This window comes from Zootoca vivipara, chromosome Z1, assembly GCF_965207765.1.
Source record: "Zootoca vivipara chromosome Z1, rZooViv2.hap1.1, whole genome shotgun sequence".
In the NCBI taxonomy this organism is placed as follows: domain Eukaryota; kingdom Metazoa; phylum Chordata; class Lepidosauria; order Squamata; family Lacertidae; genus Zootoca; species Zootoca vivipara.
Window position 1 is genome coordinate 41,035,309 of NC_142583.1, and position 144,179 is coordinate 41,179,487.

At 42.2% G+C, this 144,179-nt stretch overlaps 1 protein-coding gene across 1 annotated transcript; it reads left to right on the forward strand.

The window, feature by feature from the left end:
• The first annotated feature begins 16,046 nt into the window (after window positions 1–16,046).
• On the forward strand, window positions 16,047–75,603 carry SLC7A11 (solute carrier family 7 member 11). The gene is made up of 12 exons (XM_035112158.3): window positions 16,047–16,668; window positions 19,525–19,651; window positions 26,575–26,690; window positions 35,304–35,429; window positions 38,700–38,799; window positions 39,405–39,449; window positions 67,829–67,952; window positions 68,124–68,227; window positions 68,805–68,901; window positions 70,030–70,179; window positions 71,740–71,917; window positions 75,096–75,603. Exons 1-12 carry the CDS (start codon window positions 16,392–16,394, stop codon window positions 75,161–75,163), a joined length of 1,512 nt encoding a protein of 503 aa, XP_034968049.1. The 5' UTR covers window positions 16,047–16,391; the 3' UTR covers window positions 75,164–75,603.
• The last annotated feature ends 68,576 nt before the right edge of the window (window positions 75,604–144,179 follow it).

Genomic DNA, 144,179 nt, shown 5'->3' on the forward strand with positions numbered 1-144,179 from the left:
CCAACATTTTCCTCTTGCTATTACTTCCCTTATCCAAAAACAGAGGTATCTGACAATGTAACACTTTGTTCACCTCTGCTTCCAATTTTCAGACCACCAGGGTTGGTGCAAGATATTGCGATGCCCGAGTCTCCTCCACTTATTCCTTTCCTGCCTCACCCTGCTGCTGTTGCCTCTCTCTCCCCCACTTACCTTTTTTTGCCACTGCATAAAACTACACTTTTTAGAAAGGTCTTTACATTTATTTATTTAGACATTTGCCCCTGGTTTTCTTGACAAAATAAATTCATAACTAGGAGAGGAAAGGGCCAAGTCCCAGCAGGTGAAACAGCACCACAGGAACTTAGGAAGCTGCTTTATGCTGAGAAAGACCAACAGTCTATATGGCTTAGTATTGTCTACAGTAGCAGAGTCTTTCCAGGGTTTCCGGTGGTCTTTCTTAGAACTACCTGGAGATGCCAGGAATCGAACCTGGAAACTTCTGTTTGTCAAGAAGATGTTCTACCACATAGAGATGGTGGTGACAGTTTGCCTTACTCATTTTGTCTCCTGCTCATAGGATTTATGGTTCTTGATGTCCCCAGTAATGGGAAGGCGACCAAGTCAAGTCTTGCTCGCTTCTTGTCATGCTCAAAGGGCTGTTGGCCTTTTATCTTCAAAATGTTGAGGCAAAGTTACACTTAACTACACATCATATGTAACCTATCCCTCAGATTTCCAGAGTAAAGGGTGCCTTCGAGGTTCCCCTGCCAATCCCCACCAGACAGGGCAAACTTCAATGGCAGCCTGTCTTTCAGATTTATGTTGTGCTGCTCATTGCTGAGTACTTCCGTGGTAAGTGGCGCCTTCTGTTTTTTATTTCCAATATGTAGCAAAAGTTTATTAATATACATTTTCTTCATGTCAAACTTGGATGCCATCCTTTTTGTGAATTGATATTATCTATCTCTGTGTGAAACATTTTGTCTGATTCTATTATGTTTCCCTTTTCTGAACCCCCACAATTTAAGATGCGCAGCTTAGCTTTCTCTTTGCAAATTGTAACCATTCATAAAACAAAGTCCTATCATGAGCTCCATTTTGAAGTGTTCTGACATATGAAATGTGTCTGCCTGTGCTTTTATTTATTTGTTAGAGAGTCCCATTTGAAAGGTTCAGTGCTGCTAATTTGCTGATCTTGTGCTTTCCCAATAGCCTGGCAGATGTTAATTTCAAACAAAGGCTTACATTTGCTCTGAGATTGGAATTCCATCTGGATTGCACATTAATATCTGAAACATATGACTGACTGAATGACCACAAGGGAGTTTTACAAGCTTTTGTCTTATAATTAAATTCTGACCGGCTAGACTAACAAGATTGTGTCTAGATGAAGGCACATACAGTAGAGTAAAATTATCTGGTTCTTTGAGTTGTAACACTTCATAACCAGCCAGTTTTCTTTGATGGTGTAAATGCATTTGGAGGCAGGGTATATGTATTGGTAAATTTGCTAATCAGTTATATTGCTGGGCTTTGTAGCAACTTGCTCTTAAAACGACTGTTGTTAAGGGAGAAATCTGGTTATGTTAATGCTCCTTAGCAAGGGAGTCATTCTGTGCTAAATGATGGGAGATATATTAGTTCCAGCTCAACTTCCAGTTCAGGGAGGCTGATGTAGACGAGTCCCATTTCCTGAAACATAAGACTTTGGCTCTTGAACAGGAAAGCCTGCAGCTCATTTTGCTAGCAAAGCCATGCCATTGTTATGCAGTAGCCAATGTGTTGTTGCTTTATCCCGGGCAAAATTTCTTTTCAAAAGATGAACAGAAGATAGATATATTAAAACCACTCTGTTCCACTAATGCCCTGTCCAGGCCTTGTGCCTGTATAAGGAATGCCAACATGAACAGAGGGTGCACATACTGCTGCCCCACCAGCAATATTCCAGTCCCTGCTGCCCCACCAGCAATATTCCAGTCCCTCTGCCCCTGACCAGTGCCAATCAGAGCAGCATCCAGGAGGGCCTGGACCTCACACTCAAAGAGGCCTCAATTTAGATGCTTGTTAATTTCTTAGCATTTGAGAAGTTTTGCACACTGTTTTTATGCTCACTGGAGCAAAATGAGACACACCCTCTTAACTTAGAGCTGCAGATTTAAGCAAAAAGGAGATGTGATTTGGAGAGATGTCAGGTGGGTTTTGGCTAATTGAGTCTTACCAGAGCAACTGGGTTCCCCCGCCCCTCTCTCATGCCCCCTGCAAATTGGTTCTGGAGAGGGTTCAGGAAAACCCCCAGAGCAGCATGTGAGGGGACAGGGGTGAGTCTTGTTCCATCCAGCAAGTTGAAAAGTTTGCACCGATGGAACGATAGCCATAGCACTACGTTGAATTCCTCTCATTGCGTTTTTGTAAACTGATAAAGATTTGTCATATTAAAGAGTATTAAATGTTCATAAATATCCATAAAATAATGGTTCTGATGGTACAAGGTAGTGATGAGCATGTCCTCTTACCGTAGATCAGCTCATTGTATAAAGAAACTGCTCACTCTTTTGTGTCATCATTTTCATTTTATTATAGCTATGGGCCTTAAAAGCTGGAAGTGGCTTGGGCATTCATGTTCCACATGTATTGCTGCAGTTGACTCTTCCCATTGCTCTCTGTTTGAATTGCCAAGTTAAATATGGTTCTTCTTTGCCTTTAACACTTAAATAAAATGGTGTGGTTTCTTCCACCACCACAGGACTATAAAGGAGGAAGCTGCAACAGCTGCAATTCCGCATTCTGTGTGATTATTAAAGAAACACAAGCCATGTCCTGCATTGAACACATGATTCTGTTTCACCTCAGAAGGCCAGTATGAAGAAATAGGTGTGATGTTGTAACAGCTGCTTGGGAAGTTTATTTTCACAGAGAAGAAGCTGAAGAAAGAAAGAAAATTGAGGGGAGGTGCAGTATAGTCTGCAGAGATCATCTGCCAGATGATTTCTGCAGACTATAGTCATGGAAATACTTGACAGAAGGGGAAGGGCCATAGCTCAGGGACAAAGCACGTGCGTTTCATGCAGAAGGTCCTAGGTTCAATTCCCAGGATCTCCAGGCAGGGGAAAACTTTGTCTGAAATCCTGGAGATCCACCTCAAAGCAGTATAGACAATACTGAACTCGATGGACCAATTGTGTGACTCAGTATCAGGCCGCTTCATATGTTCATATTATGGCTGAAATGAAACACAATTTGGGTGTCTGTGGGGCTGTTGTGAGGGACTTTATCTGTATGCGCTGAATATGTTACTGGCCTAGCTGAACACTCCCGCTTCTGATAATTGAGTGCCTTTTGCAGGCTTTAATTAATGAGGTAAGTTAAAGCTTGTTTTCAAATGGCACTGCAGAAGGAGATTTAGCACACATAAATATTACACCACTCTCCTGGAATAGCCTTGTAGACCCTTGGGTCTCATTTACCCTGGGCTATATCTTCAGCCTGAGAACAATTATTATGTAGTAATTATAATGGACCATTCATATTCTCTCTTAGGTCCTATTTAAGTCTTTCATCTTTTGCGTCTTCAACAGCTCACGTTGACCTGCATTTAAGTAATGGCACTAAATTTAAATTTGAAAGACATATTTAAAAAATGTTCAGTGGTAGGGTGCTGTTTTGAAAGAATATGAAGCTGAAATTGATTTTTTTTTATAAAGCTGGGGAAAGTAGAAATGGAAGCTTTAGTCAGTGGCAGAGGAACCCTCTCCGGCACCTGGGGCGGCGCAGCCCGTACGGACTGCGCATGTGCAATGACCGTATGGTCTGGTTGCCGTGTGAGAGGCAGCCCATACGGACTGCACGTCCCCTACAGCTGGGGAGAGGCAGGGGCCATCTTGTCACCCCTCCCAGAGTGGCACCCTGGGTGGCTAGCCCCCCTCCCCCTTCCTACACCCCTGGCTTTAGTGTACAATGGTAGGGATAGGTGAATCTTCCAGTGTCAGTTTTTCTCGGTTTGTCATAGAATAATAGAATTGTAATGTTGGAAGGGATCCCGAGGATCATCTAGTCCAACTCCCTGCAATGCAGGAATCTCAACTAGATCATACATGGCAGATGGCTATCCAGCCTCTGCTTCACTTTAGTTTACCACATTGCTGCATCAGTTTGCACTCTAGAAAGTCCTCACGAAAATTCATCAGCAGCTTAGTGCACATTTCTCCTAGTGTACATACTTTTTGTGTGCAACTTCAGTCAATATGATTCATTTTGTGTGCTATTTTTACTAGTGCATATTAACATTTTATGAACACATTCCTCCAATATATTATTCCTGAAAACAAAACTGCACCCCCAAATTCAGAGAACTGCAAATTTTGAAGCTGTCTTTTGGTTCACTTACTGATTCAGGAACTCCCAATTAGGTAGGTTTGAATTCCAACCCTAAAGTGAGGAGGGTTAATGATTAGCTATGAATGATTTTAAGATATTGCAATATTGCTTCCCTTCCCCCCAGAGTCACTAAATCATAAAGCACACATTCCCAGATCTCAAAACAAGTTAGACTTATTTACTTACCACCCAGATCAGAAGGAATGTCAATTACTTGGAACCAAGACAAGAAAGTAAAAACTTTTTTTTTTGCTACCAGGCTGTTAGTAATAATCTTCTAATCACATAGATGCCAGCATCAAGAAAGATGCTCACATTTTCATCTGAAGAGCAAAATGAGCTTGGTCTTCAGAGCCTCTTAAAAACATCTTGACATTTCTGAGATTCAGGTTTTGAATTATATGACTCAGCTCAGGGATCTTATAGTAAAGTGACTGATGTTACTTTCTCCCACAGAGTTTTCAATGCTTCATTATTTGAATGCATTGCCAGAAACTGCTACCCATGCTTATTTTTCCTTATATGGTGAATATGTGGTAAAACCAGCTGTGCCCTCCTCCAAGATTCAATTCCACCCCCCCTTCATGAAACTCAATATCCCATGGTTATTGAGCATGCTCAGTTCTCATTCACCTGTTTTGGGAGAAGGGATTTCCTCCCACTCCTCTTCTAGGTTATTCTGCAAAACTCTGGAGTACTCCTGAGATTTCTGTTTATTCAGTGGTCCCATTTTACCTCCAGTCTTAACATCCATTCCTTGAGCTTGGTATAAAAGACAGTGATCTAGAATGTCATTGACATCAAGATCTTAAAACAGGTTGGTTGATCCTGTGACTTTGACTGCGCACACACAGCTTATCGCATGCACAAGCTTTTCATTCTCTTCTGTGGGAATGGAAATGCTTTGTGGCTCCAGTGGAAAACTATTTGTTCATGCTCATCATTTTCCTCTTGCAGAAGAGAATAAGAGGATTTTAAAATAGTATATTTTAGGTGAACATAAGCCACATTGAAATAATAGGTCTTATATTCACATATTGGTTTGGATCGTACATTGCTCTTCCATTCATGTTTGGGATGGGGCAACAACTGCTGACTCCCCACTCCATCTTCAGTCATCATCATCATTCTTTATTCGACCGTCAGTCAGAAAAGATACAATTCTCAGTACAAAGTTAAAACATCTAAGACATCTAAAAACTAAAATAAAACATGGGCAGCACTAATAAAGGCTATACAGATAAACCCGCATCAATGCAGTCGATTTTACTCTTACGGCGCTTGAGAGCTAGGAAGAGTAATTTGGCCACCAAGAAAGCTGTTTTCCCAGTGGGATTATTCAACAAATGTACAACCTGACTTTCTCTGGATAGACAGCTAAGCTGAGATAGGCATGGGGCTATGAGACATTGTCTTAAATCTACATAGAAAGGGCAACTCAGGAGGATATGTTCGGTGGACTCTACCTCACCCAAGGTACAATGGCAAGTTCTCTGATCTTATGGAACTCCCCTGTACCTTCCCCATAATACTGCAGATTCGAGGACGTTCAGTCTGGTCGCAGTGAGGAGCCTGCGGTATTCCACATAGTGGATTACCGCGAGATAAGGGGCTGGTGTAACCTGATAGATCTGCTCCCCCAGGAACATCCCTGGTTTCACGCAGGCTATGTCCTCTTGTCTAGCAATATCGCCCAATCTCTGAGCAATCACGGCTCTAGCTTGACTGTATGTCATAGACTCCAAGTAAAGGTGTGACAGACCGCAAGTCTGTACTTCCATCTTCAGTCACCCACATTATTTCCGGATGTGGAAATTCTGTCACAAGGCCCCAGGAGAATATTTTTGTGGGAAGCTGCAGCAAAAAGGATGAGGTGGGAAAACCCTGTTCCTGCGGCTTGGGACCCTCGTATCTACGGGACCACCTCTCCTGGTATGCCCCGCGGAGGACCTTAAGGTCCACAAACAACAATATTCTGGAGATCCCGAGCCATGGGGTGGCTAGATTGGCCTCTACTAGGGCCAGGGCTTTCTTAGTGTTGGCCCCAACTTGGTGGAACGCTCTTTCACAGGAGACCAGGGCCCTGCGGCATTTGTCATCTTTCCGCAGGGCCTGCAAGACACAGCTGTTCCGCCTGGCCTTTGGGTTGGACTTAGTCTGACCCCTGTGTTTTTCCTCCCTCATGGCTTGAATTTGTGGACTACTCGAAATGAGGCTGCATTTTAAATTTTAATACTGTATTTTGGTCTGTATTTTAATTAATTGCTTTTTATGTTTTATTGTAATTTTATTGGTGTGAGCCGCCCTGAGCCCGGTTTTGACTGGGGAGGGCGGGGCATAAATTATTATTATTATTATTATTATTATTGACATTCGTGTTCCATTCACAAAAAGAAAAGTAGGACCCAAGCAATGTGGAATTGATTTCTATATAATATTTTCCGAGGCATTTCTCCTCTAATATTATTAAATGACTAAGCAATGAGAATTTCTCTTCTATATTCAGTGGTTGATACACAGAGCTACTTCTGTAGATTTGTTTCCCTGGGGCTCTTCTCTCTCCCTCTACTTCACCTGTCATGGACAGAGCTCCTAAATAAATCATGAGAAAAATATTGGTTCTGTGAATTGACTCCTAAAAGTAATTGTGATACTTGATGCGATGGCCGCTTGAGACCGTCTCATAGTGACACTAGGCTTGAAATGGTGCTTCTCTTACCGACAACTCATAAGAGAGGTCTTTCTGAGGTGAACCAAGTAGCCTAGAAAGTGAATGCAAATGTTATTTTTCTCTATCCTTGAGAAAATATGCTTTGTGCTATATTTGAGACAACAGCAGAAATAAAAGATGTCTATCAGCTCAGCTCTCTCTTTTTTCTCATGAAAATTTAAATCTGAATTCACTATCTACCTTGTTCGCCTAATTTATCACGTACTAGAAAAATGATGAAAACCTGAGGTTTTCTCCCCTTTTTGGAAAGGGAATCTATTAAAATTTTGTAAATGTGAAGCAAAACATCTTTCATGCCTATTATCAGTTATTTGAACTAGCATTGCATGGGTTTACTTGGTAAAGGTGTGGAGTTTGTCTGGGTGGGATAATTTTGGTGGCTATGAAATGTATGAAACAAGAACAACCGGAGCAAACATGGGTGCCCAACAAGCCCACTGTGAGGATAAGTGGTTTAGTGGTTAGGGTGTCAAAGCAGGTTCCAAATTCACTGGCAGACCTTGATCCAGGCATGATCTCCCAGCCTTACCTACCTTGCAAGGTTGTATCATACCCTTCAAGTGCCCCAATTTACCCAGGACACCCCATAATTACAGAAGTCATCCTGGCTTCTGATTTGATCCCAGAGTGTCCCATTTTCCCCCTCCAGCCCCTCCGCCGCTGAGCTCAGGGAGGAGGATGAGCCGGCGCTTGCAGTGGTGCCGCTCTCTCAAGCGAGTCAGCTGACTCCCACAAGAGCATGGCACCAAAAGACGTCTATCCCAATTTTCACCCATCTTCTGTATTAATGTGAATATACATAAAATGGATCCCACAAAGGTGGCACCAATATGATGTACATTTGACAGCCATTTCTTCTATGTGCAGTATGCACATGTGCGTTTTGACCCACTGTTTAGATAACACTGGCAATAGAAAGAAGCACTTTGATGTACAAAAAGGCAAGTTTCCCTAGGTTTTGGTCCTGCTTTGAGAACAGTTTCAGAGGTTTCTATCTAAAACATATAGCATACTCATTTGAACTGCTTTGCATCTTACCAAAGTTCCTGGCCACACTAATGTAAGATGTAAAATCTTGTATAGGCACGCCAATTATATATAAGTGTTTGGAGTACCACATCTATCTTGCTTGTCTAGTCTAGCCTAACTAGCTAACAAGTTCCACCTGCCCAGTAATTATTACTATTTGTCTATTATGGTTTCCCAATTAGAATATTTCTCAGGAAGGTTTTTTTTAAAAAAAGAGAGGTCAACGCCTTAAAAGATTTAATATATCTTTTCATCCAGATGTGTTAAAATTGGATGGCAGAAGATTACCAGTTGCATCTTCCCATGTGCCATGTGTATCTGCGTGTAAGCATGTGATGCTGCTTTTATATTGAAATTATTCCCTGTCTCCAGTGCTTCATTTATGCAGAAGTAAGGAAACTGCAGTTTAGGGCCTCAGATTATGAATATCGGAAAAATAATATTTTTTCTACATTGTTTTTTTTACTACATTTCAAGTTTATATAATTGGTTAAAAATACAGGAAACTAGGGAGACAGGAAACAGTTGAAAATAAAGAAAATAGGCATTATCATTCTGATACGACAATAATATAGTTAACTAGTGGAATTCAGCCCGTTTAGAAACGGGCGCTAGAACGCTGCTCTCGTGCAGCGCCGGCATGGGACGGAGCTTCGGAGGTCTCCAAAGCCCCGTCTCATGCGGGAGGTGCGCGGCGAGGGGGGGGGGCGGGAGATCTTCTCCGAAACTCCGTCCCATGCCGGCGCTGCGTGCCAAGGCGGCGGGGGGGAGGAGCGCTTCTCACCCCCCCCCGCCTCGCCGCGGACCTGTCCTTGCTGTCGGCGGCAGAGGGACAGGAACAAAGGAGGAGAAAGCAGCCCTTTCTCCTCCTTCCTTCCTCTCCCTCCGCCGCCGACAGCCCTTTCTGTTGGTGGTGAGGGGAGAGGAACGAACGGAGAGAAAGCAGCCCTTTCTCTCCGTTCGTTCCCCTCCCACCACCGCCGACAGAAAGCACAGATCCCGGGGTTGCCGGCTCTGTCGGGTGGGGGGAGGGAGAAGCAATCCGATCCTCTGCTTCTCCCTTCCCCCACCTGACAGAGCCAAATGCCGGCTCTGTTGGGCAGGGGAAGGGAGAAGCCGAAGACCGATCAGATCTTCTGCTTCTCCCTCCCCCCCACCCGACAGAGCCGGCAACCCCGCAGCGGGGGCTTCTCACCGTTTGCCTTCCCCCCAGGGGGAGGCAAACAGCGAAAAACCCCGACACGCCATACTTCGGCTCCGAAGTGCGGCGCGGCGCGGCGGGTGCTTTTCGCCGTTTGCCTCCCCATTCACTCCGGGAAGTCAAACAGCGAAAAGCCCCTGCCGCGCCGCACTTCGGCTTGGGGACTGGCTTGGCGGCGGCGGGAAAAAGAGGAGGAATTCCTCCTCTTCTTCCCGCCGCCGCCAAGCCAAAGCCGGCTTCCCTCGGCTGCCGCTTCGGCCGAGGAAGCGCCGTCCCATGCCGGAGGTGCGCGGCAAGGCTGCCGGGGGGAGCGCTTCTTTCCCCCGCCGCCTCGCCGCGCACCTCCAGCATGAGACTGGGCTTCGGAGCGGCGGTTGGCGGAGCGGCGGTTGGCCGTTGTCCCTCCGTCCTATCCCTGTATCCCTGGGGCACATGCGCAGTGACCCAGGGACACACGGGACAACTGGACGCAGGGACAACATGGATATTATTATATAGGATGAACCTGAGAAAAGGTTTGACCTAATCATTCATCAGTCTCATGAGTAGTTGACCAGTTGACACATGCATGTGCATGGATGTGTTTGTTTCAAATGTACATACTTCACCTTAACTGCAAAGTGAATGTGGCCTCAGTTTTCCTTTTGAATTGAAGCTGGTTTGAGGGAAAGTACACTAAGCAATAGTATTTCTCAAGAAACAACAGGATGGCTCTACATTGTGCATGATAACATGTGTACACTGATTCAAAAGCCAGTGGTGAAAGCGCAGTAAATGGTCATGTTTACATAGCCTAAGTTTACTTAGTTATTGATGAACATGACTAATTTGTTGATGTTGTTGTTTAGTCGTGTCCGACTCTTCGTGACCCCATGGACTATAGCATGCCAGGCACTCCTGTCTTCCACTGCCTCCCGCAGTTTGGTCAGACTCATGTTGGTGGCTTTGAGAACACTGTGTCCAACCATCTCGTCCTCTGTCGTCCCCTTCTTGTGCCCTCCATCTTTCCCAACATCAGGGTCTTTTCCAGGGAGTCTTCTCTTCTCATGAGGTGGCCAAAGTATTGGAGCCTCAGCTTCACGATCTGTCCTTCCAGTGAGCACTCAGGGCTGATTTCCTTAAGAATGGATAGGTTTGATCTTCTTGCAGTCCATGGGACTCTCAAGAGTCTCCTCCAGCACCATAATTCAAAAGCATCAATTCTTCGGTGATCAGCCTTCTTTATGGTCCAGCTCTCACTTCCATACATCACTACTGTGAAAACCATAGCTTTAACTATACGGATCTCTGTCGGCAAGGTGATGTGTCTGACTAATTTAGGTCTACTAATTTCAGTAAGTCTACTCTGCACGAAATTTAGCTGAATACTACCCTCAGTGTAGAACTGCTCTTGAGTTGCTGTACATTAAAATTGTTCATGTATGCTAAGTAAGAAGTCATAAGGTATTTTCATTTAAAGGTATCTTATAGTATGCTTATTGCAAGTTTTTAGTTGCATCCTCACCTATTTACCAGTATATATGCAAATATAAAAGTTTATTATTACTATTTTCAGTTCTGTTAGAATAATACACTTTTCTTTGGTAATGCTACAGGGCATTAATAACATAGGTCTTAATCTGGTCCTGCCTCTTTCAGAAAAAAGTTGTTTGGATATTTAAACTGTGGGCTGTTAGAAGGCTTTACCCCTGTTTTTGGATAATCCCAGTTGCTATCATAGATTCATATGTAATTAAGCTGGCTGTATGATATGCAATTTACATATAAATCACATTTAGTGGGCAATTGCACAAACAGCTTATAAATGTGTGGGCTGTATTCATAAGACATCATCAAAACTGCTTTGATATTTTATTACATTCAAGGTCATGAGGAGACAATGCAGCGCCCTTAGCACAAGGGGAATCCAAGTGTCCACAGGATGTAATATGTTCAGCAAATTCTTCTGGTGGCGGTGAACAGGGAAACTATATACAGTGGTACCTTGGTTTAAGGACAGCTTAGTTTATGAACAACTTGGATTAAGAACGCTGCAAACCCGGAAGTAGGTGTTTTGGTTTGTGAACTTTGCCTTGGAAGCAGAACATGTTTCGCTTCCTGTTGAGTGTGTTCCATTTGTAAATTGAGTCCCCCGCTGCCATGGGAAAGCACGCCTTGGTTTAAGAACACTTTGGTTTAAGAACAGACTTCCGGAACGGATGAAGTTCATAAACCAAGGTACCACTGTACTAATACCCACAATATAAATACTCTGAAACAAACAAATAAAATATATGAAACATGGCAGCCAGAAGGTTGATTTCCTCCCCACACCCTGATGGAAAGCATAATTTGTCTTCTGGACAAATGTTGTGTAGCTGTCTTTCAGACTTGGGACACTGTCTGGAGTCTGGAGTCCCAAGACAGATTCTCACATACTGTTGAGGTTAATGAAACTTAGGTACAACTAACTTTATTTAGAATGGGGTTTGTTGTCTAGAGAGTACTTAAGTCCTAGATTCTCTTTTTGTAAAAAGTTAACACCACCTTAAAGAAGAAATGGCAAATTCTGTAATATGTAAACAAATAAAAAGAACCCCCACTTATTTTTTTAAAATTCTTTTAAAAGCCACTCAAAGGTAGGATTACCACTTTCTGGTAGCTGAGGTTGATTTGGAAATGTCCTAGGAGATGCTGTGGAATATCTTAGAGAAAGGGTGGCTTCCTCCTTCCTGCCATGGGCGTACCCAGGATCAAAACTAGGGGGGGGCAAGGGGAGGGGCCAGGGCACGGAAGGGGAGGGGCCACAAAGTGGGCGGGAACGGCGAACGCGCGCTCCGCCGGGCTGTGCCCCTCCCTAGAAGCAGGGCTGGTGGGCGGAGGCGGAGCCCAGCCCAGCGGAGCGCGAGTTCAGCGTTCCCGCCCGCCGCGCTGCGCTCTCTGGTTCCCCGCCGCGCTTGGCCTTGCCTGAGGGCGCACCGGGGAGCTGGAGGGAGGGTGCGACGCGGCGCGGCGGGAATGGCGAACTCGCGCTCCGCCGGGCTGTGCTCCGCCTCTGCCCACCAGCCCTGCTTCTAGAGTAGGGCAGCTGCCCTAACTTGCCCCGTGGTGGGTACGCCCTTGCTTCCTGCTGTGGGTTGTTGGTTGCAATTTAGCTGCAGAGTTGCATCATAGCTAACATAACACCACAGCTTAACAATCAATTTAATTGTACATTTTGTTCCATTAGATTGTACATGGATATAGTTTCTTTGCTCAGAGCATTCCCATCACTTCCCACGTATGTTTGGAAGAGATTGGAAAAAATCCAAGTCACGATTTCCTTGTCATTTATGTTCTTCCTCAATGCTTTTGGTAAAGAGTCCCTTGAACATTTCCACTTGTGCACTTATTCCAACACCAGAAATAGCACCAAAGCATATGATCAAATTTGTTGAAGGGTTGGCCATTTTTTACCACCTAAAGGTTAATACCTTTTGCATTTTACTACAAATGCATGGCCCTTATATGTGGCTGTGTGATATGGTACAGTGCTGGCCCTGGTACTTTTCAGACAGGGGCTCCCATGAAGCTCAGCTTGTCCATTATTAATCACAAAGATCAAGAAGTGTGAAAGCTCAGGGTCAATCAGACTTCTTCCAGCAAGAATGGTAGTAGAGGAAGAAAAATTGATACAATTGGAGGATCAAACTCTGTAAGGAATTAGTGTGATGCATTTGCTCACAACCCTTCCCCTCCCCTCATAATCTGGCATGCATAGTTCCTCACTCTGTTTTCTGTTGCATTGTTAGATTTCTCTGACCCTTCCAAAGCAGCTGCATATCTTCTTAGTACTGTGCTTGATTATTATGTAGGCATAATATCTGCCTTTTCTTGAATCCTTAGTACTGGCAGTCCTAGGACCACAGGTTTGTACCTCTTTCATATGGTAATGAATCCTTTACACCATATTTCCCATTTAGGATTATAGCACTAAGGAATGCCTATCATTTCCCTGTCTCCCTTGAAACACTCCATTGCATGCCTGCACACACATGAGTAAAGCTTGCTAAATTTGCTAGACTGTTACAACTTTTGTATGCCAGAGATCAATATTTTGCGGGGAACTGTTTGTTCTTCTTTATGGATTAGCTGCTTTAGGAATTGTTCCTGCTAACCTTTCAGCTAGCAACCATGAATTCCTTGCTTCAGAAGCAGACAGGAACTCAGAATTACATATTACATCAATGCAAACGTTAAAGGAACACTTTAAACCAGGACAATAGTCACCCCTGCCTTTGAGGATATATGACTCACAGAGTTCACAAACAATGACTTATTTGTGATTGCATCAAAGATAAAACTTTTTGTAAATGATGCAACACAAGACGCAGGAAATCAAGTGATCGTAATTCATGTCTGGGCTTGAGCTAATTTCTAGATAAAAGAAACAACCAAATTTAGCCTCACCTCCTACTTCTAGGCTAAGTATAGGTAACAACTTCACTGCATTCTAAGGCAGTAATGTGAACACGACCAAGTACTCTCTCTATGCAAAGACACACACTTTTACTTTCTCCACAGTTAATACATGCACTTTTAAAAACTGCTTCTTCCCAGTGTTAGGAGCAGTAGATGCTCTGTGACTAGCATTTGGAAGCACTTCTATAAAATCAGATGTAGAAAGTTTTGAAGCAAACTATAGAAACTGTTCAACCATTGTCCTCCCATTTCTATCAGTGGGCTAAAATCCTAGTCATAATAGAAGCTACTAGGCTATGTTATGACTCTTGTGGGTCCAGGTGCAGTGCAGCCGTGGGTGGTGGTGGGCGTGATACAGTTGCAATAACCACAGGACTACCAACTGGGATTTCAAGCAGGCCACAGCTTTATTGATGACAGATGTCAGTGAACTTTGGCGAAGAAATTGGGTGTGTCCCACCTGCTGGTTGATTATATTGGCAGGGATAACCAAGGTTAAGGATCACCCTATGAAGCATGGTGGGACAGAGCCTAGGGCTTGCCGATTGAAAGGTCGGCAGTTCGAATCCCCGTGACGGGGTGAGCTTCCGTTGCTCGGTCCCTGCTCCTGCCCACCTAGCAGTTCTAAAGCACATCAAAGTTCAAGTAGATAAATAGGTACCATTCCGGTGGGAAGATAAACGGCGTTTCTGTGTGCTGCTCTGGTTTGCCAGAAGCGGCTTAGTCCTTCTGGCCACATGACCTGGAAGCTGTCTGCAGACAAACGCTGGCTCTCTCGGCCTATAGAGCAAGATGAGTGCCGCAACCCCAGTCATCCACGATGGGACCTAATGGCACCTTTACCTTTATGAAGCATGGGCGTAGCCAGGATTTTTTTTGGGGGGGGGCAGAACATCAGATTTGTATTGATTTGTATTGTTTTTTATTGATGGGGGGCAGCTGCCCATGCTATGAAGTACATCAAACTGAGGTGACTGCCCCAAGATCATAATTTGGGGGGTGCCATGGCCCCCACTGGGGTGTCCGGACAGATGCAACCCCTGGATCCCTTAAACAGGATACCCTGATTCTTTGGAGTAGGCCCCCAACCCCCCATCCACTTAGACCAGGCATCCCCAAACTGCGGCCCTCCAGATGTTTTGGCCTACAACTCCCATGATCCCTAGCTAACAGGACCAGTGGTTGGGGGAGATGGGAATTGTAGTCCAAAACATCTGGAGGGCTGAAGTTTGGGGGTGCCTGACTTAGACTAAGAATCCAGCTCAACTCCTTGCCGACTGCTGCCAAGACACTCACATCTGCAACCAATCCTTAAGGCCATTCCAAATGTTCAGCAACCAAATGTCATTGCCCATTGGTGAGAAATGCACCATACAGGGTCCTGTTATCAAATGTGATGCCTGGGTGCTGAATTGTCCTGCCCTCAAGGCATAGTGCCGTGTGTAGCATGGCTCTGTTCATTTTGTGTGTGTGCACTGTTGATTTGCATAGGCTCCATGGCCCCTCTTCAGTTCTGCCTTTCTAGCGGCTCAGATCACAGGATTGTCATTATGGGGTTGTCATTGGGAGAAATATGCTTGAGAGAGCACAAGGATCCTGCTTCCACTGCTTTCAGGAATGGTGTCTCCACTCTGACAATACTCACAACAGGAGACTATAATTGCCAACAGCCACTGGTGTGAGAACAACAACAACTTAGTCTTTTCATTATTGAAGGATCTGGCGAGGGGTGGAATAAATTCCAGGAAGAAAATTAATGTTAGAATCATGGAATCATAGGAGCATAGACACCACTTGCTGGAACTGACTGTGTTGCTAGGCAACATGGGGCAACCAAAGAGGCCAGCATATGCTCTTGAATGTGAATGTACTTGCTCTTTATGTAAAATGTTGAATTGGGTCCAAACAAAAATACAATTGAACTAGGTCCAAACCAAAAAATAGCAAAGAATGCATACAATCTATCTTGCCATATGATAGCTGGGGTGGGGGGAAAAAGTATTTGGAAAGAAACAAAAACTGCCACATTATCTTTGCTCTGTTTCCTCCCCACTCTGTATTTTGAAAACAGGCATTTGCTTCTCATTAGGAGTCTCTTTAAATATTTGGGCGTGTGCTGATATAGTAAGTTGCTTACTAGAAAACGCTTAGGACTCCTGCCTTTGTTGAATGGGACTCATGTGAGTTGTGCAACATCCTGCTACCGTGAGGAGGAAAAGTGCTGAGTAATGCCAGAACCAGAGCCCTCTCCTATGGCTGATGCAAACCTGGAGAATTTGCATCATCATCATTCAGCAAGAGTAACTTGGTATGACAGGAGCTTATATACAAGACCATGCGGAAGCTGAGCTGGCTTCCAGTGAAAGAACAGCACCAAGGTAGTAGCTGTGTGAAAGGGCAGGTGTTCCTGTAGCACTGAGATAGCAGTGAAAAGTAAAAGACACCTGAAGAATTTTATACCTGTTGGCACAGGTGGGTTGAAAGGCTACAGGCAGTGAATGTCTCTCTCTCTCTCTGTGTGTGTATGTGTGTGTAGAAGCAATTAACTAGACAAAGGCAGAGAGAGGAACGAAAGTGCCTGCTGGAGAGTTTTACAAAACATTCATCCTTGGAGAGTGCTAGTAGCACTGAAGCATGTTTAGGAAGCCTCCCGGACCGGTAGTCTGTAATGGCAGCTACCTGCAGGAGCAATCTAACGGCAAGTTGCCCTCCAAGTGCAACACCAAGGCGGCCGAGGGAGGCAAAGTGGTTTTGAAGAAGAAAGTAACTTTACTGAGAGGGATTTCTATTATAATTGGCACTATCATTGGAGCAGGAATCTTCATCTCTCCCAAAGGAATCCTCCAGAACACAGGCAGCGTGGGAATGTCCTTGATTGTCTGGACTTTCTGTGGCATCATTTCACTCTTTGGTAAGTTTGTGAAAGTTTATAATTGATCCTTGGGGGGCAGCAGGTGGATTTAAAAAATCTCAAAAAAGACAGAAGTTTGATACTGGAGATCAAAAGCTTGATTTGAGACCCAGAACTAACACTGCTTCGGTATTTTGGGGGTTATTTTGCCGCTTGGCAACCACTGTAAGTTGCAAAGATTGCCATGCGAAACTCGGTACAGCAGGACTTTAAGACCAAAATTGTATTTCTTATGACTCTCTGAAGGAATTGCAGAGAGAAGTCTCCTTTATCATATCATACAGTTTGCTGTTTGTGTTGGTTTTCAGTTTAAGCTCTGAAGAACAGGCAGCAGCACACTCATAGAGGGGCTGGCAGCTGGGGGAGATGAACCACTTGGTTGGAAGAACACCTGCGAAATGTAAACCTAGATTGACCTAGTTCCCCATTGGTTAGATTCTACTTCTGCATGGACTAAACTTCTGTTGAACTCTTTGGTGGCAAGAAGAAGGGAATAAAACAAGAGCACTCTAACCCAGTGATTTCCAATTAGCTAAGTACTGTGGACCTCCTGTTTTTCAAAAGCCAAGCCATGGACCCCCTACTTTTGAAAATTTTGATGTCTCTATGGTGGTTTTTTGTTATGTGAAAATTCCATGGATCCCCTTGGGTCAGTTATGCAGACTACCAATTGGGAACCACTGCTCTAACTAATTTGATTTTTTCTTTAAAAAAATATTAAATCAAAATCTTGTTTGAATGATGACTTGGAACCCCTCACTTCCACCCCTTAATCTTAAAGCCAGACACTCTGCTAATGTTTAGAAAAGCTATTATCTTGATAATGGCACCTGTAGTTTGAGCATGGATACTAAAATTGAAATCCTATACTTATTTACCAGGGATCTCATGGAAGTTTACTTTGAAGTAGACATATATAGGATTGCTGAGTGAAAATAGATTATGGAGCTCTCCGTTTAAGACCAACGGGCCAATGTTTATACCAAGTTTTTAAAACTTAAAAATAAAATAAAATATTATATTCTAATTTTTTTAAAAGACTTTATAATATTTATCATCTATATAGATGAAGAAATAGCCTGGTCATATCCCGAACCTCTAAATCTATCAAAGAATGGGTCCCTTGATTGCTTTAATAAGTTAATCTCAAAGAAGCTGAAGTCCCGCATGACCTTAGGTATTACTATTAGCCTAGACGACTTATTTTCTGGTATTAGAAACAGTGGGCAAATGAGAGGGGAGTATAAAATCTCTGCTCAAGAAGTGGAATATGTGAATGTTGCCCTGTGAACTTACTGTGCACTTAAAAGATCAGAGACAAGGCTTTATCCGCCCTTGCAAAACATTTTGATGAGAATCAGTATGTATAGCTGTTGGGCCAACAATAATCTACAGGGCCAATGTAAGGGTCACCCTCAAAATAATTTCATTTTAATTAGTACAGGAGATGGATTTTGTTTCTGTTCATGCTATGTTCTAATTGAGCATCTGTGTCCAGGAATGATGTGATTGGAACAGCAGAAATAAAATGCATTCTTCTTGCATTTGTAACACGTAAATTTACATTTTTGTGCTAAATTCGCTTAAAAGTATTTGGCCTCCTAGTGTTCTCTGCACAGCTTTGACAACAATTTGATTGACACTGCCTTCACACTGTTTCATCTTCCACTCTTCTTCCTCATGGATTATGCAATAAGGCATCCAGTTACAGAATTCTTAAATAAAAAAAAACAAAGCACAGGTAGCTGTGTAACCCTTAAATGCAATTCTTTGAAGTTAATTTTAGAGGAGAACTTTCAGATAGCACTGACTTTTTCCTCAGAAAAGGAGCTTATGTTGATTGGCATATGTTAAATAATTCCACTATCTATATATACAAAATTGGTCTGCTAACTGTTATGTAGATTGAAGTGAAAAGAAAGAAAATTTGAGATGCTAGTGACTTTATCAGGTCTATTTAAATGTGCTGGTGGCCCTTAGATGTGATGCTTTAATAAATACATTTAAATGTAAAAAGAGAGAGACTGAAATGCTCAAAAGTAGCCATCAGAATATTCAGTGAAATTATGTTAATGCAAACCATTGATCAAAATCTCCAGTAAAAGGAAAGATGATTCCCTGCGACAGTTTTACTACTGATTTATTTTGATTATGGATTGCATGGGTTGTGAATGGAACTCAATTCAAAACAATAATAACATCCAAATTAATATAATCTTGTTGACTGCATTTTGTCTCCTAATCACAATTCTTCCCTTTTTCAAGACAATTTGAATAATGGCCAATTGCCTGCAAAGACTCAGGGCACCCACAATTAATTGCATGAAGTAACTGCAAGACTTTTAGTCCTGGTTGGAAAGGGATGTTTGCACACAGTTGCTGGATTTTGATTCAAAATAAACTGGGCAATCCTAACCCCACTTATCTGGAAGTAAGCCCTGTTGAATTCAACAGGACTTACTTCGGAGTAGACTTTGTTAGGATTGTGCTGTTTGGTCATACCCAGAGAAGTCCCACTGAAATAAATAATAATAATCATAGAATTGGAAGGGGATCCATGGATCATCTAGTCCAACCAATAGACAAGTCCATGGATCTCAGTGGATCTACTCTGGGTGTGCCTTAGTTGGATGCCACCCATTGTCAGAAGATAAGTCAATAAATAAGTTTTTTTTAAAAATCTCCTGAAGGATTGTATGAATTGGCCTTGTGTAATTTTCATGGGGCATGGATGTAAGGAAATGCCATTGGACTACATGTATGCTAATGAAATGTATGAGGCCATTCATTATAGTTTTTAGATAAGCATGGCTATCTTTCAGAAATGATGTCTTAATATTAATTAAAATTTTGTAGGTGCGCTCTGTTATGCTGAACTGGGCACAAGTATAAAGAAATCTGGTGGGCATTATACATACATTCTGGAAGCCTTTGGCCCTCTACCTGCTTTTGTAAGAGTGTGGGTGGAACTGCTCATTATACGGTAAGTCAACTCTATCTGCATCTCTTGTTTTGTTGTCTTGTACTCCCAGTATTCTTTTGAAAGTCAAAAATCAATTAAAAATATGGTGTGCGTGGACATAGTCCAGCTGTGTTCTGTCCCTTAGTTTGTGCTTCCTGTTCTTGCTTCCCATGATTTTCCTTTGTGACATAGTTGGACCACTAATTGTTAATTTGTAAAAATTAAGAAACTCTAAAAAGCATTATTTTTTAAAATAAAAATGCTTAATTTTGTTTCCTCTAAAATGCTGAAGCAGAACATTAATAATACCCAGACCTCATGATGCATCATAATTTTGGTTTAAAACTATCCAAGCCTTGTAATTTCCCCAAAATAAATCACAGTGTCTGCTGGCTTTCATGAAACTTACTTGCAGGTAGTAATCATCATTTCCCAGCAACTCCCCTGATGCATCCATGAGACATGCACACCTGCGCTTGATTCAAATTTGGTCAGTTGGGGCTACACAATATGAAAGAACCCTCCCATGTGTCTCTACTGCACATGGAATTGTATGCATGCAGAGTCTGGCATTGTGGCAAATATGGCTAGGGCTAACATTTCAGTATGCTTCGTATTGACTATGTAGTAATATTTCTAAACCCTGCCTTGGGGTCTTTGGTAGAAAAGAAGCTGTAAATCAATGCCCTGCTTTCTCTTATAAAAAGGAGCCCCACTAGAATCTCCCGTGGGTTGGGCATGGCAGGCCGTGGGAACTCAGTGAGTGGGCACAGTGTTTTAGACCATAATATACACCGAATGGTGGCAAGGAAGAGGGTGACTGATGGGTGTGCAGGAGCAAGACATGCTTATCTGGAGTGGTCCTGGACAAATTTAAAACTTCACTTGTAGGTGTCTTTTAGTAAAATGTGAAAATCTAGGTTGGACTGAAATTGTGTTCTGTTGCCCCAGGGTGATCTGAGAATATTGCACTTCCTCTAACAGTTTATTCCCTGCGTGAAAAAGAAGTAGAGCTGGCTAAACTGGTTTCAGCCTACAAGTTCTCCCGCCCCCTAGCCCAAGAGATTCCATTTTTATAGCCTTAGCGGCCCATTTACAACATTGTCAACCTACAATTTGCACTGCTAGTTGGCTTAGTAAAGAAGCACAATGCCTTATTATGTTATGTGAATTGCTCAGTGTTTACTATGCTGTTTAAAAGAGCTCTCATATCACAACAAATACAGTTTGAGCACCTGTGGGAGCTAACAGGTTTATCTGTAGGCAGTTTAGCTTGTGGATGTAGTTACTCTAATTCTGCATCTGAGGAGCTTGTGTTACTAAAGATAATTCATACAAGTGAAACAAACATGCGTTCTCATTTCCTCTCCCTCTCCCGCCCCATGTCCCATGTATCCTACGCAGATTATTTTAGTTGTTCTTATTGCTTCATAACGCCTACGTAGCAAGCTGTAGCAATAAAGGATTTGGTTAACAACAACAATTCTGCTCAGTCACTCTGAATGGGATATATATTTGAGGTGCGTCACTCTCCTGGGAACGCACTGAATTGATTAGCAAGTGCTAATCCACACCCAACACAAAACAAATAAAGGCAAGATCCTTTCAAGCCACGATATGGCATACATCTTGAGATACATGCTTGTCCAGATCTGCAGTTATCAAGAGTGCCTCCCCTGCCACAGTAATGCTTTAGGTTTCTGCTATAAATTGATTGGCGTTGTGTCAATAAATTTGGCATCTATGTGTTGTTGTTTTTTGAAAGGATGAGTCAAATACTTTAGCATAGTATGCAATGTATATAAGAGAGCCCCAATCCTGGCTTTGTTTTCATAAAGAAGAGCAGTTTTGTGAGCCTGGAATTTGGAGCAAAAAAGTGGGTAGGGACTGAGCTGCTTAACTCTTTCTCAGCTTCTACATTCAAAATTGCCTTTAGGCAATTTTTGGGGAACCCTTTTCAGCCTGAACACAACCCACCGGGTGTAATTTTGACTCTGGGGACCCTGCCCAGTTCCCTTATTGGACGATAAGGCCATCAGTGGCTACTGCCTCCAAGGTCCAGGGAGCCACACATGGGGTGGGGGGAGAGCACTCTTGTGCATGAGTCCTTTTTGAAGGTTTCCCATGAGCATCTGAGTGTGCACTGTGACAACACGATGCTGGACTAGATGGGCCATTGACGTGATTCTCCTGTTCTTCATACAATTCTTGAGTACTACCTTTGCCTGGCTGGAATTTGTCATTGAACTGTAATATTACCTCTAACTTGCCTGTCTCAGCTTCCACCTAGCAGTGCACAATGACGATCATGCACATGTAGGTATCATCTCATCCAAAAGTATACGCGTAGCCAATCATTCCAGGATGCTTTGTATACACCAGTCTGGACTGATGAAAAGAAGAAGAAGACTGAAACAAACAGTTAGAATGGGGAGAACGAAGGTAGTGCAGCGTACCCAGAAAGGAGAGGTTTGAATCAGCAGCAAGTTCCACAGTGTCACAATGATCTAATGTTACATTCTTCTTTTTTACACATATTTTTCCACTAAAAGCATATGCCATTATCAAGGCCACAGTTCTATACAACTTATTTTGGAATAAGCATTTTGAACACAGTGGTAAACACTTCCTAGTAAGCATGTGCAACATAAAACCGTAGAATTGCAGAGTTGGAAGGAACCCCAAGGGTCCTCTAGCTGAATCCCCCCAAATGCAGGAATCACAGCTAAATAGTTCGCCTTACAGAAGTCCCTGTCATTGTGCTGCAGACCTGCCAAATAAAGCATCCATAATCACTGATTATGTTTACTACTTTTGGCAGTTATAATTACAAAATGAAAAAAATACTTGAGCCAATATACATAAATGAGATTTTTAAAATACCGGATTGGTGGTTCTTCTTATTTTTTTAAAAAGACAGAACCTTGATAATGAATCAAAATAACAATGGGTGTCCTTGGTCCATTAATTTCAATGAGCCTACTCTTAGTAAAAATTAGTTGAAAGCCACCCTCTGTTTCCAATTCCAGCCTCCCACCTTCTCAAGGCATTCTGCCTGTCATTTATTAATCTTTGTGGGCACAAATAATTAAAGGAAGTAATGAGAATTATAATTAATATATTTAAAAAATAAAATAAAATGAGCATGTCTTCCCAAAGTAGGATGTGTGAATAGGAAGAATCATGTGACTGACTAGTGCTATACAGTTTATCATCTGGTTTTCACTCAAAAGACATCATGCCACACCACAACTTCTAATGAATCACAATTTTAAACCTAAACCATTGCTTGAGTTTCCAAACATTCAAGCACCCCATGTTCTTCCACCTCTTTGGCACTGCTTTTATTAGGTACAGTGATGTCTAGATGTGGATATCATTATTATTTGACAAGTCAGACAATTCCTTCAAACCACAGTTAGCACAAATCAGTTTGCAAAGCCACTTCTAGCTATGGTTTCTAGTTTCTCAAGATACTAGACACACTTCCTCCACCCAATGTAGCTGGGTTAGCCAATATGTTGCCCCACAGATGTTGGACTACAACTGCTATCTTGACCATTGGCCATGTTGACTAGGGATTTTGGGAGCTGGATTCCACAACATCTGTTCTTGCTTTGTTTTAGAGAAGGGTCTAAACCAGAATTGGTTTAGAGCAGGAACCAATTCTAACATCACACCAAGCCATGGTTATGAAGCACCATGTCCTATAGTGTTGGCATATCATCACCATCACCACAGACTTTTATTGCACTAGCCATAGGCCATAACATCATTCAGAAAAATAACAAAAGGAAAAACAGCAATAACCATAAAAATCATCAGGCACCACACATACAATATAAACCACGGTCACAACTACTAAAGTTGTTTGTTGCATAAAATAGAATAGCAGAAGAGTCTCTAGTAAAATGTGCCAAATTAAATAACCGAATCCCCTTTGCAGTTGACTGCTACTTTATCTAGTTATTTCCTCCTGATCTTCTTAGCTGCCAAGCATAGAGTGTTACTTTATAAGTTACAAAGTCATACGTATCGCTCAGCAGCCATTTCACCCTTTCCACCCTATTCAATTGAGTTCCATTCGGAAACAGGGGTTTTCTGAATCAGTCTCTTGGGTCTATAAATAACGGGCACTGCAATAAATAGTGGCACAGGTCCTCCACACAGGGTTGCCCACACAGACAAAGTGTCTCTTCATAATATACATAACATCCAACACTGCCGAGGGCATTGATTGGAATCATAATTCTGTGAAAGCGATTCTAAGCACGGCAAGTGGGAGCTTTGACAGGTAACTGGCCCGAGTATGCTCCGTTTTAATAAGTGGGAACCATGGCGAACTCTTGGTAGAAGCCGTCATGGTTAGATCCCTTTCTGCATTGGACCTAAAGAGACAATCTTTTAAGTGCCTCCTGTCTATCTTCATAGTCACCTGAAAATATTGTAATTGGTATGGGGACCAATTGGGACCGTCCTTCCAACATTTGGTCTGTTTCTGTTCTGTGTGTGACATAGCGGGGAATCTCTCCTCTGAAAGAAATTGAAGTCTTTTCACATAATTTAAGCACAGGTAATCAATTATAGCCTGTATTGTTGTCACGTCAGCTTCAACGTGGAAAAGAGCAGCTGGAGTCCCGTTGGGGAGCGAAAGCACTTTCCTGAGGAATTTGTTCTGCACTATTTCTAAGGCTTTATTGGCATTTGGGTCCTTACCCTATATTGCTACTCCATGAAGCATCTGGGAGACCACTTTACTGGCAAAGATTTTCAACACAGGTTCCAACAGCTGACCATCCACCATAAAATAGAATTTCATTAATGCCCCACAAGCTTTCTGCACTTTGAGTTTCGTAGCCTCGATGTGCCCCTTCCATGAGAGTGTCTCAGTGAAAAGGGTTCCCAGGTATCTGAAGGAGCGTATTTGCTCCAAGTTCTGCTGATCCATTTTCTATTTGAATCTGGAAATCCACTTCCCAAAGGCCATAATTTTGGTCTTGGAGTAATTCACAACGAGCTCTTCCTGCTTGCAATACCTGCTGAAAGCTGTAAGCAGATTGTTAAGACCTAATGGGGAGAGTAATCGGAGCACCACATCATCGGCATACAGCAAGCAAGATATCGTCCTATTTCTAATTGATGGGGTGAGGGATTGCAACTGTGCTAGCTGTGGCACCATATCATTTATATAAAAGTTTAAAAGTGTGGGAGCCAGTATGCAGCCTTGTTTCACACCTCTTGATGTCTTGAATGCTTCCGAGAGACCTCCCTTTTAATCCCACTCTGACTCATGTTTCGGTACCACTATACAGTTCACGAATTAATAATAATAGTCTTGGGTCTATATTAGCATTTGAGAATTTCCCCCACAGTCTGTTATGATTGATTGAGTCAAAAGCAGCAGATAGGTCAATGAAGGCAGCGAACAGGTTACATTTGCTTTGATTGATATATTTGTTAATAATATGAGACAGTGTAAAGCACTGGTCAGTAGTGCTATATCCAGCTCTGAACCCTGCTTGTTCCTCATGTAAGGTATTATTTTCACTTAGCCAGTCTGTTAATTTGGTAAGCAGATGACGAGCATAGAGTTTAGAGGGGATGTCCAGCAAACTAATGGGGCAGTAATTTGGGGGGAGGGTTTTATCCCCTTTTTTTGTAAATTGGCATGGTGATATTCAATTTCCAGCTGGCTGGCATTTGAGCTGTATTATTTATGTGGATGTAGAGCTTTGCCAGGATGGGTTGCCACCAGTCCATATGAGTCTTAAATAGCTCTGGCGACATCCTCACCTGGTGCTTTATTTAGTTTTAGACTCTATCAGAGATTTTATCTACAGGGGTCACCACTTGCCACTCAGGAAAACCTGACTGGTCGATGGTCACTTCAGCATCGAGTCTTTTCTCCATGAAGTTCCATGTAGTAATCCACCCAACGTTGTGCCAATATAGTGGCGTCTAGTGTTGACCTTGATTCATTCATGCCCCGAGACACCAGGAGCCAAAACCTGTCTTCTCTTCGCTCAGCCACTGCCAACCCTAGTTCTTGCCACTGGCTTCTCACAAAGCCTGCTTCTTTTTTGATCTTTAGAATTTTCTTGTATGCTGCTCTGCTCCTTCCCATATTTCCCTTGTTAATTTCAGAGTTCTATAGGTTCTAATAGCACTTAGCAGGTCTTTCTTTGCTTCCTTATATTGCCCATATAGTGTTGGCATATGTTCTATATATTTGAATTCTATGTATTTGAATTCCAGCAATTGTTTATAGCAATCTGTTTCCTCTGCGTGTAGATTTTTGTGCAAATTAAGTTTCTTTAGGGATAGTTCCTCATTTTAATAAGGCCTGGTGACTGTGACCTTCACAAAATGTAGAAATGACGCTTATGAAAACCTCAAGATTATGAGCCAAGAAAAAGTCCCAAAAGCACAGGAATCGCAGCTACCGAGAGCACAAAAGGGAGAACAAAAGAACTTGTTCCCATTTAAATGAATTTCATAAATGAATTTTTTTTTTAAAAAAAAAAGAGTGCAAAAGAGGTTTTTCTGCTTGGCAGAAGGATAGTCACAATAGTTGTGTGAGTTATATTTTCTGATGTTACAGTGTTCACGTGACTAGACTGTTCACACAAACAATTCATAATTGCAAATGTTATCCAGCCTTCATAGAATGAATACCTTAATGACAATGCCCTAAAACTCTACAAGTAGGGATGGACAAATCTATTAATTTCTGTTTCTCTCAGTTTTACATATTTTAAATGTTATATTCAGTTCTCTACATTTCCACATCAGTTTGCATTCATGAAAATTCACCAGCAATTTGACATGTGTAATATATTTGACACAGCCTGCCTGATGTGTCATGTAGGCATGTATACTGTAAATAATCTCCATATCCACCTGTAAACTCACCTGCCTTTCCCCCCTTTCTTTCTCTATTGCAGCCCTGCTGCCACAGCAGTAATTTCCCTGGCATTTGGACGTTACATGTTGGAACCATTTTTTATCCAGTGTGAAATCCCAGACCTTGCTATTAAACTGATTACAGCTATGGGAATCAGTAAGTATCAGTTTTTAGGAGAAATGGGCTGAAGAAGGTGATAGGCAGAAGAAAACAAGAATAAATTCTGCACTCAATTAATACAACTCATATGAGGCAAATAAATGCGAATTTGTAACTGAATTGTTTTAATAGTCTTAAAATAGACTGTTCTCAGAGATACTTCATGATGACCGTACTGAATCCCTAAAATGATGGGCTATATGAGTGAATTTCTGACTTTTTTGGGCCAAATGGAGGAAAATATCAACAAGGGGTTTATATTTGACAGTGGGAAAGAGACAATATGAAATCAACACTCTTGCTAGAAGTTTGAGTTGCAGTGGCTGGATAAGGCTTGTCTTGTGAGGTACGGTAAGGGGTGAAAAATAACCAAGCAGGGTAGGCAAGGTAAGGTACAAATGCAGAAAGCACCAGCTGGCTGATATCTTTTGTTCAGACTAGAGAACTGACCAGATATGGCAATGATACTTATTAGATAGGTGAAATCTGTAACTGGAATTACTGAATTTGTCAGACTCAGAGCTTTCATCCCATAACTCCTAAGACAGCGTCTTGCTGAAATAAAATAGCTCTGTCTTTCTGGCCCACTGTCACGATGGTGCAGGCAACAGGGAAATGATGTCTACTCTTTATGATCCAAGATGTGGGACACTTGGCACACGACAGCCGGATTGTTTGATTGCCTGGAAAAACAAAACACACGTTGGTGGTTGGCAAACATTAGCTCAACGGCAGAGCCTGAAATTTTGTGGCTTGTTTAGCCCTGCAGAGTTTATGGTCTACTATTGAGACTGAGAGGAACCAGCCATTTAACTAGTTGAGATGGATTGGTGTGCCCAGAGTGATGAAGACTAATTGAGAAAAGCTTGGCCTATGCTGGGCAGTATTTGCTTATGCACTTTCAAGGGCCAGTCACAAAAACTATTTTTTCACTTTTACACTTAAACTTCCAGTTTAGTGTAAAGTGAAATGAGTGGGTTACCTTGTAGTTGCAGGTGCACCTGTGCACAGGTGCACAATATTCTAGGGCCCATGGTGGTGAAGTTTCCTTTGTCAGTAGAGTATTAAACTTCTAATTATGAGCCTAGTCAGTGTTCAGTATTTGGAGGTCAGCAGTGCAAATTCTGAGACCTTTGATATCATTGAATATCAGTTGTTTGTTGACCAATGTGGCAGCTGACAGGTGCTTCAGTATTTGCTCCAGTTTTCACACATTTATCTTTTTCCCAAGCCCCAGCAATTATGCAGAGACTTGATATAGGGGTGAGACTGAATATGAAAAAGGTGACTGTAACTCAATCCAGTTAGGACTGAAATATTAATGTATTCAGGTCATGAAGAGAGCATGACCACTAGGCATAAAAATGATTTTGGTTTTTTTATGGAGGCCACTACACAGCATACTGGTAGATTCCACATGTGCTCTAAAGCAGTGTATCCCAACCATAGGTCTCCAGCTGTTTTTGGACTACAATTCCTATCATCCCTGACCACTGGTACTTCTATCTAGGGATGGTGGGAGTAGTAGTCCAAAACAGCTGGAGACCTAAGGTTGACCAACACTGCTCTAAAGTCAACCTCTAGCCATCCTCTGTTGAGCAAAATTAAATCTTCTTGGGTTTGACATAGAAAGTCAAACCTTGAGTCTGGATATATCTCAGAAATCCCCTTGTTCCAGATTTGCCACAAGATTGCAATATTGCATTGACTTAATATCATGGCAACTGGACCCAAGATTGGATTGAACTAGGGCCACATTTTATTAACAACATCTGTAGGAGAAATGAAAATAACTGAACTATACTTTGAGCAGATCCATTAAAATCAATGGAACTTAAGTTGGGGCTTGATATATGTTCCATTGATGTCAATTGACCTACACTAAGTGTGAATAAATCTGGATCCCTAGATTACATCTTTTGGAAATTATATAATTACATCCTGTGCAAGTGACATTGCCTAACAAGTGAGCAAAAGGGCAAATCTTCCATTTCTGTTTTCCAGCTGCTGCACATATAGTGTATCTATCTGTTACAGAAGTCTTTGTGCTAGGAATATGCAGAAATAGTAAGCTGGGCCCTTATATTAACAGATATTACAAACAGGCAGCCAGACCCCACATTAGAAAGGAAATTAAAGGCATCAAGAAGGAGTGAAGTCATGCAAGACAATTCTAGTTACACAAGGAAATGCACTCATTTTGCATTTTCTTCAGTTGGATTGTCCTTGAACTTCCAGGTCCCAAAGTTATTTGTGAGTGTGCTTTTCCACCAAACCAAAACGTGGAGAGAGAATCAATACCTGACCACCTTATTTCTCTCTTAATTATGTTAAAACCCCAAGGCTCTATCTAAGTAATTAAATTAAAGTTATGAGCTTTAGAGGTTAATGTGCAAAATATTTCATGGAAAGATAATACTAAAACAGATGTTTGATCCTGCATTTGCCCCTGGGATAGCGTTGGTGGCTGGTTGCAGGAAAGGATTCCATTGTAAACATTTTCCTAGTGTCTTTAATTTGACCACAGTGAGTGTATAATTGAGAATGGGATTTCATCACGATTAATTTAATGGGGCAATCTTTGAGATAAACCAGGATTATGTGCCTTAATTAAAAAGAAAGAATCAGTATGGCAGAAGGGTGGAGTCCTCCTAAAATAGTGTCACCTGAGGAGGGAGACAGGAGTTAACAGCAAGTGGTTGGCATGGAGACCCAATGAGATCCTGGGAGTGAGTTGGAGGAGTTACTGCTTCATAGAATCATAGAGAGACCACAAGGGCCATCCAGTCCAACCCCCTGCCAAGCAGGATGGAGTCTCTTTTAGGAAGCCCTTTGAGAACAAGGCAGGCAGCTGTCAGGAGAGACACTGAAAGATGTGCACGAAGAAGGTGAACTGGGATGACTCCAGGATGAGGCATGCTAAACCCTGCAGGGCAAGCCTATTTGCCCTTGGAAAATAAAATACTGATAACCAAATACAGTAGTATTTCAGGCCTGCTTTGAGCATACAGCAAGAAGAAGCACTATCTGGGCCCCTTGAGGTAACAACACCCTTACCTCTAATGAACTGGGGAGTGGAGTTTGCTATGGATCACTTGCTGAGCTAAGATAATGGTTTGAGAATTAGAATAAACAGTAGACTCATAAAGATAAACCAGGGATTTCCAACCTGGTGCTCTCCAGGTGTTGTTGGACTACAATTGCCATAAGCCTCAGCTCTTGTGGCCAATAGTCAAGGTTGATGGGAGTTGTAGTTCAGATTGTCAGCACATGAATTACTGTGACTAGACTGTCCTTATCCAGAGGCAGTTGCAATTGGTGCATGATCTTCCGTTGGTGAATGGTGCTGTGTGCCACAGAAGCAGCTTGGGGTGGATCAGTCAGACACCACCCTTCCCCCACAGCAAGACAGCAAATCCTGATTCTTTAGCGTAAGTCAGATTCTGTCTAGAATAGTCTGGATACCACCTCCATAGTCAGACAAACTTCCACAAGCAGTACTGTTTGGATGCCTGATTAATTCAATTTTTGTAAATTCCAATTTGTACTGTTCTGTCCTGATCTTCATTTCCTTGACTCATGTGCAGATCAGAACATAATTATTTTTCCAATTTCGCAGTTTTGTGAATCGTCCAATACAGTTTTTGGCTCACAAAAATATCAAAATGTGTTTATTTTTTTTATTTGTATATTTGTGATATTATAATAGATTAAAATAACTATATTTATAAATGTTAAGTAGCTCTATTTTTTGGCAGTGCCCCATACATATCTTTAAATGCAAAACTGACACATATGAGATTCCATATCCATTTCATACTTTTCATACTTCCATAAATATATTCTATGTAATTCTTTGCACCCCTACCTTTGTTTTTTAGTTTAGAATACACACCCACACTCCACATTAAACTTAGGAAGATTGTGCAAACTTTGCAGGTGGATGAACACACAGATGTAGTTATAAAACCAAACTCCATGTGCTGTAATATTAAGTGACACCTTTACCCTCTTTTTATGACTAACTACAAAGCCACAACAAAGCAGCCACAAAACAGGCTGGCAGCCTCATGGCCAGTTTGAACATGGCAGAACTTACAATGAAGTCTTGCTATAAATACTGATAAACTGTTCTCAAACAGATGCTGGCTTTTTCATTGCAATAAGCAGGACTCACTTAAGAAGAGTGATTTATGATTCATTCCTTGGACGGCTCAGAAAGGAAGCTACAAGATGCTGTGTGAACTTTTGTCATCCACATAACTCAGGTTCTTGCTGGCTATTAACTAATGGAAAATCAAGCACATATTTCTGCAAGGCAGGTCGCTGTATTGAAATGTTGCTACTAAGTTCTCATAGGAGCAAAGATGCTGGGCTTACTCATTCATCCTTGAGTTGTATAACTGTGTTCAAGGCAGAGGAGCTGAACTCTTATTATTCTGCTCTTTCCATTAAAAGATCAAGTTGGTGTTTAAAGTCCTTTCATATACTATGGCTTCTTTTCAGCCTATATATCATTGTGCAATTAGCCTGAAAGAACAGTATTGCTAACAGATATTACAGTTTAATGTCTTTCCCCCTCAGCATATTACTGAGTCGCCACTTCTCTCCCACCAACTCTCCCACTGAATCAGCGTTAGATTCCCACACCTCTTTCAGGGCTCATCTATATTTTTGTCCACCCGCTTTCCCCCAGCAAAACCCACTGCTTACCATTGAACTGGAGCAAACGTTCATTGAGTTTTCTCCAGATTGACGTTTGCTCCAATTTTGTGCTAAAGAGAAGGTTTTACAGGGGAAAGCCATTGGACAAGTTGAAAACCACATGGACCCAAGGTTTCTTGACTTGGGACAAGTGTGGATGGGCCCTTAGCTTGTGGCATTGTAACCAAGGATGCAGGTGGCGCTGTGGGTTAAACCACAGAACCTAGGTCTTGCTGATCAGAAAGTCGGCGGTTCAAATCCTTGTGACGGGGTGAGCTCCCGTTGCTTGGTCCCAGCTCCTGCCAACCTAGCAGTTCAAAAGCACATCAAAGTGCAAGTAGATAAATAGGTACCACTCTGGTGGGAAGGTAAACGGCGTTTCCGTGTGCTGCTCTGGTTCGCCAGAAGTGGCTTTGTCATGCTGGCCACATGACCTAGAAGCTGTACGCCGGCTCCCTTGGCCAATAATACGAAATTAGCGCCGCAACCCCAGAGTCGGTCACGACTGGACCTAATCGTCAGGGGTCCCTTTACCTTTACCTAACCAAGGTTGTATTCAGTTGTGAATCTAAAGAATAATTCAACATAACGAACACGAGATTAAATTAATCCTGAAGTTGTGAACTCTGTTGTTTCATGTTGAGGAAGCTGGTGGCCAACTTGTGTAAAGAAACATGCTGTACACCTATAAAAAGTTCCTGTACATGTGACTATAGTTGTGAATCAATATTCTGGCAATATGAAGCGTTACACTAGTTCAGTATTTTTAGTATGCAAGTTCACAGTCTTTTTCTTGGGTAGTCTGCATTTGATAGATCTAGCCAGGGCAGATTCACAAGGCTTCTGTTGTGTCTGCTAATTTCCATGACTCTGCATGAATCTGTCTGCACAGTAAATGTGATGGTGGTTTTCCTGTTAACCCAGCCTTCCAGTTAATCCTGAATGAGTATCTGGATGGAAAAAAACAAACAATATTTTATTTCTTTGGCTACTGATTGACCATTAATTGCCCTTTCCTTTAAACATAAGGATTAAGTCATTTAATCATATGCACATCTGTAACAACCAAACAGTCACTTCTCTGGGCCCAGTGCAAACTTCTAAACATGTTATTCTCCCCGCTGTGATCCTTTCTCTGTTTTGTAAAAATTGGAGGTTAACTGGTGTCTTTTAAAGCTTTTGTTGTTGTTGTTTCTTTGGTTTAAGCTCCTTATTCTGACTGCCTACTTTATATTTATAGCTGGTCATGGCAGCATTGCAATGTATATAATATATTTATATTTATACATGAAGGACAGATTCCTCTAGTCCAGTGTTTCCCAACCTTGTGCCTCCAGCTGTTTTCGGACTACAATTCCCATCATTCCTGACCACTGGTCTTGCTAGCTAGGGATGATGGGAGTTGTAGTCCAAAAACAGCCGGAGGCACAAGGTTGGGAAACACTGCTCTAGTCCCCTTCACACATTACTCTAGTTCAGTGATGGGCAAACCTGGCCCTCCAGCTGTTTTGGGAGTGCAATTCTCACCATCCCTGGCCACTGGTCCTGTTAGCTAGGGATGATGGGAGTTGTAGTTCAAAAACAGCTGGCGGGCCAAGTATGGCTAGTTGAATACAAGGTGGACTGCACCACTTGCCCAATTCCTACATTGCATGGTTTCCTCAGCCCTGCCATTCATGCACTGAACAAGAACAGGCTGCTTGCATAGACTTTGCCTATGCAGATGTCCATGCTCAATGTGTTTTCTTGCTCTCTTGTGGCTAGCCAGACACCACTGCTCATTCCTGCTTGCCCTACACATGCACCTGGAATCTTTAGGTAGCTCCCAGGGCCCCAGCATCCTAGCAATGACCATGCTGGTATCTACCCTGCCTCCCTAAATACCCCCCCCCCCGGTTTTCCACTCTAGGCATCTAGTTGCCCTTTTAATTTCCCCAAATATCTCAGCCTAGCATCGCTTTGGAAGACTGAAAAAGTAAAAATGTAGCTACTGTACAACCAGGTACCCTCATTATGGCAGAGGAGGAGTGTAATTACTAGGGATGTTAGAGAATTCTGACTGAAGCAGAAATGGGGGCAGAAATTGCCATTGTTTGCATATTTGCTCATTGTCAGGACTGGATTAACTTCCTGCAAGTGCAGGTGGCAATTGTTGAGACTGAATTTCAAAGCTGCAAATATCTATTATTAGTCACAACTCCAGAGTCCAGGAGTCATCAGAGGCTGCAGAGTCTCCAGCTAAAAAGCTGGACCAGGTCTAGAGCTCTAGAGAACAGCCTTCCGCACCACCTGTAGCAAGAGGCATGACATTCATTGGTGCCTTCCACTGAGCCAAATGCCTCCTACATTACTTAACTGGTACATGGAGTTCACTAGGCAGAGGATGTAGTGTAGGGGGGTGCTTGTCTTCAGGCCAGAGGGGTTGTCCTTTATGAGAGCTTTGGGCAATTTCCAAAGAAGAACTCCCTAGTGCAGCTGATCCCAGCTGATTATGGGGTCTTCAGCAGTGCAGAGCTCTCTTCAGTCAGCTGATTGTCCCTTCATGCAGAGAGCCATGTGCTTCACTTTGGAGCACTGATAATCAGTTGACCGTCAGGGCTTTAAAGCACCTTGTAAATGCCTTTGTCAGCTAATCAGCAGTACTTGCAAACAATCTTTCAGCTCAGTCATCATATAAGACATCCCTGATGTCATATATAATAACATCAGCTGCAGGGCAGGTTGCTTGACAAAATATCCTGGTGGGTGAAATCGGTGTTTTTTAGGTTTAAAAAATTATATTTTTAAAAAACATTGTTTTAGATGCCTTGAGTTGAGTCCTGGTCTGTGAAGGTGGTAAATTCCAACTAACTAACTAACTAACTAACTAACTAACTAACTAACTAACTAACTAAAATTAAATTAAATTAAATTACTATTCACCATGCAAATAGGGTAGGGAGAAGTGTGTGTGTGTCAGACATGTGAAGGCACTTCAGGTCACCTGCTTGCTAAAGCTAAGCATGTCTGGACCTGGTTAGTACTTGGATGGGAGACCACCTGGTAACCACAGGTAATTCTGCCTTGGGTTCTACAAGGAAAGAAAGGCAGGATACAGATGCAAGAAAACAAACAAATTAATTCATCTTTGAAGTTTTATTTTCATCTCAGATGGAAACATTTTTTTTTTAAAGTCATTCCCTCTGCCCAAGAAATTCTGGGGAATTCTTCCCAGATTTCCCAGATTTACTTGGAAAATGTCATTACAGTTGAACTGATACAAAGCTGATGTAACTTAGTAGATAAGTAATTCAGGCTCCCTAAGAGAGCTGAAAGGTTCCTTATAACCACCTTGCTGAATGCACGTTCCCCAAGGCAACTCTCTAGAGGAAACCACACAGAACCTTTAGGAGAAGAAATTAATGTGAACATTGAGCCCGAAGGGCAATGTTTTGCAGGGCCCATAATTGTGAGGATTTGGCTCTCTGATTGTTTTATTCGGTTGTTTGATGTTTTCAATGCCATACAAATCTGTAGTTAAATCAAACTAAAGATTACAACTGAAATGGGAAAGTGACATTAATTTTCAGTTTAAAGGCTGAGTTATACCAGTTCATCAATTATCAACACTGAATGGTTCTGCCAGGAAGGAAGAAACTTTAATATCTGCTGTTGAAAGCTTGCAAATAAATTTATGGCTGGTACAATGGCAGTGAGGGTGGGGGGTGGGGAGGAGAGTGGGATGATGAAAAAAAGTGCGTGGCAAGAAGACTAATGAAGGAAACATTTATAAGGGTAACTCCAATTCTTTTGTGAATGCCTAGAATGCATGCTGGGGAAAGCTTTCCCTCGATGAAGCTTACAGTGCTTTTGGAGGGATGAGTAGCACTTTCTTTTAACTATTCTCTCTTCTTTTCCCCCTTCCAGCAATTGTAATGGTCCTGAATAGCATGAGTGTCAGCTGGAGTGCCCGCATCCAGATTTTCCTAACCTTTTGCAAGCTCGTAGCAATTTTGATAATTATAGTCCCTGGAGTTATGCAGCTAATTAAAGGTATGAAGTGAAAAGTAAATGCTATTTTAAGTGCTTTTATCTCCCCCTTCCCACCCTTGTCCCTACCCATATAGTGCTGAGGCCAGCAAAATCTCTTAATTAGTCTCTGCTTGTTCAACTTAAGCTCCATACTGTCATGTAAATAACTGGAAGTGGAACTATGCTGGGAAGAACTTATATTTACAGCAGCATGCTGATGAGAGCACATTGAGGCTGGATCCATAATGTTTTAAATGAAGGACTAATGAGTTGCTCCTCTCAACAAAAAATGTATTTGAAGGGTAAATACATTGGAATGGAACTTCCAGTAGGACATTCAAACAACTATTTTATACTGCATTCCATTTAGCTGTGTGTGTGTGTGTGTGTGTGTGTGTGTATGCATGTGCGCATGTGCGCGTGCACACACACACACACACACACTTAGAAGACAATACATAATCTGTGAGCAAAACTCATCCACAATGCTTTTCATTCATCAAATTCCATTGCAAGATGTGTGCTTTTATGTTTGCATGCACCCTTGAATGCTCATTGCTGTATAATTTAGAACAGGGCTGAAGGGGGCTTCAAACCCATGGGGCAAATTCAGCCCTTGAGGCCTTCCTCAAATGCTCTGCCTCTCTGGACTGTGTTTCTTGAACTGTGGTCATTCCTGTTGTTTGCCTGAATAGAGAGGTGTGTCTGTGTAAACCTCTGACTTTTAAAAGGTTTTAAATACATCTTCTTCTGCAATCCAAACCCAGACAAATGGTGATTAGTAGCCTATGGATAGATGAAACAAGCCAAGTTCAAACAATAGCATTTAAATCTGACTTGTTTCAACTAACTGCACAACAAGCTAAACTGTGGTTAATCTAAAAGAAGGGTAGAAGTTTCCAGGTTCCTTCATTTGGCCATGAGAAAGGAGGAGGATTGTGTGAACCAAGGCATATGGAGAGTTATTTTCATAATGCTAAACTGTGGTTATGAGTTACATCCAAACACAGCCAAACTCTTGATTTAAAAATTTCCAGCTTCTTCCTTAAGGTTTATACTCCCATTAATTGGCGTTCACTTTCAAAACTTTTCTCAGCTTATTCCTCTATGCTGTTTAAACAGATGGATAATTCTTTTAATTAAGGGTTACTTTAAATATAATAAGATAATCCATGTGCCAGCTATTTTTAATACCCTATGTTTATGGATATAATGTGAATAACTGTTATTGTATTGGAACAAACTGCAGTTTCCTGTTTCATCCAAATACAAGAACCATGGTTTGTATAGGCTGCAGTAAATTAACAAACCATGATTTGAAACTATGCTATGACAAACTTTTCACAATTTTCCATATTTGGACATCATTGAAAACTGCAGTTTGTTCCAAAATGTAAATGGAAGTTTCATATTTGCCTACTTTGCATATGAAGGAGGAAAAGGGAAGCTGAAAAGCCCCAGGAGCTGCTGGAATTGGTGCATGGCTACTCTCCGTGGTGAACCACTGAACTTCATGTGACAGCTGCCTTAGTGAAGAGCCTGCCAAACTGACCCTACGCACCCAGGCTCACCACTGGATCTTTCTAGACTGAAGGGAATGTCAATATATTCCTTTTCTAGCTGAGCCTTGATTGGGCAATAGGCCTCCCTCAGTTCTACTGTAGATTAATAGTAGGGAGAACAAATTAACTGTGCTGGAAGAACATTGCTAAAATATTACAGGATCTTTTTGCAGTGTCCGAATGACGCCCATAGCATATATATTTTATGACAATTTTCTGTTATAAGTTGTGATGGATATAGCTTTAAGCAAACATATGTTTATTTTTGGAATTCTGCCACTCCCCCCCCCCTTCTGAAGTAGAAAGTTGGGGAACTACATTCTGTAAGTATAACTGTGCATGTGCTCACCAGGAAGGAATTGTTTTGTCAGTACATTTTCTTGTTAGCTGGTCTTAAAAATTAGCAGAACTGCTTTCAAAACAGTCTTCACTGGGAATTAGACTGAGAGGGTAAATATTCCGAACAGCCTGTTATACGCTTGTAGCCACCTCCTGGGGCCTATTTCTAATATGCTTGCCCTTAGGTGTTGCTTCTGATGGTACTGTACTGATGTTTGCTTAAATATAATGTGGCTTTTGCTAATTATTATGTGGCATGTTGTTGAGGTGGCAAACAGACGCAACACAAAGGTAGTATATTCCGGGGGTGACCCAGAGCAAAAGCAGGAGCCCCCTTTTATTGAGATTTGTAACCAAGTAAATCATTAACAACCAATGCAGTCCTCCTCCAATGACAGCCAGGACATCCCAGAAAAGGTGGAACTTCCCCATGTGTCACATCCTGCCAACACCCAGTTTTCCCTCCATAAGGGAAGTGCCTGATCCTCACGTATCCCTCGAACACCTCCTTGTCACATGTGTGCTCTTTACACATCCCCCTCCCCTCAATCTTGTGACTGCTGCTAGCCTCCCAGAATCTCCTCCCCATTCCATTGTTTTCCTCCCGACCTGGGTTCAACCTCTCTGGCTTGGACCTGCTTCCCTAGTTATAACTTGCCCAAACCAGTTCCATCCTGTTCTCCCCACCTCTGCCCAGTCCTATGGTGACCTGCTCTGTCCCAATGACCTAACCCATAGATGCGTGTATGCTAATACCGACGTACAATGTGGCTTGCCAGCATTGCACGTGATAACCTTTTACATTTGACAGCTCTCCTGCCAGGCTTGATGCGGCTTGCCGACATCAACCCCAGAATCACTCCCACAGCATGTAGTATGTGAAACACCTTGAAAGAGTATAGCCATTAGCTTGAATGAATATGGCCCTTGTTTATTGAAGGCACTACTTTTGTATCCAGTGTTTCAGTAGTTGTTACTTCTTGTATGTGTTATCTGTTACCTGAACTGTGACATTTATTGCAAACTTGCAAGAGCTTTGTTGAAGTCCGTGGATGGTGTTCATTTGTAGCCAGCCAACAGAAGGATGGCTCTCTTCACATGCTTCTGGTGTCCCATTTGTCTAAACTTAAAGCAGGGGTAGTCAACCTTTTTATACCTACCACCCACTAATGCATCTTTCTTGATGGTAAAATTTCCTTACCGCCCACCAGTGCTCGGTGGAAGGAGGATTCAGCTTGTGCCATGGAACCCTCTACTGCCAACCTACTAAGCTGGAATTAGAATGATTTTTTAAGAAAAACAATACATGGATTTATCTCATGGGTGATTATGCTGGTGATTTGCACACTTTGTAAATTGTTGATATATATATTTTTAATTTGCTTTTCAGGAGAAACTCAGCACTTTAAAGATGCATTTGTGGGGAATGCAGCCAGTGTCAAGGGATTGCCTCTTGCTTTTTATTCAGGAATGTATGCCTACTCAGGCTGGTAAGTGGTATGACAGGTTGGATTACATTGAATGCGTGACCACTGTATGCTCAATATGCTATTAGGTAAATCTCAGCCAACCTGATGCCCTTTTTAAACTTGGAGCATGGCAGGAGGCTATGATACAGATGTTAAGCTTATGAGATAGACATAAGTGCTCTAGCGTATTCTTTGTATGCAGAGGGTCCCAAATTCAATCCCTGGCATCTTGAGGTAGGACTGCAAGAGACTCCTGTCTGAAACCCTGGAGAGATACTGCAGGTCAATGCAGAAGACAATGGCTATATAAATGAACCAGTGGTTGTACTTTGTATGAGGCAGCTTGACAGTGCACTCTTGTATGTGTCTTCCCTGACATGGGCCCCCCACTACCGAAAGTTCAGTGGGACTTATTTCAGGATGAATGAATATAGGATTGTAGCATAACTGACTTTTCCTGGGGTGGGGCCCACTTCCAATTTTCTGGGAGATTTTTGGGCACTCTAAGGTGAACTCAAAAACCTAATCTGCTGTACAGAGTTATTATGAGTATTAAGTAACACTTATATTGCATGTGAAAAATTCTATATTGGTAAATAAAATTGATTTAAACTTTGCTTTTATAGGTTTTACCTCAATTTTGTTACTGAAGAAGTAGAGAACCCAGAAAGGTATGTTCTTCCCCTCACTCCCCCCCCCTTTTAAACTGATCTTAAAAGTCCCACTGCTCTAGAAAATAAATGAATAAACCTATGCTCTTTCAGATAATCTTGCATGCCGGTCAGGTTGCTTTCTCCTTGCAATGATGATATCAGTCTGAATATGCTTTTGTTTGAAATTTTGCTAATTATTAATTTGATCTGACCTGCGTAGGTGTGTATCTTTTCTTGTGTACTGAAGACAAAAAGAAAGTAGTTCTCCCCATTTACAGCATGCCAGCAATTTTCTATGGAAAACATTGAATAGATGCCTCTGACATGTCACTGGGAAAGGAAAGGCTTTGAATGCCGATTTCACAGCATATTTAAATGTTGATGATTCGCTGTGTATAAGGCTGCTCAGTCAGAATGTGATCTCAGCACACTAAGGCCCAATTTAAATTTGTTACATGGAATACATCCATGGAAGTGTTCCATGTAGCCGCTGTTTATGGATGGAGGTTATACTGAATGGATGTATAGTTGCCTTTGACTGGGCTTAACTGTCCAGGGGCCCTTTACCTTTTACCTTTACCTTTACTAAATGGATTTGTGTGGATGTTATGTGAATGTGACTCTGGTCCCACCACTTTCCTGAAGCCCCAGAAGGTTACCCTTGAGGAAATGTGGGTCTCGGGGTAATAAAAGTTCTCCAACTCTGATGTGTAGGGTTGCATATTTTCCCCCTACCTCAGGCATCCCCAAACTGCGGGCCTCCAGATGTTTTGGCCTACAACTCCCATGATCCCTAGCTAACAGGACCAGTGGTCGAGGAAGATGGGAATTGTAGTCCAAAACATCTGGAGGGCTGAAGTTTGGGGATGCCTGCCCTACATGGCCTTGTTATGTTTCTGAATATACCGTTATCTGCTGGCCTGATATGCTGGCAGCCCTTTGATGCAAGGGTGATGCTGTGGCCTTTCAGTCTGTGTAGGTGGGTTATATCATTGTGCTGTCATTGTGGTTAACCTGCATTAGGTGCATTGCTATGTGAGCCCCATGTTGTCACATTTAAATTGGGTCAATTTGGGCCCACCTAGTCTTATCTGGCTATTTCAGCCAAAATGGATAATACCTAGAAAAAATGTAGCCTGGCTAGAATTTGACAGAGTGCTACGGCACATATGCATTGTTGCTTCTCTCTTGTTAGAAAGCCATTGGGGTACTGTAAAATATTCAGCTGAATGCTATTAATGGAAACTAAAGTGGAAGACGATGTGTTTAATTCTGCATTCGTGGAAGTATTCTCCATATGACATTAGAATGTTGAAAAAAAAATCAGGATTATTGAAGTAACCATAAGCAGACTCCCTCCAGTTGCTGCTTGCGATACAAACAGAAGCCTTTGTAGCAGCACTAGATCAGAAGTGTTGGCTTCGTTATAGAGTCCTGACACAGAACCAATTAAATCAAACAGTGGTTAGTACTTTAAATTTAGTTTCTATATGCACTAATGGGAAGATGCAGAGTAAGATTCTATCAGCACATGTGCATCCCAAATAGTTGAGACATTTTCCAGCAACACAGAAGAATGAAGTGCTTCTCTGACTCAAGTGGAGGAAAGGCGTTTGATGATTCAACAGCTCAGCACCAACACCCAATAAAAATCAGAGCTAGTCTTTTTATTGGCTTCATTCATCTTTGGATGAGGCCTCTAATGCTGAACAACTGGAGATGCAGAGCTTAATTATTTGAACAGGCAGGTTTTGAGGCTCATAGCCACAGGCACAGCTTTGTATCACTATCTTGTTTGCTTTGCTGTAGGTGTTTTATTTAAATCTCCCACAGAAGTTCACACTGTACAGGACTTCTCTGTAGAACATCATTGTGGAACTGTTGCTATTGCCATAAAAAAGGATTATAATTCTTCCAGATGTGTAATTTGTAATATTTTGTGAAGAGCTGTAGATGCAAATTACTGCCTGGAACAAGGAAGTGTATAATGAATCCTTCTGTCTCGTGCCGTGCCAAAGTAAATGTTTGCCTCAAAATCAGTCACAGTTGTATGTTTCCAGGTGCACTTCACCATGTAGAAGAACTGGCAGCTGGTATTCCTATAATCAGTTCATGCTCAAACAGTGATAATTAACCTTCTGCAACATTTAGGACGACAGAGTGCCTGAAAAGAACTATGTGGCAAACACAGATAGTTACACCTCAAAATAGTAAATCTCCATGGCATAGGGAGACGTTGAATCAGTAATTTGGTACAGGGATATGTGGAATCATTTGAAGAATTATATCTGTGGCTGCTTTAGCCTGCCATATTCAATTTTTCCTCCTTACTTCACTTGAAACAATCCTGTACAAACAGGTTGTGTTTTCTGTTTTTCCAATGGAGAGATGAGGGTGGCAGATACTGAGTTGCAAAAGGCCATCTTTTGAATCCATGACTGGGCAGCTGTTTGCATCCATAACCAGTGTTGCATTTATCAGAATACTAGTGTTTTGGGAAACCTTGACCCTTGTCAAGACTGTCCTAATTGACAATGGCATCATATTGTATTCCGCTCCCTCATGTATTAGACCTTCATGCTACCTATGTTGCAACAAGCATATTGGAAGGACCAGCTCCTTTGAGTTTCCTCTATGGAGTATAGGGAAGTGGAAACCATCACAAGATTTCTCTGTTGCACTATATACCAATTTTGTTGCTTATTAAGGGAAATGCCATTTCTCAGTGTTGTAGCTTAGAAGTCATTGTTCATAACTAGAAACATTGGTGCAATTTCCTGGGCATTAATGTTCTCAGCCTGCCTGGAGATGCCTGAACCTGGGACCTTTTTCATGCAAAGCATGTGCTCTGCCACTGAGTTACAGCCTTTCAATTATAAATTAATGAAGAGTACAATAATGAAATAATTTAATGAAGTGAATGAAGAACAATGATCCAGTAATGAATGGTGCAAGCTGTTGATTCTCATAATGAAGTACATAAACTACCTGCTTAAAAACATCTATTTGTACACATTTTAGGGCATTTTAAAATTAAAAAAATAGGTAACATTAAGGGGAGACATGAACTTTCAGGAAAGTGCTGCAATCATTTAGCGTTAAGGTGAAAATTCCAGTGTTGTCACTATAAAAGAGTAAGGGCCTAAAAATAAATAAATTGGAGAGACCCAAGGGCAAAAATTCTTCAATATCTATGAAAGCTAAAGCTGGAAACAGTGTCTCAAAAATTCCTTTGTCATAAATCCTTGCTAGAATTTGTGGCAAAATGTACATAGAGCAATTCCTTGTTTAAACATGAAAGTTTGCAAATGTTCTGTTTCCATTTGTTAAATAAGTTTGAGGCCATCCAGGTAATCAATCATTGTTTAAAAAGTTACACTGTGCAAAGAATGTATTATTGAGATGTATAGTGTTTGTAAGCCTATTCTCAGATTGATAAATCATGTCTAGTGCCTGTTGGAATACAGAGAATGAATTGCTTTGCTATGACCTTGGGGTGTGAGATTAGTCAGTTTGTCTATTAGGCTTTTCCAGTGTTCTTCTCACTTCATTTATTCCTTCTGTTCTTTGGAGCCAAGATGCAGCAGACTTGGAGCAAGTTGCCAGGGCTTGATATAATCACTCATTTTGGGAAAGCAGAGTATCAGAATGGCCTGAATGATCTTTGTGGGTTTTTAATATCAGATTTAAATAATCTGAGTGTCATATTTAATTAATGCACTGTCTGCTTCCTATTTATATTAATTAATGGCTGAAAGTCAACACATCTTGAGTCAATGAGAAATGAAAAGACAAAGCATAATACTGAAAATATTTCCAGACTTGAGGAAGGTGATGTTGACATAGATAAATGAGAGGTGAGCAGCTTCCCAAATGTCACAGTGCTTCCAACATGTTGGTGAATTCCAGCCCTTTAAATTTTTTGGCATGCTGCAATCTGATGTACTATCATTCTTAGTTAAATCAATAACTCACATGATACTTTAAATATCAAGCCTGATAGGTCTAACTTCACTCACATGCCCTGAGCTCTTTTGAAAGGAGGACAGTGACAGAATGGGAACTGCTGGATGCTCAATGTTTTAGAAACATCATTTACTTTGGAGCCTAACTGGAAACAGTTCACCTTTGGAAAGTGTGTTCATATTTTGAGATTTGAAGTCTTGAAGCTTGATTGTGTTTTCTTTTGAATATAGGGCTGATAGCATACCCCACAAGTGTCCCAGGAAAAAAAAGGGCCGTCCCGTTTTCTCTCACAAGAGCATGGCAGCTATTTTGGGTGCTATGATCTCGCATGATTTCATACTGAGATCTCTTTGTTATCACTTCATTGAGTGGGGGGTGGGGGGCAGAGAATCCCAGGGTGTTTTGACTTGCCAAAATCTAGAGCCCTTGAATCTACTGCACTCTGCCATAGTGCCTAATTTCTAGACACACACATGCACATTCAGCCATGGGACACTCCCAAGTACCAAGGAGTAGAATGGGGTTGCCAGAAGACAGTAGGGTGGCCATGCATTGCGGAGGACAGCACTCTCTATTTTGAGGGCTGTCCAGTCCAAGTCTAGTTTAAAGATGAAGAACCATAACAACAGGAGCCCAGGAGCCAGCCCATCAACAGTTAGCAGCTTGTGGCCTGCAGTCCAAGCAGGTACACAAATCACCCAGTCTCTGCCACACTATGGCGAGGTGTATTGTATTTCCCTTAAAATTTGTGTCTATATTTATAGATGACCTTATGGGAAATTTGTGCAAATTCATATCCTCTTTTTGGGTGGTGCATGACTGGCTGGTCTAGAAGAGAGAAGCAATATGCTGCCTTTGTGCACTCCTTTATTTATAATAATACTTTATTGCGGTCCAAAGACCCCCCAAACAAGATACAGTTAAAATGACCAGACAGACAGATGGAAGAAACCAAGGCGGTCATTTTGTTCTATCTAGGGCATAATGATATTTGTTTCTTATAACCTTCGAAAGAAATTTTGTCACGGCCAGTGTAATATCATTTGACCTGTCTTCCAAAAAATATTTAGGGTAATATGGGAGGTTTCGGATTTTCCCAGCAAATTTGCCAGGAAGGGTTTGATCCCTTGCTTGCTCATTTTACCCACAATGCAGTAGAATATGCTTCAGTTATTTAACGTGTTGCCTTTTCTCCCATTTAAAGTACATGGATTCCCCCGAATAATCCTGGAAACTGTGGTTTGTTAAGGGTGCAAATTGTTACTCTGTGAGGGGGTAAACTACATCTTGCAGAATTCTTTGTGGAGAAGGCCATGACTGTTAAAGTGGGGTGGTATAAACATGCTTTAAAAGTAATGTGGACATGAGCCTCTTCTGCAGGTCACCTCTTCAGGGGACATGACACATCGCTAGCCCTCCTCCTGTATAAATGATAACCTTGTAATGCAGAATTGATCTTCTGGTTTGGATCCAGTTTAGAGCTGTTTGTCTACTGTTGGTAGCTTGGGGATATTTATAGATGCTGTGAACATCAGGGAGACCATAATTAATGGCGTGCAGGTCAAACTTTAGGTGAGTTTTCCTTGTCTGCAAGTTTACACCTCTCTGCAATTTCCTGAGACTGCTTCTGAGGAATTTGTTAGGTCATTTCACTACATCTCCAGGCATTGGTTCCTACATGAAGGTCTGTGTGTATCCTCGCTTAGTTATAGCTGATGAGTCACAAGTGAGATGGCAACTCACCTATAGTGGGAAGTAGTGCTGGCAGCAAAACCACATATCTTTAAATACTAAACATTCCCCTCGCCACAGGCAAGATCACAGGAAGGCACAAGAAGAAAGCAAATGCACTACATACAAGTGCCTGCAGCGCAAATCAGCTTAGATGGCTCAAACAAGTGATGCAAGTCACATGCTAAAGAGTCCAGATGAGATAAGACAAAACAAAATATTACTTCTGGAAAGTCTCAATCACCAACTTGAGGAAAATTCCTTATCAGCGTCAGATAATGTTGACTGCTCAGACTTTGCACATGAGTAAAACTCATTCATTGAGTCTTTCAAGGAGTGCATTTCCACACTACCATTTCACTTTCTTTGTTTTTCACTGAATGCACAAACTAAGAAGTGACATAATGATCTAGTCTAGGAGTGTGGAATCCCAGATGTTGCTGGACTGCAAGTCCCAGCATCCTTGAACCTTTAGCCATGTTGGCTGGGGCTTGTGGGCGTTGGATGTTCAGCAGCATCTGGAGGGCACCAGGATCCCCCTTTCAATTTTCGCCAAAGTTAAGTACCTCTCTACAGAGTCAAAGTCCATCAAAGCTCCATTGAACCTGAGGGTACTTAATTCTTAGTAGACATGTATAGGATTACACTGTGAGCCCTGATTATCTGAGTAGGGAGTTATGCAGGTATAGGTGAAACCTTATAGTCAAACATTTTGCATATCATTTTTCAAAAGGGAAATATTGCTCTTATCTATTGAGCATATGACGCAAACTTTAGCTGGATTTAACATGAATTATAAGCTGTTCCTTAATAAGCAAAATTATTTTTTCTTTTCATATCACCTATGTAAATGTTTGATGAAAGGAACAAGCTATATTTTTCTCTTAGTGTCTTTAATGTAAGGGGCATTTCCATACACAATGTGTTAAATATTCATGCTGCCCATGAGCTATCATCAAAATATAGTTTTGTCTTTTTTAACTTCTTATTGAGACTAAAGTGCCCTGTTTTAAGGAATTGTTTGAGTGCCCTGTGCTTAATTGTGTGTGTGTGTGTTGTTCTGCTTCACATGTGCATAAAAAAAAATATGTTTGGCTCAAAGTCAATTTGTTCATTCCCCGAAGGCCACGATGCCTAGTAAATGGTGTAAAAATGGTAGGATTATATTGTAATATTTTATCTTGAGGTAATCAAAAGTGACATACATTAATCCCTCAAATGCTATTCTATAGCTCATTTGCTCATGTAAATTTAAAAGGTGTCCAGGTACCTTAAAATAAAATTGAAGGGCAAGGCTGACAGTATTTCCTTTCACTTTTATTCAATATGGTTTATGGTCTAGAAATACTTTTAGGCTTTTATATCAGGGTCAATGTAACTAGCTGTTGACTATTACCTGTGCAGCACACATAGAACTATCCCAAATACTTAGGCCAGTGGTCTAGACTGTACAAAAAATAGCCTGGTTCCCACTAAGCGATGGCTTGATTAACAAACCACAAGTTGTCCTAATATATGGTTATGTTTTCCAGCTGCTCTTGTTTTGTGCCATTGTAATTTGGTGAACATATGGGGTGGGGTGTGACTGGGTTCACATGTTAACAACCAAGCCAAAGATAAAATAAAATAAGGTTTGTAATCAAAGGTTTGTAATCAAACAACAAACACTGAGCTGTATCCACTGCAGGGGTGTAGCAAGGGGGGGCAATGGGGGAGGTCCACCCCGGGTGCCACTCTGTAGGGGGGTGACACTCAGCATGCCCCCCAGCCCCCATGACTCCCAAGCCAGCCCCGTTGCAGCGGTACCCGGTTTAAAGCCTTGCTTGGCTTCGGCGCGGCGGCAGCTGGCTTGCTTTGCTTCTTCTCCCTTCCAGGTGCTGGGTGGAGCCGCGGAGGCGAGGGGCGGGCCAGGGCTTCCGTGGCTCCACCCAGCAGGATGCTTTGGCATATCTGCCAAGGGGGGGGGGAGCACCGTGTGTGTGCGTGCAGGAGCCGGCTGCGAGTTGCTAGGGTGGAAAGCGATGCGGAGCCAGGATGGGCCCTGCGTCCGTTGCTTAGCTCTCCTGGCCCTTCTGTGCTGCGGGGTGGCAGTGGCGGGGAAACAGCGAGAGGCCCCCCTTGACATAAGAGGGCTGGGTGGAGAAGGACCTGGGTGAAGGAGCAAGTGAGTGGATCGCCCTGCCCCTGTGGACAGATAGCCCCACCCTCGGGTGCATGGCATGTGCCCGAGCGGCTAGCTCTGCCGCTGATCCACTGTGTTCTGTCCATTAGTGCAAGACACCTTGTGCTAGCAGATGACACAGTTTAAAAGCTATGCAGCAAAGGAATCCAGTGCAACAGTTGTGCTAGTGGAAGCTTGTTGTACAACAACAGATTGTGAAATCTGCTGTGCCACCATCTTTGGTCATGTGCTTATGTATACTCTTACACTGCAGAATCTGGTGCACTGGTACTTGTGTTTTCCTTGCACAGCAATGTTCCGCCACTGCAACAAGTATACTGCTAAGTTACTTTAACTTAGCACTACATTAGATACAACTCCCTGGTTACCAGATTGTGATTTGTTAGCAGCAAGCATGCCATAGCTAAACCTCTGGGCTGGGTTCACTCATAACACCAAGCTGGGACTTAATAAACCATAGCTAAATGTTATGTGCAAACCAGACCACCCTTTCTTTTGCACTGTACAGGAAAGTGCAGTATTGTTGTATGTGTGGAGATTTTATTGCATTTATTTTATAAACATTTCTGTAGTACCCTTTTGATCCAAAAAGAACCCCACCCCAAACAACATAGAACAATAAAACATCGATAAAATACTGAAGAACATTGAAACCAATATGAAACAGTTAACAAGGCCATAATAGACTGATGGAACAAATATGTCTTAGCTATCCACCTAAAGGACTCTAGAAGGTCCACTTGAATCTCCCTTTGTAGGATGTTCCTCAGGCAAGGTGCCACCACTGAAAAGGTCCTATCGCATACAGAGCTGGCTATACCACTAGGCAGAGTGAGGCAGCTGCCTCAGGTGTCAAATTCTGGGGAGTAATGGCAGTGAGACGTTGAACAAGAGAGCTGTGTGTCATTTATAGACTGCCATGTGCCTCCAAAGCTAGACTGCTATCCTCAGGTGTAGTGGAGGAAGCTGTCCTATAAGTAAAATTTAATTGCTGGAATTTTGGGTGAAAAATACATCTCTTTTACCATGGACCATCCCATAACAAATGGAAGCTGGAATACACACACAAACCTAGCCTGTAGTCACGTGGCATCCTGTAGGGACAAAATATTCATCTGTTTTGCCTCTGTTGCAGTCATGATGCATGGAACCTTAGCTTTTCTTCTCCCAGTCCACCTATATGGAGTGTGGGGTCAATTGCATGTTCAGGATAAGGTGTGGTACGCTTCCAAGATTAGGTTGGAATGAGCATTCTGTTTAAACGGAGGATCTTCCCTACATCAGACCAAGCATGATCATAGAATCATAGAGTTGGAAGAGACCACAAGGGCCATCCAGTCCAACCCCCTGCCAAGCAGGAAACACCATCAAAGCATTCTTGACATATGGCTGTCAAGCCTCTGCTTAAAGACCTCCAAAGAAGGAGACTCTGCCACACTTCTTGGCAGCAAATTCCACTGTCGAACAGCTCTTACTGTCAGGAAGTTCTTCCTAATGTTTAGGTGGAATCTTCTTTCTTGTAGTTTGAATCCATTGCTCCGTGTCCGCTTCTCTGGAGCAGCAGAAAACAACCTTTCACCCTCCTCTATACGACATCATTTTATATATTTGAACATGGCTATCATATCACCCCTTAACCTTCTCTTCTCCAGGCTAAACATACCCAGCTCCCTAAACCGTTCATCATAAGGCATCATTTCCAGGCCTTTGACCATTTTGGTTGCCCTCTTCTGGACACGTTCCAATGATGAGTAATCCAACTCTGGTAAAATGGGATGCATGGGAGTGGATATGCATAGGTTACTAAGCTAGTAGCACTTAATTTCCACTGATTGAAATTGATGGGACTTAAGTCAGTATAACTAAATTTTCACATTCATTTTAATGTGTCATAAATATGATTAACTTAGTCAGGCTTCAATGCACACATACATCCGCCCTCCTAAAACATTGGGAAGAGGGCAAATCAAACTCTTAAATGCAGTGAATATGAGCTTTACTCGTCACTGTTCTTGTTGGCTTCACCATCTGAAATGGGAAACCTTTTATATCCATGGAGGCTCCTTGTGCCGGCCCCTGCTGTGCCTCTCCTGTGTTTATATTGCCCTCTTCCTAATGCCTAAATAGGACTATAGTTTTAATACAATTCTGCTTTTTATTAGAGATTAATATTCTTCAAGCCATAAGAAATCGAGGCTTTGACTGAAGTTTCAGAAGCAGCCAGCTCTTCATGCACTTGTAATATATTAACCAGAAAGATAACCTGCCCAGTATGATAAACAAAGCAGAATAACTTGGCAGGTACATTTTATGCCTATATACCTGGTCATTATTAATAACAGTACAGTCACGTATAGTTGTACAAATAGAAATTCAGCAAGTGTGTTTCTTATAACACTAATTTCCTGAAACAAAACAAAACAAAACAAAACAAAACAAAACATTTCTTTCCAAAAGGAGCATTGTTATTTTTTTTGCCCAGCAAATCTGGCTGGTCACCCAACACTAACAATATTAACGATCTGTTTGCATTTCCATTACGGCCCTTTGTCTTTAGAACTTTATAATTTACCAATAAACTCTTTTTGCAAGTTGGCATTTGAGCTTTAACCATAGCTGCCAAGTTATCCCTTTTTTTTAAGGGAAATTCCATTATGCTGAATAGGCTTCCTCGTGAGAAAAGGGAAAACTTGGCAGCTAAGGCTTTAACTGGCCTTTGAAAAGGCAACAGGAGATGAGATAATTTGTTTGAAAAGTGACTATAGTAATGTTAATTTAAAATATTTTTCACTTTAATGCAATTTAATGTACACATCTAGAGTAGACCAACTGATCCAAAATACAGGCAACTTTTGGACTGAACACTCCATAAAGATTTTTAGATGGTTGAACAAAAGTGCAGTGTCTTTTATTTTTAACCCATTATTTTTGCCTGCATGATACCATTCCCATTGTCAACACTATACATAAATACTATGCATGTTCTCATGCTGGCACCCACAGAACTTATCTGAAGAATTGTTGTTTTGGTGGGGCTGCATGAAACAAATAGAGACAAACATGTGATGGGACTGTTGAGTTGAATTTAACTTAAAAAACAGTTTCATTCACAGCACAATCCTAGATATGTTTATTCAGAAGTAAATTTAGTGGGGCTTACCCCTACCAGTGTAAGATCACAGCCTTAGCACGACGTGAGCTGTGGAGGACTGGTATAGTATTTAATATTTGTGCATTTATGTTCATTTCTATTTACAATATGGATAAAATGTGAGGAAGGTGTTTCATTTTGCTATGTAGCCCTATTGCTTTAACCGAAATGTACAGAAAGAAGATTACTGTACTATTGATTTGGTTTGTTTTTTTTTAAAAAAAAACACAGAACTTGTTTGTTTGTATTAATCCTTGGATACTACTTGGGCAACAGCAGTAGAAGGAGCCAGTGGTAGTTAATGCTACATAAAGCACAGATGGAAGTGGCAACAACTTCCTGCCAATGGCAGTAACAGTAATTACAGCAGATTGCGTAAACCAGATGGGCAAGCTAGATGGGGGCAATTAGCATTACAAAACAAGGAAACGAAAATTAGGGTGGGGGGGTGTAGTAGTGTGTATGTGTGCATGGTGGGAGGCGCTGTCAAATGTTTTTGCTTTTCCTGCTTGACCAGAATGTGTATATTTAGGGTACATCTGTTTGGCAGTTCCAAAGGGGGGTTAGATATGCGTCCAAAGCACATTCGATACTTGCAGTCTGCATGAACTAGTGACCTTGTCTCCTGCTGGGTCTTGGCAATATGTTTGTGAAGGGCACTATAGAAATGGTTTATAAGAGCCCTGTACAACTTGTGCCACACCGAGTTGAGCATGGCCCCCTCACCATACAGGGTAGTCCAGAAAAGCTTGAGAAACCATCAGTTGTTGCTACCTGACTGAGACTGCAAAAGAAGGCATTTTGTGGGCACCTGGGTGGTTGATGCAGCATGGGCTGGCAGGCTGTTTCAAATTGGGTCACAATTTGAGAAAATATGACGTATGCCAATAATTGTAGTTGGGACTATAATATTTGGGATGGAGAGAGGTTTTCCCCCTCACTTTCTGTTGTTTTCCTGTTCTCTTGTCCTAAATTCAGCTTTCTGTTTCTGGATTTTGTTGTCTGTGAAGAGAGTCATTTGCTGAAATATCATATCATGGGAAATGGAGATTATCTCCAGCCGCAGCTTTAAGGCTTTAGTAATCTCAGTCACTGGAGGGTACTTTCTGAAAAACCTATCTGATTTTTTTTTGAATTGCTTTTCTGAGAAAAGAGCCCAAAGCACTTTTAGATCAGATGACTTTCTAACCTCCTGTTTCCAGCTTCAACGGCAATAGTCTCTGGATTTTAATGCAAAAATTACAGATGTGCAGGTTCTCTTTAGCAGATAGTTTGCCTTTGTACACTTTATCTGTGACAAAGGGTGTGTTGATATGCCTGCCAAGAGTCCAGATGTCACCATGGCAATCTTTGGTCTGTGATCAAAGAAAATTCTGGGCTGCTTGAATATTCATTTCAGTCAAGAACTGTTTGTTTTGGTCATAACAAGTACTGTACGTACAAGATTAAAATGTTTTGGAGAAAGGCTAATAGTATACAGTATAGGTAAAGGGACCCCTGACCATTAGGTCCAGTCGCGGGTGACTCTGGGGTTGCGACGCTCATCTCGCTTTACTGGCCGTGGGAGCCGGCGTACAGCTTCCAGGTCATGTGGCCAGCATGACTAAGCCGCTTCTGGCGAAACAGAGTAGCACATGGAAACACCGTTTACCTTCCCGCCGTAGCGGTACCTATTTATCTACTTGCACTTTGAAGTACTTTTGAACTGCTAGGTTGGCAGGAGCTGGGACCGAGCAACGGGAGCTCACCCAGTTGTGGGGATTCGAACCACCAACCTTCTGATTGGCAAGCCCTAGGCTCTGTGGTTTAACCCACAGCGCCACCCACGTCCCTTAATAGTATACAGTAGGGCCAGTCAAAAACCACAAGATCATGTTTCACAGCATTCATTAATCCAAGTAACAGTCAGACACCCACAAAGTTTTACATTGAAAAAATGGCCCTTTTCTGGATGGGAAACAGCAGCGGAGGAAGCTGCTCGGGTGCCTGGCTGCTCCAGAGTCTGCCTGCCTCCTCCCACTCAGCCGCCGTACAGCTGGGGAGGAGGCAGCGGGCGGACTGTTTGGGCAGCATGGAGCCCGTGCTCGCTCAAGCCACAGCGTCTCTCCCAGGAGAGACGCGTGGCTCAGCCGCGCTGCAGGCCCCGCGGTGAGTGCCACCTGGCATTTTGTCACATCTCCAGTGGTGACACCCGGGGCGGCCAGCACCTACATCACCCCCCTTCCTCCGCCCCGATGGGCAAGTTATTGTTTGCAAGCAAACACCCCCCCCACACACCTTTTGGTGAGTCTGACCAATACTTGTGACTTTCAGCAACTCAGGAAAGAATTGTATCCTCACATTCAAGGCCAATGTCAGTAGGCAACGTCATGAGATCCCAGAACACTGACAGGACCACTCACTGAAGACAGTGGCTCTTTGTATTCACTTATTGGTCCAGATTCTGAATTCCTGTTTTGCAGCAGCGGTGGATTTGTACCGTGTTGGACTGAATTTGTTTTAGCAAACAAATTTTTGGACCCGCCCCAATACATACCAATTCCTCAAGTTGTGATTGGCTGCACCTCCCTGGTGACTGCAAACTTTGGAGCTAGTCTTGCTTCTGCTTAAATGTGTGAAATGTCTTGAATGCTCTCCAGTTTCTTGAGCATTTGAGTCCCCTGCAAAAGAGCTTTTCTGTGTTTCTGACCCAACTGAAGAATATCAGCGGGTGTGGAGCTACTGGTATTGTTGCCCCAAGAATTTCAGTGTGTGTGGAGTTGATATTGCCCTGCTGTTGTGAAACGCCCAGGAGAGCAGTGTGTGTTTTCATTACTAATTTTAAATTAGCATCATTACCAATTTTAAAAAACTAACAATGAATAGCTTCTGTTCCCTTTGATAATCTTCAAATTCAACACAGGACTCCTAAAAATAGAGCTTTGTTCAACATTTCTCTAACAGAACTTTCTCATAGCCAAGTTTTCTGATTTTTTGGCAAATCCTGTTCTGCAGTATTGCTGCCCATAAATATCGTGGAGAACTTGTTGCAATCAATGGATTAACATTGGATATTACCCAAGGTCAGGGATTTGTTTTATCTCCTTTCCATTGTTATGAGGTGGCCAGCAACCTGGGGCCAGGAACCTGTGGCTTTACAGATGTTGCCAAACTACAGTTACCACCATCTTTGACTGTTGGCCATATTAGCTAAGGCTGCTGAAGTCCAGTAACATCCCCTAAGCTAATTGGTTGCTTCCTTGGCCCCCAGTGCATGATTACTGCACAAAGAACTGGTTGAATGCACAAGCTAACAGTCAAATGTGGAACGCCCTCCCACCAGATGTCAAAAAGAAAAATAACTACCAGACTTTTAGAGGACATCTGAACAGGCAGCCCTGTTTAGGGAAGCTTTTAATCTTTTAAGAAATTGGTGTATTCTAATATTTCTGTTGGAAGCCGCCCAGAGTGGCTGGGGAAACCCAGCCAGATGGGTGGGGTATAAACAAACAAACAAACAAACAAACAAATAAATAAATATCATCATCACATGCAACACAATCTCTTGTGTTTCATATCTCTCATTTTCCCTAGCAGAAATACCTGCTATAAACTTTGCATTGGGAGTGGGGGTGGGGTAGTAAGGATTTTTAGAATACAGTGGTACCTCGGGTTACAGACGCTTCAGGTTACAGACTCCGCTAACCCAGAAATAGTACCTTGGGTTAAGAACTTTGCTTCAGGGTGAGAACAGAAATCACGTGGCGGTGGTGCTGCAGCGGCAGGAGGCCCCATTAGCTAAAGTGGTACCTCAGGTTAAGAAGAGTTTCAGGTTAAGGACAGACCTCCAGAATGAATTAAGTTCTTAACCCGAGGTACTACTGTACCCATTTTAAAAAGGGAACTTGTTGCTTGTTAAGTTTCATACAGCAGCACTGAACTATTGCAGGGCAGGTGGCTTCATATTTTATCTTTTGAGAGCCCATGGCCATGCTGATCTCTCTCACAGAAACAGCGAAGGCTAAATTCCTCTGTCAGCTATACGGAGCCAATTGCAGACAAATTGCTCTTACCTTGGCTGTTATGAAACTCTCCTGGAAGAATTTTTTTAAAAAATTCCTAGTAATTCTGAGAACTCAGCTGTGCAATCCTTTGTGAATCTCTAGTTGGGAATCCATCTAGACTTAGAACACTGAATTCCCTGATAGAAAGATGAAGGAAGTTCAGAAATTCTGGAATAAATGGTTTAAATTGAATTAAGAGCACTTTTAGATCAAAGCTTATGATCATGTTAGGTCTTTTGGGACAGTTATATTGGGTAGGAATATGAATTAAGAATTCCAGGGGGGAGGAGGAGGAGGACTGATCACTGAAGAATCCTACTTTCGAATGAAGGAGTCAGAGATATAAAGGCTTTTCTGGAAGACTATTATTTTTTATTATGTTGCTTTCTGCAGAGATTATGGATCCCTCCAGATACATGGAATAAATACTATTGACATTTTGTAGCCTTTTAAAAAATTGCTTTAAATAGAATTGAAATCAATGGTAAAAGTCTATCCTTTATATTTTATAATCATGGGCAGTGCTTTTTCTGGGGTTCGCAGGGTGCATATACCCCTAAACATTTTTTGAATCTTTGTACTTTTGCCCATTTACTCTATTTATTACCCCAATTTCAACTATGAAATGGTGGTTTTCTTGAGTCAAAATGAGAGTAGCCCTAAACTTTTTTCATAGAAAAAAGCACTGATCATGGGTATCTTTGATAGCTGTCATGAATGTGTTAATTTGGTAGATCTTGAAACAGCTGTCCCAGTGTAGGCTGCTCAGGGTCAAAGGATGACCTTCCTATTTATTTAAGCACTTTTACTTGTGCTTTTAACTTTAAAGTACAGATGCATAGAAAATGAACCTTTTGGCAGATGTAGCTTGGCACACAAGTGAGAAAGTCTGCACCTGCTGAATCAAATTGCCCTTTCCTATGCACCTGTTAAAGGTATAGGAGCCCTGTCTTCCTGTTCCCTATATTCATGTTACGAATAAAAATTACTGTCTCCCCAATCTCTCCATTGTTGCCCTTCTCTCCCCCATCCTGCTCAACTGTAAACTCACTGTTCCACATCAGTTCTGCAAAGAGAAATTCCCGTGCCCCCTATATTTTCAGTTCACAAACTCTGCCCCCCATCTTCCTCTCCATCTTGCTTCTTAAAACTCTTCCATTCTTCTCTTCACACACATAGGGTTGCCAGACTCAATAGAGGACAGGACTTCTGTGCCTTTAATTGCCCTGCTCTCTTTTGAGTCTGGAAACCTTAAAGAGAAACCAGCAGACCCTTTGTTTGGAAATTAAACAAAGGGTCTGCTGGTTTCTCTTTAAGGTTTTCAGACTCAAAAGAGAGCAGGGCAATTAAAGGCACAGAAGTCCTGTCCTCTATTGAGTCTGGCAACCCTACACACAGATCTTTAGGTGGGGGAGGGTAGTGAAGGTGTGTTCCTTTCTCAGACTTCTGATGGCTTCCCCCATTCACAACCTTCTGGAGACCTCTGTATCTCTGCCATTGAGAACTGTTTGGGGACATAAGCATTCCTTTTGTCAAGTCCCAGTCTTTCGCCAGGCATTGCCTTAATGAAAACCATAACAGTGGTCCCATCTGCAATATTCAGATAATCCCATAACACTGTATATCACACATATAAGGATCACTAAAGCCGTGTTGTTGGCTGACTAGAGCAGTAACCTTTAACTTGTGACCCACCTTTAAATCCAACCTTCAACACAGGGACTGACTTTTTCATTTCCCCCCATCTTTTGTCTCTTCCCATATATATTTATTTTTTCAATCTGTCTTTATTTCCCCTCTTGCATCTTTCACACAGCAACAAAGAAGAAAATGGTTGCTGCATTGCTGATGCAACCCACCTGTATTTGGGTTGTAATCCACTTTGGGACCACAGTGACCCATCAGTTGATAACTACTGATCTAGAGCAATGGTATTATCCTAGTGAAGAAAGGCAGCCTATATGCTTATCTTTGTCTGTTCTCCAAATCTGATAAAGTAATTGATGGATCCCTCAGAGCAATTTCCTGTGGCTCATCACCCTTGTTCTAATGTGAATAACAAAGATACTCAAAGATGGCAACTGCTTAAAATGGAAGCACATTTCAGGGCTGTCCAAGTGCCATGCTACATATATTAGGCTACCTTGGAATTTCTTTGCTGTTGTGCATTATGAAAGAAGTGAAGTGTTTCTTGAAAAAATTCTTTAATGTGCTTCTGGATCATATTTGCTGAGAAATGTCTAAACTGTATATCTTTTTCTCACTCTCACTCTCAAGGTGATTCATTTGTTTGCTGGACGGGCACCTTCACTGCAGCCCAGTACTATTTAGAAATCTGGCTTTCATTTCATTTCGTTGGAGACTTCTTTTAATGCTAACTAATAAATGCCCCTCCAGGTACCTGTGAATGCCATTTTTCTCATTTGAAATGCCTTCACTAAAAACTTCCTTTCTTGGTAAATGATACAGTAGTTCTGTTTCCACTGAGTTTTCAGAAAGCAGGATTTTTTTTTTTTTTAGTATGGTCCCAGTTCTGGTGCAAATGTTGCCATTATTATCTTTTATTCTTACATTATTTTTTCATACCTGTTTTAGGCCGTTCTACCACAGGTAGCGCTGTGGTTAAACCACTGAGCCTAGGGCTTGCTGATCAGAAGGTCAGCGGTTCGAATCCCTGTGACGGGGTGAGCTCCCGTTGCTTGGTCCCAGCTCCTGCCAACCTAGCAGTTCGAAAGCATGTCAAAATGCAAGTAGATAAATAGGAACCGCTACAGCGGGAAGGTAAACGGCGTTTCCATGTGCTGCTCTAGTTTGCCAGAAGCGGCTTTGTCATGCTGGCCACATGACCTGGAAGCTGTATGCCGGCTCCCTCGGCCAATAATGCGAGATGAGCGCGCAACCCCAGAGTCGGTCACGACTGGACCTAATGGTCAGGGGTCCCTTTACCTTTACCTTACCACAGGTTGGCGTGTTGGGGTGGAGAAAAATAGGCTAATAATAATAATAATAATAATAATAATAATAATAATACCCCACCTATCTGACTGGGGTGCCCCAGCTACTCTAGGCAGCTTCCATCAGATCTAAAAACATGAAACATTAAAACTTCCCTAAACAGGACTGCCTTCACATGTCTTCTAAAAGTCAGATAGTTGTTTATTTCCTTCACATCTGATGGGAGGGCATTTCACAGGGCAGGCACCACTACTGAGAAGGCCCTCTGTCTCATGCCCTACAACTGCACTTCTCGCAGTGAAAGAACCACCAGAAGGCCCTCAGAGCCGGACCTCAGTGTCCGGGCTGAATGTGGGGAGTGGAGACATTCCTTGAGGTCTACATTGGGATGTGCATCCCTTGAAAGGAAAACAGTGCAGAGGAAATTTCCTCATGCCAGCATAGGACTACTGATTGGGCTAAATGTGATTAAGCTTGCCACTTTTAATTTGAAGGAAAATCTCCCAAAGAGGTCCCAGTGTTCCTGAACTGGAGTGGGGTTCCATGCTGGTTTCCCCAATGATGACTGTCCCCTCCACCAGCTGCTGTGTGACTTTGAAGGTGCTGTTTATGGCAAACAGTACCTTTGTGGGAAAATTGCAACCACTGGCAGGATTTTGGTGGGCAAATTGTGTTGGTTCCCTGACAGCTGCCTCTTCTTCAAAATGAAAAAGGATTAGCTTACACACACTTTTTTTAAAAAAGCATGCTAAGTGCAACATGTAGTTTGGCCATGAGCCTGATTGGTTAATAATGGCAAACCTGTGAATCTGCAGGTGCTGCTGTACTTCATCTCCCATTAGCCTTGGTTAGCAAGGCCAGTGATCAGTAGTAGGAGTTGTATTCTAGCAACATGGTTTGCATCCCTATGTTATGTTCCATTAATTATTGAATGATACTATTTCAGTGCATGCTGGACTATTATGCTGCAATCCTATGTACACTTGACTGTGAGTTTCACTGAAATGAATGAGGCTTCTGCTTGAGTAGACATGTATAGGATTGCAATGCACATGGCAGGATACAGCAGAAGACCTTGTGATCTTTGTTGGCAGCTCTGTTAGCGATGATGGAGCGTAATGTAACAAACTGGAAAATGGTGATTCTATTTTGTTTTTGCCTCTATGAACTCAAGTAATTGTATTTTGGAGCCATCAAAATCTATTGTTAAACTACAGGGCTGCTTTAAAGAGAGAGAGAACTATTAGAAACCTTTTCCTCTGTACCGGTACTGTACTACATCTAAACAAAATGTTTTGTATGCCCATTACTAGTCTCAAAAGCTCCATCAGTGTAATTGACAGGCTGAGCAGCCCAGCCAGCCTCTTCTATTGCAATGAAGAGGTTTGGGGTTTTGTCTTCTACAAACATTTGAAGCAGATTTTCATGATAAACACAACCCGCAAAGCAGTCTATGTCACAAGCTCATCTGCAGGCAAAGGGCTGCAATAATTACAGTGGCAGGAAATTGAAATCTGACAGACTAGTTTATTTCTAAATACGATCATCCTCCCTTTGCTATGCTTCCCATCCCTTTCCCCTGGCTGTGATGTTATTGATATGTGGCATACAGTCTCTCTTGGCTCAGCTTCCCAGTGCTGTGAGACCCAATCTGTTCTTTCCCTGGTTCAAATGCCCTTATTTCTACCTCTAAGGTCCACAAGAGTGAATGCCAGTTCATTGCCTAGTGCTGTTCATATAATGCTGCCGGTAAGTTTGATATTAAACTTCAGTAAGCTTCTCTTTCTCTCTCACCCCCAACACTCTCCCTACTAAAATGATTTTGGCTGGGGGCGCTGTAATTCTTGCTCATAAATCAGGTGCTCAGAGATTTAATCATTCCAAATTCACATGAGAATCTAGTGCAATAAAATATTTCTCACTCTTTCCTTCATCCTTTTTGTAATTGTGCCACCATACTTTTATTTGTTTTTAAGGCTTGGGAAATCTGTGCTCAAAGATGTGTCTTGGGGCTGTTCAGTGTAGAAAAGCTAGAACCACTTGATCCTGTTTGGATTAATGATCTGAATGTGGTGGATTTTTAATGCATCCTTAATGAAATATTTTGGAAAGTTGCCACAATAAATTCCCGTACTCCTTTATATATGAATTTATTTCAGCTTTCCATCACAGTGCATACCATAAGCCGCTGAAGCCAAAATATCACTAAGTGCACTCAAGTCTGTGCCCATGGGGTATGGATAATTTGAAAGAAATACATGTTGTCCCTAGTCATGGTGCTTCAATGGGAATGCCCTCTGGTATGTTCAAAAGACAAAATTGCATTTCTAGTCCCATTTCCACCTCTTATTCTTCAATTGCTTTGTCTTATTTATTTACTAATAATATTTGTATACCACTCAATATGCAAAATCCCTAAGAGGTTTACATAAAACACAATAAGGTCATGTTGATGGTTTTTTTTTAATGAAATCATTTTTATTGGTTTTACAAATACAAAGTTCAAATAAACACAAACTAGTAAAAACATATCTGTGTAAAGAGGTTCTCCGAATCTCGAGACTTCCTCCCATCCCCTTCATGGAGTCTCATTTTAAACATCTACAATGTTGTTGTTTTTTATAAAAAAGCTGGTATTGTGACCAAAAGTATGAAGAAATAGATCAACAAAAACAGAACATCACTTAATAAAATGGAGCAGAGAGATGGACCTTATGAGCCAGGGAAAGCCTGAACAAAGAGGCATTTGAAACCTGAGACTGTTTATGCCTCATAAGCAGCACATGGACAGCTATTCCAGATAGTGAGTACCACTATTGAGAAGGCCACATTCAAGATGCAATAAGAAGGCATCCTGCCAGTCTGCAATATGATTGGGAATGCCTCCTCCTCAGATCTGACCAGGTACAACCAGGAACATAATGGAGAATAAGACCTATCTTACTATCAAGATGCAAATAACTATGATTGCTGTGCTGTACTTCTTACTCCATTACTCCATAGAGTAGAGCTGGGAAACCCGTGGCCTCCCAGATGTTATTGGATTCTAACTCCCCACCAACCCAGTTTGGTCCAACAGTGTGGGGTGATGAGAGATGTAGTCCAGCTATATCTGAAGGGGTACAGGTTCCCCCATCCCTGCCATAGAGGTTTGGGGTCAAAGTTTTATTCGCACCTCTTCTGTCCTGGTGTTGCCAGGGGTGCCAACTTGAATAAAATATGGGGGGGGGGCAGGTAGGTCCTGTCCCACATAATCGACCACATGACATGCACACCATTTGAATGGCAATGCCCATCAACTTTGCCTCCCCTGGCCCCCTCAAATATTTTATCGGGGGGTGCAGCCCCCACAGCCCCTAGGAGTTGGCTCCTGTGAGTGTTGCTATCTGTTCATATGACATGTTCGCATTCTGTGAGTCTATGGAGAGCAGGATTACATTTGCTGCCCCTGAGCTTGACACGTTCAAATGAACTCGTGGAAGTTGGCACAGAATCTGCAATCCTGTTCCCTCTCCCCTGTATTGTTCATGTTGGGTGAGAAGAATCTTTTTGCACAGCTTCCTGAATTTAGAGTGGATGAGCTGCTGCAAGGCCATAAACATTCATTGACGCTAGGAATGAAATGTATTGACAGTCACTGAAGGGAAAGCAAAATGTTTTTCTTTTTACACTTTCATAATAACCAACGTAACCATCACTTATAGCCTAAGGCTACTGTAATAAAAATTACAGGAAATATACACATTAGCATTTCAAATATGCATCGGTAAGGGTCAGGAGTACGGGTAAATACATATCTTTAAAATATAAAGCACAGTCCTTGCCTTCCCAACTAGCTTGTTTGTGCGAGATTATTCTGGAGGGTGGCACTTGTGTCCTTTGTGATCACATTCCATTTAATTCACTGTTGCAAAAGGTGAGGGGGAAGGACACTACTTAAGAGGAAGGGTGGGAAGCTACTGTAATAACTTCTTTCGTAATAATGTATGCTCTGAGTTGAAGAATGCAGGAGGAGAGAGTTTAGGTTAACAGAGAGCAATCTTGCTTTTTCTGTAAATAAGCAGTGTAGAATGATGGGTTGAAATTATGTGTGTGGGCAGAGCAGCAGGCTTTAAAAAGAGCCAGCATATGTTCTGTTTTCATCCAGATCTCCATACATTCTCAATTGGTTCTATAAATGCAGTTAGTGGGCACCTGCCACACCGCAACTAGCGTGCTGTTCCACAGAAAAGGGGCACCTACACAGAAGGCCCTGCTCCAAGTTTATACATTGTTGCTGTTTAGTCATTTAGTCGTGTCCGACACTTCATGACCCCATGTACCACAGCACGCCAGGCACTCCTGTCTTGCACTGCCTCCCGCAGCTTGGTCAAACTCATGTTCGTAGCTTCAAGAACACTGTCCAACCATCTCGTCCTCTGTCGTCCCCTTCTCCTTGTGCCCTCAATCTTTCCCAACATCAGGGTCTTTTCCAGGGAGTCTTCTTTTCTTATGAGGTGGCCAAAGTATTGGAGCCTCAGCTTCAGGACCTGTCCTTCCAGTGAGCACTCAGGGCTGATTTCCTTCAGAATGGATAGGTTTGATCTTCTTGCAGTCCATGGGACTCTCAGGAGTCTCCTCCAGCACCATAATTCAAAAGCATCAATTCTTTGGCGATCAGCCTTCTTTATGGTCCAGCTCTCACTTCCATACATCACTACTGGGAAAACCATAGCTTTAACTATACGGACCTTTGTAGGCAAGGTGATGTCTCTGCTTTTTAAGATGCTGTCTAGGTTTGTCATTGCTTTTCTCTCAAGAAGCAGGCGTCTTTTAATTTCGTGACTGCTGTCACCATCTGCAGTGATCAAGGAGCCCAAGAAAGTAAAATATCTCACTGCCTCCATTTCTTCCCCTTCTATTTGCCAGGAGGTGATGGGACCAGTAGCCATGATCTTGGTTTTTTTGATGTTGAGCTTCAGACCATATTTTACCTTCTCCTCTTTCACAGGCCATGTATAAACTGGATTGAGGATGCTTTTGAATATTACCCAGAAGTGCTCAAGAGAATATAAAGAATGTGACCAACTTGCCATAATAATTTATATCTATCCATTGTAATTTATTTTTGTATGGACACATGACACTGGTAGGTGCCATTGTGTTGCGTGTTGCATATGAAGCTTCCTGAAATCTCTGCAAGGGAAATTGAAAGGGGATTATATTATGCAAGGAATTATCATATATATTGGCCTGGCAAAGAACTTTTTTTTTGCCACCAGCTATTCTCATAATCCCGCTTGCAACTCTACAGAACCCCCTCCTTTGCCCATAATCTGGGATATCTTTTCTCCCCCCCCCTCTTTTTGCCAAGAAAGGAGTGGCACAGTTTTCCCTTCATAAACCACACTGTGCTGGCTAGAATGATGGGGAGTAAGGGGTGGGTGGGGGTGGGGTGGGGAGGAGAAGGCTTTGTTTGCTGAAGGCAGCCCTGTTTAGCGAGGCTTTTAATGTTTAATAGATTACTGTATTTTATTTTTCTGTTGGAAGCCACCCAGAGTGGCTGGGGAAACCCAGCCAGATGGGCGGGGTATAAATAATAAATTATTATTATTATTACTATTATTTGCTTTTTCCATACACACACATATACAGTACATAGGAATGCTTGCCTCATTCTTTAAAATAAAGATACTTGAGATCCTTTATGTAAGTTCCTGTAGGAAAATATTATACAGAAACATCTTGAAATGCCTCTGGTGGTAATTCTTTTGACATGCTAAAGTTGTAAATGGTCTGGAAATACAGAATAATGGCTCTGACTTCATTTGCTGCCATTGTAGCTATGTGAAAGAGCATAAGACGCTTGCTGATTAAGGTTTACTCAGTTGTGACGTTAACTTCTGGCCATTACTGCAAAGCTCACTCGATACTGTCCCAATTTATTTTGGATTTGTTTTATTTTGACATGGTAGATTGATTCAGTAATTTTTACTGGGTAATCACCCCAAACCTGCTTAATTTAAAAACAGGAACTACAATCCCATTGCTTAACGGCTATGAGGCATTGCTTTATGTTAACAAGGAAAGGCAAGACTTTCCATTGGGGTACACTAAATGCTGCCAGAAAAGTAGCAATAGGATGGCCAGATGTCCTGCTTTGCAGCAGACAGCGTTCTGTTTGAAGGGCCATAAGAAGCACTATTAAGGATTTAGATTTGGTGGACAGAGTGCCTGAATAACTACGGATGGAAGCTCGTAACATTATACAGGAGCCAGCAACGAAAACCACCCCAATGAAAAGGAAATGCAAGAAAGCAAAGGGGCTGTCCAATGAGGCCTTACAAATAGCGGGAGAGAGAAGGCAAGCAAAATGCGAGGGAGATAGTGAAAGATACAGGAAATTGAATGCAGATTTCCAAAAAATAGCAAGGAGAGACAAGAGGGCCTTCTTAAACGAGCAATGCAAAGAAATAGAGGAAAACAACCGAATGGGAAAAACCAGATATCTGTTCAAGAAAATTGGAGATATGAAAGGAACATTTTGTACAAAGATTACCATAATAAAGGACAAAAGTGGAAAGGACCTAACAGAAGCAGAAGACATCAAGAAGAGGTGGCAAGAATACACAGAGGAATTATACCAGAAAGATATGGAGGTCTTGTACACCCCAGGTAGTGTGGTTGCTGACCTTGAGCCAGACATACTGGACAGTGAAGTCAAATGGGCCCATAGCTGCCAAGTATCCCGTTTTCGCCGGGAAAACCCCTTTTTTCCTACCGTTTCCCGGCGATCTCCCGTTTAGGTTTTTATCCTGATATTCTCCCTTAAATCTGCTTCTGCCAGTGGCCATTTTTCTGGTGCCGCTTTGCCCTTCTATGGGCACTAGAAAATGGCGGCGGCGGTGCCGGAAGTCGCTATTACACATTTCCGGTCATGCGTAGAAGCGACTTCCGGCACTGGTGCTGCCATTTTCTGGTGCCCATAGAAGGGCAAAGCACCACCGGAAGTTGCGTCTACGCAACTTCCGGTGTCGTGGGCTGCTGATCCCGGATTTTTCCGTCCAGGACTTGGCAGGTATGAATGGGCCTTAGAAAGCACTGCTAATAACAAGGCCAGTGGAAGTGATGATATTCCAGCTGAACTATTAAAAAACTTAAAAGATGATGCTGTTAAGGTGCTACACTCAATATGGAAAACTCAACAGTGGCCAGAGGATTGGAGAAGATCAGTCTACATCCCAATCCCAAAGAAGGGCAGTGCCAAGAATGCTCCAACTATTGCACAATTGAGCTCATTTCACACGCTAGCAAGGTTATGCTTAAAATTCTACAAGGCAGGCTTAAGCAGTATATGGACCGAGAACTCCCAGAAGTGCAAGCTGGATTTCGAAGGGGCAGAGGAACCAGAGACCAAATTGTAGCCATGCGCTGGATTATGGAGAAAGCTAGAGAGTTCCAGAAAAACATCTACTTCTGCTTCATTGACTACGCAAAAGCATTTGACTGTGTTGACCACAGCAAACTATGGCAAGTTCTTAAAGAAATGGGAGTGCCTGATCACCTCATCTGTCTCCTGAGAAATCTCTATGTGGGACAAGAAGCTACAGTTAGAACTGGATATGGAACAACTGATTGGTTCAAAATTGGGAAAGGAGTACAACAAGGCGAAAGGCTGGACTGGATGAATCCCAAGCCAGAATTAAGATTGCCAGAAGAAATATCAACATCATCATCTCCAGACATTTTGCATTTGTAATTTTTCTTTTAAATGCTTTCTATTTCAGTGTTTCCTTTTGGGGAGTTGTTTGTACCCCAGAAAATGTTCTGTTGTATGCCCATGTACCTATTCAGGGTGTGTGGAAGATAACAGACACAGCTACTTGCTACTTGCTTGCAATGAATGCTTTTGGAGACGCAGAAAGGAATTTAACAGCAAATAATTAATTAACTGATGAATCAGTAATTAGTGCTGGGAATTTCAGTTTAAAATGACTATGTCAGTACACAAAGCATACTTTCGCCAATTTAATACCTTGGTGAGAGAAAGGGTGTCTTTTAAAGGTGCTAGATGGTATTTTAGCACCAGAGCTGTGATGTTGGCTAATGCACAGCCCAGTGATTGAAAGGGAAGTATAACTTTTAAGGTGAAAATAAAAACGTCTCATTGCTGAAACCAGGTCTTTCATATTAATATTAGTTGTTGCTTTTTGTCAAAGGTTTCTTTCTTTTTTCTTTTTGCTGTATGCCACCATCTAACAAGTAACACTGGCTGGTGTTACATGCTAATGGATCGCATCCCCTTAGGGACTTGGTCGTATTGAGAGAGTGAAAGAAGGCAGGCGAGGTACCACTTTTACATTAAAGCATTCATACCTCAGAGGTCACGAAACCTCTTATGCTGCTCAAGGCTTCTGGGGACCTGGAGAGTCTCAGTCTTTTAGCAGAGAGTAATGAATGGCACTTGCTGACTCTTATATTTCCACCCCCACCCGTCTGTCAGCAGGGGTTAGTGCTACTCAGCATAATGAGCCTGGACTCTGCCTGGCAAATACATGCAGGTCTGAGAGTGCTTTCTCCCCAGTTGCTTTGTAAATCCACTTTTACTTTTAGAGAAGATGGCGTTAAGATGTGTACTAGAGGTGTCTCACCAAGCTTTTTCTCTAAAGGTTGATAAGTGCTGTAAATGTGAGCAGAGTGTCCAAGATATGGAGCTGAAAAGGTGGCCTGGCTGAGCTTGAGATTGCCGACAGGGTAATAATGCCTACCTTAGATGTCTTTGGGACCGGGTTATTTGAAGGACTGTTTTGGAGGTTGCTCAAGGGCCCACCATCTTGGAACCCAAGATGGCATACATGTGGCCCTGACCAGCACTGGTATGTGGCCCCTGGAAGGTTGCCCCAAAATGGTTTCCCATCCCTGCTTTAAAAGGATAGGAAGAATTTCTAGGGTGTAATCTGACAATTCAAGACTGTGCAGATTGGTTTATCATGGCATAAGCACAGCTTGAGGGAAGAAGTGCCATGCCAGTAGGCTGCTGTGGATGCCATCTTCCGCTACCCACAATGTCTAGGCCTCAACTCAGGTGAGGTAGGATGCAGGGGTGAATGATGAGCAGCAACAGCACTCACACAGCTGGTGCAACATTGTTTTATGGGTTTGAGAGGTGATGGGAGAAGCGCCAGTCTGGATGGAGCAAGTAGATTTTGCAGACTGGTTTTGAGGGCACAGATCATCAGCTTTTATTGCATGATTTTTGTATTGTAATGCCTTTGTGCTGTCCTCAAAATGGCAACGTGACTTTACAAAGCCATTAACATAGGGCATTTTGAATTCTGCCTTTTAGAGTTCTAGTGAACTGTTGTGCCTCCTCAAAAAAAATAGCTTATATTGTGTTCATTCAGGATCATCATGCTTTTCGGGTGTGAAATATCATAGCCTCTTGTTTGTGTGTCTTACTGCTTATGTTCAGTGCTATCCATGGTATCTTATGAGGTCCCCCTGTGAGATTGTGCTGAAATCTTTGATTTTCCCCTGATATGGCTTATATTTAATTCTGTGGTGACTGTCACTTTTGGAATTTCATTAATACATTGATCCCACTTACACACACTTCTCATGGCCCCGATTTTTCCAATCATATCTTTTGCTGGAAATTTACTGGAGCTGTACTTTACACCCAACCAGTAATATTCGGGTTGCCAGAAGAGAGTAGTGTTATTAATAATCTATATAAAGCACTTTAAATGTGTCAAGTGCTTTAGAGCCATCCTCTCATTCATCATCGAGGCAACTCTTTGAGATAAGTATTAACATTTTTCAGAAGGTGAACTGAAGCTGCTAATGATTTGCCTAAGGCAACCCAATGGCCCATAGCTGAGCTCAGATATGAATCCTAGCTTCCCAGGTCCAGTCCCTTTGATCTCATAAATAAACGTGAAGCTACAGCTTGAGGATTATTCTTTCGAGTGTCTGTGTCCCACTGACTCAGAAACAAATCTTATGCTACCTGTAGAGAAAAAAGTATTGAGGAAAAACTTTGACTTCCATATCTTTGCATATTAACAAAATGACATGGCTAATTAGGCCAGTTAGAAGTCCTTACAGTATGGTCCTTTCTACAGAGTAAGCAACAGCAGGCAGATAATAGTATTTACGAATGAAGCCAAGGCAGAATTTGTGTCCTGTTTGCAATTTATGCAGTCCTGATTATTCATATTACAGTGTTTGAAATATGTTCATTTGACCTGCAGTATTTAATATTTTTCCAGTATATAAAAGCATCAGTCGCAATGGAAGTGCAGTGACATACATCAAATATATTTGGCAACCAGATGGCTTCAGTTTTGGACTGCAGATGGATAACAGTAAATTTCTTTCTGTCTTTCAGAAATATACCGCTTGCCATTTGCACATCAATGGTTATTGTCACAGTTGGCTATGTGTTAACCAACGTGGCCTATTTTACAACTATTAGCCCCGAAGATCTGCTAGCTTCCCAAGCAGTGGCAGTGGTAAGTCACAGTAGAATGTATCATGCAAATGAGTAAAGTTTTCAGAATAAGTTTCCTGATCATGATGGAAAACAGAGTTTACTGGATGAACTCCTTAAAACTGAAGAATGGGAGAAGGTGTTGAGGAATTCTACCAATTAAGTTGATCTGTCTTTCCCTCTCTTTTGGCAGACTTTTGCTGAACGTTTACTGGGAAGTTTTTCCTTGGCTGTCCCAATTTTTGTTGCACTCTCTTGCTTTGGATCTATGAATGGTGGGATCTTTGCTGTCTCCAGGTGAGTCAAATGTGAGGTGAGGGTAAAGCCCTAAAATTTGGATTTAGCAGGCAAACTGGGAATATTACTTTAAAGGGGGGAAATCAACATTAAATAAATGGCATTAGTTTGCAGTGGTTTTCCTCTCCTTTTCTTCAATACCACTGAATACAATTCAGCGAAAAGAATAGAGGCAGGGCAAGAATACAGCTATAATCTTGCACACTTCCCATTCATTTCAATGGAACTTAAACAGCAATTTCTGTTGAACCCCAATTTGCTGTAATATTGCAGTGACGGTGGTTTAGCTCAAAGGAGAGAAAAGAAAACTGAAGCAATGCTTACTGGCACTTGTTTTTGAAGACTGACTAAGAGTGGCTGAAGGTAGAAATGCTCATGCTGATTTCCTGGGCTTCTAAATTTCTTTTCTGAAATTCCTTTACAGTACATCAGAACTTCTAATGCTTGTCTTGCATAGTAAAAAAATACAGCACTGCTGAGGATAACTTTGAATGTGTTCTACTCCTCTAGTGAGTTGCTTCCATTCATCTTGGTAATGAGTGTCTTTAAAAGCTGTCCAAATTTATTTTCCCACCAGGATGTTCTACGTCGCATCCCGTGAGGGTCACCTTCCTGAGATTCTGTCCATGATTCATGTTCGCAAGCACACTCCTTTACCAGCTGTCATTGTTTTGGTAATTCCTATAAACAAATGTTCCTGTACAAGGCTGCATGGCATGAATCTGCACTGGAGGATTCAAATGCCATTTAAATACTTCTTGAATCTCAGTTATTTATTTCTATCTCATACATTATATGCATGTGAGGGGTGGGAAGTAATTGCAGAGGTGATCTATTCTAGAGGCTCCTCCTTTTGACTCTCTGTTAGTTGTACTTAACTCTCGTTGGCTGGTGCCTAAATCATACCTCATTATGTTTTATTTGAAAGGTTGAAAGAGAGTGATTAGCTAAGCCCCTCTCAATGGAATGAATCTTCCTAGATAGGGATGCAGAGTAATAAAATTCTACATAAAAGCTACACACCAGTGTACTGTCTGGTACGATCCTGAAGTCACATTACAGTGATATGTTTTTATCAGGACCCAATTCCTGTTAAGGTAAATTGCTTTAACTGTTTTTAAATCCAGTGGTACCCTGGTTCTCGAATGTAATCCATTCCAGAAGTCTGTTTGACTTCTGAAACATTCGAAAACCAAGGCACAGCTTCTGATTGGCGCCAGCGCCCCGGAAACAACAGCTGACAGCCACATCGGACATTTGGCTTCCGAAAATGTTCGAAAACCGCAACACTTACTTCTGGGGTTTCATTGTTCAGGAGCTGAAATGTTTGAGTATAAAGGCATTCGAGAACCAAGGTTCTACTGTACTGTATCAGATTTCTGGTAATCTGCCCAACACAGGATTTTAACTCTGTCCTCCCACCCATCAGCTGGCATAATGAGTTGCGTTTGCTGATGGGCAGGTGGGCATGATTTGGGAAAAAAGGTTTTGTGGGTCAAATTGGACCACTAGTAGGCTAAGAAGGTCCAGCCTGGAAGTTCCCCACCCCTGGTGCAGTGTGCTAAGACAGGCACCCCCAAACTTCGGCCCTCCAGATGTTTTGGACTACAATTCCCATCATCCCTGACCACTTGTCCTGTTAGCTAGGGATCATGGGAGTTGTAGGCCAAAACATCTGGAAGGCCGCAGTTTGGGGATGCCTGTGCTAAGAGCTATGGAGACACCACAGCATTAATATAAGGAAATAGGACAATAACAGATTGGGCAATAAAGCACACTTCTCCTTTTAATCTATTCTGCAGCACCCTCTGACAATGATCATGCTCTTCTCCAGTGATCTCTACAGCCTCTTGAACTTCCTCAGTTTTGCCAGGTGGCTTTTTATAGGCTTGGCAGTTGCTGGGATGGTTTACCTCCGATATAAGCGCCCTGAGATGCCTCGTCCTTTCAAGGTAACCTCAGGAATATGACTGTTTTACATAAATGCCAGGGGCATTTTAATGGAAAATATATTTTGTAGTCACACACTTACTTCTATACAAACTTGCCCATTCTACGAGATCAACTTCTAAGGCCTTTTTCTGGGTCTTTTCAGAGGTTCAGTAGGTGGCGACCAGGAATAAGGCTAGGGCAGCTGTGGTACCACTGTTGAGCAACGCCTTCACAAAAATATTTATTTGGCACTAACCAGGCAGGGTGCAAGAGATTGCAACACCTTAGCCATCACTGTTGCTGCATTCCTCGCTCTCCCTCCTTTTCATGGCAATAGCAGCACTGCTACCACTCTCATTTATTTCCTCAGCAGTGTTAATTTCCCTGTTGCTCTAGCAGCACTGCTAGTGCTAGCGTGGCACCCCACCTCCTCTCTCCCAGCCTTGCGCTAGGAAGGTCCAAAGGGGTGCTTCCTCAAAGTGGAGCATTCTGGGAAGAGTGGCTGTGAGACTGGCTTTGCCACTGCCCTTCTAATTCTAAACATCATTTGTCCCTGCTGCAGCAAACTGCAGGGGCAGCATTAGCAATATCACACCCACCCTATCCAGAATGCTTTGCTTTGTGGAAAGATCCCCTTGGTCCTTCGTATGAGAGAAAGAGAGGAAGGAGGTGGAGTCAGAGAGCCTTGCTGGGCAGTTGCTGGGTCAGCCAGGCCAGCAGAGGCAAACAATGAGCCAGTGGGAGTTGTAGTCTGCTGCCCCTCTACATCTGTTGCCTCAGTTTGCCAAATGGTAGCTCCCGTAGTCCAACACCAACATAAAACTGCCTTACTAAATTTTGGTTTGGATTTTTTGACCGTTTATTTGGATTTTATTGTTAATTGGCTTTTGTGGTTGTGACAGGTGTAAACAAGGCATCGCTGTTGGAAACCGAAGCTGTTACTCATATTGTAGCATTTTCTTGATTTTAAAATCATCTCAGATTAAGTTATCAGTTGTGATGACAGAAGCACAGATTTCCCCAAGTTTATGATGGCTGCATAATGCTATCAGCCATCAATGCCCATGTCCAAAATGATATTTAATTTGGCAGTCTCTTGCTAGGTTATTTATTGTACTTGGGAAAGAAAATCAATATGTACTTAATGGTTTTAAAAGGCAGCCCATAACCTAGGCACCTTCCTTCATTGTAAAATTGATTCTAATGAGCAATTACAAAAGGCGCCATCTTTGCTGCAGTTGCTCCTGCCTTCTACTCCAACAGAGGCTTGAGAAAGGGACTCGGTACTAGAAAATGCATTTACAAGACTTCCAATTTAAAGACTGTGCATAGCAATGTAGTGTTTGTCTGAATGGGTAATTAAGCAGCTGTTGGGATGCCTATTACATAAAAGTGCATTTAATTTGCTCTCTTTAGCTACTTGTATTTGCAGTGCCTGTCCTGAACACCTGTATTTCTATGAGACTTGCAGCGTGCGCCTGTGTTTTATCCGATTTATATTTCATGGAACATTAAATACCAGCGCCATGCAATAGCCAAGGTCAGGGTATTGCAATAACGTCTTTTGGTGTGTGTTCCAGGTGCCGCTCTTTATTCCTGCTCTGTTTTCTTTCACCTGCCTCTTCATGGTTGCACTATCACTTTATGCTGACCCTGTCAATACTGGCATTGGCTTTGCAATTACACTGACTGGCGTCCCTGCCTACTACCTCTTTATCATATGGGACAAGAAGCCAACGTGGTTTAGACGGCTGTTAGGTGAGTAAACGCCAATAGGAAACCATCCCCTTTGTTGTGCATTCAAATTTAGACCATACAGTAACTCTGAAAACTGCAAGTTTTTATTTTTTGGGGGGAGGCTTTGTATCCACAAGTTTCATTGCCACAGTAAGGCATCTACCTCATTATTTTTAATGTAAATGCCAATTTATTAAGCAGTTCTTCTGTACCAGTAGAACTCAATACTTGAAGTAATACACTTTGAACAAAACCTGTTTCAAATTACTGAATCTCCCCTCAAATTCCCCAAGTAAGGATATATCTAACAGAAGCCATGGGACCGTGCTCTCTGGTCAAGCAGTAAATGATACTGAACTTTTATTTTACCTTACTGGCACTTATCATGGACTATCTCTATCTGCTTGGAAAAGAACATATAGTGAGAGAACCATATTTCTCTCCCCCACCCCCCAATAGCCTACTTTGACCCAGTTTGTTTCTGTCATGGTCCCATGTATTGACATCTAAATTTTGGTTGTGTTTGATCAATGTTAAAGTTCAGCTGTAAAGCAAATGCAATTAATCTCTGATCAGAATTGATCAGCTACTAGGAGATGTCAACAGCAGCCAATATTTCCATGATTAGTACTAAATACCACAAGTAATTTGTGCAAATTCAGGGCTGATTTATGACCCAATCCTAGGTGTTAAAGATAGCGCCACAAAAAAATAAGTATTAATTTTCCTTACGCATAAGAAGAGCCTGCTGAATTAGTCCAAAAGTGGAGCATCCTGTTCTCACAGTGGCCAACCTGATGCATGTGGGAAACCCGCAAGAAGGAGCTGAATGCTGTAGCACTTTTCCTGCTTGTGATTCCCAGCAAGGCAAAAGGCAAGGGTCAGCCACAATTTCTCAAAGGCACTTCTCACCCATAAAAAATCCACACTTAGCCTGTTTTTCTTTCTCACCCAGAATCAAATTAGCCATCCCTATATACTGAAAACACAAAGTTTGCTGCTTCTTTTTTTAAGTATACGTGCTAGTATAACAGAGTTTCTTCTGAAGTTGACAGCCTCCTCACGACTTGACTTGAAAAATGAACTTTTCCACTTCTCAGTTATCTTTTTCAGTTATCTAGTTACATAAAAACAGAACAAGAATCTTATAAGGTAGATAATTCCACTTGTAGCTTAGCAGCAGAACACAGCAAAATAGTTATCAGTGAAATCAGCATTAGAATTTGTGAAATAATTTTACTCTACAGTGCAGATTTGAGAATAATGATCTGTCTTCTTATTCTTAACCATGATAAAATTAGATCACTTGCTTTCTTAAAAACAGTGCCATGAGTAAAAGGAATATAAAATAAAAATGCATGTGACATTCTGTAGGAATCTTTCCTGCTATTAAAACTGATGTCTGCAGCAGCTTGTTTTTCTCTGTCTGAGAATAAGGCAATGGAAGTAATATCTTTCACTCGATAGTCAACATTTCCAAAGTTTTGGGATCATATTTTTATGAATCAGTGTGGCCACAGGATGCCAGTATTGAACCATTTTATGCGAGCAAAAAGAAAACATTCCCTTCAAAGCACTTAATGGAGAGACTTGATTTCTGCTTGCTGTGGCAATGCAGCTGATTCTTTGAGCTCTTTAAAAAAAGAAAGAAAACCTGTTATTTTTTCTGGCACGAGAAAATACAAATACCTGTAAATGATACAGCCATGCATTGCAAACCTGGCTAAGATAATATTTACAGATATCAGTGTATTTCACCGTATATGATTAATGCCTGGATAACTGTAGTTTGTTGAACTATGTAATCATTTTTAATTGAAATATAATGGTTATTGTTTACTTAAATATGCAATGCTTTGTTAAATGTAGTTTGGTACTGGACATAGCTGCCAAGTCTCCCGTATTCCCCGGGAAACTCCCGTTTTTCCAGCCGTTTCCTGCTGGCAGCCCAGATTTTTTTAAAAAACCCATAAATCCCCCGGATTCTTACCAGCCTGGAGACACTCCTTCTGCGCATGCCTGGAGTCTCTGGACATGCCCAGAAGCGATTTCTGGCACTGCAGCCATTTTGGAAATGGGCAGAGCATGCGTAGAAGCGATTTCCGGTGCCGCTCTGCCCAGTTCCAAAATGGCCGCAGTGTGACTTCTGGTGTCGTGCTGCTGCCGATCCCGGATGAGACTATCAAAGGATGTCATCTATGGCACTGGATGAGACTATCAAAGGATGTCAGGTTGTATGCTCAGTTTGTGTCTCTAGACTTCATGTCCTTAAGGGTCTAAGCTACTGTACATGAATTGTATGCTTTTCTATCTCAGTGACTGGAGGATTGACTGCACTTTAACAGTGTTCTAGCAAGCTAATATAATGTTACACTGAATTGCATCCAAAGACCTGGGTGAACCTGAGTTTGGATGACATGTGAGCTATAGTTTAGCTCATAATAGTGGCGCTGTGGGTTAAACCACTGAGCCTCTTGGGCTTGCCGATCAGAAGGTCGGTGGTTCGAATCCCTGCGATGGGGTGAGCTCCCGTTGCTCAGTCCCTGCTCCTGCCAACCTAGCAGTTCAAAAGCACGAAGTGCAAGTAGATAAATAGGTACTGCTCCGGAGGGAAGATAAACAGCGTTTCCATGTGCTGCTCTGGTTCACCAGAAGTGGCTTAGTCATGCTGGCCACATGACCCATAAGCTGTACGCCGGCTCCCAAGGCCAGTAAAGTGAGATGAACACCACAACCCCAGAGTCGTCCACGACTGGACCTAATGGTCGGGGTCCCTTTACCCTTTACCTTTGCTAGTGCAGCTGCAGTAGTACTGGAGGACGAATAAAGTGGCCTAAGTCTGCTCTCCAGGAGCCTACAATTTTTTATGTTCATGCTAAGGTTTGGCTTAGCATTCTGTGAGAACTGGACTTAAGTGAGTTTACTTTAGGTCCCATTGAAATCAATGGAGCAAGTAAATCCTAATGTGCCATTGAAATCAATGGGAGCCTAAATTCATCTAATTTAGGCTGCAATCCTAACCTCAATCTCTTTGGAAAGAAACCCCATTGAATTCAGTAGGATTCAACTTATGAGTAGACATGGTTAAGATTGCACTGTTAGTCCAGAGATCCAGTCCTCTGTTGCATGCAAGATTAATCTTACAAATGGCCTTTCATAGAACCTTTCAAAAAGTCTCCTCTATTTTTGTCCTTTATAGACAAGACAACGTTAGCATTGCAAATCATCTTGGAAGTTGTTCCATCAGAGGGGAGTGCCACATCATGATCTTCTGCAGCTGAAAGTAGCAAGGAGGCCAAGCAATCAGCTTCTTCATCAGTCAAGGAAATGTGTGTGTGTTCACCTTCCTAGGCAACATGGAGAAATAATGAACTGTGGAGGGAACTGTTTTATAGTGTCAATATTTTTATGTGTGGTTATCTGGTACTGTGGACTCAGGCCACATTCTTGAAAGGAGAAGCTATGGAACCTTTGTGGAACAAAGTGTATGTTCTCCTTCTATGAGAATAGAGTCAATGTAATCTGAAATTCCCTTTATCATACAAGGGAAGGGATCAGTTTTTAACATTGATGATTTGTACTGTAGTGATAAATGAACATTTGTTTAAAAATGTTCAAGACAGCTAAAAAAACAAGAGAGATAATGTCTGTATTGTGTGTATCGGGTCTAAAAAAAGAAAGGAGTAAAAAATGTGAGTGGAAAATTACTCCATCCCTTTTTAATATCTGTTTTTGTTTCATTGAGAACACTACCAAGTTCAAAACTCTGTACACTCTACCTTTTTAGTTCTTGGTGATTTGGATGGGCATCCTGTTCTTCTACACCAGGGGTAGCTAATGTGATGCCTTCCATATGTTGTTGAACTACAGCTCTCATAATCCCTGGCCATTGACCGTGTTTGCTTTGGTGAGCGGGAATTGGAGTTCAACCATGTTGGAAGGGCACCACTTTCCTTACTCCTATTTTAGATGAACCTAGCAATGTATTTACAGAAAAGCACTCTCTGAATGAACAGTGCCGAGACAGCCACAGCAGCATCCTGCATGAGGTCACTTGGGGAGGGTGCTGTACTGTTTCTCAGCTGCAAATTAGCACAAACACATTATATTGGATACACTGGATTGTGCTGATTCAGCTGAATTATTGGCAACACTTTATTGATGACTGGAAAGCCTTTAAGAAGATGGAGCTTTTTGTCTCCAATCCTAGCCTCAGTCCTACCATGCCCTACTTCATGCCACTAGCCAGCAGCAAAACCTGTGTTGCTTCAATGCTGCAGCTGTCCTGCCTAATACTTAAAAGCACAGAAGCTTATATGGTTGGTTAGCATCTTCCCTGTGTTTGTGGATAAAGCATCTTAAGAACAAATGCTTTCATTAGGCATATGGATTATTTCCCAGTCCTAACAGTTTCTTTTAAAAATGACAGCTACCAAAACTTTGGTTATTTCCAGTCTGGAAATTTGGGGATTATGCCCAGAAGCTTAAGAACCAAGTGATGGATGGTGTACACCTCAGACAGCTTTGGAATTCTGTTTGCTATGGTCAAAAGCCAAATGGCCAACTGTTTTTGAAACTCAGCGCAGAATTAAGGAGTAGCTGGTGACATGTTGCATGGTTTTACATTTCTTCGAACAAGAAGCACACACACAAACCCACCTCTCATTTTGCACACACAAGTCTTAGTGTTTTCTTGTGTAGCTTTGGTCCCACCCCATATCTTGTAGACTTTAGTCCCAAGTTATCAACTGAAATCAAAGAAAATTCTTCCTCCAAACTCAAACATTTCCTAACTTCCTATTGCAAAAGTATTAATATGTAAATACTCATCTTGAACATCATATGTTGTTTGCCTTTGGTTTGAAGTAGAGGTTAACGTCTCACTAAAACCTCTGTTGCAAAGTAAGTTGCTATTCTGCATTGACCATCTTGCTTACAGTCATAGGTTTCTGGCAACAGGAGAAAGAAGGAACTAGTTATTGACACAGCATATATGGAATCCAAAGTTGTAGTGATGTAATGGCGACTGACATGGATGGCTTTAAAAGGGGATTATACAAAGTCATGGAATATCAGGCTGTCAATAACTGCTAGTCAATATGTCTGTATATTACCTTCAGTATTGGAGACAATATATTTCTTAATACCAGTTGCTGTGAAACACAAATTGAGAGTGCTATGGTGATCATGCACTGCCTGTAGGCTTCCCACTGGCATCTGGTTAGCCACTGTGCTGATATTAAAAACAGCCTTGCTTATGTTAACATAATTCCTAACTTGGACTATAGTTAAATAGTTGGCTTGTGTGTATATTTAAAGGACACCATTTCTCAAACTCCTGCTGCTCCTCAAGCCCCTATAGTTAGGAAATCATTCCAGTTTATTTGTATCATAGTAGTTTTTCCTATTTAAATATTATTTATTTAGAGTGTCTGTGTTCTGCTCTTACTGGGCAAGGTTTTGCCCAGTATCCTCTATATGTGACGGCCTCATGGGGGAAAAAACTGTCCCATGAGCCCTTGCTGAAGAGTGGAGGGAAAAGCTTCCCCTGGAGCTTCCCCTGGAGCTCAGGGACAGTTTGCTTTGAGAGCTTCCCACCCACCCACCCTCGGGTTAGACAGGGGTCAGCAAACATTTTCAGCAGGGGGCCGGTCCACTGTCCCTCAGACCTTGTGGGGTGCCGGACTATATTTTGAAAAAAAAAATGAACGAATTCCTCTGCCCCACAAAGAACCCAGATATGCATTTTAAATAAAAGGACACATTCTACTCATGTAAAAACATGCTGATTCCCGGACCGTCCGTGGGCCAGATTTAGAAGGCGATTGGGCCGCATCCGGACCCTGGGCCTTAGTTTGGGAACCCCTGGGTAATGCTGAACTGATCCTAGTACCCAATGCCATGCCAACCCTTGCCCTGTCTGCTGCTGTCAATAAAGATTTAGTCTGATTTTATCCCATCACCATTGTATTTTGCTGCTCTCATGGGCCACATAATGCTTCTGCCTGGGCAAAAATTATACAAGGGAAATGAAAGGAAGGGAATAGGAAATCAAAATAGAAAAACAGGCACCAATTTCTAAGCAGTTGTTCCTATAATGACCAGCTAGTACAGAATATGCTTTCTTCGCCATTAGTTTTGGAGAAAATAACCTCCCTCTCCAATTTATTCCACATATAAGTAATCTCAAGGGTTAACTTGAAAGCAGTAGTTATACAAACTGATGTTACTTATGCTGACAGTATTCAGTTGAGTTCTTCTATTCCAAAGTTTCTTGGTTTTTTGTTTTGTTTTTTGCATTTGGCAGCATAGCATTAAGAAAAACTGTTATAGACATCACTTTTTAATAGGATTAGTGGCACCCTCACAAGCTCTGTGTCCTTAGAGAAATTGCCTTCTTCATTAATTGTGCAATTGCACATTCTGTACAGAGTGAATAATTTGTAAAGTAATAGTGTGACTTTTAGAAAGGCACACAAGAGACCTATTATTCTAATTAATAATTCCATTGCATGAATATTTACAATCATAATAATATGGAGCTATATTAATGAGGTACCCTCTGTGTGATAAAACAAGAGGAGTAGGTTGCAAAGAAATGTATAGCTGTACAAAGCCCAGTGAGTAAACAACGTTGCACATAAAACAAATCCTCACATTTGGGGTCCTGGAGATTGGTAACACACACATTTCTTACAACCCAGTGCCATTCAGATGGCTTACTGCAATTCCCATCAGCACCATCTGGCACAGCCATGAAGGATGGAGCTGATGGGATTTGGCAGTCCAAAACACCTGGAGGGTTGGCAAAGGCTACCTTACAATATGGGATATGCCACAGCCATAACACAGGGTGTGGAAGAGGTGATCTAAAGGTGAAGCACTGTGGGTGTGAGAAGTTCCTCCACCTACTGCCAGATTTAACTCCAGTCGCCTCTGCCTGTTTCTTTCAGCTGAGCTTACTATCAACCTCAAGGGCCTTGCCAGGAGAAATGTGACTAGTTGGTGGGGTCCATAGGATCATGGAGTTGGAAGAGACCACAAGGACCATCCAGTCCAACCCCCTGCCAAGCAGGAAGCACCATCAAAGCATTCCGGACATATGGCTGCCAAGCCTCTGCTTAAAGATCTCCAAAGGAGGAGACTCCACCACACTCCTTGGCAGCAAATTGTCGGGGTTGTCGGGATTAAAGTAGCAGGCAGGGCAAGGATTTGGCACCCCTCACCCACTTGACATTCCTCTGCTTTACATCACTCCCTGCTTTGCAAGCAAGTGGCAGAGCCACATCTATTTAAAGCCCAAGTATGTATACAGACCTAATTAAATGTCTGCATGCAGCACTACAGCAAGAGGGATTCATAACAATACCTTAGAGCTCAATCTGCTAGACCTGCTTACATGAATAAGTGTGGGAAGGACGAATGCTGTAAAGTTCTATCCATCTCCATTTACCATCTGTCTATTGATTTGAAGCTGCCTTATACAGCGGGCAGGTGCTGGTCAGGAGCAAAGCTAGAAATATCTGCTATTACTCCATTTGTGTTTCACCAACAGTGAGTAATAGAATATACGCTGACTTTGTTTATACAGGTGTAATCCAGTGGGAATTGGTAAGAATTCAGCAACTGAATCTTTTTTATTTACAAAAAGCTGTGCAAAGCATTGCTGTTAATATAAAAAGGCTGATTAAGATTACATAAACCTAAGAAGGAAATGATAAACTTTGGCCAGAATTATTAATGACTACATATGCATTCCATTATTAATAGGCATTTGTAGTGCAATTCTAGGCACATGCACTCAAAAGCAAATCCTACTGAATTCAACAAGACTTATTCACTGTCCGATGGGGAAAGCTGACCAGTTTTGTAAACAATAGCCAGTTTGAAACTAATTTTCTTTGAAGAAATTATGCTTGATCTCCAAAGAGGAACTTAAATATCTTAATTAATCAAGATCTTGCCTTTTACATTTATATCCAGTGCATCTGAAGAAACAGACATATTGCTGGAAACTCTGTTTTGTTTAATATTGAGAATTGGCTCCTCAATTTTAAAGAAGTAGTTGGGCAGGGGTCAAGAATTTCCTTGACAGTCTGTTAATGTTCTCTATTAAATGTTTGCATGAGTTTCATCTTTTCATTTCTGAGTTAAAAATTATTACATCGGGAGTGGGACGTTTAGGTTGTTTTTTAAAAAAAAACTATTTCCCGCTGTCACTGTCTTAGTCAGTGAGAAATGATGGAAGGGAGTGGGGAAAGAGATGAAATTTTAGCAGGTAATAAACTATCTGCTGCCATTCATTTATATTATATAATGAGATCCAAAATACGCTGTAGATTATTGGCAACAGCACATTTTGCTTAGCTTAATTATGATTTCAAATCAAAACAGTGGATGCTTATTGATTGGTAACTTCTCAGGCAAAGGCAGATAGGTGAAAAGTACTCAACATTCTCTTTTCAATATACCAAGCAAAGAAATCTAAAAAGTCTGTAGTGAAAATAGAACTGCTTATAAATGTTGCAAACTGAAAGCAATGAAATATGGTGTTTCTAAAATGAAGTGCAGGGGACCCAGGTGGCGCTGTGGTTAAACCACTGAGCCTAGGGCTTGCTGATCAGAAGGTCGGCGGTTCGAATCCCTGTGACGGGGTGAGCTCCCGTTGCTCGGTTCCAGCTCCTGCCAACCTAGCAGTTCGAAAGCACGTCAAAATGCAAGTAGATAAATAGGAACCGCTACAGCGGGAAGGTAAACGGTGTTTCCATGTGCTGCTCTGGTTTTCCAGAAGCGGCTTTGTCATGCTGGCCACATGACCGGAAGCTATACGCCGGCTCCCTCGGCCAATAGTGCGAGATGAGCGCGCAACCCCAGAGTCGGTCACGACTGGACCTAATGGTCAGGGGTCCCTTTACCTTTACCTTTAAAATGAAGTGCAGTGACTAAATTTCCCGGTTGGTCCTGTAGCTGGAAAACATGCTGTAGGGAGAATGTAAGTTTTGCAGACATATTGCTCCTATTCACATGTTACTCATAGCATTTACAGCTTGAAGCAGGAGTGGTGCTGCTACCCACAATGTAAGCTTCCTGCATTAACCATCCTTTGATGTCTACACATCACATTTGTCAAGAAAAGCAGCTGTTCATGCACAGAAGCTTCACATGAACAAAAGACTTATGCAGCCATACTCAACACACAGACAATCTTTGGAGTGAACCACATTCAGTGTGAAGACACTGGAGGGGTGAAGTAGCCCAGGGATGCAACATCAAGGATGTGCCTGGAAGCATATTCTAGTTCTTGCTTCAAAGCATGAGCTCCCTCTCGAGTAATATATGAATAGGGCTGGTGCCTATGAGAAATAAAGCAAACTAGGATTAATCCACTAATTTAAAATGGCACTATAGTACTTCAAGCACTAGAGATATTTTCTAACAACAGAGCTTCTATTCGGATGACTTGTCCTTGTTTGCACTTTTTCAATTTCTCCTTTGAAATCTTGACAAGCCTTGACAACCCCCCATCCTGTGGGGTTCCTGTTCCTATTTCCTCATCATGCAGAGAATCTCCAAGCAGATTAGCCACATCGCTGGCGTAGCAGTTGGGGAAGATGCATGTCGCGAGCAACTGGAAAGTGGAGGCTGATGCTGTAAGCTAACACCAATGGGTTAAATTGTCACATGAAGGCTGCTTTTGAGTGGTCTCTGCTAAATAAGAGTAACTTGGAGATCTTTAAACTGTTGTAGTCTTGATATTAAGGACTTTGCATTACAAGCAGAAACATGTTGGCCTGCAATCATTGTCAAAGAGGAGTGCATAGCTAATGTGTGCGACACATACAGGGCCTACAAGCATGATGCTCTGCTGTTCCTTAATGTGCTCCTAGATCTGTTTGCTGTTGAAAATGGGTAATATACACCTGTAGTGTTGGAGAAATCCATGTCGGCCCATTCCCTCCCACCTTTGAATCTTAATTTAAATAGGACCATGTACAGGCATCTCTTTTAAAAAGCAAGCAAGACTGGAACCCTCAGGGACAGCTCTGATGTGGTGTAGGAAACCAGGAACAAAATGAATTTCAATCTAAAGTAAATATATAATAGTGTAATGAAATAGCCATGGAATTGTCTTGAACTATGGGTGGAATAGCATCATTCCCTCAATCAACCGATGGATGAAGCACTCTTTTTGACCCTTGTTAGACCCATTTCCTGGACATATAACTGTAATAAATATGCAATTAAGTTTTACTGCATTGCTGTTTGATGGCTAGCAGTGATGCCTGCTCAAAACATTCAGCAGCTATTCAAATTCCAACACACCTGACAAATTGGCTGGAATAAGAGTTATGGGAGCAGAAATTGGTTTTATTGGGGTGATTTGTTTGATTTTTGTATGAATTTGGAGATAGTGCTGAAAGTGATGCTGTTACTTCTAATTGTACAGAAGAGAACAACATGATAGGCCAATTCCAGATTCCTGCACAGAAGCTCTACATACCTCCAAAAAGTGTGGAGGATGACAAGGGTAGGTGAGGACCTATATATGTATCTAAAGCAGTTTCTGGTTGTACACTACTTACATTATGTGAAATAAATGGAAATACATTTATCTTCTAATTGTAAAGTTTTTAATTGAGCTCCTCTTGTACTGTTGATGTGTTAAATATGTATATATGTGTATACAGTTAAAACAAGGAATGCATTTTTGCTAAAAATAAAAATGCCTATTAAAAAGTATTCATATTTTAAAATTCAGTTGCCACCAGGAACTGTTATGTGGTATTTAGGCATAGTGAATTACTGTGCACTGTCCCCATGAGCACAAATCTCTCTCTCCCCCCCCCCCCCCGGCCTTAGATAAATCTTCTGCAGGCCTGTATTAAGAGCCTTGTCAGGAAGCTGTATAGAATCCTATGTCTATCTACAAGGAAGCCTAAATTTGGCAGTGGGTGTTCAATTGAAAATCAGGGTTTCATTTCATAAGAAATTTAAAAAAACTGAACAAATGGGGGCAATTTATTTCATTCATTTCTTGAACATAAATGAATGCCAGATTTATGAATAAGTGCACTTTGTCAGTATTTTGCAGAAGGGTTTCTAATGCATATTGGGAAATTTAAGTTTTTGCAATCAAAATGTTCTGTTTCCCAAGCATAATGAATCCCCTTTTTGCAGTTGGGAAAGTGATGGGAGGTTGTGGCCATCACCTGCTCCTCCTCTTTAAGGGTATTCCCTTAAAGGGATCCGGGGGTGTGGATCTTGTCCGAAGCCTGGGCATGGGCTAGGGCCATGCCATGACCCCTGGAGGAGCTCTCATGCGTCAGCAAGGTTTTACCTACCTGGGCTGGTCAAGTCCCATGCAGATTCCTCCGTGGGCCAGATCACGCGTGCGTGTGATTTCCGGCGTCTACGCATGCACGATTTCCGGTGCTGCGGAAGCGATTCCCTGCATCACACTGGTTTAGCGCTGTACGTGGGGACTCTCCAAGTGGGCGGCTTGGTTCGGGGGTGGCTTGTGGGCTGGTTAAACTTCCCCCGTGGGCCGCAAGTTGCCGACCCCTGATATACATCAGCAGGGCTCCTCCTACTGGTGGTTGACCCTTACTAGACTACCTGCATGGCGCAGAAGGAGTCAGATATAGTCAGTTCAATTCCAATGCCTAAGCCAATACCACTCACATTCTGCAACCAATAAAGTTGTGGCCTTTTTAGCCCATTAACCTAAAATACTAGTGTCCATGTGTTTCATTATTCAACAAATGGGGGAGGGCTCGGGGCCCTGACATGCAAGAAAATAAGGATGAGCACTCATTGAGGTGTAGCTCCTCACCAAACAAATATGACAGGCTATTCAATAAAGACTGGTTATCATCTAACCTCCCCATAAGCATTGTGCAAGCAAATCAGGATGAATGGTTAGTAAATAGGGCATCTGGAGGAGTCCTGCATTCTGAATGTCATGTATCCATTTGTTTCTCATTCATACTCATTCAGAGTTCAGATGGTGGTTCCATGAATGGAGGAGGGAAAGGGGGAGTGACTGTGCAAGCTTCAACTCCAATATACTTTAGCAAAAATACCCAACATTCTGCAAGGACTTCTGGCTGGAACTTTTCCTGTCCCCATGCACCCTCTAAATCTGTTCTTAGGGTTTCTCCAACCCTCTGGAGAAGATGTGGTGAAGGTGCATGGGTGCACAGAGAGAGGAGCAAAGGAAGTTCTGTTGTGCAAATGGCAATCCCTGTGTTAATGGAACTACTTCATTTGACAACACCCTGACTTGTCCAATAGAGCCACCATTTCTTTGTGAGTCTAGCTGTATGGCTTTCTAAGTTGCCCACAAAACAGGGACCTTCTGTTGGAAATTTGGCAGGTCTAACCCCTTGCAAGGGTAATTTCCCGAGAGCAAAATGTCACCCTCTTTCCTGTTGTCTGTGAGCCCAAGTAGATGTGATGTTAAATGCACATTTGTATTCCACATCCACAGTTTTAAAAATGCAGATGACAGCTGCTGGGGAAAGCCAACAATTATGGAGATTGCTGGAGTAGGAGTTTCACGCTTTCCTCCACAATAGGAGTCCTGTTGGAAATCCTCCAGAGCTGCTCTTTGCCTGGAGAAGGAGGTTAGCAAAATTTCGCCCATTCTACATATGACGCGGATAAATGGGACGCAGATAAATGGGATGCGGGTGGCACTGTGGGTTAAACCACAGAACCTAGGGCTTGCCGATTTGGCGGTTCAAATCCCCGCGATGGGGTGAGCTCCTGTTGCTTGGTCCCAGCTCCTGCCAACCTGGCAGTTCGAAAGCATGTCAAAGTGCATGTAGATAAATAGGTACCGCTACAGCGGGAAGGTAAACGGCATTTCCGTGTGCTGCTCTGGTTCACCAAAAGTGGATTTGTCATGCTGGCCACATGACCTGGAAGCTGTACGCCAGCTCCCTCGGCCAATAACGCGAGATGAGCGCCGCAACCCCAGAGTCGGTCACGACTAAAGCTAATGGTCAGGGGTCCCTTTACCTTTACATATGAAATAGGGGAAATCCTTTCTTTTTCACAGGGAAATTGTGCTCAGTGCTACTTTTATCTGGTTCTCAGGACTGTACTGTGTGCATTCTGGCACCACCTTTTTAGCGATTATCACTCTGCCATGGAATCATAAATTTGTATAGGCTGCCTAGTCCCCTCCCCTGCTTGATGCAGAAAATCCAGAGCTAGAGCATCACTGATGGATGGCTGTCTAAGGAGGGGGAGCTCATCACCCCTTTAGGTAGTTGGTTCCATTGTCAAGCTTCTCTTGCCCATCTCAGTCGCTGATAGAAATGTTGATGTGTTGAACAGAGTCATGCTCAAAATATGTCATGTGTTTCATGGGCAGAACTCTACATGCATGTAACTGTATGTGTGGTAGCTCTGTTCAGATGTTCAACCAATACAAGTAGTGTGAAGGATGGACTCTGCTATGTATGTGAATGTATGTTTTTCTGCCTATGTATGTGAATTGCATCTGAATGGGGCTTACATATCATATCACACACAGTGCTTTCATGGAGATGTTTTAAAATTGTTTTAGCTGTTTTTAATTGTTTTTAAAGGGTTTCAGTATGTTTTTATTTTGTTATGGATATTGTTTTTAATTATTGCTTTATTACTGATGTGTTTGCTGCCCTGGGCTCCTTTGTAAGGAAGGGAAGGATAAAAATTTAATAAAACAAAATAGAGGCCCTTTTAATTATGAATGGTCCCCCCCAGCCATTATTTCAATTGGGGAAGGGAGAAGGGGCCTTCAGGACAGCCTGAGAGCCATTGTCATAACAGCCTTCCGATGATTTCAGATTCTCTATCACTGGATCAATACCTATTGAATGAGAAAGGGCTTATGGCACATTGTGGGGGGACAACCCTGGGAATTATTATTACCTTGTACAACCTGCACTAAATATGTTATGTACCTAAGTTGTGTACCTGCCGACTACCTGTTTGGCCTCTTTTATGAATGCTAAGCTCACAAAGATTCAGAATCAATAAAAACAATTTCTGCAGGGAAAGGAGAAATGTTATTAGGGAAGCTGAAATATGTTTTTGCATTAAAGTGTCTCTTTTCCTAGATTATATGGATATTTTGGAAACAGGACTGCCCACGTTCAAAAATAAAACAAAATCCTCCAATGTACTATAAAACTTCTTTCTCCAGGAGAGCAGACTATGTAGAAGAGAGAAAATGGTTTTCTGGTGAAGGAAATGTACAACAAACAACATTGTGTACACTAATTCTGGGCTGAAGGCTGCTCTCTGCAGGGAATGAATAATGGCAGGGCAGCCAGTGAACAGCACCATCTAACTTTCACATGAAAGCTCCAATATCAATGAATTTGCTCCTAAGCGCCTTCTGTGGTTTCTGAGATGCCGCGGCTGTAGCCTGATATTCTACCCAATGGTAAAATTAGTAGAACTTGAGTTCTTGAACTCTTGGGGTGAAACTAGACCTGCAGTACCATGGAAAAGGTCACAAAGAAGTTAGCAAGCTTCTGAGTTCATCAAAACTCTTCACCGGAGCAGATGATACACATAAAAAGAAAGGAAAGGAGAGGGGGTAAACTGTTTCTGAGCAAGATGGAGAAATGCTTTTCAGGCTGAAATGCTTTTAAGACAGAATGGTGGAGGTTTTATGCAGACCTAGTTGGTTCTGGTCAATGTTTTCCTACTTCTAATGGCCCAGCATCGGCATGTGAAATCTTGTAGACCTTCACGCTACTTACTATCCCAGTTTACTACACATGCTTATGCTAAACAGAAACCATTAACTGTTTCCAATGACTAAGGAAGTTTACATTGTTTTCCACATGTAAAATTTGCCATGGAGCATACTTGCATTTTCTTAAGTAAGTGAGGTTGAATTGTATCTGTGTTTTCACCCAATGCCAATAATAATGCCCATTTTGGATTCCTTTATGCAATGGCATCTCTTGTATACTGGTCACACCATCTGTATGCTCATATGAAGTAGGCTTAACATGTAACTTTTTTTTGCATGCTTCTTGTCCATTTTTCACTATGGAGAAGGGTGTAGATGAAAGTGCCACACAGAGATGGAAAATGTTTCAACCTAAATGAATTCAAAATGCACTTAATTCTAAAACTGCCCTAAAAACTTTCTCTTGCTAGATTATTGATTTAAAAAGATAGCTGGCAGAGGCTTTCTGATTCCTGAGCAAAATCTTCTCCAGAAATGGTTAATTATGACTGTTAATTGCAATTGTTAAGGAGACCAAAAAGGTTACCATCCTTTATTATCCACACAATTCGTATAGATTTGTATGATTTCTTATCTGGGGGCAGAGCTGGCTCAATTGTGTAACTTGCTGATCCTGAACACTAATGCAAATCTAATTACCCAGGTTATAAAAGCAACCAGGATAGATTCCGTGTTTGCTTATTTCACCAGAATCCATGCAGTGACGGTTGTGTCCACACCCCACACAATCTCTTTGGGAACAAGCACTAACACACTGCAGCAATGGACAATGCTTTCAAAATAAAAAAATGTCAGAGTGGAGACGATTTTAATTGCTTCACATTTGGGAGCTGCATTTTAAGGAGACATACAGATCGCATTCCAGTATCAGTGGTGTGTGAGGAAAGCCCGATTATGGATTTTGCATTAACATCCTATTTTGTAGAAACCCCATTCTCTTCATTAACAAAACACAGCCCTGATTTGTTTCATGGCATTGCTGCTCTTTTGATTTATGAGTCTGTTATTGTAAGAATTGATTACTGCAACTCTGTTTGAGCTGGTTTTGCTATAAATAACTATGTGCCACATTTAATAGGTTTTCCAAACAATTCATGTTCACCTGATATGGGTCAGGAAACCTAGTAATATTTCTTCATTTCCCTCTAAGGCTTCAAAATATCCATGTTTACTAGCTGATAATGTTTAAAAATCCTGAGAATGGGTTCCAGGGTTGTTGTTGTTTTGTCCTTTACGTCAGATAATCTTAGTATCATTTTAATTTGCTTGTTAAATAGCTGCTTTTCCTGTTCTCTGCCATGTCTTTTTTTAAAAATAATAATAAAAAAGACAGACTTTTAGCATACAGTGGCAGAAATATTCATTCACAAAGAATAGCACCTTAGGCTCCTTATTTCTAGATTCCGTATAGACAGACTAATTAATGTGAAGAGCTCTCGAGAGCTGCCACTGCCAGTCAGGGTAGACCAGGCATCCCCAAACTGCAGCCCTCCAGATGCTTTGGCCTACAACTCCCATGATCCTTAGCTAACAGGACCAGTGGTCGGGGAAGATGGGAATTGTAGTCCAAAACATCTGGAGGGCCGAAGTTTGGGAATGCCTGGTATAGACAGTACTGAGCTAGATGGATCAGTGTAAGGCAGCTTCCTGCTCTGTAGTAAAGGCTAGCGGAGTATAAGGCAGAGAGACCAAAGTAGGTGGAGCCAGAGCTAATGACTTGTGCAACCATAGCCAATGACAGACAGAGCCAACTAATTCTAATTTTGTCCCCACCTTCCTCCCTGCCGAGTTCTGCAAGGGCCACACTGAGACTGAGGAGAAGGAAGCTGACAGCCAATGTCACCTTCTGGACTACTGTAGTTATAAGTAAGAAGGCAAGCAGGTTGGGGCTGGCTGAGAGGAGACCGAGATGGATGGGGTAGCACCCCTTTCACCCTAATGGACTACTCTCCCCTGATACTCTGGATATGCAGAGACATTGTCTGGTTCTGTGTTGTGGATGGTATTTCTCCACCTGATTTTGAGTGATTACTCTTCCAATTAGGGATAGGGGAGGAATTATGTTCAAGTCTAATCTTAATGACCTGATTTGCACTTTGCAATGCAACATGAAAACCAGAAAAAGCTAATCTTCAAAATCCGTTTGTCTCCAGATTCTGTGACATGGTTTTCCAGCCAAATAATTTTTACTGACATGTTATGGGAAAGTGTGGATTAAAATACTTATATTATTGAAAGTGATCCTTATTGGGGAAAATTGCTTGCAAAAATGTGTGTACATCAAACTAAATTGCATAGAAAAATGTTTATACTGTATCAAGAGAAATTTGCACTAAAAGGCTGACAATTTTTCAGCCTTTTAAACTACAAGAGTCCCATTCACAATGAAGCAGAAATGTGGAGAAATGAACCTAAGACTGAAAAAATTAAAAACAGGGAGAAACCAAATGTGACACATTCATTCATCCCCTGTATGCCACTGTTCAGGACAACTGTAGACCTTAAATAGGATTTACTGTAGGTGGTGAGGCACAGGTAGCTGCAGAGGGAGAGGAGGGGACAGGAAACTTCCCTTCTGTGAACTTCCTTAAGTTAACATTTTAGGATCCAAGCCATTGTCTCTCGATTGAAATGAACATAGAGCCAAATGATTCTTTGCATCTTGTTCCCAGAGTGATTTCTAGGCCATTAGTCTAGTTGTCTTGCTGAGGCTTTAAAGATAGAGAAGGGGCTGGTGTGGTTGGTGTGGTCCAGTCCAACTCAGGTTCAGCTGAGCTTTCCAAGACTGGCTGTGTTAGTTTCAGAATGTACTTCGAAGGCAAAGTTGCTTGCATTTGCTGTGAGATGGATGTCACTGTGGAGACAGGATGAAAAGAGATGTCCCAGGGACCATCTGGTCCAAATGTATGGGATTAGTTTCTTTTGTTCCTGACAAGAATGTGGACAAGATGCTTGGATAGCATCTTTTGGGGGGCAAAAGCTGCCTTTCTTTCTTTCCCCCCTTTTTGGGCAGAGTTGAAGCATAAAGGTTGGAACAATGATTTCCATGCCAATTAGGAGCTCAGCAATGTTTACTGAGGAGATGACTCATTTTATTGCCCAATAAGTTTCTTTTAGTAAAAGGTTCAGGACTCTGGACGTTCTCCCTAGGAAGGCTGGATGGGGCCTGTTTGTCATGGTTCTGTACAGCCTAAGGCACTACCTGCATTAAGCAGGCTTCTGGAAGGGTTTGCACAAGTTTTATGGCTGGTTTAATGGCCTACCTCGGGTGCTCTTCAAGCAGGGCTCTTAATCTGACTCTCATTATAGCTCGACTGCATGAAATGATATGAAGCTCCAAGCTAGATGAATAGGTACTACATCTGCAAAATGAGCACTGTATTGAACTCTGGTCTTCCCTCTAGTACTGCACCACGAAGCTGTAGAGATGACTTATGAGGCAATTCGACTATATTAATTTAGATGACATGCTCTTCCTTCAGAAATAGCCAAGGCACTCTTCTGCCCACACTGCAAGTACATCTTGCTGATTCAGCAGAAGAACTGTTCTTCATTTTGCTGCCATAAATTTTAAGCAGCAGGCAGTAACACACACAGGGTCAAGGTTAATGTTGGTTTTTAAAACCAGGAGTTATGTTGTCATGTTGTATTGACCTTTTGGTGGTTGTTGGGGGTTAAGAGCATTAATTGCTCATGTATCATGCTATTTCAATTAAGGACGAGTTTTCTAGCAAACTAAAAGTAATGCACAGGCTAGGGGGGAAAAGTCTCAACCTAGAAGTGTGGAAGATGCTTTAAAACAGTGGTGGGAACTTCTGGCCCATGGACCAAATCAGGCCCCGCATTAGGCTGTCTCCCCAAACTATGCCCACCTACTCCACACATCATATGTGAGATCAGGTGTGGAGCAGGTAGACTTGCAGGTATAAAGGAACAATGGGGAGCTTTATAGGGAACTCCTGATTGTTCCTTAACAAATAAGGCTTGCTGTCAGTGCCAATCAGCTGATCAGTGGTGATAGCAAGCCTCAGTAGGATTGGTTGTGCTATGGAGCGCCCTGTCATGAACTCCATAGCCCAGTTGATTCCTGCCCAAAGTGACATAGCTTCCAATTGTCCCAATTTTTCAGGGATAGTCCCCAGCTTCTGATTTGATCCTGGAACGTCCCTATTTCCCCCTACCAGTGTTACCGCTGCTGAGCTCGGGGAGGAGGATGAGCTGGTGATTGTCCTGAGCAGTAGTGATGGCTGTTTAACATATTGGTTGAATGGGGGGTGAATGGGGGGGAATGCTAATTCCCACCACATTCCTAATGAAAATACCCTACTTCCTGCGAAGCTGCTATTTTGCTCAAAAAGCAGAATTGCGTGTTCAAAGAGTTTCACACACATTATCCGAAGTCCTCACAATAGTCCTGCATTGCAGATGGTGTGGGAGAGCTGGGGGCCATACTAGGTAGGATGTGGATTGCATGAATGTAATAAACATTTTTTAAATGTTAATAGCAGCCTCCCCCCCCCCAACATCAGGACCTAAGGGGATGGGGTGGGAGCAGTTTAACACTTTCCTCTTCTGTGAACCCAATAAAAATATCTCCCCACACCTGAAACTGCTGTTTGTATTGGAAGATAGCTCTTCATGCCTGGGACTGCAATAACAGCTGCCATTATGTGAGTTAAAAAAAATAATCTCGCAATTAACACCCTGAGGCTAAGAATAGGGGCTTGCCTGCCACTGTTCAGAGATGTAGTTAGATTTGAGGCAGAGGATAATCTGCCTCATATTCTTAAGGCTCAATTAAACATAATCTGGGAGATATTTGAACAGCCTCTCCCATGCTTGTTTTTCCCTACTTCAAAGCAGCATGTAGGGTTGGTTATGGGACTGGAGGAGCAGTGCCTGGAGACGAGTTAACACTTTCCAACTGCATAATTTCCCGTATCTGAATAGTTCCTATTTGCCGAGGGTGGGGTGGGGGAAGAGACACACACTCCATATAGAATCTTATAGGTTGGCATATTAGAACAAGGGTATGATACCCAAATGTCAGCTTCAGTGTGTGTGTGTGTGCATGGAAATGGCATAAAAAATTAGCAGGCCCAGCTGGCTCCTTTGGAGTAAGAAGTCAAGTAAATTCTGAGCATTGATTCACTCCTGCCTAGACTCTAGTTTGGTCTTTCAGTGCTATGTTGGCCTTTGGCATACTGTAGTGTATTTCTCTCCACCTCCAACAATTATATGTGCTACATTTCTGGGGAAACTTGTCACAGTGCAAAAGCTAACCCGTTTGCTACTTTGTCATAGGCTGAGGGTGAGCTCTCGGGGTTAAAAGCTATGATGAAGGTATATTGCCTTGCTCCACCAAGTGCAAGGAATAATGAGAAGAGTGAAGCATGAAGGCCACCGTGCCTGAAAATTGTACCTTTCTCACAGAGCACAGGCTGATGGAGATAATCACTTTAAATCTATAATTTCTTCCTATGTTGGGAATGTGTGTCTGGTACACCTGTTTCAATTGATTTTTCCCTTTTTATTAGACGTTCCGGTAAGAGATCACCTCTCCTACTGTCACTACATATGGCTTATCTCTCTGTCTAGTTTTATAACGGCATGTTCTCTCTGATGTGTTCTTCAAACCTGTACTTTGAGGACAGAAAAGTATCCCAAAGGTTTAAAAATCTATCTGTAGGCTAACACAGATGTCCTATTTAGTTGTTCGGTGTGTTTTCAGCCAGAAAATTATGTGCTGAAAATCAGAATTGTGACTCCAAATACTATAATGTAAAATGGTGCACACCATTTGTGAGGAATAATACTACCAATCTCATTCATTTCGATGTTAGATTGCTCCATGACAAAGGGGTCTTGAGTATAAACCATATACCTGGCTTAATGATCTACTCTGGGCTATGTGTGCACCCTTTGTGAGCAGAATGCAATGAGAGTATTCAGCAGGCCCCCATACGAATTTATAGGAAGTTAAGAAGCCTCTGGATTGTGTAGGCCTTGTATAAATACTAGCAGTCTGTTTTTCTACCTTTGCCTGGTCAATAAAGCAACACATTCTGTTCCGTCCAGTTCAGGCTGCCCCGTTTGGTCACTCTTAGCCCAGTGCTCCACTTACGACATGCCCAAGTCGAATACATGTGCATGGAAATGGGAGCAGGCTGAATGTGTGCGTGGTGCCCGAGTATAACTGTATACACATAGGGCTGTCTGTGCATTGTAAACAATGGTGAATGTGGGAAAAGCAAGGCTCCCAATGAAGGAAACGGAAAACGTGTCCTCCCTCAAGAGGGCACGTGTTGCCGTGAGACCTGGAGACCAACCTCCTGTGTTGTGGGTGGATAAGATTGGTCAGCCACAACACCCGATTGGTAGGTCCCTCGATGTTGGGTTCAATCTGGCCAATGGGGCGCAGTCCAAATGGATCGAGGGACCTATATATACCCATGCACATGACCCAGAGCTTCCTCTTTCAGCATGTGCATTCAGAACACCCGCCCACCTCTCCCTACTTTTAGGGCCTTTACTCTTGACCTTGCTATGCAGTCATGTGTCATCTGTCATTGGGGCAGGGGCATGGCAGGAATTTTCCCCACTTGGCTGATTGGCTGTTGCCATTTGGGTTTCACCTGCTGTGTAGCAAATTGTCACAACTTGTAAGGTTATGAATAGGCCCTGGTTCAGGTGAAAGGGATGGGAGAATGCTCTTGCCATCCCTATGTGAAGGGTATTCCGTTAAAGGAATCCAGGGACTCAAATGGTTTGGTCAACCCCTGAGAGGGGGTTGTGCCCATGCCTGAGTCCAGGGGGACATCTGGGTGGTGGGCATAGTCTGTTCCTGGCTTTTCGCCTATCCAGGTGTTAACCCTTGGCTGACCTATGCTGGTGCCCTGGGTAAGCGCTACCTGCAAGGGTGCAGGGAACTAGTTGAACCAGAGCCTATGCAACCACTCACTTGCTGTAATCAATAAAGTTGTGGCCTAAATTCTGCCAAAAACCAAACTAAAGTTTGAGTCAAGTGAGAATTTATTTAGGGGAGAGGTCTCTGAGTCTGAACATGCAACCATGAATGTGTACATTTTTATATGCAAGACACAGACAGTTGAGGGCCAACCCCAGGCCTGTGGAAGATTCCTACTTCTCCTATCACCTTTTTGTATAGGATTCCCTTTGCCTTTGACTGGACTTAACCATCTAGGGGCCCTTTACTTTTTTTTTTACCTATGTGAGGAATGCACTGGCTTAGCTTATTCCTTAACTTCCACTGCTACCATTTCTGGTTTTATTTATTTTTTAAATACAGGTACCTTTGTGAGATTTTAGGCATGAGAAAGACCAGACGATTTATTTAAAGTGAACCAAATCTAATATTATTTAATCATTTGAAATTTATGTACAACCTAAGATTCATATTGCTTAGCAGGTTATTTATTAAAAGTAGGTTTTGTTCAGTGCTTGCTTCCTATGTGCTTGAGATGTTGCTGAAACCTTAAGGAAATGTCAGTTACCCTGAGATATGTCAATTTTGTAACCTATACTATTAGCCAGTTTCCCTTAGCCTAACTTGTTCAGATGTTTAAGCCTGAAGCTTTCCTTCTGGTCAGGGTCACACTGGTGAAGATGCAGCACAGAAGAGGCTTCATCAGTTGCAGATCCCTGGAGACACCAGCGTTTCTTGAGCTCAGCTGCTCAAGGCTGATGGGCACAGCTTTTGCTTTCTTGAATGCTTGCTTCAGAATTTTCTCTCTCCCTGGAACTCGCATTCTCAGATTCTGCCATGGTAATTTCAGCTCTCTTGTGTTTCTTCTGCCGCCTTCTTTTCCTCTGGATAGCCACTGCTTGCTGCCTTTCTGTTGCCTCCTCTGCCTCCTTTCTTCTTCCTTATGTATGTCTTCTCCCCTGGGTTCCACACTCTCTTCCCAAGGCTCCTTGACCCCAACCAATAACTGAGACAGTGTTATGCCTAGCCTTTTGTTTCCTCCAGCTAGACCGCTGCAACAATTTTAAAGTTAAATGCGGACAGACGGTTAACTCATTGGCCTATACTTATTTTATTTTACTTATTTCATTTATGAATCACTTACCCGAAAATATTGGCTGTGAGTCCGAGAAGACCTGCTCCCTGCCTTGCAGGTATTTCCCCACTTGGCATGGCAGAGCATGGTCCTGATTGACTCCAACTACAAAAACCGAGGCTGCTGAAGAGACCAGCGACCATCTTGGCTGTCTCTTAGCGCAGACCCAGATCATCGAGCCTGAGCTTCCACAACTGCTGCCCACCATGAACCACCATTGGCAGGATTGGCAGCAACAACAGCAATGATCTATGCTTAGGATAATATTTTATTCTCTTGTTAATTTTGCTGTTTTAAATGTGCATTTTATATATTATTTCTTTTAGTAATTTTCCCTCTCAAGTGATATATGCTGTGTCAAATGTGCATTCTTTAGTTGACTTCCTTTCTAATGTTTTGTTTTGAAATCTTTAAGATAATATTTTAGGCTCCTGTAAATTATGTTGCCTTGAGTGTATACTTTATATTTGACTATCCCCAGTAGTGTTTTATCCTTTGTTGTTTTATTTGATGTTTTAATATATTGTAAACTGCTTTGAGTTGACACAATAATAGTGCATTCACGGTGGATTTAGATTGCTTTTGTTTGTTTTCTGATGCTGTCCCAATGACAACACATTAGTACTGTCTGGAGGAGCTATAGTGCAACAAAAGCGTAACAAAAACAAACCAACATAATTGTGGTATAAAACAATGGGAGATTTCAGCAGGAAATTATGGGACAGGACATGCGCTGGTTGAAATTGAAGAGGTGCAACTACCCCAAAACATTTGCAGGTACAAACAGTGCTAAAAGCAAGATCACATGTGACTGTCCTGATAGCAACTTGAGTGCAATTCATCATGAATGCATAATAAAAGGGACATCTGCTGGGGCCCATAGACGTGGTTCATATAAATTGACAATGCAGTATGTTCAGCCTGTGTCCTGAACCCCTGACCTACCTGACATCAAGTTACTATGTCAAGTCCAAAGTCTGGAGGTCAAGCCACATAAGCAAATCCAAAGTCCAAAGGTCAGGAAACACAGTCCTGTGTCAATCCAAGTAGCCAAGTCCAGCAGTCAGAACACAGTCAAGAGTCAAATCCAAAGCCCTGTCCCATAGAGGTCCTAGAGCATCCAAGCCAAGAGCCACCAACATGGGCAGATGAGCAGACACAGCACCACAGCTCTGCTTCCCTTTTGTACTCTGCATTCTACAGTAATTGCAGCATCTAGGCTTGATGAGACATGTAAAGAATCACACAACTCATTTCAGAGCTAGAGAGTCCCACCTGCCCAGCTAGGGAGCTGGGCTGTGGGCCCTTGTCTGCCTCGGCCTCCTAGAGCTCCCCACTTGCTGTTGTCTACACCTCAGAGCCTGCTGTGTTTGTAGAGACAGGGTTGGGGTAGGGTCCTCTGGCTCTGCTGACGGATCCTGCTGTTCTGGTCCCTGTGTACTGACCTCCATCCCTTTGCCATTCTCTGTCACCCTGTGAGTATCTCTCTTCCCATCCCCTGCTTGCCCTGGTGTGTCCCAGTCCTGACTACATCCCTCGTCAGGATCCTCTTCCTCCTCCTCCTCCTCCTCCTGCCAGTTCTTGACGATGTACTGATGGTTTATTTTTGATATTACTAATCAGCAGAACAATCTTATGCATTGATAAATACACTCCCCTCTCCCAGAAAAGTTACATGGCTTGGCGACATAAAAGCAACATGCCTGCATCAAAGTCATTGAGATGAATGGGTGGAATTCAATATTACGCTGTGATGTGTGCAAGCATTTCAGCTTGAGAGATGAAATGACCCCCCCTCCCCCGGTGTGCTGTCCTGGGAGTTCTCCTGACCTCCCAGAGTCAATTTTGGTGGGGTGGGGAAGAGAGAGTGCAAAGCCCCATTATGCAACCATAAGTCCTCATGCAGGATTTCCACTGATGGGACTTGTTAGGTGAATCCTGTCCTATACATCTAAATGCATTTCATGTATATTCTCTAGTAGAACTCATGCCTTAATAACCTGACTTTAAACATCCTCTTAGCTGTTTACCTTCCTGTTGTCTCAACGATAGGAGCAGTAAACAGAAACTTAAAAGATTTAACTTTCTACCTGTCAGATGCTCCTAAAGTACAAGACTAGCCTTATCTAGATTCTTCATGCCTCCATGCCTTTTTCCTGTACACCTGCAAAGGTTGCAAAAGTAATGGCTTACAAACTTGGCTTCATGTTTCTCACCCCTGCAGGCAACCTGTCTGTCATGGGATACATGACTTGAGACAGAGGGCTCACAGGAAAGGATGATTCATTGCTCATTGAGGGCTGGCTGGCAATCTAACATCACTGGGACACTGGTAGCAAGAATGAGTTACTGCCACCAGGCTGTACAGTTCAGAAGATGACACACTGAGAGCACAGCCTTTTGAAGGTCTTTAATTAATTAGGTGCTCCCTCAATGAGTAAAGACTACTTTACCAGGTTCCTGAAAGCCTCACTAATAATGGCCATTGTTTGTATAGAACAGGCATCCCCAAACTTCGGCCCTCCAGATGTTTTGGACTACAATTCCCATCATCCCTGACCACTGGTCCTGTTAGCTAGGGATCATGGGAGTTGTAGGCCAATACATCTGGAGGGCCGCAGTTTGGGGATGCATGGTATAGAACACTTGAGAAGTTCCAGGTATGTGTGTGTGTGTGTATAAAATATAACATAATAATTTTAGAAATATAGAAATATTTATAATGGACCTATAAAACAGGCCAGTGTTGTTATTTCTATCATGGGACTAGAACTCTCATCTGCCTCAGCCAGAATGATAGGAGTTGTCATTCAGAATCATTGATGACAATGGAGGCTGGTCTAGTCGGGCAAATGGAGTTCTGTCCAACTAACCTCAGGCTGTGCTCAGCCAACCCCCCTTCCACCTTTCTTCTTAATTACAACTAGTTCAGGGGTTGGCCTTAGCCACCTCTTTCTTCCTCCTTAGTCCCTTCTTTGCCTTTGTAGAACTCAGCTGGGAGGAGGATGGGGACATCACCTCCGACTCCACCTACTGTGGGCCTCCCACCTCCACCTTACCATTCCCAAGTGGCATCGGCCACCACTACATCTGAAGGGTGCCATGCTGGCTACCCTGGTCTACATATTGCAGTAGTAGGCATGCATAAGATTAGGTAGTGATTTAAATTTTAGCTACATATATTAATTGATCTGTTGTACCAAAAACATGGAATGCAATATTGCATATACTGACTAAAAGGCATGGATGCTTTTTCATCTTGAGCAAATGGGACTGTACTCTCCCACAACCCCCTGCAGGACCGGAGCCCCCACTCTTTATCCCCCAGCCCAAATAATCAGATCACTCACTCAATCTCTCTGGGGTCTATTCTCAGTTTCTGTTCTCCTATTTCCTATCAGCTGCAAACCTCCACATGCTTGAACTACTCAATCAGCAAACCACTGTGTGTTAAGTAGGTCCCACCTTGGTCTCTAGGGGATGGAGGGCCATTTTTTTAATATAAAAAAGCACCCCCTATTGTAGAAGTCTAGGGAGGGCATCAGGACTGAACACTCCTCTATTAACCCTCTCTCTCTCCCTGATTGTTTACAGGTGGTCAATAAGGAGTCCTCTGGACACAGCAATTGCCATTACCATGGTCAATAAACAGGTTATCTGGAAGTGACCCGAGGATTTGTAGCTGACATGGAGTTAGAACAAAGTACCTGTTCTCGAAGCTACGAACATGAGTTTGACCAAACTGCGGGAGACAGTGGAAGACAGGAGTGCCTGGTGTGCTATGGTCCATGGGGTCATGAAGAGTTGGACACGACTAAACGACTAAACAACAACAACAACAACCTGCCAGCTCACACAACACAAGCCATTATGCTATATCCCTCCGCCTTTTGAATGTGGCTGTTTCTTAAAGAAGATAAACATGTGATAAAAACGTCTCTCTGCAAAAGGGAAATAACAGAAGGCTGATCAGACTGTCTCATAATTCCCCAGTGGTAGATTGACTAGAGATGTGTGCTGTTTGTTCTGTAGCAGCTTAAATGAGAAGAAAGAAGGAATGCGGCATATGTAGAGGTACAGCACAAAAGCTGGCTTGCAGTGCTACTACTTGCTAAGTAGTCCCTATTGATTCCAGCACCGTACTGCGTGTCCTAAAGGTAGCAAGGAAGATGGACACAGAATACCAAAGAGGGAAAAGAGGCAAAGCAGCACCAAGAGCAAAAATGGAACAGTGATTGACAAACATAATTATGTGAATCTCATTATCAGTGTGAAAGAGACTTTACTGGGCCGAGGTGCGGGGAGACACTGCTATCCCTCCATCAGGTATTAGGCACACTTCTAACTCTGCTCAAAGACATCTGTTGGTTCCTGGTTCATGCCAATGCATGGATGGCTGGTGGCCCCACTCCTAGTAATATTGTCTATGCTAGGGTTACCAGACATCCCCGGTTCCCGGGGACAGTCCCCGGATTTGCAAATCTGTCCCTGGACAAATTCTGCCCCTGGAATGTCCCCAGATTTGCAAATCTGTCCCCCGGGAAACGTGGCAGCGGCAGCTTCAGCAGCCCGGAGCCAGCCTGTTAGCGCAGTTGGCTCTGACTGGCTTCAGGAGCTGATCGCTGCCATGGCGCCTGCTATTTTTCCTGTGCCGCGAGCAGCAAGCAGCTCTTGAAGCCAACCAGAGCCAACTGTGCTAACAGGCTGGACCCTTCTGGGCAATGGCTGCCCACCTGTGACTTCCAAGCCTTCCCTGATCTGTCAGAACAAAAGGGGGAAGAGGGAAGGAAATTGGGGAAGGCTTGGGAGTCATGGGCGCACGGCGTGCTGTTGCCCAATTTTGTTTTTTGTTTTTTTAAAGTGCGTGTTTATGTTTCACAGGGTGTGAAAGAAGGGCATTGCACCTTAATACAATATGCATGTGTGCTTGGGCCCAGGGTCTTTTGCCTCGCCATCCCCACTACTGACTCCCTGTTGCTACTCAGCTTCAAAAAATAAAATCAAAATCAAAACAACAACAACAAAGTGTCCCCGGATCCATTGAAAAAAATCTGGTAACCATAGTCTATGCACTGGTAATAAGTAGGGCTGCCTCTGAAGACAGTTCAGAAACTTCAGGTGGTTCAGAATTCAGCAGCCAGGTTGCTCACCGGAGCAAGGTGGTTTGAGCATATTACATTGATCCTGATCCAACTGTACTGGCTACCAATTAGTTTCCAGGCCCAAATCAAAGTGCTGGTTTTGACCTATAAAGCCTTAAATGGCTCAGAACCACAATACAGTCATACCTTGGGTTACAGCCGCTTCAGGCTGTGTCTTTTCTGGTTGCGCTCCGCGCCAAACCCACAAGTATCGGAATGGGTTACTTCCGGGATTTTGCGCGTGTGCATGTGCAGCAGCACTAAATTACGGCTTTGCACATGTGAGAAGCGCCGAATTGCGACCCGCACGTGTGCAGACACGGGTTGCGAATGTGCCTCCCGCACGCATCACGTTCGCAACCCGAGCGTCCACTGTATCTCAGACCTTGAGATCATCTTCTGAGGCCCTCCTTCATGTGCTCCCTCCTTGAGAGGTTCAGAGGGTGGCAACACGAGAACTGGCCTTCTCTTCAGTAGCTCCCCATCTGTGGAATGCACTGGCGTAGCAAGGGGTGTGATGGGGCGGGCCACCCTGGGTGCCACCCTGGAGGGGGATGACACTCAGCGTGCCCCCGACTCCCAAGCTGAGCGGCACTGCGGCTGCGGGCGCAGGGTCCCGACCCCATCCCTGTGTGGCGCTGGAGCGGTTTGCCAGTGGTGCTCCAGCTCCATGCGGGGATGGTGCCGCTGAGTAGCGCGCATGTGTGTAGTGTGCATGCGTCAAGCATGGTGATGCCGCACATGCGCACTGCGTGGCAATGCCCCGCCCCCAGGTGCACGCCTCCAGGTGCCGCTCCAGGTGCCTGAGTGGCTTCCTCCACCCCTGGTGCAATGCTCTTCCCAGGGAAGTTCGCCTGACACCTTCATTATACACCTTTAGACACCAGGCTAAAACGTTCCTTTTTAACCAGGCCTTTGGTTGATCTGATCAACATCCCATACCCTTTTAAAATGTGGCTCTTTTTTGGAGGGTATTATTGGGTTATTGTTTTTATTTTTATTTTATATATTGTGATCTTTTTTGTGAACTGTCCTGAGACCTCCGGGTATAGGGCAATATAGAAATTCAATTAGAATAGAATAGAATAGAATAATCCCTCTTTTATAAGATTCACACATGAAGGCTGCTAAAATATATTTGAATACAAGGTGCTAGGAATTTGGAGACTTATCTTTCATAGTGGACTCTTTTTCAGGACTGCTGCCTCTGTGTTTTTGCCTCTGCTGACAGCTACACCAACAAAAGAATTGGAGGGGGAAAGTACAATTTAAATGTTTTATGATGCAGCAAGCAATGCTAAGGGTCACAGTGATAGATCTGAAGTTCATGTACTGAACCTCCCCCTCACAATGGCCTAGAAATATATAATGCCAACTTTGAGCGTTATCCCAGTTTTGCATTTATTTCAGATTTACAGGCAATGCCCCAGAAATGTGTCCTCTTCTGTGCCATTTGCCTAAGACTAGCAGAAAGCTACTGGTATTAAGCACCGCAGGAAATAAGTAGAAACATATTTGTGATCTATGGGTCTGTGGATGTATCAGTGCTCGTCTTGCACCCCTGGCCTCCATTATAGCATTCTAGCTTGTGCACATCGATCACATTCCATTATTCCTTTATCACTCTGTCAGCAACAATTTAACCTTTAGCATTCCTCATACACAGTTTATATGGTAAATATATCTGAATGACACAACAAGGGATGTATACACAGATTTAAAACCCATATAATGGAAGGACATATAATCGTCGAGAGGCTCTCATTCAATGCATTTAGGTTGTTTTTATTTTCTTAAAGGCATCCAGCTATAACTCTGTGTTTTAAACCGTGTTTTAACATTGCATAGTATATTGCTAATCCCAGCTTACTAGAAATACTTGTGAACTGATGCAAGAGATACATGAATATTGTCTAAAGGAATAATTTATAGACTTTAATTGTAGGAAAGAGGCCTTTGCTGCAAAGAGCTCATCAACAATCTGTCCTTCCCCTTTTATCAGTAAGCAAAGGAGAGAGCAAAAAACAGATGGAATGTCCCTTAGTGCCAGTCATATATGTGCATGAAATATAGTCCAATCTACTTCCACTGTGTTATGTCTAGAACAACACAAGATCAGAAAAGGGATAGGCGAAGGACAAGATGAATGACTGCCTTGTGAATGAATGAAATGCACTTTCAACTTGGAATTGGTGCTGTGCTGTTAAACTTTAGACAGGCTTTGCCAATGTCATGGGAATACAGCAGTGGCGCAAGTGATTACTGGGACCACCTCACCCGTAATGCCTAAACTGAGCTGCTTGGAGAAAAGGTTGTATACAAATGTAATAAAGAAAAGAAAACGAAGAAGTCTAAATGCACTCTCTCTCTCTCTCTCTCTCTCTCTCTTAAAAGTTCCTAATCATAAGACCCAAAACTATATAAGAGCACTGCTGGATCGGACCCAAGGCCTTGCTGGTCCAACATCTTTTCCCCCAGAATGGTCAAGCAGACCTCTATAGGAAACTTGTAAGTATTTGCAAAAGTCCCATTAGTAATAATGTTTGCAATAAATGTTTGAAATATTCACAACCCAAAGCTGACTGCTCCATATTTGGTGGATTTGTCCTCGAATTACTTTTTTTTTGGGGGGGGGAGGTAATTTGTACAATTGGGGGAGGGATGGAGGGAGTTCACCTGTACAATTGTTTTCCCCATGGCTTTTTTTTTTCTCAGTCAGAACTCACCAGAACTCAGTTCCAGCACCTCTCAGGTGGGTGCCATTGCCATTAAAAGAGAACAAGGGATGTCTTCATGGTGAGTTCAAGCACCTCTTTTTCTAGAAAAATAGCATGTGTAGTGTCAGTTAACTATAGGATTTGGAGGAGGTGCTAAAAATGAAGCACCACCCTGAGATAACTTGGATTAATCTGGTTTTGGTTATGGAAAAATGGCCTTTGGCATAAAGGCACAGGTCGTTGAATAGCCAAAAATAAACAGTGCCCAGCTGAGATGGTATAAAAGAAACAAGAAAAAAGGATGGGACTATCAGACAGCTAGGCCCACTCTAATGATTTTACAAAGAGCAAATATACTGGTAGTTTGAATATTAATTTATACAAATTTGCCTCATTGTAATGTGCTACTTAAGGGTGTGTTTATATTTGCATTTGGCTTATTATTTTGTTAGATGGAAACTGCCCCCGGATACACAGCAACACAAGCATCTGTCCCACTGAACTTAGTTGGGTTTAATTCCAAGTAAGCATATTTAGTATCAGGTTGAATATAGCATTTTTTTTGTTCACACACACACACAGTTGGTAGCAGCAGCACCTTTTTGTGTCCCCTCTTTCCAAATAGTTTTTGTAAGCATTTCCATTTATTTATTTATTTGCCAATAGGGATTCTTTTTGGAATTGAAGTCCACCAGGAGATTGTGTCCTACAATGACTGTTGACCATCTATTTAGACAAAGCTTTACAAATATTTAATACTTTATTGTTGCAATAAGAGGAACAATAGTTTTATTTCAGTTAGTAGTATAAATATGGCATCTAATCACAAGCTCATTTTAAATTGACTTTTTTGCATACTCTCAGAAGAAAAGTATTGCCAGTTAGAATGTGTTTCCGGAAAGACCATCTCACTCAAATAAGTTTTCCACATATTTATGGCTTGCCTTTTATTTTTGTATGTTTCTTTGTCTTCTGTTAAAGTCTGGTTCAAAATCTGCACATTTTTTCTCTCCCTCTCTTTAAAATGAAAGATACTGACATTTTGTCTCCTCTGTTCCACATTTTTATGATACTGTTTGCCACAAGGTGGCATCATGGTACAGCTCTAACCTCAAAGATTTCTACAATCTCACCCGAGGTTCTTTGCCAATAAAGTTGAGAGGGCACCGACCTTAATAGACTTTACAAAGTACCTCTCCTGTTTAGAAAGCTATTGCATGAGATAGTCCTTGCCCTTGGGATATCTCATATGAAATAACTATCTTACTACACATCCTGTGTAAGCCAATCTGGAAATCTTTTTGGCTAATGTGTGTGGGGTTATAAATTCTTTAAATACATGCATACACGCATGCAGTCATGACCAAACCAAATGCACCCAACCAGTTATTTCTGCTAGGCTCAGTTAGCCTTCTGTTTTCCTGCCTTGTTGGAATGTAATAAATGGATGGTGGACACTTGTTCTAATGAGATTAAATAATTCATTCCTGTTGTAATGCCAACATTGCATCAAGACACCACATCTCTACTCAGGAACTGTTCCATTTGGCTAATAGAAGATATATTATGAATTGTACATACAGGAGAATGATTTCTTGATAGGATGACATAGCCAGTTAATGAGAGTTGAAGCTCAATGGCATTGAGAAGAAAACAGCAGAAATTAAGGTTTGTATCCTGCTTCTATCAGTAGAATGGCATTTACAGAAGTTTTACCTTCATCTGCAGTTTCCAATCCCCTTAAATCAGCTATGATGTGTCCCTCAGCCTTCTGGAGCAGATTCAGGGTGTGGGGATGAGATTCATGTGTGTGCCAAAAAATTCCTTCCTCTCTGTTCTGCTTTCAGAAGCCTTAACATCAGCTGAGTGGCACTGCTGTATACAACAAATAACAAGTGTGAAGACCATACTGAAATTACAAAGATTATATATATTCCTCAATATGACACAGGTGAACAAGAACTATTACAGGAAAGTCTATTCTTAAAATCAAAAGGAGAGCCCCAAACTAGTGCTGTCTTTATACTCCCCCCCCCCAGCGGCTGGAGGCAAATGAACCACATAGATAAGGTAAAATTCTTATTGTCTGATGGCTAGAAGGCCACCTACCTTTTAAAACCTCTGACAGGCTATTGAAGAGTGCAATCCAAACTATTTTCACTGCAGTGGCAATGCTTCTCCACTATGGGGGAGCATAATGCAAAACTACTTGATAAGTAGCAGAGCTGTGGGATTTTGAGTCCTGCTCCATGAACAGAACCTGCCTTTGCAGGGAAGGATGCCAGGTCCCTCCTGCATCTAACATGATGCTCTGTGCTTCTCTTGCTGGACCCAAACTTTGCTTCTCAAAAATTTCTGCTGCTTAATTAATAAACATGGCAACTAGATAGAACCTGGCACAAGGCCTTATTCCCATTCAGCACATTGACATACAATTGTAGTGATTTAGATTTGGCACACGGTTCACCAAGCTAGTGACACAGTGTGTGTGTGTGTGTGTGTGAGGGAGGGAGGAGTATAAAAACTATTAAATTAAACAAGTTAATATGACTGCAGCATTTCACCCCCTGCTATCCCATAATACCACAGTAAATCTGCCACCTGTTTATTTCCATAAAAATTCAATTACAGCACCACCAGTTTATTCTTCTTATGTGAGCAATTACCGTAACTGTTGGATGTTCTCGGCTTACAAAATATTCCTCTCCCCCCCCCCCGGTGAAACTACAGTAGTTATTTTGTTGCTAACATTTTGTGGACAGCTGAAGCTCTGCTCAGTGGATTGACCTGCCTTGCCCAACACTGTACAGTGTAAAGACAGGTTCAACCTCAGGTGCTTGGAATGTCAGCCATTAACCCAAACAGGACAGACAAAGTTCCTAACCCAATGATTTTCCTGGCATTTGGTACTTGTTTTTTTCTGGATTAAAATTGTTTTAAATATTGCTTAATGATGTGAGGAAACATATTTTTGCAATTGTGGTATAGCTCAGTTACTATTACCTTCTAATTACAGGTAGGTAGCCGTGTTGGTCTGAGTCGAAGCAAAATAAAAAAATTCCTTCAGTAGCACCTTAAAGACCAACTAAGTTTATATTTTGGTATGAGCTTTCGTGTGCATGCACACTTCTTCAGATACACTAGAAACAGAAGTGTCAGACCCTATATATATACAGAGGGTGGTGGGGGTTGGTGGGAATGGGTGATGGGCTGATGGGAGTGGTAAACCTGTAGATGGCTGTTAATGGCTGCTGATGGCTGTTTTATTACAGAAGCTGTTTTATTACAGAGAAATTTCAGGAACAGACTGGAAAGAGAAGTTGCTGAATTGGAAATCATTACCAAGCTTAAAACCATGGAAGCACCTGGGATGAATAGAGACATCGGATTCTTATCTCATTATGCATGATCAAGCTTTCTTTAGCACCTCAGCCCAGGACTAATTGCAGCCATCAGCAGCCATTAACAGCCATCTACAGGTTTACCACTCCCATCAGCCCATCTCCCATTCCCACCCACCCCCACCACCCTCTGTATATATATAGGGTCTGACACTTCTGTTTCTAGTGTATCTGAAGAAGTGTGCATGCACACGAAAGCTCATACCAAAATATAAACTTAGTTGGTCTTTAAGGTGCTACTGAAGGAATTTTTTTATATTACCTTCTAAGTTTGACCCTCCTCTTTATACAGTGTTTTTGAGAAATTGTTATCTATCTAATCTATCTATCTGTCTATGGGACTCAACAATGTATGTCAACTATAGCACAGACTATGTCAGCAAACCCCTTCTTTCCTCGCAGTGATGTCACAACTGGCAGAGGCAGGTGGGATGAATGTTGTTTGCAGCATCTACATTCAAAGGAGCATAGTGAATGCATTCAAATGGTGCCTCAATTTCTGCCCTTCTTGTGGCACATAAACGCACAGTATGCCCCATCAGTTGCAGCAACAAGTTATCAGAAATAGCAGGAGATGATTTTTCCTCCTTTGTTTTCTTTTTTTACTGCAGCTATTAAACCCACACTATTTCATTCCAGCAGATTATATTCTTGGAATATAATCAATAGAAAGTTAAGCATCCCTATGCCCAACTGACATGAATGGAATCTATAGCTTGATACTAAATATAGGTACATGGAAGCAAATTCTCTTCCCACATATTTCCCACAGATCAGGACAGCACAAGTCAATTCTGACATTGGACATCCTGAGTGGCAGGGAGATACATGTCGTGGGAAGTAAGCCTCTTTCAGATAGCATTTCCTATCTCCACGGCTCTCCCACAGGGTCAAACAGCCTGTTTATGTTTGGTGAAAGATAAAAGTACACTAACAACTTATTTTCTCCTTTTAACACATGGTTTCAAGTGCTCTTTCTGTTGTAGAAACTTTTTCAGGCGGATGCTGTTTCACTCCAGCAGATTTCCAGATAGAAATGAAGTAAATTATTTGTGTGTGGGCTCTCATGCCACAAATGGAACAACCCCCTAGTGCTGTGAATTTTGTGTCATGTGCTGGAAATGTGGCATGATATTCACTAAAGGCGGGGCTTTTTATTCCAGCTGGAACTGAGTTCCAGGACCTCTCAGGTGAGTGCTATTGCCATTAAAAGAGAACAAGGGGTGCATTCATAGTGAGTTCCAGCACCTCTTTTTCTAGAAAAATAGCACTGACTAAAAGGAAGGAGTTAATAGCAAATCTGTGCGCAAGCCCATAGTTGGAAATTAACAAATCTGCCAGACCAACAAATGCAGGGTCTAATGGAGTCAGAAGGTGTGAAGGATTCGCCCTATAAAATGTGTTTCCATCTCAAATGTGGCAAAAGACTTTATAATACATCATTTAAGAAGGATGGGAGACAAATAAGCAGTTACAGGGATTTTAGCAGATAATTTCATGTAGAATGGATACTTCCTTAGTTTAGTGGCTTGTGAAGTTAGCGGGTGTTGCTTGGGGGGGGGGAGTGGGAGAGAAATTAAATTCCATTTTCATTAAAAGGCGAACTTGCCAAGTTTGTACCTTCTGAAACAATCTGGGAACTGAAACATAGCCATCCTTGGAAATTCACACTTGAATCTCACACAGCAGTTCTCTAGCCAAGTAAGTCAAGTAATGGGTACAGAAGACTCAGTTTCCTTGGAAGGCCTAGCCACCAACAAGGGGCTCACTACTGACATCCCTGGCCTTGCTGTGCTTCACATTTGCTATTGTTACCTGCCTAGCTATCCTCTCTAAGCAAGTGAGTAGTGACAGGACGAAAGACAGTGAGTGGCGGCACATTGTCCTTTCCCTTAGGGCTGCTGGTCTGACTCAAGGAGGGGCTAATTGAGGACATCTTTTTCCAAACATGCCAAACTTTAGTGCCAGCACTGATTAGGATGAAACAATAGCTCATTATGTAGACATTGTTCACACCAGAATAGCACGATCCAGCTAATCAAGGATGCTGCCGGGGGGGATGAGAACCCTCTCTCTGCTCACTCAGCTGCAAAGAAATCGTAGCATCATAGAAACATGGAAGTGGACAGGGACTTGCAGCTCATCTAATCCAAGTGTCCACTTGGTAGAGGCAATCCAGAGTTACAGCACCTCCAAGAGATGGCTGATCTACTTCTGCATCAAGGCAGAGGCAGATTTGGGGGGGGGGCATGGCTGGTTAGGTTGTGGAGCCTCGCTGGTGCTGCAGGGAACAGCACAACTATGATTTAGTACGTTTCCGAGCACAATTCAAAGTGTTGGTGCTGACCTTTAAAGCCCTAAATGGCCTCGGTCCAGTATACCTGAAGGAGCGTCTCCACCTCCATCGTTCTGCCCGGACACTGAGGTCCAGCGCCGAGGGCCTTCTGGCGGCTCCCTCATTGCGAGAAGCCAAGTTGCAGGGAACTAGACAGAGGGCCTTCTCGGTAGTGGCGCCCGCCCTGTGGAACGCCCTCCCATCAGATGTCAAAGAGAAAAACAACTACCAGACTTTTAGAAGACATCTGAAGGCAACCCTGTTTAGGGAGGCTTTTAATGTTTCATAGATCACTGTGTTTTATTTTTCTGTTGGAAGCCGCCCAGAGTGGCTGGGGAAACCCAGCCAGATGGGCAGGGTATAAATAATAAATTATTATTATTATTATTATTATTATTATTATTATTATTATAGAATAGAGCGTGAGAGGCAGGGATGGGTGCTGAATTTTGGCATTCTGCAGGATGCCGCTGAAATTGGAGGCCCCAAGTTCCACCACTGATGGAGATAGCCAACAAAGACTGTTAGCACACATTCAGATAATTGGTTCCATTGTTGAACTGTTCTTACCATCAAGAAGTTTCGCCCAATGTTAAATTGAAATCTCCCCTCCTGGACTTTAAGGCTATTACATATTATGTGGTCTGAAACTGCTATAACCACCCACATTTCTTTGTCTAGATTTTGTTGTGATTTCCTCCCCTCCACCAAAGTACTTGGTTTTACCATACATATCTAAATTTCCCTTCATTTCATCCCTAAGAACAAACTTTATAGGGGAAAAAATAGTGTGAGCAGCATTTATACCCCTCCTCAGACTCTTTCCCTGCCACATGTCACACCACCATTTAACATTTTGCAGAATTTAAAGGTGCCATTTATATACCAAGCAAATAAACAAGTGAAAGTTGGAAAGATTTTTTTTCAGTGTCTGCCACTTAAGAAGGTATGTCCCATTCTGCACTGCATGTTTTGTAATAAAGAGTACTACATTAACATTGCATGACTGCTGTCCCTCCTGGGATCTTCACAAAAAACTCCTGTAGATGTTTATCTCTTATGATGTTATCTCAATGAGCAGCTCTTTAAAATAAACTAAGTGTGGCTTATGTAGTTGTAGTGAGAATCTGCCTGGTGGCTATTTTGATGTAAACACCTTTGTGTCTAAACACTGATGGCTTAGGGATTCTGAATTTTGCATCTCCATAGGAAAATGCCAGATACAATTGTTCTTACCTTTTTGTTTATGCTACATCTGTTTTAAATCCTATTTACCACCCTTCTCTTTGCAGTTTAGGAAAGATGTTGCAAACATCTCTGACAGCCCCAGTAATGTGTTGGCCTAGAAAGTCTAACCCAGGGACTGTCACTCCTGGGTGAGAGATTAGCCCTGATTAGCAGAGTATTTCAGGGAAGAGAAAGACTGGATGAATCCTCCTAAGAAGAGCCTGCTGGATCAGTCAGGGGTCCATGTAATCCAGCATCCTATTCTCACAGAGACCAACAAGATACACATGGGGAAGCCTGACTTCTAGGGTCTAGTTTAGAAATAATTCAGTTGTACAGTACAGGATTATGTTCAAACAGGGACCATTGCTGCACCTTTTGCTGGGGGGTGGGCTTAAAGTGTTATTATTTAATTAATATAATGCTTATATGGCAAAGTGGCTTCTAAGCAGTTTACAACTATAAAATCCATCATAAAATTGACACATAATTAAAATACACAATAAAAATTCCACCAGAGTAGAAAACACCCTTAATTAAAATACACACTAAAGCATGGCAATTAAAACAATTGGGAAACAGTTAAAACAATAAGATCAGAAGTTGTTCAAGGAAACTTGACAGGTGTTCTTTCAGGAGCCAGCAGTATGCCAGTACTAATGGGCCTCTCATATATTAGCAGGGAGGTTATTCCACAACACTGGTGCCACCAGTGAAAAGGCCACATCTATGTCACCACAAACTGATAATCATTGGGCTGTGGCAAAGTGAATGAGTTTCATCTGCTGATCATAATCCCCTTACTGGGCACTTGAGGGGAAGACAGCCTTTCAAGTAGTTTGGTCCAGAGTTACTTAGAACTTAGCAACACCTTAAAACGGCTCACTCAGTGGCTAATGCAGATCCCTCAGCACTGGTGTGATATGTGCTTGATAAGGAACACCACTTGGGCTGTAACAAGCTGTACCAGCTGCAATTACAATAGTCCACATTACAATAGTCCAGACATCAGGTTATGTCATGGTCTGGCAAGACAATGGGAAGGAGAAAGAGGATCCCAGTGAGGGGACATACCAGGGCAAGATGGGGATTGGTAAGTAGAGGTTGGTATAGGAAGTACTCACAGGTTGACAAGGGGATGAGGGTTGGTGCACAGAAACCAGAGTGGCAGAGCCCATCGCCAGAGCCAGAGGGACCCCTGTCTCCACAAACACTGTGGGCTCTGAAGCATAGGGAACAGCAGGCAGGGTACTCCAGGAGACGGAGGCAGGCAAGGGCCCACACTCCAGCTCCTTAGCTGGCCAGGTGGGGCTTGCTAGCTCTGGGAGGGGTGTGTGATTCCTCAGCTGGAGTAGGCTCGTGACAGGTGAGGGTCACCTGCCTCATCAAGCCCAGATGCTGCAATCAGTATGCAAAGTACAAATGGAAGCAGAGCTGCTGTGTCATGTCTGCTCAACAGTCTATGTCAGGCATCCCCAAACTTCGCCCCCCCCCCCGATGTTTTGGACTACAATCCCCATCATCCCTGAACACTGGTCCTGTTAGCTAGGGATCATGGGAGTTGTAGGCCAAAACATTTGGAGGGCCGCAGTTTGGGGATGCCTGGTCTATGTTGATGGGTCTTAGCTTGGATTCTCTAGGATCTCAGCAGGACTGTGCTTCAGTTTGGACTTGATATACTGACCTGCTGCCGGGTAGACCAAGGGTTCCACACAGGTTACAAACATATAAGTCAAAGTGGCCAAATTATCCCTGTCCAGGACATGGTGCTGTTGATGCACCAGCTGCATTATAATGTGTGAATTATGTGATCATATTGTCTTCTATGCTTGCCTAGCACAGGACTTTGCAAGTGACATTAATCACTGAATATCCTCTTTTATCCCAGCTACATCTTTACCTACCCCACACTTGCTGGATCAGAGCAAAGGTCTGTCTAGTCCAAGACTCTCTTCTCACAGTGACCAACCAGATAGCAATGGGAAGCCCACAAGCAAGACCTGGGTGCAGTGGGACTTCTTCCACTTCCGATTCCTTGCAACTGATATTCAGAAATATACTGCCTTTTACATTGGCGGTAGAACATAGCCATCATGACTAGTAGCCATTGGCAGCTTTATCCTCCACAAATTAGTCTAATCCCCTTTAAAACCATCCAAGTGGTGGCATCATTACATCTTATCGCAAATTTCATAGTTTAACCACATAAACGTTTAACCACACAAAAGTGGTATTTGAAGAAGTGTGCATGCACATGAAAGCTCATACCTATGACAAACTTAGTTGGTCTCTAAGGTGCTACTGGAAGGATTTTTTATAATTTTTTTCACACAAAACAGCTTTGCACCAGCCCAAGAAGAAAGATTTCTAAAGCAATCTCCTCACCTCCAAATTCTCTCTCTCTCTCTCTCTCTCTCTCTCTCTCTCTCTCTCTCTCTCTCTCTCTCTGTGTGTGTGTGTGTGTGTGTGTGTGTGTTTACTGTCCTGGGAACCTTCTCTTCTTATTTTCAAGCTTTCTCCTTGGCTCACTTCCTACACACGTTACTGCAACTGTTTTCCAGTTATTGTCTTCTTGCCAAATCTGAGATCTTCTTGAGTGTTTGTTCTCTCAAGCTGCCTGCCTGCCTGCCTGCCTCTTGTGACACTACGAAGAAGTACTGCACGAGATAATGTTGTGCTTGCCCTATTCAAAGACTGTTCTCTTTAACTTGCAGACACCTAAGCAGTGGGGGTAAGACTGCCGTAGAACTCAAGCACGTTTGGTGAATGACCTTTATGTACTTTGATCCAAGCAGAATTTAGAACGGTATTTTGTGTTAACCTGCTTAATTTTTATCTCTCCGTTCAAAGAAATCTATCTTACAAAATATCAGCATGACGTTATAGCCTTCACTGGTTATAGCACTGAAACACGAACCAGACTGAAAACAAGACAAAGCAGTTACCTCATTATGATATTAGTGAAGTAATGCAACTCAACAGACGCTGGGGTCAAATTTTAATCTAATGGCACCTAGGTAGCATACGGTACTGTTTCTATTCCCACCAAACTTTAAAATAGTTACAGATGTGTTCTGGGGGTCTTTTCTGCTACCAAAGACCACTTACTCTGTCCTATAGGTGTAATAGAAATGTCTAGCCAATCTAGTTGATGCGGAACAACATGTAATAGTATTTATGACCAAGAAAGGTTTAATATGGTAGTGACTATAGTTTTGTACAGTACTCTACTTTAAAAGGGGGTTGTGTGCAGTGCTATTTTTCTAGAAAAAGAGGTGCCGGAACGCACCATGAACACCTCCTTTGCTCTCTTATCATGGCAATGATGCCCACTTGAGAGCTGCTAGAACTGACTTCTGGTGAATTTCAGCTGAAAAAATTCCTGGCTGTGTGAGATTTTGAAGAGAGCCAATGGTGTATTGTTGGCAGGCTTACGTGCATGGTGGCTGGTCGGCAGAGACACAGAATTGCTTACTCTTCTAGTTACTTCACAACAATAACCATAATCCAATGGACAATTAGGTTTGTTGATTTCAGTGAGAAAGACAGTCCTACCATTTCCTTATGAGTCACACTGAGTAAGTCCATAGGACTTCCACAATTTTAAGTTTGTACAGTTGCACTCTCCATTGTTGTCCTAGGTACTGCATAGTCCTTGGCTTTTTCCAGTAAGAAGTAAAAGGCATTCAATGCCCCCCCTTCCCTTTAAAAAAATAAATTCATTTGCATCTTGCATGTTACTTTTGGTGGTATTCCATCCAAAGGATTAACTAGATTTGCAACTGCTTTGCTTTAGCAATGCTGTGGCGCCAGGTGCTTCGCGGTGCCTGACACTGCGATCGTGATGGATACATGCTGTTGCTAGTCTGTGAAACTTGAAATGCACAACTGTATAATATGCAATCAACAGAGGGTTGACAAACCAGAAAATTAAAAAGCATGTGTTTGATTGAGTTACAATATCATATTAGTGTACTAGGGGTGTACAGTGGATTCAGATGAAGCCTGAATTGAAGTGGAACATTTTGGAGCTTCTCGGAGCCAAAGTGGGATCTTTCCAAACTGCCCAGAACTAAAGCCCCTGAAGCAATTCAAGATGCTTTGGAGATTTGGATACTAGGCAAAAAAAATAACAATACTGCAGACAGTGTGTCTGAATATTTTTTGAAACATTTTGCCCCAAGTTTATCATATAAGGAAAATGCCAAGGTGAAGAAAGGGGTGAAGGACAGCTTATTTGTGACTAACAGAACTAGCTTCTAATCAGTGGGGATGCCTTTACCCAAGTTCTCCAGCCACAGGGCTTGGGGAGAGGGATGCTGATATATCTCCTTGTTCTGTTCTGTGCTCTTTGCTAATTCTACTTGTGGTGCTTGTTTGGAAAATGCTGGATGTTCAAGTCCTCCTGCCTCTATGCCACATGCTAGGGGCGCTATCTGGTGCGGGGCGGGGGGAGGTTCGATGGGACTTGGGTCCCTCTGAAATTTTCAAGGAGGAGGCCGGGCCCCCTAAATGTCCCATGGCAACATGCGCACACTGTGCATGAATGCTGCACAATATGCTCACGTGATTCGGGCACATAATACGACGTGCTCACGTCATGTGCACAAGCAGCACAGCATGCACGCGACAAGTCAGCACATTGCGTGGCATGTGAGTGACACGTCACACATGTGATATGAGCATGTCACACAGCACTGGATGCCTCAATTGTGACCTGCCCTATGCCAACACATCCCCCACCTCTCACGGGCATTGTTGCAGCATCTCCTGTGCATAGCTGCCAAGTTATCCCTTATTTTAAGGGATTTTCCCTTATGCTGAATAGGTTTCCTTGCGAGAAAAGGGAAAACTTGGCAGCTATGCTCCTGTGACACCCTGAGGCTCCACGCCCAGAGCGACTGTACTGGTTGCGCTCTTCCAAATCTGCCTCTGCAAGAACACCCAAACTATGGCATACTGACTCAGCTGCTTCCATTCCCACCCCTCAGGCCAACATTTCTTCAATGGAAAAAGATACTTTTTGATTGACACTAGTTTATTATGAAATGTGTTGCATGGTCAAATGAAACACAGTTGTTAAACTATAATTGTATACAGACTCCATGTGTTGTTTGTTTGTTTGTTTGTTTGTTTGTTGTTATGCTTCAGACTGGAATGTCTGGTAGATTTTCCATGGCTAATGCAACAGAGTTGTCTGTTGCCCTCCTCTTCAGTCCCTCCAGCTCTGCATATTTAAGGGGTGTTAGTATGCAATGGTTGTTCTTTGTGGTCAACACGAAATGCATTTGGGGAGGCTCATTTCAGTAGCCGGTGCACAAAAGCATGCATTAAAATGACTGCAACAGCTATTGCTAATTGGCAATTTTTGTGGGCAATTTGCACAGAGATGTTGTAGACGGACTGAGCATGAATACTATGCTCTGTCAAGGTCACATTGAGGGAAACTTTGGCTGTTAAAAGACTACTCATGAGGAAAATGTGCACCAGGACAACAGCTTTCATTCACATCAATAACAGAGAGGGCTCATTTCAAAAGACCATTGATCTTTATAGTAAAATATGAAGGAAATGGTGCCTGCTGATGATTTACTTGCGGGTGGTGAGCATTCCTCTTGGCTGTAGCTTGCCCTGTACAACCTTATGCACTTCACGCTTTCAAGTATCACATCAGCTTTTCAAATATTCCCCTGTTGAAGCAGATATCCATGTACACAATGGGACAGAAATGTCCCATGACATTTTGGATATAAGGGAAAAAAACCCAAATGGTGCTTTATGTCTGTGGTGATAAAATATACTAATAAATAGTTGAGCATTTGCTGCTCATTCATGAGCAAAATCTGTTGGGTGAAGTGGACCATCTCATACTGTCCAATAGCAGGGCCAGCCATGCAACAGGAACACAGAGTACCATTTTTAATGCATGTATCCCTTCATACCCTAGGTGTTTGGATGCATTGGGTGGTTGATACATTAATGTTGTAAGCGCACATGTGCTGCCTAGCACACTTGGCAAGGTTGGGTGTTAGATGTTGCTGAGATGAAGTAAGATGCTCCTAGGGGGTTCCACAGCCAGTGCCTCCCACCGCTCTTCTGCATCCAGCCAGTCCTAGAGGGTTAAATGTTTTCAGATGCGGTAGATGTTTTAGGTGATTTTTAGTTTTTTTTTAAAAAAATGGTTTAAATATGCTTTCATTTTATTCAAAGTTGTATCATTTTAATTTTATGATGTTTGCTACCTGGGTTCCTTTTGGAAGAAAAGAGGGATAGAAATTTAACAAACAAAGTCAGACAATATAACACAGTGCAGCATAGTATCTACTTTGAAAGGTAGTGGGGTGGCACAATTGGCATAGAATCTATGCCATAGATGGGGTTCAATAAAAAAAAAACAGACCAAGAACTTAGGCCGGTATAAGATTTAATAGTGAGAATAGTCCCTACTCACAAATCAATTATGAATTGCAAAAACAAGAATACATACAGTCATACAAGGATTGTAATGTCATAAAGATATAGACAAAGCAATAATCTGTTACATTAAATGTGAAAGTCTTAAAATTGGGTCAAATTCATACTAGTCCAAAATCAGGATATATCAATGTCGTGTTTGATGTAAGAATCATACAGTCTCAATTATTAATCTGTAGTCAGAGGTTGGTCATAAATCAGAAGCCAAGACAGGGCCCTGTTTCGGTGTCTTCACCTTCATCAGCTGGGGTTCAGCCCTCTCTTATCCCTCAGGATTAGTGCTCTAGATTATTATTTAATTCAACACTGTACTGTACTTGGGACCCTAGGGTGCAGCATTGGATCAATATGGTCTCTCACTAGTGCCAAGACATGTCGTTTCTGAAAGATATAGGTCTTGGAAATATCCTCCATCCCTTCATTACCTGCAGATTAGATCATTGCAATAAACTCTATGTGGAACTGCTTTTTAATACTGGATACCTCAGACTGGCTAGAAACCTCAGCTGGTGCACTTCTTAATTGGAATGAAATTGGAAGAGCACATTATGGCAGGGCTCCAATATCTGCATCTTCCAGACACAATTAAAGTGATGGGTTTAACCTGCAGAATACCTCCACCAGTCCGAGGTTTGTTTGTTTTTCATTTCAGTGGGAGTGAAGATCATGCTTTTCAAAATATTACTTCAATGCCAACTTTAACCAAACGCCACTGAAATATAAGGACAATGCTTAAGTTTGGTTGAATTGTGCCCCAATTAAGCTTACTATGAATATTCATAATCAACTACAAAATGCAATTTGTTCCCAAGTGAAAAGTTAGTTCTTAAACTAAACATCATCAGGATATAGGCAGGTTGCTTCTGTGCTATATTCACATGCATTCCCAAGACAAGTCAAGGTCAATGCAACAGCCTTCAACTTACTTACGTTATGAGACAAGTATTAAAACAGCTGTTCTGTCTGGAATGCCGTGGAAATGTTACATTTCCTATGTCTGCTTCACCGTTTATTGTCACCTCTGCAGCTCTGTTTGCACAGACAGCTATGATTACTTAATTTCTCCAGAAACCCTCATCAATGCCTCAATTTCCTTTAACCCAGACTTCAGAATCCCCTTGTCTCTGAACTTCCCTTCACATATTATTTCTGAAATAGTTAATCCTTAGCCAATTTGACCTAGTTTCCCTTTCCTGCCCAGTAACTCTCCACTGGCCACTTCACAGCAATTCCCTAACCGGAGTTTGATCCAAGGAGCAGAAAAGTAGGAGGGGCCTGGCCCCTGAAGTGTCATCAGAAGCTACTGGTCAGGATACAGAGATTCAAAAGCATCATCATTGATTGGACTACTTCCATCATTCAACATGCAACTCATCCAAAATAACATAACACATAGGGCTACAGAGTGGCTCCTGATTTCAGCAATTTTTCTTGCCTATGATAGGGAAATGAAAGCTTCTCTATGGTGTTCCCACTGCTCTATCACAAGGTGATAGCACAACCACAACACATCTCATACAGAATATGCCTTGGTCAGTGTCAGGCAACAGAAATAGTAATTAAAAATATATTCCCTCCCCGCTCCCCAGATAAGCAAAAACAGGAAATGGGGCAATTCACCAAACTTTCCAACTTGTATGTAGGAGAGCTAACATATTACTAGAGTAGTTGCCCCATCCTTGTGGTTGCCCACTTCTCTCCATAAAGGCCAGCAAGTGCAGGATATATAGAGGCATGGAAGGTCACCTTTGTCTGAGGTTCCACACCCCTGGTTTCAATCCATATTCCATTTACTTTCTGTTGTTTTATCCTATAATTGTTCTATAGCTTAAAGGTAAAGGTAACCCCTGACAGTTAAGTGCAAATAATAATTTAACTTCTCCCAGAATGGAGACATATCTATATTTTGTTTGATGTGATTACAATTTCCTTTCTCTTGGCCTGACTTATTTATGTTTATTCATTAATATAATACCGTACAGAGGTTATGGAAATGGCACAATATAATATATACAACTGCTTACTGCTGCTGAACTGTTAGCAAAGGCTCATGTGTCAATTCAGTAAGCTTTTAGGATAGTGGAGTATGAAACATTTATGCCATACTGGAGGTGCACACTGTTGCTAGGTGAGACAGAATCCCTACTTCCCCATTCAATTTGTGTGTGTGTCTTTGATCGGGAGCAGTCTTGCCACAGAGTTGGATAGGGCAGGAGAGAAAGCAAACATGATTTTTGGGTAGAACTATGGCTGGGCAAGAAGTGCAGTAATTAAACAGCTGGATATAGTTTTTGTCCTCGCCCTACTCTATTATTCTCACTGTAATTCCCCCCCCCTTCACTTTGTGCTCTGCTTTTCAGCCTCAAAAACTCACTCTTATTTGGCTCCTCCAGATGACCTGATTATTGAACATTCATGCTGATTTGCCTGCACCAACCTTACACAGACATTAGATTATATCTGACCATTAATGAGCAGCTAGATGATGGAGCATTTGTTCAGCATGCTACCTGATTTGCTTACGGGGTGTTTAGATGGCTTCCCATTAGTCATTCATTCATCTCACACTTGTCACTGCATTTCACTGACACTTTCCAAACTACACAAAGTCCTTTTTTAAGTGGATTTGTTGTTCTAAAGTGGATTTGTTGTTCTAAAGTGACAGAATTCACTTTAACTGCACCCATTGAGAGTTTAGCTACATGACCATTTTCCTTTGGTCTTCTCAGCACAGCCTGGGTGTTCACAGGAAGCAAAAGACTCCCATCTCTGCTGGTTCCTGCTGGTCAGGACAACAGAAGGTGGGGGAGCAGTTCATTCTCCTCTTTTTGCTGCACCAACTCTTAGGCTGCTACAGCGGAGGGACAAAGGAAATGGGACAACTTTGGACCTAATGGAACCTTTGCTGGCCCTGCTCTGCCCCTGCTCTTCCCCATTTTGGAAACTTAGGGCAACTAGTGCCAGTGGGAATACCATTGTTGGTAGTGTGTGCTCCACCATGCTTTCCATGTGTGCAGTGACAGACCCTTACTGTGCAGGATTGCAGGACACATCTGGCACACACCAACTCCTTCCAGCCAAATGGCTCAAGGGATAGGATTGCCCTGTTAGTCCTAATCTTTCATGATTTATATTTCATAAAATTTATATACCGCTTGATTGCAAGAAAAAAACAAAACACTTCAAAGCAATAACATTAGAGAGCTGGAAACTCTGGGATGGAGCCTAGGGCTGTTTTCATGCTAAACATGCACTCTACCACTATAAGATGTGAAGTTTTCTTTCTTATTTATCAAAGCTATATTTTATTAGAAATGTTTATAAAATACAGATGTACAACATAGAGCAGATAATAGATCCAACTGTAACTCAGACAGATGTGATGCGGGTATAAGTGATTTTATAATGTTATGATGTCTTAAGGCAGGCATAGGCAAACTCGGCCCTCCAGATGTTTTGAGACTACAATTCCCATCATCCCGGACCACTATCTCGGGATCATCATCTCTGGATCATGGAGTTGTAGTCCCAAAACATCTGTAGGGCCGAGTTTGCCTATGGCCTGTCTTAAGGCTTTTATTGTAGATTTTTTAAATGTACGGGCAGTTTATAAATACTCTTATAAATAAAAGAAAAGTGTGTGGGTGGCATTCAGCTATATGATTGCTGCTTCATGGTATAGCAAGAGCATCGCAGGATGTCTCCATTCTATAGATAGGAATCTTGAATGGATGTTTGTGCTGGCCTCTGTTGGCTTCTCTGTAGGAAGGGTGTAACAAACCGGTACAGTAACAACAACATTTTATTACAGAAGGTGTGTTCAGTTATTACAGGGTCTTTTAAAGACAACAATAGTGTTTCCTGAAATTACAAGGGCCAGCACACAAGCTGTGCTATTGTTAGATTATTTATCTTAATTACCACATTCCACAATCGGTTATACTTTTAAAACAACAAGCCAATGAGTGTGGATCTGCACTCCTACTTCTGTGTCTTAGCCTGTGTTACATTCCTTGCCAAAACAAAGACACAGAACAAAGTACAGGTGAAAGAGAATAATAATCACATATTGATTTCATTGGGGAAATCCCTGCTCCTGGCACATTTTTACCCCTTTTGGTGATGGGGTTGGTACACTGATCATTGTATTCTTTGCATTCTCTCTTAAATCAATGGTGAAATTTGTTCCTAAATTGCACTAGATTGAAAATAAGTACTATCAACACTTGAAAATGAAGCATTTCTTCATCTTTTGTCTGCTTCTTTCATTTGTACTTTACAGGAAATTCTAAAAATGATTCCAGAATTGGAAGAAGTGTAGTTTGCTGTGGGTTTCTACTTCTTCGATTCATTTGTATCTCCCTCCCTCTCTGTATTTATCAATGCACATTGATAAAACACTGCAAAATATAATCTTGATGTGATTGTATACATACAATTTGCATCGAGGAGGATTCCTTTGTGTGCTGTTTTACTGATGTATGAATGCATTTCTGTACAGTGGTGCCTCAGTGTGAGGTGAGAACTGCCCCCTTTCCCCAAGTGCTGTGAATGTGTAGAAGACATTAGGAAGAGAGAAGTAGGATATGTCGCTTCATTCCCGATATCTGTGGAGATCAGAGGCAGAATATAAGAGGCCTGACCTGCTAAACAGCCTGCTTGGCCAATTATAAAAATAACCCTGAACCAGCCAACCTTTGGCACCCTCAGCCATGCAATGGGCTACAGTAACACTAAGTTGTGAAGCAGATCTATTTAGTCTGAGTCATGCTACAGAGAGGGTTGGCAAAGTCTTGCAGAGAGGTATCCGGTCAACAGTTGTAGTAATGGCTGTCCATGTACCTTGATAGTAATATGTCAGCAGTTATCATGGTGGCCAGATACGTTAGAAGAGGCCTGTTGGGTGAAAGTGAAAAGCTGTCTGGTCCTGCATCTTGTTTCTCACAGTGGCTAACTAGATGGCTCTGGGAGACCCAAAACCACAACATGAGGGCAATTCTTCTTCTTCTCCTCATCCTCCTTGGCTGGTATTCAGAGGCAGCACATAGCCATTATGACTAGTAACCATTCATAGCATTGTCCTCCATGAATTTGTCTAATGCCCTTTTAAGCCATTTAAGTTTGTGGCCATCACTACATTTTGTGGCAGAGAACTGGGGAAGTGTGACAGCTTAGTGGTGGAGCACTTTTGCTTTCCGTGAAGAAAGTCCTTGGTTCAGTCCCTGAAATCTCCAGGTACGACTGGCAGAGCCCCATTTCTGAAAGCCTGAAGAGACACTGCCAATCAATGTAGATCAGGGTAAATCAACATAGTGCCCTCCAGACGTTATTGAACTAAAACTCCCATAAGTGCCAGTCAGCATGGCCAATGGCCAGGGATGATGACGGCTGGAGTTCAGAAACAGCTGGAAGGCACTATGTTGTCCTTCTGGTATAGATAATATTGAGCTAGATGGGCCAATGGTCTGACATGGAAAAGGCAACTTCCAATATTCCCATAGTAACTATGTGCAGCATGTATGTATACCTGGGCTTCCTATTTCCAATATTTCTTCTTTTCCTGAGCTGTCATTCCACACACCCCAGCGCTTTTTCATCTAAAGATAAAATAAAGATTACAGCTAGACAGTAAACACAAAGGTATTCTTATCCCCTTCAAGTCCTTAATTTTAACACATTTTCACATATAATTTGTGAAATGGCTGAAAATGTGACGTTTTGCAGTGAGGTGCTGCTATGCATGTCAGAAACATTTTCCTGCTAGCAGAGCTTCCTTCATTTCTTTGTTTTTTTCAGTCACAGCAATGCCATCCCACGAACTAAAAGGAAAGGAGAGGCAAATCGCTTCTGAACCACTCGTACTATTTTACCAGTAAAGCTAATGAATTATCCACATACTGACTGTTTCAGAAGTTCAAATTAAATAACAAGCAGTGAAAGGTACAGTAAGGTATTGAAGGCATTTCTTTCACGTGGCAACATTTCAAACAGTCCATCATAATTTGGGTTTGGAGATGCAGGGGCATTAGGTAACCTCTTCAAAATATGAGAAACTTCAAGTTTTGATTCTATACTCTACAAGGTTTTCTCTAATTAAAGGGCTTTGTGTAGCTATATCCCACCTATCCTGAAATTGTTCAATAACATTGGTATTCTGTCATTATAAAGAAGCAACAGCTTTTACTCTTAACAATAGTATGAGAGGAAGCAAACCAGCTACTAGGGAACAGTGCCATTGTGCCAATGTCTCACTTGGTTACCCTGTAGGCTTCTGTTTGACCACTATGGGAGCAGAATGCTGGACCAGATGGAACTTTGATCAGATCCAGCGGGGCTCTACTTACATTTTTGTGTACATGCAAATGTGATTCTGATTGTACACTTGGAACCTGACCAAGTCCCTGCATCAGGGCCGGCTCTACGTAGACCCCCGGTGGCGCAGGGCACCACGGCGCCGGCCCACCAGGAGAGCGCCGCAAGCTGCACCCACTCGCTGGCCGGCCGGTCTGCCGGTTCGACGCGCAGCTGCGCCCGCCCGCCCGCCCGCCCACCGCGCTGGGAAACGGGGCAGGGGGCACCGGAGGGATCCGTCGCTCCACGGCGCCAGGGGCGCTTAAGACGGCCCTGTCCTGCATGGAAAACTATTCTTCAGGGGAAGAATGGTGGTGGTGGGGCTCAAATGCCACAGCAGATGCCTGGAAGCAACATCTGCAGCCATTTGAATCCCACCTAAACAATATTATCTTAATTGGGAGAAATATTGAGGGTACCTCCGAACTGTCACTATTTTACAGGAGGGATTCAAACATACTGAAAATTTAGGTTTGTGGATTACAGTGCTTGCTTCTCTAGTGCCACAAGTCAGCTTTAAAAAAGAACAAAACAAAAAAAAACCTTCCAGTAGCACCTTAGAGACCAACTAAGTTTGTCATTGGTATGAGCTTTTGTGTGCATGCACACTTCTTCAGATACACTGAAACAGAAGTAACCAGACCCTTATATATAGTGAGAGGGTGGGGAGGGGTATTACTCCAACAGTTGGGTACTGAGGGAATTTTTTAATGTGTGTTCTATCTGATTGGAATATGAATTTTTTAATTTTTATTTCCCATTTGGACATGTGGACTGGTGGGATCCACACTGGTAGGGTTTGTAATAAAAATAATAACTTTGGAACAATAATCATTTTGGTTGTGGCCAGTCGGTCCATTATAGAAAGTTTCATTTTCCCCCAGCGCCACATATCCGTGTTTATTGTTTTCCATACTTTGCTATAATATATATAGCATATATATATTATAACTTATTTAAATTATGGGTAATTAGAACACCTAAGTATCTGAAACTTTTCTTAGCTATTGAATTTGTAACATTTTAAAGAAGGTTTTTTTTGAAGCTGGTGGGGGGGTATGAAAAAACATTACTTCTGATTTTTGAAGATTTACTCTAAATCCAAAACTCTGGCTTCTCCTCAGAAATCTTTCGCCTTTCCCTCTCTTTTCTGAAGGAACTCCATTTGATATTACCTCCTTATCTTGCTAGCAGTAGATGTTGCATGTTATGTTATGTTATGCAATTTGCTCACAACTCTTCAAGTGATGCAAACTGAATGCTTCAGCTCAGTGCTATTCTATTCTATTCCGCTCCTAGATATTTTCTACATGCATGCAGATTGCAGAATTGGTCTCTGAACATAACTTCCTTCATTAGGTGAGTATTAGAACAGAATTATTAAAGCCAGACACCAAAGACTAGACAAATCAAAAGTTCCAGACAGGCAAGAGTATCAAGGCAAACAGATGTGATGTTTTCTCTGGCTTGCAATAGGCTCACAAAAGCTGACTGCTGCTTTATTGTGAAATGCTTGAGGTTTTTCAGCAGGTGCACATGGCATGTGTGAGAGATGTGTATGTTAGAGCTAAAACAGTCCACAACAGTCTGTGGTTTGGATAAGTTTACTGCACCTGCATCCCTCTCTCTGGAGAGTTTATCCTCCCTGGACAATGTGGGATGGGCTGTGGCACATTCCACATTGTTCAGGATGGAGAACCCCCTGACCCATTGGAGAGGCTTTTGGAGTGCATAGGAGGCTACAGGGAGGAGGAGGGGACCTTCTGTGCTCTTATTTATTTTAGGAGCCCAAACCAAGAGCTGCCCAGATCACACTAATGATACAATGAGCAAGGGATATTTGATATAATATACAATTGGCACCATGGAAAAAATTATGGAGGGAAGATTTAAAATTTACAGCATTTTGTATGTTGAAAGAGAACTGTATGAAAATGATGTATCGCTGGTACCTAACTCCTACTAAACTAGCAAAAATGTATAGAACTGCTATGGATACATGTTGGAAGTGTAAAGAGAAAGAAGGCACATTTTACCACATGTGGTGGACATGCAAAAGAATAAGAAGGTATATTGGGAAATGATTTATAATGAGTTGAAAAAATTACCTTTGTAAAAAAAAACTGAAGCTTTCTTACTAGGTATTTTAGGTCCAGAAACACCTAAGGATCAGAAGAGAATATTTATGTATGCTACAACAGCTGCACAGATGCTACTTGCCCAAAGATGGAAGGAGGACAAACTACTTACAAAAGAAGAATGGCAGATAAAAATGGACTATGATGGACTATGCCGAATTGGTGAAAATGACCAGGAAAATCAGGTCAAGAGGACAAAAAAATTTAACAAATAATGGGGAAATTTTTTAAGTTACTTGAAAGAACATGCATGCAGTTTTTCTTTTGGTAAACATTTCTTCAGCACACTGCAGCTTCTTTGGCTGCCTGCATTTCCTGATAAAAGGCCCATGGAAAGAGTTGCCTCATGATGTCTCCCCCTGGACTTTAAAGTGTGGGCACTCAGGAAGGCTGCAGAGTGCAGTCCATTGGTGAGATGTTTTATAGAGAAAGAAGACTCACAAGTACCCCTTGACCACCTTAAAAAATGACTTAAGTTCATAAAAAATCCTGTCCATGAGAATTTAACCAAACTTTCTCTCCTCTTTGATAGTTTGGAAATGCATTTTTTTTCTTATGAACTGATTGAGAAATGTAAAGAACAGAGAAACCAGGATAAATGTTAACATAGCTCTTGTTGTCCTCCACTCCTAGCCCTTTTCTCCTCAGCCAAACCCTGCTGAGAATGCACATATCTGGGAAACAACTGCTTGGTGGATAGGGAGGAAGGAAATGATGGATAGCAAGGTGGGTACCACTGCCTTTTGCCTGTTTTGCTTTACAAATCAGATCTTCCACTTGCACCTACGTAGAATCCCACATGACTGGGGCAGAACTGGCTGTACACTAATAGGTCTGCTGCCATTGTGTTTAGTTTGACCCTTAAGCATCAGCCTCCCAAACTCTTTGGGGTTTTCTAAAGCCTGGATGAGAATTAAAAAGACAGAATGGCGACTGAATGCCTGCAGGGTAAGCAGCATCTCAATTATGTGCTGCAGTGCCCTTTAGATTAGTTAAATGATGAATGGAAATCTCTGCAGGATGGCTGAGGAATCTCAAGCAAGTGCTGAGTGCCAGGCAGGAATGTGTTAATTTTGGCCAGAAGAGCTGAGGCCAGACAGCTCAGAGCAGATGGAAACAGTCCCTTGACTTTTGCCTGGATCTTTTTCATTTAGCCAAAAGAAGTTTGAGAATAAATACATTTAAATAAACCAATCTCCAACTATCTGAAAGGGGAATAATGCATGTGCACACCTTAGCAGGCTGTCTGCCCTGTAGGCAGACGTGGCTATCAAGTGTCACTGATTTAATTCTTTTTGAAAGCTCTGCATTTGAATTAGAGCAAAACCACTTTGGCTAAGGGCTGTTTCTGATGTGAATTATCCACATTGTTTAGATTGTGTTTGCTCATTTTCTATTTGCAAGTTTGGATGTCCAAATATACACCTATGCAGCTCTCCAAGGGCAAAGTATGCCTTACTCAATAATATTTATTGATGTGATCTTGGTGTTCAGCAATATATAGGAATAGCTTTAGCTCAAAATGCTTCTGGTTGTTGAGGAGGCCTATCCATCCCATTCTAGTGCAGTAGGAGTTTGCCCTGGTTCCAAACAGCGGCTTAGGGAGGATGAGAAAAATTAGAACTCTGTACACTATCTGCTTATGAGTACTCGAACCCAGGAGTAGAGAACACTGTGTCCTCCAGATGTTAGCCTTCAGCTCCCATCAGCCACACACAGCAGGGCCAATAAGGAAATAAGAGAGTTGACTCCTGCTTTACCAAAGGCCCATCTTATCTAGCATCCTGTTCTCTCAGTGGCTAGTCAGATGCCTATGGGAAGCCCACAAGCAGGACATGACTGAAACAGTGCTCTCCCCACTCAAGCTTCCATGTAACTGGTATTTAGAGACATACCACCTCTGATAATGGAAGTCTTACAGAGCCGTCATGGCCAGCACCCATTATTAGTCTTATCCACCAAGTTAAACTCCTTTTAAAGCAATCCAACATGGTAGCAATGTCCAGGGCTGATGGAAGTTGTAGACCTGAAGGGCACCATGCTGAATAAGGGAGATCAAGAATCTGAAATTCTCTCATTATGCCTACATGAGTACAACAGGCTCTCTGCTTCAGATAGTTGCCCTCTGAGGCACAATGCATATATATATCGCTAACATATCTAGGTCTTCCCTCATCTGAATTTAATTGCATGAGGAAAATGCCTGCTTCTGTCATGGCTATAGGGAGGTAAGACAGATATTGTCAATGGCCCTACTCATCAAATGGTAATAGATGATTAAAAGGTAAAGGTAAAGGGACCCCTGACCATTAGGTCCAGTCGTGACCGACTCTGGGGTTGCGCGCTCATCTCGCATTATTGGCCGAGGGAGCCGGCGTATAGCTTCCAGGTCATGTGGCCAGCATGACAAAGCTGCTTCTGGCAAACCAGAGCAGCACATGGAAACGCCGTTTACCTTCCCGCTGTAGCGGTTCCTATTTATCTACTTGCATTTTACGTGCTTTCGAACTGCTAGGTTGGCAGGAAATAGATGATTAGCTAACAGCTAATCAATAAAGAGGGGACACAGGTGGCGCTGTGGGTTAAACCACAGAGCCTAGGGCTTGCTGATCAGAAGGTCAGTGGTTCGAATCCCTGTGACAGGGTGAGCTCCCGTTGCTCGGTCCCAGCTCCTGCCAACCTAGCAGTTCGAAAGCACATCAAAGTACAAGAAGATAAATAGGTACCACTCTGGCGGGAAAGTAAACGGCATGTCCGTGTGCTGCTCTGGTTCACCAGAGGTGGCTTTGTCATGCTGGCCACATGACCTGGAAGCTGTATGCCAGCTCCCTCGGCCAATAACGCGAGATGAGCGCCGCAACCCCAGAGTCGGTCACGACTGGACCTAATGGCCGGGATTCCCTTTACCTTTTCCTTTAACCAATGAAGAAGGGCCAGTGCCATGGATTGGTTGAACACAGAGGAATGATGGGAGGAACCAGCTGCGCAACCACCAATAGAAGAAGGCTCAGAGCCTGGGAAGTAGTGGTGGGACAGCAGTGAGCGTTCACAGGGAGGAGGAAAAAGACTGGGAAGAGGAGGTATCAGACACTGAAGGGGTAACAGGGTTCAGTGAGTTGCTAGATTCTGTGGCAGAGAGAAGTCAAGAATCAGAGGCATAGCTGCCAAGTTTTCCCTTTTCTCGCGAGGAAGCCTATTCAGCATAATGGAAAATCCCTTTAAAAAGGGGATAACTTGGCAGCTATGATCAGAGGCAGAAGCTCAAGCAGGTGAGTGGAAGGAGGGAGGCCAAGAGGCTGCATTCAGATGGCTTCTAAAGGTTGTCTAGTTACTTATCTCCTTGGATTGGTGGTTGCATAACTCCATACCCTCTAACATTTCGCTGATGAAAATAGGGACATCCTAAGGACAAGTGGGACATTCCAGGATCAAATCAGAAACTGGGACAGCTTCTGTAAATCAGTGACTGTCCCTGGAAAATAGGGACACTTGGAGGGTCTGTGTTAGTGTTCTAACCACCACACACACACAAAAAGACCACAGGAAAAATAGCATCCTGATTGGTTGCTGGAAAATTCATGTCTTATTCTGCCATTGATTTGTATAGTAATTTTTGCATCTGTTCACTGCAAACCTCATTAAGTCACCCATGCTTTTATATTTTCACTTTCCCATTCACAATATCTTCACTAGAGCAGTAAAGGGGTTAAATTATGAGCTACTCTCTTGCCTTTAGAAGAGATAATTGCTATATGCCTCCATAAGCATTTTGGGTGACAATGTGTTCAACATGATTTCTAGAACTCTAAATATTACGATGGTTAAAGACTTAGGTATTGGCCTTTCTATCTGCCGTGGACTGGCTTGATGCACAGGAGTGGTGAGAGGCACCAGCTGGGGAACCCCCAGGCGGAAAAGGCTCAGAGCCAGGGGATTGGAGGTGGGGCGACAATGTGTGGCCAGAGGGAGAAGAGGGAGCAGACTGGGAGGAGGAGGTGTCAGAAGTGGAAGAGGCAACAGGGTTTAGTGAGCAAGAAGAGGCTGTGGCAGAGAGCAGTCCAGAATCAGAAGCAAAAGAAGTCAGGGTGTCTCCCCTGACAACTATGACCAGCTCACTTCCCTTCTGGTTTCCCATGACCAGAAGAGGTATGAAGAGGGTGGAGCAGAGATAGACGTATCAACAGAGTCTAAATTTGCTTGCAAAAAACCCGGGTGAGGAAGAGGCTTAGGCAACTGTGGGAAGGCGGGGACCTTCAGTCCTCACAACTGCCTCATTGGAGAAAGATCTACCAGGAAGAGTTGCTGTGATCACTAGGCTTTGCCTCCTGGGCTGTTTGTTTCTTTGAATAAAGGGTTAACTTCACTGGTACCGTGTAAGTTATTACTGACCTGCCCCTGGCACCTGTCCCTGACACTACCATTATTTCAAGCAGCAAATCAATGTACTTTATTGAAGCCAGTAATAATCCATTTCCTGGGAGCAGCCCAGATGCAGATCACATTCTTATGGAGAAGAGATCCTTTGTTAACTGTGCAAAACTGGTATGATAGTGTTTGGAAGGTTCTGCATGTAGACAAAGTAAGACAACACTGCAGAGTAGTTAGAGGAGACATTGCTAGAGATACATTTTATGATAACTAGTCTCCCTTCATTTCTTTCATTAGAGCATAGACTAACTTCTGTTCACTTCTCTTTTGCCAGGGGGTGGGGGAAGATGTATGTCATCCTTAACTTTATCTTGATATCCTGAATTTTCCTTACTTAGATATCATTTCACTGACTCTTTCCAAGGTTTAAAGACGTTTGCAAGTCTGCTTTTCTAATCAAGCCTATATGTTTTGTATTTTAAAATATATATTTTCAACACCCTTCTCCATGCAGTAGAATCCATATGAACCCTTCTCAGAATTATTATTTTTAAGTACACTGCTAATGCTGCACACTACACATCATTTAATGTAATGTGTAGTTTGACTCTACTTAAACCTGCTATTGACTCTATCAGATGTAATGGGAAGCTTAATCAGAACAGGAAACAGCTGTATGGGGAAAGGATCGTTCAAGGAGTTTACTTAGCATAGACTTTCTAAATATCATTCCCTGCATAAAAGTAGTCATGGAAAAAGGGGAGGGAGAAGAGCATTGAGAAGCTAATTTAAAATGGTTAAGGAGTATATAGCTAATGGAAAATCTTAGGAAAGCAAAAGGAAATTGCACACCTGTTAAATTCTGTGTGCCATAATGAATTGCTTAAAGGAAATCTATAACAACAGACTTTAAAACTAGTTCTACCATTGAATAGGATGCCACATTTAAAATAGTATTGAAACGATACCTTGTCTGGACCAATGTTTATTAAAATAAAAGAATCCTAGAAAGGGTAGAAGAGTGCTTGTTTTGAATGGAAACAGTTTTGCAATAACCTTTCTCAACATGGTGCTTGGAATTTATTCAGCTTCTAGTTACCAGCCATAGCCAGAGACAGGCCAGTCCATGTATGCACACCTTAGGCTGAAGACATGGATGGGGCATGGCCATTGACTAATAATTATAATTGCACTCTCCCCCAGATGGAAGATAGAGATGGGGAATGAGTGTGTGTGGAAACTAACCAATTGAACAAATATAGAAGCTACTTCTGTTGCTCCAGTCACTTTTCCCTCGGGCTCTGCCCACAACTAGCATGCAGTCCCCAGAAGATTGTCCAGAAAGGAATGCAGCTCTCAGGTTGAAAAAGGTTCCCCATTCTTGGTTACATATACAGGGAGCTCTTGTTTGGAGATCCACATAGGGCCCTATAAATGCTTTAATGCTGGGGCCTGTCTGTCTTTTGGTCTGGCCCAACTTGTTGCAACAATATTTTAATCAATACCAGCCCAATGCAATTGGGACAGAACAATCAATAAGCACACAAAGATCTGCAACAAAGCTTATAAAAAACCCTTTCCATTCTTTGTTTTGCTTCTCTCTGCTGCACAGTTTTATATGCTTGTTGTCTTTGTCCATGGAGTTTTCTTGGCAGGGATACTGGAATGGCTTGCCAGTTCCTGCTCCAGGTGGATCACGTTTGGTCAAAACTCTCCACTATGACCTGTCTGTCTTGGGTGGCCCTGCATGGCATAGCTTATAGCTTCTCTAAGTTATTCAAGCCCCTTTGCCACAACAAGGCAGTGATCCATGAAGGGCACTAGAAGGGGACGACAGAGGACGAGCTGGTTGGACAGTGTTCTCGAAGCTATGAACATGAGTTTGACCAAGCTGCGGGAGGCAGTGGAAGACAGGAGTGCCTGGTGTGCTCTGGTCCATGGGGTCACGAAGAATCGGACCCAACTAAACGACTAAACAACAAGCTGCACAGTTGGATGCTTACTGCAAGTTTCCCTCTCTGGTCAGTTTGCAATTACTTCACACACTGGTGAAATGAAGAATCTTTCCACCCACCCACCCCCAAAGACTATGTTAAAACTAATGAATTGCAGTTCACCTTCTAAGGTGGGATTGCTGCTCAGCCTTTGGACTTATTGAATTCTGTGTGTCACTTTTTAAAGTGCTCCTTTATCCTCCAGCAAAATGTTTGATTTATGACATGAGATACACTAGAACCTTCTAAGTTTTATTCCCAGATGCTGCATGAAAAATAAAGACAAAGCGAACGTCTATATGAAATGACACGCGATGTCAACATGCTATTAGTTTAGACGAGAGATGTACTCCCATGTGATTAGAACTGCAGAGGGCTACAACAGACTTAAAGCTGATGGATAATTCACAGGGAAAAATGGGGTGGAGAGAGATAAGCATCCTTTCACTTGATGCTGGATAACATGCTATCCAAATTAAATATCAAGGTAATCTTCTGACTCCATCCTACGGTAGTTTCAGTATCTGATTTATTGCAACTGACCAGACAGTGGTCAGAAAGCTCAAGAGTAATTTCAGTGATCAGCTGACAAGTTGAGATTGAAGTGCAATGGCAGACTAACATTTTACAAGCAGAAGGATTGTATGTGGTGCCTTATGGACAGAAACATCCGTGGAAAGTATGTTGCAGCGTTCATCTGACATAGGGAAAAATGCAATAGCATTTGTCATTTGTAACTTACAGTGAGATGAAACCCAAAATAAAAACAGATTACCTTTGACTGCCAACAACACATCTTAGGTTTCCATGGAAGGCTAATGTCACACCACTTCCCACAGCTGGGTCGTCACTTGTCGCTTTAAGGTGATACCCCACATCCTGCACATCAGTCAGTGCCAAACAGCAGCAAATAGATTCATTTTACCCTCTTGAGAGCTGACACAGACTTTGCAGTGCAGACTGATATACCATCCCCTTTCAAATTGATTGGAGTGAGGCTGCAACGAAGTACCTGGAAGGGCAAAAATTAGGGCAAGAGAACAGCCCACACACAAGTAGGCTACTTCATTTAATTGCTACTCATACAAGTAAGCCTACAACTCTTGCTAAGTACCAATTTTTATTGTCAAGAAAATGGTGACTCACATCCTATTCTTTAAGGACTTGTTTAGCAGTAGGCAGATTCAGAGAGTATCTGCAAGGAAGTTTTTTTTTTAACCAGAGAAAAAGAGAATTGAATAAATATTTTAAATACCCACAGGTAGTTTACGAACACTGTGAGTTAATGACTGCTCAGAACACAGAAGATGGAGAGAGAAAGCTATAGGCAAAGCCTGCCCTTCACTGCTTGCAAAACTCCAATTCAAAAAAATAAAAAATACTCACAGAATGCTCCAATTATTCTACTAGAAGTTGACTGTAAATTATATATAGCTCTGTTATTTTAACTGCTGAAATAGTTGCTCTTAAACTTTTCATTGACTATTGGTGAGTATAATTTGACAGGATGGTACTAATTGTGGAATGTTGTGTTTGTATTTATTTAGTTATTTACACTTTTATGTCACCCTTCCTCCATGGAGCTCAGGGCCACATACTTTCATTTAATCTTTAATTGAATCCACTTTCATTTAATCTTTGCAACATACTTTTGAGGTTGGTCAGAGAGAGAGAGAGAGAGAGAGAGACTTTCATTTAATCCTTAATTGAATCCACTTTTATTTAATCTTTGCAACATACTTTTGAGGTTGGTCAGAGAGGGGGGTCATGTCTGAGTGGAAATTTGTAGTTAATCCTCAGTCCTAGTCCAACATTTACCACTACATCACACCGACTCTCTTACACAGGGCTGAGGACCCTCCAGCCTGTGGGTCTAAAAGGGCCTGACACAGGTGCTAGTTCAGCCCATAATCACACCTGCACTGGGTGTTATATGTGACATCAGGTGTGAGGCAGGTAAGGACAGGGCTCCAAAGCTTAATGCGAACTCCCAATTGTTCCTTTGCAAGCGGGGCTTGCTGACAGTACTGATCAGTTGATTGGCACAAACAGTGAGCCCCAGCGGGGTCAGCTGCATTAGGGAGGTCCCCACTGGGAACTCCCTAAGCAGCTGAGGCGGCTTGCTGTCAGCACCAGTCAGGCATTGTTAGTGAGCCCCACTAGGATTTGTTGCCCTAGGGAGTTCCCCACTGAGATCTCCCTTGCTCAGCCAAAGGGGCTGTCTGTCAACAGTGATCAGCCACTTTCAGCTAGCCACTTTGAAGGTGTGCTTTCATTGACAATGCACTTTGTCCATTTGTAACTTGGATTCAAACTGTGACTGCAAACAGTCATTTTTCCTCTACAGACAATAGCTTGAAATCCAAACTATGGTGTTTTTACATGCTGCTGTTCATCATGTTGAATGACAGATTTCACCACATAGCTGAGAACCATTTCCTTTGGCAGTGTGCAATGAAACAGGAAGATCTATGCCCTCCCTAAGTTTCAAATTCAGATTTCAAGTATCCACAATCTACTAGCAGCTTTCCTGGGTGAATTAAGCCTGGAAAGGGAAGCAGGAGGTTCCTTGGGTAGGAATACCCACTCTGCAGCCAATGCGGGACTCTTCAACAGCCAGAAGAACACTGGCTGATGGCTGTCTGTCACAGAGTATGCCAGTCAGTAAATCATGCAGTTCAAGCTGGAGTTAACTCTTCATTAGTGAAACATGATCTTCACTTGGCTGAGATTCATGTGTACAGCTGCTCATGCCCTGTAGGTCCTACTCCATGAAAGTCCCTGCCTCTCCACAGCCATCTATGTCTCCTCCTCTCCAGGACTTTTTGCACACGATCTGAGACTGCCTACATGCAGCCTGTCTTTGCTCCGTCTGTTTCATACCTCTCCTGGTTCTGGGAATCGGTGGGGAAGGGGATGTATTGAGATGTTTTTTAGTGTTTAGTGTTTTATTATGTTTTTATATGTGTTGGAAGCCACACAGAGTGGCTGGGGAAACCTAATCAGATGAGTGGAGTATAAATATTTATTATTATTATTATTATTATTATTATTGAATAAGATGTCCCTATTTTCATCGGATACATGTTGGAGGATATGCTAACACACACACACACACACACACACACAAATATTCCTACCTATTTTGTAATTGCAAGCCTAAATCTGGAAGACATTTCTTTAGTCTGCCTAAATATAAATGGAAAGAGGCATACATGAACGATAAAGCATAGCTAGTGTCTGGATTGTGTCCTCTGTGTAGAATTATGAAGGTTGGGAGGGCAAATAGGTATCTCACTGTATATTTATGTAGGTATTAAACTGGAGACACAATTTCTCCCTCAAAATTAGTTTGTAATTTGAATGTAAACCTGCAAGCGAACAAGTAAACACAGAATTCTTTGTGCTGTAATAAGTTGTTAGAGCTGGAATTTTGAGAATTAAAACTAAACAAAGCAAAAGGGAGACTAAAATTGAACATCTGCCTTGCACTTGTTTGCATAGCTTAAAGGTTTGCCTTTGGACAGATGAGTGACAGATTTAGACAGGTGCATATAATCAGATACATATTAGGAAATGCTCTTGTGGAAGATAGTGTGCAGCTTTTCTGAACTTGATTAGATCAAATAAATGAAAAGGGGGTACTTTTAGTGGTCACACAGATTATATATCCGAAGTATATCTTATTTAGTTTATTTCCTATTTTCTTACTTGCTAGGATTCTTTAAGAGAAGTAATGTGCTTTAAATGTGCTTTAGGTGTATGTTGTGCACAGGGCTGGTTCTAGGGGTAGTCTGGATGGTGCGGGGCGCCGGCCTGGTAGGGGGGCGTCACGCAGCAGAGCCACGCGGAAACCACGCTGCGCCCACCCACCAGCCGCAGCAAGAAACGGAGCGGGGCGGGGGCGCTGGAGCGATCTCCGCACCACGGCGCCAGGGCGCCGTGCATGCTTGAGTTGGCCCTGGTTGTGTATGCAGCTTTGGCTGTTTCTGCTGAAACAGACAAGTGTAGCTAACCCCTCTGAAAATCTCTTTGTGGGAAACATCACAAAAGACAGAAATTGCATGCATTTCCAGTGTTGAGTTTGGGCATGCATTTGGGGGTTCTGCAATTTTCTGAGGAGATACTCAAGTTTAAATTGCTGTCATAATCCTTGACACATCCAAAACTATGTGATTCTTCATTATGGCACTACGCATTGACATTTCTGAAGTATATTGTATCATGGTCTGAAGGAAACAGAATGGTGCCAAGTGAGTGTTCCTACCGTGTTTCTCATATTATAAGACATGTCTTATATTTATTTTTCCCTCAAAAAAACACACTATGGCTTATTTTCAAGGGATGTCTTATTTTTTTCCTCCTCCTCCTGCCGCGGCCAGCATTGCTGCTGCGCCTATCACTATGTCTTATTTTCGGGGTATGGCTTATATTCCTTGAATGCTTAAAAATCCTGCTATGGCTTATTTTATGGGTATGTCTTAAAATATGAGAAACAGGGTACCTACCAGACCAAAAGAATGGTGCTTTTGGCTCAGCCAGTGTTCACTTTACGTTTATTGTTAACCTTTAACCTTTAACCTCAGACAAGTGGTCATTTGGGCACCAATAGAGGTGAAAGTGCTGAGCCCATCCAAATCCAGTTTGCGGGGGCCAAGAATAATCATCAGTGTACAGATTTCTGAATCCCAGAGATGCTTTTGTGGACCCACATGTACATTATCTTGCTTGAGCAACTGGGACCATGTGTTGACTTCAAGAAAAATCTGTGCCTGCTGACTCCCAGCCTATAACAAGCTGGTCTGCATCCATCACTGCCCAGAGCATTTGGCTTTCTGTACCTTCTAACAAGCACCATTTCTCCACTGTCTTCTGGAAATGACATACTGAAAATAATGGCATGGTGAAGGCCACAAATAAGTACTATAAAGGTAAAGGTAAAGGGACCTCTGACCATTAGGTCAAGTCGCGGATGACTCCGGGGTTGTGGCACTCATCCTGCTTTACTGGCCAAGGGAGCTGGTGTACAGCTTCCGGGTCATGTGGCCAGCATGACTAAGCTGCTTCTGGTGAACCAGAGCAAATGGCCCCAAATAAGTACTATAAATAAATGCACAATGGTAGTAGACCTTAAAGCCCTAGCCCATAATATCACAGTGTAGCATTTAATCCTGAAGTTGCTTCCGAGAGACCTTTTTATAAAGAATTCATCCTCATTTGCTTCCACAAAGTTTGCAGGGAATGGGTATCAGATGACATTGGATATTTACTGAATATTCATTCTGATTTGTCTGTGGGGAGATTATACAGCATTGCATGTGTTATCCCATCCTTCGCAGGTATTTTCCCATCACTTTTCTGTCTTATACTGAGTCAGAACTTTGGTCCAGCTAGCTTAGTATTGTCTACACTGACTGGCAGCACCTCTCCAGGGTTTCAGGCAGCGGTCTCTCTCAACACCACCTGGAGATGCTAGTGGGGATTGAAGCCAAGACCTTTTGCATACAAGGCAGATGCTCTACCACGGAGCTACATCCCTTCCCCAAATTTCTTATCACAAAAATGCTGGGGGTTTTGGGAGGGTTGGAGTGGGTTTGTAGCACAACACTTTCAGATCAACTTTAATTGTGCAACCTGAATTTGCAGGTATGTAATTGAATCCCACCTGAAAATACAGTCTAGAAGCCCCCTTGAGTTTACAACACGAATGCAATGGGGCACTTGCTATATTCCTGCACCAGGCAGCTTTAGGCAGGAGCTACATGAAAGGCCTGTTCTGGGACAGGTATGGAGAGGAAAGCAAGCAGGATTCACAATTGTTCCAAACACAGATTAGACGATCCCTTTCCTATAGCACAGGCACAGCCCATTTACCTGAACAGTATGCTGGTGTAGTTCAAACCTCTCTTTCTGCCCCAGCACTGCAGAGATACTGAAAAACAGAATCAGACTGCCAGGGTAAATTCAAATGATCATTAACATGACAGGGCTTCCATCTTTTCACATGATAAGCTGCAGTGCTTGAGAATTCTTATAAGCTCATCCTCTAATTCATAAGGCGAGGTTGAGATATAATGGGAAAGAATGATCGGTGACAGCACAGTCAGACCTAGAAGCTGCCACATATCATGCGATAGCTGCAGCAACAGAAAACTCTCAGCACTTTGGCCGGTCACATGAATCAGCTCTTACTTGTGGTGGCTTTCACCGATTTTCAGTGTGGGTCATAAAAATAATATAGGATTGCAGCCAATGCTAGTAGTATAATTCATGAAATCAGAGCATGCTTTGGCTTTGCTCCCAGATCGGGCCTCATGGAGAAACTCATTTGGCAGGGGAGAAAGATTGAATGGAGGCTCTGTTTGTTAACTTCCAGCTGGTGTGCTGGAGGATTCTGCCTGAGATTGCAATCTTCCAAACGCTTTGGAGTGATCACATAGATTATGGCAGGGCTGCATTAGAATGAGGCATTTGCAGCTGCAACTTGAGTCTTCTAGGTTTGAGTCCCAGCAGGGTTATAAATACTTACTGCAAATCTTTCATTTTGCTCAGTTGACTTTTTTTTTAATGTAAGTTCTCCTTCTGTGCAGCTGGAGATGTCTATAGATATCTCATAATATACAACCACTTAGCCTTTCATTTCTCCACTGATGCATTTTTAGGAAAAGTGTGAGCTACGCAATATTCAGTCATTGTTTAGGTAATTTATATACCGCTTTGTATTTCCAAGAAAATTTCCAAACCAGATTACAACATCCTAAAAAGATCACTAAAAAATGATATAAAAGGTCTGTTAATCCACCTGCCCATTTTAGAGCAGCACAGATAAGAACCAGATAAGCTATTCTCTTAACAATTAAGCACCTGATGTTTAGTACTGAATCCTGTGATATATATTTCTAAAAAAATATTTTAGAAGAACAGATATCCTAGCTGAGGCCCATCAGTCATGTTGTGCAATCCTAAACATATTTACTTGGAAGTAAGACATACTGTGTTCTATGGGACTCGTTTCCATGTGCGGAGAGTTGCAGTGTTAGTGGTTAACTCTCATTAGCCTCTCCTCACCCAACAATTACAACACAGCCAATGAACCATCATGTTCCTCTTTGCTGGCTAACCTAGAATATGATGAATTCATGTAAATCAGGGTTGTGAATCTGGACCTCCAGCTATTGTTGGACTACAATCAGGCATCCCCAAACTCGGCCCGCCAGCTGTTTTGGGACTAAAATTCCCATCATCCCTGACCACTGGTCCTGTTAGGTAGGGATCATGGGAGTTGTAGTCCCAAAACAGCTGGGAATGCCTGGACTACATCATCTGTAACCCTTGAGCATGCTGGTTGGGATTGACTGGAATTGTAGCCCAGCAATATCTGGAGAACCATAGGTTCCCCATCACTAGTCTGTTCCTCTGAACAGACTTTTTCAAAAGCAATAACAGTTTCTCACCTTCTGCCTCATTCTACCTCCAAACCTTTGGGTTGCATTTTCTACTCCACATCTCAGGCTCACTCAGTCACTACATATAACTGATAGTTATGTCTTAAAATAGTGAAGCTAATTCAATTCCCCAAACTGTGTAGTGCACAGCACTTAGCTGAGATGTGCTTACTCAGGAAATCAGCTTAATCAGGATGCCTCCTGGGGAACTGATCTAAGACAAATGATACTTAATGACAATGACTGGTGATTTATAGGGATAGTAATTCTGCTTAACTGCAGTTCTTTCTTGTGATTTAGTGGTGCTTCAGTTTTTGCGTCCCCCAATCTCATTCCTGATGATTGCTTTCATTCTAACAAGTGCTGTTAGTGCCACTTTATTTGTGGCCCCATTGTTAAAAAAAAAAGTTTCTGTTCTGTACTTGATAGAAAATGTGTAACAGTCCAACAGATGAAAGTGGAAGATGAAACAGACATTGCTTCTAATGCTCCAAAGTCTGACCTCACCATGCCTCCCAACTACACTGCAGAGGAAAGCAACTCTCCATCTTCCCTGCCCCTTCATGTGGACGTCTACGTCTACCTAATGAAGACAATTTATTTCTCTTTTTAGTCAGACCACCAATATTATAGTTTGGACATTAAAGTCCTCTTCAGGTGTTCAGTGTGAACACATGGAAAGTCAAGTACAAACACTTGGGTGAACTTTGACCCCCCAATGATGCTTGTATGTGCTGAGTACACTCCTTAGCCAATAGGAATGGTTAATTTAAGTTTCCCTGGTTTCTTGTTTTCCCCTTATTATATCCAGTTGTCCACATTTGCACATCATTTTGCAATTTTTTTGAATGGCGCCATGAAAATTAGTTAGCATTTTAATGTATTTTTCTCCTAATTTGTACACAATTTTGCCAAATATGCACATATTTTTGCTCAAGCAATTTCCCCTAAAATAATGCATTTTTATGTTATTTTCACTATCATGTGCTTTTTAAGGGGCATTTTACTGCAGTATATGGATTTTTGTATACATTATGTGGCTGGAGAACTACATCACAAATTTTGGAGAAATGTGAATTTCAAAGGATGGCTACAAGGCACCTAACTATGTTCCTATGAGTATGATGAATGCTCACAGAATCATTGAGGGACTGGGGCTCACCCCAAACATTCCTGCTTGCCCTGTTGTTCTTTCCAACTGAATTCCAGAAGATGACTTAAGGCTATGTAGCCAAATATTGAGGAGTATAATTCGCCATCCAGCATCATTTGTGAATATGTGGCCCAACAATCCAAAGGGACAGGCCATCCATGTTCCCAACTGAGATTGAATTAAAATGAGGAAACTTTTATTCCCTAGTAAGTTTCACCATTCTTTTGTTTAGCTTGTCAACTTGAGCCACCTCAGAACCTTATCTCAGGCAGAACTGGAAAACAGAAAAACAAAAATACATTACAGAAGTTAGAGATAAAATTTAAGGTATGTTCCCAATAACCTGTATGACTTTGTATTGTATTTTTTCCTGTCATTTTATATTCATTCTGATTACAAAACTGAAATAAAACATTTATATACATAAGGAATAACTAGATGGCAAAAGCACAATGGGATTACAAGCCAACAAGGGAACTGATACAGTTTGAATGCATATACCGTGTTTCTCCGAAAAATAAGCCATACCCCGAAAATAAGCCATAGTGATAGGCAGTATTTAACCTTGTAGGTTAAACTGTACCATACTTAATAAAAAAGAAATAAGACACCCCCTGAAAATAAGCCACCGTGGGTTTTTTTGAGGAAAAAGAAATATAAGATGGTGTCTTATTTTTGGAGAAACACGGTAGGATTGTATAACTACAATCCTATAAATGTCTACTCAGAAGTAAACCCCACTGAGTTCAGTGGGACACACAGAAAGTATAGGATGATTTTTAGCCTGTTCAAGACTTTTACAGCACAGTCCTATACATACTTACCCAGAAGTAAGTTATGTTAAGTTTTAATAGTAGTAATTAAATTGCCAGAGGAAGATTGGAATTATATTTGTAGTACAGACCTGGTGGTCATTCTAATTGTTGTAATTAAAGAATAATTTTGCAAGATAATTTTCTTTTCAGTAGTATTATATGTCTTTGAGATTTAAGAACAGGCATAGTACTACTAATTGCAGAGGTTGCAGATGCCAGGTACACAAATGGTGGGAATGTAAAATTACTATATAATCACTTACATAATTTTAGGCACTGGGTGCATTTTAAAAGAGGAGATAAAGATTATTCAATAGTCGCGTGTGTGTGTAGCATTATGCTACTCACAGGTATGGAGTATCATCAGCTGTTTTGTTGCCCATGGAAGCCATTTTGTGCTGGTATCCATGGCACTGATATCAATATATGAATATGGGTACTTCATTAGTATATATCAGGATATTCCTCTAAAGGACATAGGACGTAAAGGGGGGGGGACTCTGTAAATTAATGGAAAATCTATTAATTGCTGTCAAAATTGAAACTCATGGCAAATAACTGCAAAAAACAGTAATAAACCATCCTTAGAGAAATGGATTTGGAAAGTCTGGTAGTATATGTTGACATGTAATATGACACTGCATTTGCACTTGAGAAAATAAACAGCCTCTTTAGATGCTTAGTGGCAATGAATCATGGCTTTATGGAATAGTAAAAAAGAAATGGTGACTCATTGCTGGGGAAAACTTCATTGCTGGAAAGAATGGGGAGAACATAGCACTATGATAGACACAGGGGAATGTATATTTATTTGTACATTCATACCACGGGTTACAGCTGCTTCAGGTTGCGTCTTTTCAGGTTGCGCTCTGTGCCAAACCCGGCAGTTCTGGAACGGGTTACTTCCATGTTTCAGGGCGCGTGCATGCGCAGAAACACTATATTGCGCTTTGCGCATGCACAGAAGCGCCGATTCGTAATCCACATGTGCACAGACGCGGGTTGCGAACGCTGCAGGTTGTGAACGTGCCTCCCACAGGGATCATGTTCGCAACCCAAGCGCCCACTGTATTAGATTTTCGAAGTACTGTATGCATTTATTTGTAGCAATATTTACATTTGCATTTTCCTTACATCTCTTATTGCACCTTTTATAACATTATAATAAAATTATATAAAGAGGGGGAAGTGTATAGTGGAGGCTACAGAAAAGACAACAGCAGCGATAATAATGGGAAGAAAAGGGGTGGGTGTAGATTTAGTCAGACTAGACATATTGAAATCCCATTGGTTTTCAGGGTCTACTCTAAGCATGACTAAATCTGGATCTGACCACAGGAATTCAGTAATAGACAAACATAAAGAGAATTATATATACTAACAGAATGATCACCAAAACTTTATTCCTAGAATAGAGTAGAGCGGAGTTTTTTAGGCCATGTGTTATCCTTTAATTTACACAGAATCAGCCTGTCATCCAATTGATGCTGTTTAGAAGAAGAAGAAAGCCTTATGTTAGTTGTGGCTGTGTATTTTGACTCTGAGCCAGCAGCACAGTTTTATAACTAAGTTAAGTGCCCCAGAGAGATGATGTTTCTAATGGAAACACTGGCAGACCCCTAACTATGGCAGTAGGAACAGGCGCCATTATTATAAACGAGAGACATGATACAGCCCCACAAGGTAATTAATGGCAAGAGCTAAATAAAATATAGACGCAACATCCCACTGAGAGCATGACTCAATGGAGCAAAATTGTAATAAAACACAAGGAACGTCTGTTTAGGAAAGAGCTGTGTGAAATGGCTGGGACAATAAATCACAGGCACATACTATAGCTTGCAGAAGTTACTGCTTATTCTCTAAAAATTATGCTGTTTCAATGTGCAAACCATTTTTGGCAATGTGAAAGCACTTGGTAAAATGGAGCAGGCTATGATGAACTACAGAGAGCAGATAGTTTGATATGCTCCGAGGCATCCTTGACTAGCTCTTGGTTTGTAAAACATGCTTTCTTCTTACCCAGAATACAAAATGATCAACAGCGTCTTCGTCCTGGCATGTCCCTTTGAGGATCGCCATGGGATTGGGGAGGGGGTTTCTTGAAAAATTTTTTTTGGGGGGCTGCTCCTTTGCCACTCCAGATGACACCACTGGATGGGAGGGTGGGTGTTCGTCCCATTGTGATGTCTAGTAAAATATAGGCATGTTTAGGGAGGTGTGTTCAATATAGGGCTGCATTCAGGTGTGGGGTTTATTGTGCTATTTTTCCTAACTATCAGGCTAGCACTTCTGTATCGATTTGCAGGTCAAGGCCTCGAAGCACCCCCAATAAATAAAAACACATCAACACGGAATTTTAGTTTAAGGTTAATGGGCAAAATTTAGGCCACAACTTTATTGATTACAGAAATGTGAGTGGTATTACCTTAGGCACTGGCAAATCTATATCTGACTCTTGCCTGCCTTGCAGGGAGTCTGGAAGGGCAAACCACCAAAAGAGAGAGCTCTGTCGATGGCAACCAACTGAAGTTCACCCTGGGGGTTCCGCTGGGCCCTGGCATGGCCCTAGCCCCTCAAGCGGACTTTGGATGAAATCCAGACCTGTGGATTCCTTTAACGGAATACCATTATTTTTGGAGGGGCAGGCGATGGCCACACCTTCCCTCCCCCACACCTCACTAAGCCAATGCCTAACCGCCTAACCTTACAAAGTTGTGACGATTGCTAAGAGGTAGACAAATACCACAAGTGCCAATCTGCCAAGTGGCAAAAATTCCTACCCGGCCCCTATTCCAAACAAGAGTTCTTGCAGTGATGAGGCCTAGGGAAATAAGTAACAGTGAAGAAATATGTTGAAAGTCAAGCAAGATTGTTTTTTTTTTAAAACTCCTCAAAAGTATAAACATAGCACAATCTTTGATGGATCTGTTCTTTTAATTATATCATTCCTATGCAGCGGGTTATTGTGGTAGCAATATTATGAGCCATAACTTATGAATGTAAAATATTATTAATGGATGTCCAGGTTTCCTGATTGCAAATGTATACTTTCCAAACAGAGTTGTAGTTTATTATAATTTAACCAACATAGAAACATTTCTAGGTGAGTTTCCCATATATCATCTTAACACAGCTATTGGAAGTAATCATTATTGCAATATTTCTCATTGCTTTCTAAGGTAATTAGCTGTGCTATTTCAAAGGCTCCTTCAATCATAAACTTAGAAGAAATGTATGGCCTGCCTATTTTGTAATCCTTTTCGCCATAGTGGAATATTCCATGGTATACTTGGCAGTGTTTTCTGAAAAGCAAAAAAGGGTGGCTTTGTTTCATGTACTCTTTTAGAAAGTGTGAATCAGGTAGGTCCACCAATAAATGAAGCTTGGTTTTCCTAGTAGTGATGTATGGAAGTGAGAGCTGGACCATAAAGAAGGCTGATCGCCGAAGATGCTTTTGAATTATGGTGCTTTTGAATTATGGTGCTGGAGGAGACTCTTGAGAGTCCCATGGACTGCAAGAAGATCAAACCTATCCATTCTTAAGGAAATCAGCCCTGAGTGCTCACTGGAAGGACAGATCGTGACGCTGAGGCTCCAATACTTTGGCCACCTCATGGGAAGAGAAGAATCCTTGGAAAAGACCCTGATGTTGGGAAAGATTGAGGGCACTAGGAGAAGGAGACAACAGAGGACGAGATGGTTGGACAGTGTTCTCGAAGCTACGAACATGAGTTTGACCAAACTGCGGGAGGCAGTGCAAGACAGGAGTGCCTGGCGTGCTCTGGTCCATGGGGTCACGAAGAGTCGGACACGACTAAACGACTAAACAACAACAACAACCAATAAATGAATTGAGCTTCTCTCTCATCCCTACCATCCCTA

Bases quoted from the DNA above. Each gene is read 5' to 3' on its own strand.
- SLC7A11 (XM_035112158.3), top strand. From the start codon at position 16,392: ATGTTTAGGAAGCCTCCCGGACCGGTAGTCTGTAATGGCAGCTACCTG. The intron at 39,450-67,828 runs GTATGTTCTTCC...TCTGTCTTTCAG, and splicing joins GAAGTAGAGAACCCAGAAAG to AAATATACCGCTTGCCATTT. The intron at 67,953-68,123 runs GTAAGTCACAGT...CTCTTTTGGCAG, and splicing joins CTTCCCAAGCAGTGGCAGTG to ACTTTTGCTGAACGTTTACT.